Genomic DNA, 117616 nt, shown 5'->3' on the forward strand with positions numbered 1-117616 from the left:
GGTGCGCGGCTCCCGGAGCATCCTTGCCAAAGCTGCAGGGCCCGCGGACACCGGGACACCGTGCACACAACACGCAGCCCGCCGACCCGCTGCTGCGGCACTGCCGGTGCACCGGGTGCCGGAACGGTGCCCGTGCCGCCGGCAGCGTCCCCAGGGCCAGGCCGTGCCCCAGGGGAGCCCGCGGGAACCGCTGCCCTGCGCCGGCACGAAGGGCGAGGCAGGGAAGTGCCGGCGGTCGGGCGGGAGGCGCTGCCATGCCGTGGCAGCCCCACGGGCCCCTTCCACTCCCCCACGCCCATCTGGAAGCAGCAGCACGTCGGGCATCTGCAAGGATGGGTTTTACAGAGTGAATGAGGACAGACTTCCCTGTATCCCGGTTCTCCAGGCGGTGCGAGTGGTGTCACAGCCCCTGCCACCCACTCCTCACACATGGGCACCCAAGTGCATGGCACAAACTTAGCAATCCCACTCTGCTTCCCTGACGCAGACCCCAGCTGCCAGCACCCACAAGACGTGGCATTATCACCAGAGGGAAAGTTGCAGATTTTGCTTCCAGCATCCCCGATATATTAAAAAAAACAACAACCAACCTTATATTTTTCTGAGGAAAATTCAGTTTGAGGCCCTTGCGTTATGGTGACTCAATGCATCAGCCTCGTAATTTAGCTGTTGATGTGATTCAATCAACTAATATCTCATCCTAATCCTCTGGAGCTCATAACAGGGTTTAGGTCCTCATTAGTGTTTCGTGCGCCATGGTAGAGGGACATCCTTGGCCATGTCCTGCTGAAGGAGAGGGCACACTGGGGTAAATGCTAGGGAAGAAAGAACTGTGTCAGGAAAATACAGCAAATCTGGGAGATGGGGGGAGTTGAGGATGGGGCAGGGCATACATGGGACACACTGTGCGTCCATGCACATCCTAGCTCCAAAGGGGCCCTCCCACCACCTGCAGAAGCCAAGGCCTGGCCACCACTGGGGAAGCCACAGGGTGGGCAGAGCAGGCAGGGCTTGCCCTTGCCCTGTTGCTTGTGCTGACCATGTGTTCTAGGACCATGACGGGAAGTACCAGGCAGGCCCTAAAGTGGTGGCCAGTGCAGCTCAGCATGTGTCATAGAGAAGTTCCCCTGGTGCTTACACAATGCTCAGGGCTGACATCCAGTGAATGTGGATATCTAACCCTGGAGAAGCCAACATGTTAATTTATGAACTCCATAGGATCATAATCTGCTGTGATTAACTCCAACCACCACATAACACCTCTGGCTTGCATGGTCCAGCACCAGCACTGATAGGGCTATGGCTATACCATGCACTCGGGGTATTTATGTTCTCCCCTACACACCCTAAAGCATCCACTTGAGTCCTCCCAGTGCTATTAGGATAATGCCAGAGCAGCCTGCACACAGCTCACCCAAGAAACCTCATTTAACATAGGGCAGCTCATCACTCGTGTGCAACAGGAACATGCCGGCTGGATCATACATCACACCTCCTCAAATTGGGGATGTATCATAAGGAAACCAAATCAGGAGAGAGGCAATACTTTTTAAAAGTAATGAAGGCTTTCAAGTTTATTTGTTCTAATTACCCAGCTGACAGCTCAGGGGAGGAGAAGAAAATTATCAGGGTATTACTGCCACAAAATAGTTGTAATTGAATCATTCCAGACAATAAAGCAGAAGCGCAGGTCACAGGCAACGTATCATTCCCCCCGTGCCAGCCCCCAACACCCCTCAGTGTTGCACCACAATAAAAACACCAATACGAGGAGACACTGCTCTTAATTGTGCATTATTACAGCAAACAATCCTGAGTGTCTCACCTACATGGAGAGCAGGATCTGCTGAGCAGGCCGGGGGACAGCGAGTTTACATGCTGCAGTTTGAGTCCCTGTGATGTGTGAATGCCCCTCCTGTACAGCAGGTGCATCTCTCCGCTGCACCCCACAGCCAGCTGCCCCCCAGCTCTTCCAGCCCTTGGCTGTGGTGGCAGCAGGGTGGTGGGACAGAGGGTGTTACGCTGCTGTGCAGCTGGGATAAGGTGAGCAACCCCATGGACAGCAATGGCTCTGGGATCCCAATGGGAGCCACCAGCTCTGCATTCTGAGCTCCTGGCAAGCAGAGCCACAAGTCCTGCCACTGCTGAGTCTGGCTGCCACAGCAAAGCCCACGCTGTGTCACTGGAGGCAAGTGCCAGATGAACATCTCACCACAGCAGCACGTCATGGGCCAGCAACAAGCCCCAGCAGCACTCAGAAGCAAGCCAAGGTTGGCACAGGGACACATGCAACCATGTTCTGCACAGAGCAATAGGGCACAGGAGAGCCACCTTGGGGGACACACCAGTGAGGATTGGCAGCCCTTTGTGTCATGACTGACCCCAGGTGTGCAAATTGCACACTTCAAGGCCACACGCCTGAGGACTTAGGAGACACGGGCCAAAGAGGCAGGAGCTGGGACAGTCCTGGCCCTGATTCTGCAGGTAGCTGTGTTTGATGCCATCCCTATGTTTGGAGTGCACAACTTGCACCTGGCATTTACACCCCTGGCCTAGCAGGGCTGTGCCCATGGCCTGGTTGGCTCTATTGGCACAGAGCCAGGAGCAGAGACCAGCTTCCTTCTGCCAGCGTAGTGCTCTGCCCAGTGCCTGCTGTCCTCCCACTGCAGAACCCCTGCCACCCCAGGCCCCCAGAGCTGCAGCACGGGCTGGGGTTTGGGAGCACACAGCCGCAGCCACAGCGTGGTTCATTACACTCGATACAGACCATTAAACCCTTCTTTGCCTGGGCTCGCTGCCGTGGCAGCTCCGCTGGGAGCCAGCTGAGGCTGCACTACCTTGTGCGAGCGAACTGTGAGTCCAGCTCTGCCAAACCCTTGATGTGCAGCAGCGATGCTGGGCAAGCCCCAGGAATGATGGCTGTGCCCATAGCAAGGGCTGCTGCCCTCCACCCTTCCATGTCAGCCAGCAACATGGTAGAAAAAGACAAGGCAAGAAACTGAATGAGGGAAAACCCCCAGCATTACCCCCATTTGGAGATCAGCTTTGCCTCTGTGGGCAGCAGGCATCCAACCACTCCTGATGTTTTGGTGTCCCCACGACAGGATTGGGCAGGCAGGGCTACACTCACTGAAGTCCAGTTTAAGACATTTTTATTCTTTTGCAGGTTACACTTAGTGTTTAAGAAAATACAGGATCCCTTTTGACATTCATACATTTTTACAGGGAAAAAATAGGTTTCTCTACTAGGGTGGTTATTAAGCTTGGGCATTCCCAGGCTGACTTCCTTGCCCCCCTTGGCTGCCAGGCCAACACCTTCTGTTCTCAAAGCATCACTGCCCCAGTGGCCAGTCCAGGCCTGCAGAGCTTGTGTTATCCCCTCAAGCTTAACAAAAAAAAAAAAAAAAAAGTAAATACAGTGCCCAGTATTTCCAGTTTCACAGCTCCTACACTGGCTACTGCAAAAGAAGACCTGGAGACAGGGAGTGACCACACTGTGCACACAAATATCTAAGAGACCCACATTAGTGTGTGTGACTATCTGGACCAGGGAAGCAGGTTAAACCCATTTGCTAGAAACCTATAGGAAATAAAAATAAGGGTTTCCCACAATTAGCATAGTCACAAACAGCTACCGGACACCAGGCTCACGCTGCCTCTGAGCGCTGCCATGGGGACAGGGAGGGCAGCGAGGCAGAGCTACGATGAAGCTCAAGGCAAGAAACACACACGCCTCACAAACAGAGCGTGTCTGCCCAAGGGCAGCCCCTCTGCTCGAGGCAATGCTGCGACAGTGCTGGCAAGTGGCAGCTTCACTTGGCAGGACACGTCTTGGTGCTGTGTCCGGCCAAGGGCTTCCTAAGGGCAGTGTCATCCACATGGCTCTTACTTCTAGGCTGCCACAGTGTGCAAGAAATTCAGATTTAAACATCACTATAGAAAGCAGATTGAAAAGCAGCTGCTGGGGTAAGACCTCCATGACCCAAGGTGGGCTGCTGCCCAGAGGCAAAGCGGAAGGCTAAGGAGGGAGCGAAAGGCTCACTAGACGAGGCGTTAGACAGCGAGCAGCTACTTTCCCTTGGCAGGGCTGCAGCACATTGGCACTAGCAGCAGGAAACAAAACAGATGTTACAAAAGCTTCTTCCAAGCACCAGCAGACTCCACTTGGTCACTGCAGGGAGAGAGACGCACATGGAAAATAAGTGATACTCTAAGGCAAAGGCCTTTCTCTTCAGGACCTCAGGACACCAGTGCAGCTAAACATTCTCCCATACTGGCTGCTAAGCCCCCACAAACTCTCTGCCCTTCCCACTAACACCAGCTGCCCAAAGAGCTCCTGCTGAGTCTTGCAGGCAAACCACACGCCAGTGCCCACCCTGCTCCACCTGCCCCGGGCACCAGGTCCCAGGGGCACCCCACACCCTCTCTGCCACTGGCGCTTCCAAAGGGCCGGTGAACACGGTCCCAACCTTAGGCCTCACACAGAGGGATATAAGGTATGAGCTGTACTGGGAGGGAATGGGGAGAAAGTGTCAACAAAAGACATAGTCGATCCAAGTGGTTCAAACTCCAGTCCAAGCTGAGGAGCATTAGCTGGTACCAGAAGAGATTTCTGGGAACTCCTTATAAATCTCCAAGATGATCAGTTTCTCCATCTGGCACTGCTGGTCCTCCTCCTCCTCACCCAGGATGCGCTGCAGGATGCCCTGCAGGTCAGTGAGGCGGTGCTGGTGCTGCAGATAGGGCGTGGAGCGGATGATGGCATGCATCAGGGACAGATACTCCATCCTCAGCTGCCAAGTGGGAGGGGAGACAAAACACAGAACACAGTGAAAGATTTGAAGTGAGATAAACAAGCATGCCAGCCTCCATTACAGCATGAGCACAGGAACAGCTGCTTGCTGCTGCACCATCAACCAGAGCACAACTCCAGAGGCAGAGGCACCTGCTTTTGCTTAAGTATCATTAGTAACTATGGAAAACACTGCTTTTCCCACAGCAAGAGTGCTGCTCCTCCCTTGCCCTTGAACACATGCGCATCCCCCACCTCTTGCAATGCCAAACAAGAGATTACTCCTACTACTGCTCACAGAGGGCCTCTCTTCCCAAAGGTCCCTGGTCAGAAGTGTGCAGACCACCAGAAGCCTGGCAGATCTTTCTTCAAATATGCTGGTGTGCCAGGCAGGATAAATTCTCCCTCCCTCCTCAACTCCCAAGGTTGATTTAAGCACCCAGAAATGTTGTGCCCACCCCAGACCTCCACTCTTTTCTGCACCAGCAGGCCCCATGAGGAGCCAGGAAAAACACCACTGCTTTGGGACTGTGCTCCCTTCCCCAGTGCCTGTGGGTTATTGTGAGCACCTTGTCTCCAGGGGAGAGATCTGCAATCTGCCGCACCAGGATGTCTATCAGGACCATCATGTCTGTGTGATAGAAGATGCTGGCTGTATCCTTGCTGGCAAAGATGTCCTGCAGAAACTTCAGCACTGAGTGTGGTGGCTGAGGCTGATGCTTGAAGATGCAAACTGGATCATCTGGGGGAGGCAGAGAGACAGTGCTGAGCCACACGCTCCTCATTGCCCCTCTGCTCCTTCCTCAGTGCACTTCCCTTCATTAGACACTTTAGAGAGGAGGCTGCCCTGCCCTCAGCCAGCCACTCCCTGCCCATGGATAGCTTTAGTGCTCAAAGATGTATAATCAGGATGGCAGCTCTGCAGGCTACCGAGAGCAAACTCATTATGATGAGCATTAATCACTGTTTACATTTCACTGACCATCCCAGGTGAGAGCACATTAGCACATCACCTCTCAGTATCTCCTGTTTTTGCTCAACAGCCACCACTCATTTTCTCCCTGGTTTATTAAAAAAGGGTCCAATAATCCCTCTGAAAAGCCCGTCAGAGCCTGTACCAAAAACAGGCTTTCACCAGAGCCCAGGCTAGTACTGTCCCAGAAGCAAGAAAAGAAACACTTCCAAGTCAAAATGAGCCACCACATCCTGTTCTCTTGCAAAACACATCCCTGCAGACTCCAAAAGGGGCTCTGGGCCATGGCAGCTCCTCCAACAGTTGTCAGGAAGGCAGGCATGACAGAAGCATCTTCATTAGGTTGTGGCCCCCCTCTTTCTCCTCCCAGCTCCTCACTGTAAGGTGATCTCTGCAGGGAATCTGGCAGGGAAAGGGCTAAACAAAGGCTTTGGGAGGAGGCCAGACAGAAGAGCACCGAGGTGCCTGCTGCCCTCAAGCTGATATCGTGTGGAGACAGTGATTTGCAGCCCCAAAGAGAACCAAAGCCAGAGTAAGATGAACTGCATGCATCACAGGATGGGTTATTTCCAGCAACTCAACAAAATGAGTTCTCTCAGGCAGCAAAGCTCCTGGCTCCAGAAGGTATTAGAAAGCACAATAGTGGCCTGCAGCACAGGCTGAAAGACCTGGCACCGCTCTTCCTGCAGAGATCTCCAGCGTTCCAGCAATCTGCTCTGCAACAGCTCTACAAGTACACTGAATTTCACTCCATGCCTGAAGCAGACACAAGGCTAAGCCTCTGCTGGCAATTCAGAAATGGAAAGTTCCACTCTAAGCATAGTTTCTGAAGACAAAAGCTCCCTCTGCATCTGTCCCCCCAGGGCAGATGTTTGCCAGCACAGGCAGAGGTTTCTATGCCAGCACACATTGAGTCCTCTGCCTGTCCAAGGACAGAAGTGGCCCAGGACCAGCTTTCCTTCCAGACAAGAGCTTGCCCATGGTTCATGCTCAGAGATGGAGCTGATCTGACCCAGAAGTATGGAAATGGCAGCCACTCCTCTCTCCCTAGATGTCATTAGCCATTACCTTATTCCTTGTGCAGCTCCATCCTCCAGCAATGCAGACTGTCACCCTCACTAACTCACCAGGAAGCAGCACAGCACAGCCTGAGCTGACAGCTCCTCAGCTACCTGCACCCCTGACATCCACGAGCATGGCCGTGTCTCCCCAGGCATCTCTGTGCACCCCCTGCCAGGCATGTAACAGTGCCACACACGCTCACCTCCTCTGTTCAGCAGCAGCAGCAGCTTCTCTGTGAAAGTCTTGACGTTGGAGTGCTTGCTTATTGTAGTCATGATCACACTGTGTTCTGGAACTAAAGAAGAAACCTGTTCAGCATCTCCCTTTGTCTCCTGAAGACCATGGTGATAAAAACACATAATGGGTGGCTCCTATTTCACATCAGTACTCCGGGGTGCTTTGGGGAACCACAGACTATCAGGGCTACAAAAACTTTCAGGCCACAGAGTGGGTGGGTAGGGAGAGAGAAGGTGAAATAAAACACATGAAACACTTGTGACTTGGTGCTTTCTCCGTATATCTGACTTACGTGTGGGTTCCCACCTTGCCAAATACTGGGAAAATACCTTGCAAAGGCTTTATGTTGTCAAACATTACTTCTGCTCACAACCCTCTGCAGCCAAGGGCTCCATTCTTTGGTACCTTCTTCCTTCCCATCAGCAGTATCCTTCTGGAACTTAGTGTTTTACAAGTTCTCTTAAGAAGGGTCCCAGAAGCATCCCAGAAGAGAAAAGTTTTTCCTAGCACTCAGCACCATGCTGTGCAAGGGTACAGGCTGAAGACTTCTAGGAACTGTCCCCTTGCCTGGTCTGGGAGTGATTTGCTGTAAAATACGTTTACCCTAGCAGAGCCTGTGTGTGTGTGTGTTAGTGTGCACACTCAACCACATGAACAGCAATGTGGCTATTTCTGTGGCCTGTAATATTTCACAGGCTGCAAAATGCTTCAGGATCCTGAAGGGCATCAATATCATATGTATTTAGGAGAGTTTTTGAACTAAGGCTGCATCACTGAACTGCATGATAGATGAATCTTGCAGACATAGGGATAAAAAAATTCAATCCACCATTAAGTAACGTGAATGTCCTTTAACATGTTCTTGGCATCAGAGAACAAGTCACTGCTCTCAGCCATGCCCCAGGTGGGCAATAATCCCCAGAAACACACTGCCTGGCATGCTTTACTGCCTAATTACAGAAGCCAGAAAGGATATAGGTAAGTGTGGGAAGGGGTAATGAATGAAAGCAACAGAGATACACTTAATCAGTTTCTGTGCAAACTTTCACATGAAATTAGAAACTTTTGCATAAATTTTAATGATGCACAACCCAAAATAACAGGTAAATTGCTGGACATATTGTTGCTGCTTTATCCTCCCCTCTCTCCAAAAAATCAAGGATAATGTCATGAAGTAGATCAAGGGTAAATAATTAACTAAAAACAATTGGAGCAACAGGAGACTGGGCTATGGAATGGCCTCTCTTAGCAGGACCTGGAACTACACTCCAATCTTCCAATAGGCTTCAAAATGTGCAGGCAGAGAGAAGGAAGATGCTCTTCCCTAAGGATCTGATCTGCTGTCTGTCCTCGTGGAGCTCAGCAGTGCAGGGAGGAGAGAGAACAAGGACAAAGAGAGGACACCACATCTCAGGGCAATGCTGAAGGGTCTGGTCTCAACAACGTGGCACCTCAATGAGCAGTCTGGACAGGGAAGCAGAAGCTTTGCCAAGACCCACAGAAGGCAGAGGACTTTTGTTCTGAATTGGTATTGAGAAATGCCCACTGAAGCATCTTATCTCCCAGGTCACCTGTGCCTATAAATTAACCCCACTCATGCTCTGCAAGTACACCCCAACAACTCTTTTTTCTGGGCACCATGGAAGCCCAGTGACAAATCCACTGAGATGCCCAGAGCTGCTAGGCAGGGGCTCTCAGACCATTTTTTTCCTCTAGGGTTTTGCATAATATTTAAACACAGTGTGGTGCCAGAGACTAGGAGAGGTTGGTGGTTATAACACTGTCAAGACCCTGTAAGATTCTCCCTCCCCATTTTTCACGCTCTCACTCCAGACCACTGAAATCTTGCCAAGGCAGAGCAGCACCAGTTCAACCTGGAATGTGAAGATTGAAGGCCAGAAGGACGTTGACAAATAAGTCAGGCAGCTGGTCAGTGGTGTCCGAGGGCAGCCCGTCCTCAATCACATCCAGCAGGAACTGCACAAACTGAGAGTTGAGATGTTCTGCACAAGGAGAAAGGGCATTTACAGCACAGTGAAAATAAACCAAGCAGCAAGGGACCATCCAAACCACTTCTGTATTCTTTTATGCTTAAAAACCATTAGTGTCAGCCTCCAGGGAATGAAGGGCTCTTCAAATGGACTAGACAGACCACTGAAGCATCTTTGTGTGAGACACAGTGCAGGGGATTGCTGAAATTTGGTACCCCAACTAGCAATTTTTTTTGAGTAAACAAAACACCGAATCCTGCTCTAGCTTTTGCAGAACCAATGCCACGAGTGAAGGCTTCAAGGTAGGAAAAGATTGGCATTCTTGACCACTGGTTTAGTTAATCTCTTTTAAAAAACCACTAATAACCTAGATCATTGGTAATAACCCAGTTTTCAAATCAGTTATTAGGAAAGCTCAGGAGCTCATGCAAATAAGTCCACCTGCAGGAAATAACTGCCAGGGTTACACAAGGAGAGAAAAACAGGCAGTGTAGAGGCTCATTTCAGTCTCTATTGCACTTTTAATCTTGTGCAGGTTTACCCAGTGTTAAGCTAAAGCTGCTGACGAGATACTTATAAAAATCTCTACTGCATTTCTAGGAAAATTAAGCCCAGAATTTCCCAAATACAACACAGCCGTGGGAAGAAGTGGGCAGGGCTTTCTGGCTGAAATGAGAGGACAGAGGATAAAACAGAGAGAATATTTGCACTTCATAATTGACCACAGTATCCTTATTAATCATCAACATGTTCCCCAAGAGCCTGAACTACAGAGGGCTGTACTATCCTGCTAGAAGAGAGAATAGAAAGAGGCCACATTATGCAGCTGACAGCCTTAGTGGGTGTTTGTGTAGAGATCTGGGATCTCAGCCTCATCAGCAGACAGTCTCCAAAGCAAGTAAGAGGTGTGTGTTTCCACACAGGCCAGCAGTAAAACAAGATGCCACTTAGTCACAGGGATGGGCAAATCCACGTTGCCTGCAGCATGGCATTCAGTCCTCCACTGCTCTAACCCAGATTTGTGCTGCTCTTTGGAAATCTGGAATCTCAGCCCAGTGCTTCAGCTGCCAGGCTCTACTAATAAAGAACAGACCCTACTCTTGCTGGGCGTTCCATGAAGTTGTCCCTGTCCCTTCCCTGTGTGTGCCAGCATGCCCCAGACATCCCATCACAGCTCTGCTATGAGCACAACCCACTCTTACCATAGTGGTGATATGGCAGGGGCTCCCCCATGGAGAACATCATGGCCAGCACCAGTGCAGAGTAACACATCTTTTGATGATCTGCAAGGCAAAGGTTCTGTCATTAGTTCTTCCAAGGATGTGAAACCTTTCCTCAGCTGCAGCTGGGAAATCCACGTTTCACACAGGCATTAAACACTGATTAGCCCACTCCTCATTCCTGTACTGACTGAGCAGTTAAAGGTGTTTTTCCTCGTTTTAGCACACCACACGCCTTCTGTGCCGTGTGTTTCCAAAGCAATTTAAAAATAATCATAACAAGAATCCTCTGTTTTTTTCCCCTTTCACTTCAGAAGATCTGGGCAAACTTGATCTGAATAATTAAAAACCTCCCCTGCACAGTCCCAGGACACATCCCATAGTTATGTAATTGTTGAACCCAGAAAAAGCATCCATCTGGCCAGCTCAAAATACTGCCTGTTCCAACCAACACCACCCCCAGACAGCCGTGCTGCTTGTTACCATCTCTGCACTGCTCTACTTTTGCTACCTCAGCTTTGCCTGAAGGTATAAAAGGTCCCTGGGGAGACCAGATCACTGCTCAGGCTGTGCATCTGCCCACCTCCCAGGCCACACATCTCCAGCACTGATACATCCCACAGCCTGCTAGTCCAACACAATTTTTGCTGGCAGCAGCTATATGTGAATGCTCCAAAGAACCCCTGCCAGTGTCTTTCCTGAATTGTAATTAATGGATACCTCTCCATAAATATTTGCAGAACAAAAAACAAAGTCATCAAATAGGGTCTGTGCCCTTATCAAATGTAGCCTCTGTCCAGTTCAGCAAGTCTGAAGGCAATACGAAAATGAGTATTATTTAGGTTACCACATGTACTGGCTAAATAAAGTTCAGCTACATCTGTCAGAAAGAGCCCTGGGGCACAAGGAGACTGGAGGTGTAATTATAAAAAACTGACCAAAACTACTTTTCATCAGAGGAGAAAAAGGCCTCTTCAATCTATGATGCTTTTCCTGGCCATACTGCTGCCCTGCACAATACACACCAGTTCCAGTGCCCCCTCCAAACCCTTTAGGATATTTCACTTCTCCATGCACAAAGCAATCCATCTCTAAGTATCTGCACCCTGCAGTTTGGCTTTGACTGCACAGGCTGATGCCATCAATGTCACCACTTACTCCTGGACTTGGCCAAAGGACTTGCAACATTTGCAGCTCTCAGGTTTACTGTCAGCATGGGGGAAAAATGCTACTGAGTCATTCCAGCCCCGTGCCCCCTGGAAAGTCAGCAAAGCCTCTCCACTCAGAGCACACTCACACTGTCACAGCTCCACACGATGCCTCAGTTTTCCATCAGCAAGTACTTTGAGTAAAAATAGATAATTTGCAGCTTAACCAGATACTACAGGATGAACAAGATTAAGAGTTTGTAGACCATGTGGCAGCAAAGGAAGGCTGAAAACTGCTGTTTACTCTCTGTAAACAGAGAGGGGGATATTTAATGACTTAAATATAATTCATACTGCTTATATAAGAAGTTCTCAGCTATAAGGTGACAGTGATACCAAAGCACACTGTAGCAGAAAAGGGATCTGACAAACTGTTCACCACATGATTTCTTCATTCTTTCCTCCATGGCTCTCAGAGGAAGGACACTGCAGCAGATAGACACATGGAACTGCTGTTTTCATGTTCCTAGAAAGACTTTCTTTTGTCAACGAAACATTTTCTCTCATCACATCAGGAGCAATGAAATAAAGTGAGAGCCAGAAGCCAGTGATAAACGTGGCAGTAGCAAATATGGAGGAAAAGACTAGAGATGGGAAGGAAGAGACTAGTTTTACACCTCCTTGGTCCATCTGCCATTAACTGATGTCCATTCATCTTGGTTAACAGTAGTCTACATGACCAGGAGGCAAATCTTGTTGTATTTCCCTAGATACAACAAATCAAAAGATGCTGAAACCAGCCAGAAACCTGAACTTGGGGCAAATCCAGATGAACCCAGGACACACACTGCACAGGCTCTACAAGTTTTTGGGAGGGCCCCAGCTGCAGCAGGACAAGACTCCAAGACTCACCATGCTGAAGAACAGAGAGAACAGAGTAACTGTCAGTCAAAATACAGCTTTTTTTATTTTTTTTTAACTTACAGAGCAGCACCAGTGGCTGTCAGAAATTAAATAGTATCAATGCAGCTCTCCTGAAGCAGAGGGACTGCTGACAGACTGATAAGCATCACTGAAGTAGCCATGACAGGTGGGAGAGATACAGCTGTTTGTTTACCAGCCTGCATTGCTGAAAACTACTGAGATAGTGTTGAGAAACTGCAATCATGTATGAAAAGCATTTCTCAGAGGCCTTTGAAAACCTTACTTCCACCTTCTAAACACAGCAGTGTGAAATGTGGGCACTGGGAGCAGACAATTGCCTATGACTGAAGGCAGAAGAACCTGACAGCTGACTTGCATGTAAACTGTGCTGCAACAAGGGAGAAAGTCATGATTACAGACTGGATTATCCCTGTCTGTTTTCTTTGTCATTGTTCTAGCTAATTCTGTCTTGCTGTGGCTTATTAGAAGGTGTTCTAAAGTGGATAGATGTGCAGGCCAGCTGCAGCAGAGAGAAGGAGCTGTCCAGCAGCAGTAAGACCCAAACATCTGCAGAAGAACTGGCCAGCAGCCAACATGCCTACATCAGTCCCAGGGTAAAGTCCTTCTTACCAAAGGCATCCAGCATCCACAGACAGAGCTTCTGCCCCAGCTGCTCTTCTATAATAAGCCAGGAGGGATCCCACAGAGCTGCTGCAGCCAGTTCCAGCTCCCCAGTTGTGTAGTGTTGGCACTGGCTGCTCTGGCTGCAGTCACCCACAGAAGGGATTAGCTATTCCACAGCATGTCACGGATCAGCTGCTATTCCCCAGTTTTTAGTACCAAAATAAGCTCAAGTCATTCCAGGATTCAAGGTCATGCTTTCACACAAGCTTGCCATTTGCTGGCAGCACATGAAGCTGTAAAACACCAGAATGGCAGGAGGGAACTACTAATGCCCTGAAACACCTCTGAAGGACGGACACATTTGGACCAAGGATCGTTACCCCCCTGCTGCCCCACTGTGAAGGCTGAAAGGACTGGATGATGCACAGATGCCACTGCACAAGTGCCTACCATAAAGCTTAGCACAAGGAAAGCAGCACAGGATGAGGACACTGATTTGTGAGGCTCCTGTATCCACACAGTGGTCTGTCAGCAAAGGAGGAGCAGTTTTCACCCTCCAACTGGACCACCTTATAGCAAGGAAGGAAAAAACCCTCACCTTGAGATGATGCTAGTGGAAAGATGATGCAGGTCAGCAGCTCAGAGGATACAGTAAAATCACTTCTCACCACTTCCACTGCCATACTTTTAGGACCCCAAAGCAGAGCTAAGACTTGCTGAGAGACAGGCCTGCTCCAGCCCAAGGACTACCTGGAGATCAGCAGAGGTGTGCAGAAGTCACATAGGGCAGAGCTCAAAGCTCCATACCCATCAAGAGGCTGAATCAGCTGTGCTGTCTGGAATGACACAGCCCCGGGCAAAACACAGCATCACTGCAACCAGGCAAGGAGTAAGAAGGGTGACCAGCCCACTCTGCCAGCACTAAGACAGCTCAGGAACAGGGAAGGAAATAGAATCCTGTTGGGAAGGTGCACAGGATGCTCACCTGGAGACAGGCTTTGTGAATGAATGATGGAGACACAATAAAGTTTATTTTTGGCAGCACAAAATCAGGAGAAATGCTGTCACAGGAGCACAGTCACAGTCCCATAACCAAGTAGCATTTGCTTCTTGGGCAGTAAAAACTCAGCCTGGAGAAGATGCTTCTCAGGCATAACCAGATTAAACACCAAGAGTGTGGTTAAGTTCACTGTACAGAATTTACAAGCAGCAGTAACAAAAGAGGAAGCATAGCCAACACAGAAGTAATACTTGCAGTCCCACACCACCAGCACTTCCTCCTGCCCTGAAATGCCACCCTCTCACCTCTGGAATGCCTGTACTTCAAAGCAGAGACAAGTGCAAAGCCTTCTGCAAGAGGCTTGATTTTCATCTCCCATAGCCCTTTCTGGACACTGGATGAGCCCTGTTCATGCTGCCCAGCACAGTTCACAGTTCAGATTGGCAGTCTGTGGTGGGATGCTGGGGACTGGAATGTCTATTGTGCAGGTTCAAAGTGGCCATCTAGGACATTTACTGGGCTCACATAAAATGGATGGGACAGTCTCTGTTCTCTGCAGACCTGTCAACCCCTACACAGTCTCATCACCAAATTATACCCCTCCACAGCTTCATGACACCCACAACAAACTAATAGACTACAACCAGTTTGCAGTCTTTGCTCTTTTGCAAGGCTGCAAATACCAGGTTCTTCTGATTTGATCCATGTGGTTACTCAACAGCTACTCTAATTGTGGGTCACAATTAGCACAAAACAATGGATTTTCAATGTCCTTTTAAGAGAGCTACGCCACTGCCAGCACTGGTGGTCTACAGATTGGCTTCAAAATGGGGAGCAAAGCTGTGACTGTCCAGGACCAGGCATGTGTGGGGAGCTGGAAGGTAACTCCAGGGGAGTATTACTACCTGTTTCTGGCTGCCCAGAAATAAAGGACACTGGGCTAAGCAGGAGCTCCAAGGGTACAAAGGACATTCCTGTTAGTAGGAGGGACAGGTCATCCTAACAAATGGAGGAATGTGAAGCAGAAGAACATGAGGGTAAAGCCTAAGTATGGAAAGCAAAGAGCTGGGAAAACCTGGGCCATGGCACTATCCTGCAGAGGACCAGGACTGCAATGCTAACAACAGCACTACCATCTCTCTTGGCACATTAGTAAAGAGAAGGCCCTTTAACCAGCACACATCTCATTCACCGCAATGAAACACCAAAAACATTTGGTATAGAACACTAGGGAAAACTCTTTAAGAAACTGCAGAGATCTTCTTTGAGATCTGCAAGTGTCTCTTGTCAGCATTATTAAACAAAACTGGAACAACTCAAATTGTGTTTTAAGACATTTACAAGAAGTGACACAGATCATTAATGGCATGTTCAAGAGCTGGAGGGCCTCACACCGTTGGACTGAAACATCCCTTCCTGTGCATTCCCCAGTTACAGTGGTAATCACCTGAATAACTTTAAAACCAGACACCATATCCCCCCCAAGCACTGGGTATGTAGAGCAGCTGGGAAATGGGGGGCCACTCCTGCTGCTGCAAATCATGTAATGGGAAGACACATTCCCAGAGCTAAGGGAACAGCAGCTCTGGCTCACCCTGTGTGTGAGTCTGCATGTCCCGGGCCAGCTCCATCGGCAGCACAGAATTCACAAGCGTTGAGATGACGGCAGCATCCAAGTTGCACATGGCTCCAAAGCACTTCAACAGCAGCAGGCGCAATGGCACCCTGTGCTCCTGCAAAACCAATTTGTTAGATCAAACCATGTTCTAGAGGAGGGCTCACTCTGAGGCAGACACACAGCTTCTAGAAGTTCCTGTTGTTGGGAAGCCACAGACTTTCCCAGGATGACATAAACCCTGAAGCTCTAGAAGCTTTTAACAACAGTACAGGAATCACTTTACAATAACATTCACAATTGGGCTGGCTATGGGTTGTTGGCTTGTGTGGTCAGAGATCATGTGGCAGCCAGAGCTCAGATCTGAAGATGAATCCCACATCATCAACTGAATCTGGTAACAGACCAACAACTCACACCTGTCCCCAGCAAAGAGACTGAATGTGCTGGGTAGCCAGGATTCTCTGAGCATGCAAAAGTTTTGTGAACACTGCTCTGATTAAGGTTTCCTGACAAGATAACATTTGCAAGCTCTCTTCAGAAAGTTTTGGGACATGCAAGGATTCCAGCAAAGATGATGCTCAGCCTGCACCTCCCATGCAGAAGCTCTGATGCTGTACCAGAGAACACCTGCACAGTCCACCTTCAGCCAACAACTCCAGGGCTCAGAGAACACATGTGAGCCAAGCCCTGGCACTGGGCATAACAACAGCCAGGACTGGAGACCAAACTGCTCCCTACCTGGTCTGGCTTCCTTGGAACTGTGGTCAGAGAAGAGCAGGCAGTGAAAGTCAGCAGGCTCTGTTATGCCCAGCCTGCCTTCCTGCTGCTCTCAGCTATGCTACAGCCCCCTGACACTGAGATCTGGGTTCAGACACAGAAGTGCTAGATGAAAGCAAAATGCCACAAGACTCAATGTGCTGTAGCTGGGGACTTAGAAACAAGATGGGGACAAGTTTTTTACTCCCACAGAGTCCTACAACAGAACATTCCAGGAAGGAGAGGAGCAAAGCAACACTACATAGGTGTTTAAGGCAAAACTTCCATTTCTTCCGCTAAACTGTTTTCCTTCCTCACTCCAAAGCCTTCTACTCTTTATGTACTTTCCCAGCCAAAGTTATTTACTAATGCACAAGAGTGCATCAATTAAAAAGAAGAGCAATCACAGCCTATCAGATCTCCCAAGGCATCCTCTGAAATCTTTCCTCTAGATACCAGTGATGTCAGTGCTGTCCCTCAGTGGGCCAGTAAAAGCAGCAAGCTTTACCCTTGCCAACTGCTAGCTACTGTTCAAAGTCTACAGCATCCTCTGCTCTTTCACACAGCTTTCAGGCATAGCACTGACATTAGCCAGCACTTGAAAGGAATATGCTGCAGTTTCAATGAGACCGCAGAACTGTCCTATCCAAGGGAAACATCTTATATACATTCATTGTACCAACCCTGCTCTTTTGCATCTTCAGGGAAATCTTAAAAAAAGATTTGGTGCATTTTGCCACCTTACCATCTGGTAATACGCCACAAGGGACAGGACAGATTCAAACTCATTCTTCTTGCACATTTTCTTGCAAACTTCTGGGTCTGCATCTGTCTGGAAGAAGGAATTGACAGGTAACTCAGTGACACATCAAAGCAGAAGGTGCCTGCTGCAGGGACCTCAAGGGAGTCCACTTGCTCTCAGATCTCAGTAGCCCCAACATCTCACAAAGAAACTGAAGGCAGAGCACAGAAACCGATCAAGAACCATCACCCTTCATCATCACTCTTCACCATCAAAATGGATTCTTGAGAAATGTCTCTGCCATAGAGCACATCTCAGGCTGAAAATATTTAACATGACCCAAACAGCACCTGATTGAGAGCATCCCGCAGTTACACAGGGCAGCTGCAGCACTGCTCCCATCCTGAGATGAACATCTTCTCCCACCCCTAGGTTATGAGGAATGGTTGCACAAAACCCCATTTATCCTTGACCTGCAGGCCCACAACAAGGCAGCACAGGCTGTATGCAGAGTGACAAAGACCTTGGCATTTATTACAGAAAATGTACCTGTTTTCTCCAGAACTGGAGAGGACTATAAAATAGTGCCAGAGCAAACCCCACACCAGTACCCCTAACACAGACCATGTCACTGCACTGAGTGCAGATCCCAAACCATCCCTGGACACAGATAGCCTTGTACGTACTAGTGAGAGCACTGGGACAGCAATCCCACTGCTGCTCACCGTGGGCATGTTCCTCTCCTGTATGCAGAGATGTGTGAGATCATTTATACTTTCTCACAAAAACAGTTTTAAAGCTTGCTTTCAAGGCAACCAAAGAATGTTCTTTGCATTTAATGAGCTTAACCCCACAGGTACCTCCCAGCAATAGAGGAAATCTTAAGTGGAAAATGTTTTAAATGGGCTTAGGAGTGCAACAACCCTTACCAGAGACTTCCAGGTTTTCTGTGGCAGGGCAGGTTGGGTTTTTTGGAGGTGAGGGTTTATATCCTCTTGTGATGAGTAAATACCAAAACTGCCATGAACAGCTCAATAATGCTTTTCAGAACAGTTTTGTATGGTGGAATGGAGACTAAAGGCAGCTCAAGAGCTCTGCAGAGACCAGAGAGAAGGGTAGGACTTACTGACACTAAAAGGATGCACAAGAAACCTGTGCTCCCGAAACAGCAGATCCAGTGGCAACACAGGAGTGAAGGAGGTCAAAAAAAAGGAACTTCACCAGCGCTGTCTGTTCTGGTCTGCCTGTAAAGAGAGGAATTTACTCACCAGGATGCGAAGCAGCTCCTCCAGGTAGCAGCAGATGACATTCTCATCCTCATAGAGCGCCCAGCTGCGCTGCTGAGCATCATCCTTGTGCCTGGCCAGATCTGCAAAGATCACCTCCAGCCGCTGCTCGTCGTGGCAGATCTGGCCCGAGGGCAGCCCCGCACTCAGGTTCTGCACGACAGCAAAACCACTGGTTAGTGGGGCCCTGTTGTTTGGGTGCCTGTTTCCTGCAATCTTGTCTCACAACTGGCAGCTGACCTCATTCAGTCAAGAGCTGGCAGTACAAAACCAGCTAGTTTATGACACATGTTATTTCAGATTGCATACTTTTGAAGCCTCTACCCTTTGCAGATTCTGGAAATCATCCTGAGAATGGGAAAAGCCAAACCAGCCCAGTATGGGCCAGGATCACTGCCAGGCAGCAGCACAGCACCCCCAGTAAAACAGCCATGTCCTGACAGCAGACCACCATACTGCACAGCTGCCTCGAGGCAGGAAAAGTTCCCTCTGCTGCCCACCCCCTCCAGCCTGAAAGGGACAGATCTGCCCTGAATTCATGGCTCAAGAGCAGGGACTTGTATGGTGCTCTCCATGCCAGCTGCTCTAGGCCTGGATCCTCTGCAGCAAGAACAGGAACCAATTCATCATGGGCTGCTTTGGTTTTGCTTCATTCCAAATAGAAGAATTCCACTGCTCACTACATCTCTGAAGTGTGTAGTTACTCAGTAAACCTTACTGCACCCATTCCATTCTCAAACTGCTGTCAACTGTATCCCCACCACTTCTGCCTCACACACAATCCTTGCCATGAAGGTGTCACTGTTCAGTTGCCTTTCCTTGGCTCTTCCTCTCCTTCAAGAAAGAGGGAGTGGTGAGGGTGCATTTAACCCACCTGAACAGCTGCCGTGCTCTGGGATTTAGGATAAGCCTCTAGGACCTAAGTATGTCACATAAATCACTTGGCTTCCTGAAAGCAAGGCAAGAAGGGGGAGTTCAGCACATGGAACTGAGCTGATCACAGGTGATGTGCCCAGGCACCATTAAGAGAGGTAAGGACTAATTTGTGAAAGAGCTTAAATTATATACACAACGGTTTGGCATCAGTGACAACAAGTAGCAGGAGATCAGCAAGATGGAAGTGAACCAAGCTGAGAAATTCAAACAACAGGGAAAACCCACTCACTGAGACCAAATTCCTAAAAATTTTTGGATGAGGCTGTCTTACCACATCCAACATGTGATCACTCAGTGAGAAAAGGCCTTTATAACTTACCAGCCAGGAACCTGGAACCTCAGAGAAGACAGTCCTTCCAACAGGCTGGCTGTGCAGGCAGGAGCAGCAAGCCTTTAGGCAGACTTCACTTTGGGAGCAGAGCAGATAGATTTTGTATGGAGACATGAGCCCATGTCTTGTGCCAGTTGTGACATCTGCACATGGGTGGCCAAGTGCAGGAGCTGCACTCTTCCTGCCTATCCCCACCCTCCAGTCCTCTGGGGAAACCACTCCATATTTAATAGTAATGTCTTGCCTTCTTTATTAGAGACAGAATTGTTAGTCATTTGCTTTGGGGTATGAATTAATTTAGGACTTCAAGTCCATGCTTCAGTTATAAAACAAAGAAGTTTTCTTGTTGCTGCTTCTTACATAATTTTTGTCAGGCAGGTAATGAAGGAAGAAGCATGCAGGTTTAACACAAGCCTCTGTACACTCTTGAAATTTTGGTAAGCTGTGGGTGGCCTAGCAGAAAAGCAGGTAGCAAGCTGTAAGAGAGCACAACAAGCTTTCAAGAGCTGAGTATAAGCATAAGAATTTCCCTCTGAATGGTGGTTTATCAGAAGCAAATACATTAAGAGACTTGCTTCATCTTGCCACCCCCCTGCTTCTCCTTAGGAGGACCTACAGCACTGCAGTGTCACCTGCCTGTCCTCAAGTGTCCCAGCTGCTTGGCCATAATGTGCCTTACATCCTCCTCACTGGAGCATTGCAGGGCCAGTCCTACCTCAATCCACTGCTGGGACTCTTTCTGGATGACCATTTTAATGAGTATTCATTTTAATGATCCCTCTATTCAGCCTCTTACCACTAATCTACTTTCTCCAATCCTTCATCTGCAGCTCTTAATGACTCCACTGAGCATCAGGCTTGGATGGACTTGGATGAGATCAATCCATTAACAAGCTATTCCATCTGACCATGTAACTACACCTTATGCTGTCTCAGTGCACTTTCAGCACCATTCTCAGCCCTCCCATCACGAGGGTCAGGTCTCTGCTTATTAAACATCTTAGCAGCTACTACAAACTGCAGCATCATCATATGGTCATTTCCAGGAATCTGCTGGCGAGCCCATAAGCAGAAGGAGGTTTCAGTATTTCTAACAATGCCACTTTGCATTATCTTGCTGCTTCAAATAGTTCCCTGCCCCCAGCCCACCACAACAAGCTGCTACAGGGATTTCAGTCTTCCTGAGCAGCCCAAAACCATTTTGAGAACTTTATCATACACACATTTCTCAGAGGTGGCCACATCTGCCATGCAAACCCAGTTGCTGTCCTGGCCATTTCTTCTTTTCCCACTCCCATGCCTCCCTCCCCCCCACCCCACTAGCAAGTGGAGTGGATCACCAGTACCATGGGTACACACATCTTCCCTCCAGATGAGCCCCAAAATCATACAGCAGGTTTTCAGACACATTTCATGGGGACTGCTGTGGGAATTCATCCATCCTCTGGGAAGCACACCACTCCTACAGAAAGCAGACAGATAACACTGGTCCCAACACATGCAGAGCTCCATGCTCCTCAGCAATTGCTAAATGAGATGAAATGTGGTGCAAGAGAAATGCCTGACTTCAGCTGAGCCAAATGTCCCAGGACAGGCCTTTCACTCACACACACAGCAGCAGCAGGTCTGCTCTCAGCTGACCCAGCCCCATCCAGGGCAGGTGAGCTCTGCAGGAAGGCAATGTCGGCAATGCACACACCTGTGGGTGTCGCAGGGAGAGAGCAGCACTTGGCTTTCAACCCCCATGTTAGCTGTGCCTCAGAAGAACTCTGCAGCCTTCACTGTTCAGGGCTCCAGAGATGTCCTCAGCAGCTCTCTGGAGGAGTAGAACCATCTACAGCTGAGCTGGGATAGCTGCATGCAAAGACTCTGCCACAGACCTTCATAAAGGCTCTACCAGAAATTACCAAGAAAAAGGCCAGCCTAGGCACTGATGTGTTACTCCTGCCCTCCAGATTCCCTTTTGTTACACTATTTCACTGAGGAGTCCTCCTAACAGACCAGCCAAAGCACTCACACTGCTGACCTTCCCTTGTCCCTGGCCAGTGTGGGGACAGAGCTCCCCTGGGGAGCAGCCTTTGTGTCTTGTCCTTAAGCAAAGCTGAATCAACAAATGAATGGGAGGGCAGCTTCAGGGGAAGGAGAGGGTTTCAGCCACATTAACCATGAGGTTTGCCAGAGCTTGTTAAGTACAACAGGTGCTGGTGATGGGCAGCTGGGAGCAGGTCACAGCACAGCACTACAAGGGGAACCCCCTTTAGAAACACACCTCTCATGCCTACTTTATGACTTCTTCCTCCATCTCCGACACATACAAGAATAGTTTTACCTAACTCAGAAGCCTGGGCTCAACTAGAAGACCCATATACATTACACATCTCTGTCAGCAGTTTTCAAGCTTAAGTTTAAGGCAACCGGAAGATGGTTCTGAGTCACAAGTACAACACAGCAATGCGATTTAAATAAAAAGCAGGTAAGTGGTTTCTGAGTTCTCCCTCTCAAGGTGCAACTAGCTTGAGCATTGGCCACTTCTGGTTGTCTCACACCAAGTTTAATAAATCTGCAAAACTCCAATCTCCTTAGACATGACATTCCCTCCTCTCAGGTGGGAGATAACCCAGCAGAGCTGATGGCAATCACATATCACCAAAACCTACTAATCCAAGTGATTCTCTAGAAACACAAAGATCAGGGAGCATCTTTACATATGTCTGAATTTCCAACGAGTTCCCATGAAAGCCAGCTCCAGTTTCGACAATCACGGCAATGCTGTCTTTGAAAAGAGGTTTCAGTCCCTTTGTGTGTCTTACCCAGTCACTGTGACACTTATCAGGAGCTAGCTCATGGACAAGAGGGGCCATTTCCAAGGCCAGGCCAAATGCTGACACAGGGGAGCCAACTTGGCAGGTTTGCACCTGCAGATCCCAAATAGTATGATACCTCTGAAGTATCTTTCCTAAGGTGTGAGTTCCTCAGCACCCTCCTTGTTTTTGCTGTTCCCCCAGCTTAGTCTTACATTGCCTCTAAAAAGCAGCAGCAGATGTCCCAGCACCTTTTATTCTCTAAAAAAAAACCACGTGCTTGTACAGACTCCATGCTGGAGGAGCAGCAAGGTAAACAAGAGAGAAGTAATACTCAACCTTCAGAAGGCACTGGGGATAGAAGAGAGGTAATAGATTCTGGAATTGATTTAGTAAATCAGTGAGCTGACCTTAAATTAAGACTGGAAAAGGAATAGAAAGGATATAACTAATTAAAGAACATGATACAAAATGTTGAAGCAGGTGTGGTATCTACTATGAGCAGACCAAAGCTTTAAATCAAAGCTGAAATCTCACTCTGCTTTAGGGAGTAAAAGAAAAACCTTGAAAAATATGCAAGAGACAAGTTGCCATGTATTTGCATGGACTGGGGACTAGAGGGATTTTAGAAGCTACAAATTAAAGAAAAAAATTCCTTGACCTAGAACTGACAACTCAGCAACAATTCTACACAGAAACCCCTGAGACTGTGGAATGATTTGGTATAATGAACAACACAAAGTCAAAAATAATAATCTGTACCACTAAACCACACTAGTGAAGCTACAGTAATGCAGTCACCCCCCAAGTACATGTGACCACCCTTTCAATTGTCAGAGCTAGTCTGCAGCAGGTGAACAACCTCACCTGGGAGCAGGCCCCCACATACCAGCAGAGCTGTATCATCTGGCTGGGACACTGAGAAAAAAATGCACACCAGAGCCACAACCTTTACACCTGAGCACTGTGCAAGCCCATCCAGGCTCTCCTGAAAGCAGTATTGCTCAAGATAGATATGATGAGGTATTATAAGACGGGACAGAATCTTCTGCTGTGTCTCCATACGTTACTGGTAATTTTAAAATCCCGCAGATATCATATCAGTTACCAGAAGATCCATACTACTCCCTGCACCAGCATCACCTTCTTCCCAACCTTTTCAGACTGGTCTGCAGCAATGGCCATGAAACTGAGGCTTTCAAATCCCCTCTGCAGAAACTTGGCACTAAATAATTTTTGTGGAATTAAGCTTATTGTATCCCAAGTACAGGTATTAATGGTAAAAATAATATTCAAATTTTGGAAAATGTGCAAATATCAGAAAACTGAACTTCTCAGCATGCAATTCAGAGCAAGAACATTTGCTTGAAACAGCTAAATTTTTTTGCTGAATCTAGATCATACATTGACAGGGCTTTGTTATTGGAGAAGGAAGCAATTAACTACTGGGTTATGGCCACAGAGACTTGATTGCTTATAGGGCCCTCTATTCAGTACAAACAGCCAACCAGATTATGATTTTATGTAAAATTTGAACGTCATTAGTTCTCCATATTCAAATGCCTCTGAACAGTTCATTATAATCTTGCTATTAGCAATGGAATTCCAATCTTAGAAGTTTATATGATGTGCACTCCTCAGGGCTGCACTGAGCAAGTGGGAGCTGAAATTTATTATCCATCCAGCTAAAGCAGAGGGCTGCACTTCACCATTTCAATGACTGATGCAAAAGGAGAATGATAGGATTATTTTGACATAAGGTTTGTTTAGAACAAGCTCAAGATAATGTTCCAACTCAAGGCTATGTTGTACATCTGCAGCTCACCTGGGGAATAAACTCACCTGCTTTCCACTTCTCTGCTAACAGTACTAGGACCTGACTTAAACCCCTTGAATTCCTGGTTCCCCTGGATAGATATTTACCCCTGTCTAGCACCTTTCCATTTGGGATCTCAATGCATTTCTCATCCCAAACATCAGGAACTCATTGAGCTCGTAACACCTTATCTTTGATGCTCAGAGGGGGTGTGCAGCAGTCCCCACTCCAGCCTCACACACGTTACCTTACTCTCCACCACGGAGATGAGGATCTGCTCCATGATGCTGCTGGTTGCAGGGACAGAGGTCTGGATGTGGCCGATGACGATGCCAATGGCCACACGGGACAGCTCGTAGCTGAGGTGGGTGTTCCTGCGCACCAGCTCGATCAGTTCAGCACCAATTGTCTTGGGCACGGAGGCCACCAGGCCACTGGGTTCTGCTGGCAGTGACTCCACCCCAGCTGCCTTCTTATCCTCCAGGCAGAGGTTGCTGAAGGCGTCCAGGCTTGCAGGGGGAGGCGGGGCAGTTTTCTTTACCTGAGAAGTCTTCTCCCCATCCACATTGTGGGACCTCTGGGTCCCCCCTTCGGCTGGCGGTGCTGGGGCAGCCCTCTTGGACTGGGGAGATTTGCTGTGATCCTTTGGGGAAGTCCCATAGCGGGAATGGCTGACAGAGCCGCTGTCCAAATTGCGCGTGATGGTGGTGTGGACGCTCCGGCTCGGGACAGGGGGCGGGGTGTTGGCAGGACTGGAGGTGGCTGTTGGGAGAGCGGTCTCAGATACAGAAGAAGCAGTGTACAGGGTATCCAGGGATGTCGTGCTTATAGAGGAGGCACTAGAAGCTGACCCAGGAATAATTTCAACAGCATCTGAAAGGGAACAATTAAACATGCCTTAGCAACAGCATCAAAGGAAAAGAGAAAAAACCCAAATTGCTATGGCACAGTCCATTAAAAGGCTCATTGTGCATTCGACCAGAGCAGTTTAACTCCTCTTCCTGCCTCACTTATCTCAAAGCAAAATTGTACCAGTTTTCTCTGGAGCATTCCTACACAATCACCTCTTTAGAAAGGGGAAAGCTACTCTGATGAGATGAATACCCTTCAAAGGGCTTAGTGTTTTACACAGGGGAAGGGAGGGAGAGATGGACAGAACTAAGGGACAGAAAGGTCTTTTCCCCCTGGGTTAGGCTTTTTCTGCATTAAGGACGTAATCCCTCACTTTTGAAAGATGGTGCCTTAGAATTGCAAGACACAGAAGGCTTCACACACAAGCCTGTACCTCCCTCTTGCACTGACCTCATGCTTAGCACTGACAGTGGAGGAAACACTTGACTGACAACGTCTTTAGTCCCTCCCTTTCAGCACTCTCCAACGTTTGATTATGAGCTCTGCAGCCCTGCTAGCACCCATTGATTTCACTAGCCTCCACACTATCTGCTCTACTGTATTTCTCTTCCCACCTCTAGTTTTGAGTAGCTCTAGCAGTGGGAATTCCACCTTCCAAGGGAAAAAAAATCCACAACAAGCAAAGCAATATTAAGATTTTTCTTTCCTTTAACTTGATTTTATATATAGTTTTGGTAAATCTTATCCATTAGTTTCAAGTGGGCAGAAATGTATCTGAGTTCTTCCCTGACTATGAAAACAATTACTTGGACAAACAGAGCTTCCCAAGAGCAGCTGGTATTAGTGCTGGAAGAGAAGGAGCTGTACCCCAAGGCTCTCACCTCTCACAGAAGGTGTTACACCCAAAGGAAGGAGCAACGGGACTGATGTGAAATGCCTTTGCTGCCCTTCTGCAGGCAACTCCAACCCTTCTTGCTCCATCAGTGCTTGGAGCCCTCCACTAGTCCATCCACCACTCCTCTCAAAGTAAACACCACCTAGGCAGAAAAACTGGGCCCTTCACTCCCACACAGGTTCAGTATCCTCCTTTTTCCTCCTTCTCACAGAGGATCGTTTGTGACTCATATCTCCTCCTAGGCTTCATTAAATAATGAGTTGAAGGAAACTGACCTTTGCAAACTCTCACTACTCCAGTGAAAAATGGCTCAATACCATTAAGTACCATTAACGAAGTTGGTGCCAGTCCCAGGTCTCAATTACCTGCAAGTCAATAGCTCTGCCCTGCTCCACACAAGGGGACACAAGTGGGCTTGAAATGGGCTGTGTGTCACTAATGACATCACTATCACAGCACAGCAGAGCACTTGGGCAAGATGGCAGCAAGTCAGGATAAGCACTACTCTGTCAACCCAACCACGCTGAAGATGGAGAAGCTCCAGCCCTGACCCATGATCCTGCTCTCAGGTGTTTCTCACTAGCTGCCCCTCTGCCTGTGGGCAGCACATAGGCAAATGTGACCCTGGCATTACTACTGCTCCTTACAGGCACCAGACACTGAGTTAATGGAAATCCAACCACTGTACAAACAAAGTGCTCAACAGATTGGGAGTCAAAAATAAGACTTGAGACTGCATTAAAAGCCAGGGAGTTCCCCATATGAAGTATCACACACTGCACTGCAAGGGAATGCTCCCTCTGCCTTGTTGGGAGACAGCCATAGTGTCTGTGGGAGAAAAGGGATCTTAAACCACTGACTTAGTGCACTAGCCAGACTAGCCACATGAGCAGGCAGAGAGTTGCTCCTTGGAGAGCCACAGGCACTGAAGGAGCAGGGAGGTGCTGTATCTGGCACCCATCCACAAGCTGCTCTGACCCTCCCAAATCAGGACAGGCTTGAAGGAGCACTGGTCACTGCTCAGGACCACTAGCATTAACACCCATAGGAATCAGGCTGTATACGTTTTACAGATATATTTGTAAGGATATAAACCATATCAGAATTCAGGGAATGGGTAAGGATGCTCATCTAAGCACAAAGCAGAAGTATTCAGGCCTCATGGCTGTTACATCACCCAGTGTCTACTTCATGCCCAAGACCTGGAGACCAGTTTGTCCTTACTTTTAATGGGAGCAGCAATCTGTGTGTTCTTGCGCTTCTCTGGAGGTGGGGGGGTGACAGGAGCAGCACGACGAGCCTGGGGTGGGATCTGTAAGGAGAGATTTCAGAGCAATCAAAGGAGGTTGACAATAAAGATATTCTCTTTGTGAAGACTTTTTTCTCACATGCATGTGTAGATTTGTCCTTACATCTCTCTTGTCATTTGGGGCAGTTTTCTCAGGAGGACAGATGCTAATGGGCGGCCTCCTAGAAGAACAAAGCAGGACTCAAACTGACTTCATCCCCTCCCTGTGACAGGCAAAGCAGCCCTTGTTTAATTGCTGTGTTCAGAAGCACATGGCACATATGTCATGTAGACCTGTCGAGCATTTACTCCTCCTTTATTCCAAATGCAATCCCACACACTTACCACGTCTCCACATTACTCTCAATAGCTCCACAGAGGCTGCAAACAGAGTGTATTTACACACTCTTCTGGAGAGATCCATTACATCAGTTACAAATACCCTTGCAGAAAGGCAAAGCCAAGGACTGAAAACATGTAAATGCCATTTCCATGCTTTCAATGCTATTTCTGCTCATGCAGGAAGAAAATAGGGTCTGACCCTCTGTGCAATACTCTGCTACCTATAGAAAGACTCACTGGGAAAAGCTTTGCCAGGGAGTTACTCTAACTCTCTACATCTGGGGTTTCTCATGCAGGTCTCTTCTTCTAGGATTGCCAAGCCAGCAGTGCAGAACTGCCAGCCCCAGACCCCTACACTCATATTTTCCTATCAGATCTAAACACCATGATCACCAATATCACATTCACCCACAGTTACTCCAGTGAGATGCAGCCTTAGGGCACCACTGAACACAGCAGCCAAACTAGGTGGGAGCACATTGCATCAATACACAGCCCCCACAGCCCAGCAACTCAGGGCCAGGAGTCTGCTTGGGACCTCTCAGGACTACTGGGATTCAGAGCCTGCTGCCTCAAATGTGCCTCTGCTTTTATGGGATACTGCAATCACTGTCTGTGGCCAAACCTCCTAGGGGAGCACAGGAAGGGAAAGGAGGTGATGGTCTGAATGTCTTGGGTAACCCAGCTTCCAACCATTTGGAATCTACAATGACATTCAGTCCATCACAAGTGAAAATTTCCAGTTTTGTTTAGCCCTGGAAGAGAAGTTTTTCTGTGCCCTGTCATTGCTGACTAGACCTATATAAACACCACAGAGGGCACAGAGCTCTGCCACCCCAGAGTGAAAATCTGAGACAGGCCCCTGAAGTGTCTCTATTTTATATTAGCTCAATAGGAGAATGAAAAATGTATTTTTTTCCCCCAGATCCAGGAAGGGCAAAAACTTTATCTGGAGCAAAGATATTCCTATAAATAAAACACCTTCAAAAGCCACCTCAAATATTCAAGCCTCTATGATAAAAGCTGACAATGTGCTCACAGCACATGTCTAGATCCACTAGAAAAGTGAAGACAGCAGTTTGCACAAAGACTTTTAAAAAAAGATCTCTTAGTCCCTTTCCCACCCAATACCAAATTCATCCAACCTTATACCATGTAATACAAAAAGTCACTTTATGAGTGCCTTCAGCCAGTGAATTAGCACAAGACACTGCTGCAGACTCCCTGCCTGCACACTCGGCTCTTGTCAATCCACCCCACATTGTTCTCTGGATGGAATGCTATCCAATACTTGCATACAGCTTCAAAAATTATCTGTGTTGGTCCAAAAAGAGACTGCACAGCTGAGAGAGGTCAAGCAGATCAGGAGGGGTCTTTGCATTGCCATGGTCGGCAGACTGGCCCCAAATCCAGAAAGCTCAGCTGTGCTAAAAGCAGAGCCCTGTCTGCAGAGTGCTGGAGCTGACAGCACGAGTTGGAGCTGCTTGGCATGGCACAGCCATGATTACTGAGGCAGTGGGATTTAGCAGACAGGCAGGCTCAGAGCTTAGCACAGATGCATGACATTGTTTGGAGATAGCGAGGGTTGGGTCATTCTGGAGAATTTCCATGGCTTCCAAATTTACCACACAAGTTTAACAGTTATTACAGGCTAGTGCTTAAATTAATAGATGTACAGACAATGCTAGCCCAGCCCCTGCCAGTTTAGACAGCCACACACCACAGCACAAGTGGCTGTGAGAAAAACATGAAACATCACTAGAATTTGCCTGTGCTTGCCCAAGATGCATGGCCAGGAGCTGTAACTGATGGCCATTCCCTCCCTCCACCCCACATCCTAGCCACTACTTGGGGCCAACAGGAGGATGTAAACCACCAAAACCCCCACAGGGAAACCCTTCTCCTCTGTGCAGCTGCCATGCACAAGGTGACCACGCAGGAGTTCTTGAAGTTCAGATCCCACCTGTCCAGAGGGGAAAAGATGAGGGACCTTAACAAAGGTTTTAAGAGAAGCAATTGCACTTGTGTTGAAACTCTCCCTTTCCCAAGGTCTCTATTAGGGCACTGTGAACTTTCTCAAATGCACAGATTACACACATCCGCTGCCTGTCCTTCACTCTTTTGCAAGGACTGGTAACAGACTGTGCTATGACACAGAGCTGACTTTACCACAACACTCCCATTCCCTTCGCAGCCAAGCAGGCAGAGAACATCACCACTCTGACTCCTGGGAGCAATGTTATTATAGTAGTACCCTTTAAACAAAGTAAGAAAACAATAAACCAAATTAACAATCTCCCACCCACCATGTCCTCCAGGCAAACTGTGCCAAGCCAGACACACTGGTCTGTAGCAAAGGTTTCTGGAGATGAGCATCACAAACTCACCAAGCTGCACAAATGCAGCAGACTGACTAAAATACTCCAAGAGCCCAACCTCCACCCTTGGCAGCTGGTATGGCAGCAGCCCCAGCCTCCCACCTTATGCTGACTGCGGAGGAGCTGAAGCACAAATGCCCTCACCAACGACTGCAGCCAGTTCAGTCCTGGGAGCAAAACCACTGAGGGGAAACTTCAAATTTTGTTTAGGTTTTCAGATGCAAACAGTAAATACACTTGAAAATCCCAAGCAATGAAAAGCATATGCCAAGACCTCTGCTCCTCTGGAGCTAGTGAGAAAGTTTAGATTTCAGTACGTCTCCTCTTAGGCTACTGCATAACCAGTTGAAGAAAGCAATGCTGCTTCCTTCACTTTGTATTTTCAAAGCACTCAGGAAATCCACCAAGCTGTTAAAATCTCAAGGAACCCTTTCAGCACAGGGCTAAGCTGGAAGCTCTTCAACTGCATCCTCAGTGCCACCCAGACAGAAACAGTTCTTTGTCAGCCAAGGGAATTTGTCTTCCTCCTTTTTGGCAAGCCACCAAACCACAGACCAGATAAAGACAGGGAATCAGCATGGAGAATGGGCTGTAAGGTGCCCCATTTGCTTAGCCCATAATGTACAGGCTTGAGAATGGAGCTTGTTTGACTGCCAAAGAACAGAAATGAATACTGAGGAGAAAAATGGGGTTTGTAGGAATTGCTGTGTTCAGCCAGAGTGAGCAAGAGCTACCGTTCATCTCCCCAAACTCACAGTTCTTTAAGTGTAAAACAAGCCTCATCTGCTAGGGGTGGCAGCAGATCAGTGCCTTATAAACACAATATCTCCAAACATTCAGCCTAGAGAGATGAAGAAAAATTACAGTGCATGTGTTCATCTGTAGGAGGAATAAAATGCTCATCCTTGCTTGGCGCCTTTAGCCCTAACATCCACCTACACCTACACAGGGAAATCTGGCACATCATTCATCCCCAGCAGCCACAGCCCCATCCTGGGCTGCTACTTTGAAGCCTCACTGACGCCACACTGTAACCTTGGAACTGCGTGTCACTGAGATAAAAAAAGAGCTGCTTTAAATATTATTTCCTGCTATTTACCTTTAATTCATCATGATAAGCAACCTTCAGACAAAGCAGGATCTTTGGGGTATTTTTTGGCTTTTTGTTTTGAGTAGTATAAATAGGCAGCCACAGCAGATAAAATACTTAAGGACCAATGATCTTGTGCAGACATAAGGGGGAAATGAAGCAGTGCTGAGTGCTTGGAGGGAACTCTACTGCTCATGTCAAAACTGCTTTTCAAAGCATTCTCCAGGGAGCCTGCAACTCTTAGAAAGTTGCCAGGAGATAGTCACACAGTATGGAGTGGATTTCGCATGTTACCATAAAACCATGGACCCTCAAGAATTCCAAAAAGCATGACAAGTGAAAATGGCAGAGGAACTGTTCCAGATTTCTTAGACACCAACACTTTACACTGCAGTACTCCCAGGTCAGCAGCACAAACACCTGATTTGTAACTTCAGCTGCAAAGGCATTTTCTCCACCAGGAAAAGAAACATCACAGCACCAAAGGAGTAACCTAGCAAGTGTCCAGCCACTGTTACCTGATAGAGACCTTCATCCTCCCCCTCGAACTCGGTGTTGGGCAGGCTGTGGTGCCGCTCGTACCCTGTCCGGCACACCCCGTTGGGCTGCCGGGACACATCCAGGTGGTGATCACTGGAGGACTGAGTCATAACCGTCCCCTGTGGGGTGGGAGAGTGGCTTTTACGGGACACAGTCTCCTTCCGGTGATGGATCAGTTTTCTGAAATGGAATGATGGCATCAGGAAGGACAAAGCTCAAGGGAGTGACCATGCTGCAACATTTAAACTATTTTTTAATGATTTATTGCATTTGGGCTATATATACCAGAATGGGCTACGTTACTCTGAACACCAGCTCCAGTTTCATTAACAACTAAGGAAGCACTTCTGGGGGAGGAAGGAAGAGGCTTTGCAAAAGCCCATAATTTATTCATCAGTTCACTGGAGAAAAATGCCTCTTCCTCAGGGGAGAGTCACATATTGCATTGCAAGCTTCAGAAATTGCCTGCACTTTAGAATTGCTGTTCAACCGAGATTAAACCAGCATGCCTCAGCACAGAGTCTGAGGTGTCAGAGAAAACAAAAATTCTCCCTACAAGCAATTATTTGAGAACGTATTAAAGATCTTGTGTCACATGCCAAAAACCTCTACAATTCCTGGCTGGTAAAGCAGAGAAAATGCAGCCAGAAAGGTTTGGGATTTCTCCTCCAAGCCTACAGTGAGGCTGAGCATCTCCTCTCCTTGGCATGCACAGAGATAGAGGAGCAAGGCCAAAGCTCTGCTTTGCTGGACACAGTTGTCAGGAGGAGCAGCAGCAGCTCAAACACTGGGAAATTCTCTGAGTGCAGCAGCACTTTGCAGCACAGGGGCTCAAACCAACAACATCCAACATTTCCCAAGGACAGAATGACACTGTGACCACCCTCCATCATCTGCCAGCTCTCCCACATGCCCATCATACTTACTGGAGAACATCTCTCTGCTCCAGGTTGTATTTCCCCCCATTCTTCATGGCTGCATTGTGCACAGCTTCAATGGCACGGTCAATGGACTGGAGAACCACATCCTGCTCCAGCACCTGAAAAACAACATCCAACATGTTACTGTGCCCTTCAGCTGAGGTTCTTTTGCACCAGAGCTTATGGCAAGAGAGACCATAGTACACAGAAGTTTTTCTTATACTTCTTGGCCACCAGGACACACTGCTGGCTCATGGTCAGTCAGCTGCTGACCAGTACCCCCAGGTCCTTTTCCACCTGAGCACTGTCCAGCCATGCCATCCCCAGCCTATAACCCTACAGTTATTGTGGCCAAAATGCAGGACTCAGCACTTGGACTTATTAAATCTCCACCCAAGCTGTCACAGCAACATTTATTCTTCCTGCCAGCTTGTTACTGCAGTTAAAATAAACAGCAGCCTTGAAACAAGAAACACCAAAGATGCCTCTCCCTGGGCTCCCAGAGGAGGCTGCAAGGGGAACAGGAAGATAAAGCAGGTTTCTACACTCGTGGCAGTCTAAAAGGCTTTGTTTATCAACAGTTGATATGCCTTCAGGAGATAAGACCTTTACAGGACAAAAGCAGAAGGCAAAGGACACGCTACTGAGTCTCTGAGCCACAGGTCTCCCATAAGCTGCCACCGGTGCCAGCACCATCCGTTTCGGTCCTGCTGCTCCAGCCTCAGCCCATGCACAGGGGGAGGAGGGGAATGCTCAGACTCCAGTGCCCACTGCAGCTGTTTGAACACTAAATCCCTCTTTCACTTGCTTTGCCCCCCCCCTCTGTGCATCAGAGCAACTATTTATCCAGCCAAGCAGCGGCTGGATTCTCATCAAGGATGCACCTTAATTGGCCTTAGGGGGCTGCAGAGCACAGAAGGGAAGCCCTCCCCACCAGGGCCAGAAGTGCCTCCCTCCACAACACTGGCATGCAGTTTCCTGATAACATGCTATGTATTATTTATATTGTGGTTAATTGCTTAAGTAAATGTGAATTAACAACTACCACACACAGTGGGGAAAAAAATAAGGTGTGGATGAGAGACCTCTTCTGCAATACTCAGCTTTGAAATATTTAGGAGGGCCTTTTTTTTTCTGTTGGTTTGTTTTTCCAAGAAAGATAGTTAGGGAAGACAGCAATTGGGGAAAACTTTAAAAATAAAACAAAATTTGTTAAAGTGCCAGGTCAAGAACAAAACCAACACTCAGAATTCAACTTTGGGATGAAACCTCCAAGCAGCCCCAAGCAGCCTAGGGGTATGGCCTAGGGAGCATTTCATCACCTCTAACCATAGAACCAAGGAAACAGAGCAAGGTTTATTTGAATAAATTCCAAGTGGGGTTTCAAGGAACAGCAAGTTATTTTAGTGAATTCACCTCATTTTCTGAAAAGAGAAAATTACAGCCAGCTGCATGCTCTCTCTGGGAAAGGGGAGCAGTGCAGAAGTCTCCAGCACTGCTGTCTCCAAGGGAATGCCAGTGTTGCTCTGAGTGCCACAGACCCCCGCCCTCTGCACACCCCACCTGCCCTCCTGCACTCCTGTGAGTCCCCACCCAGTCCCATCCTCCCCAGTCTTCCACACTTTCACCCACATGGGTTTAAACCCTTTCTCATCTGATCATCCCAAGGAAGATAGCAGTACAGAGCACTGAATCCTACTGAACAGCTCAGCATCTCTGCCCTCTTTCAGAAAGCTCATCAGTACAGTCCACAGGAATCCATCCACAGGCTGGAATCATAGAATGGTTTGGGTTGGAAGGGATCTTTTAAATCTTCTAGTTCCAACCCCCTACCATGAGTAGGAATGTCCCTCACTAGACCAGATTTCTCAAGGTCCTGTCCAACTTGGCCTTGAACACTTCCAGGGATGGGGCATCCACAGTTTCTCTGGGCAACCTCTTACAGTGCCTCACCTCTCTCCAGTTAAGGAATTTCCCCCTAACAGCCAATGTAATCCTTGCCTCTTACAGTTTAAAACTATACCCCCTTGTCTTAGCACTACCTGCCAATGTAAAAATCATTGTCCATCTTTCTATAAGCTCCCTTTAAGTACTGGAGGCAATGAGGTTTCCCTAATGCCTTCTCCAGGCTGAACAGTACCACTCTCTCAGCCTGCCTCCACAGGAGAGGTGCTCCTATGGAGCTGCTCCTTGCTGTGCAATGCCATTTACTATGGAGAGGGTGCTTCCTTTCTGATAAAACACAGCATTTTCACACTAATGCAGCAGTGCTGTGACAACTGCTGACAACTGAAATTAGTCTGCTGTGCCCTTTCCTTTTGCTTCTGTTCCCAGATTTCTATTAACAAGGCCCTGTCAAAGGGCTGGAATAAGAAAGCAGCATTAACTTGCTACTTGCACTTCATGACATTGCTGATGCTGCTCATAAAACATCTCCCTTGCTCAGCTGAGTTGGGGGGTGCATGTTGAGTGAGGGGGGAAATGGCAGGGTCTTCAGCATAGGAGCTGCTTTGCATTCTGGGTTTGGAGGACACCCACCATCAGGGACCCCTTGCATCGTAATCATAAAGTTAAAAAATAAATATCAGTATCCTGCATAGATCATGTGATTCAAAGGAATCTGCACACTCCCCAGGCTAACCAAAATGGCACTGCTTTGTTTAAAGAGGGATGAATGAAAAAGCATATTGCAGTTGAAACGAGCACAGGCTGCACGGTGTCACCCTGATCTTTTGGGAGTTTTAAAGTTCTTCCAAAGGTTTTCAATGCCTTCTGATATTTACATATTTCTACTAAATTTTCTCACACTGTTCATATAAACAATTATTGTTTTGCATTCTTCTGTGTGGGTGGAGAGAATTGATAGACTTAGTTTGACCAGTGTGGTTGGAGAGAGGTGGCAGTTTCACCCTCCAATCCACTGACACTTTTTGCTATTGTATATATAGTGGAATCAGAAAATAAAGCTTGCTTTTTGAGTTCTTTTTCTTCCTTATTTATATAACATGAATTATTTCGTGTCGTAGTATAACAGCAAGGGGCAAAAGTCTGGTTTGCCAAGGTCTCACCTATGATCTCCTCCTCCCTAGGGCTCAAGGGACTGCACACTCACAGCAACTCTGGGCAGCAGTGCCTCGCTGTTCTCCCCATGCAATATAGGGAGATCAGTCACTCTGCAGGACAGGGGAATCCTGCCTGTATCCAGCACCCATTCCTGAGGATGCTGGCAACTGGGACACAGGCAGGCAGGGTTCCTCACACATTCACAGGCAGCCCTGGTCACACACAGCTCTACAGCCTGCAAAGGAGAGGCCACAAAGCAGCAGCAAAAGCAGAGCCCTTGAGTGAAGGCAGAGCTGGGTACTCCAAAGTCCTGCGCTGCAGTCCTGCCCCATCCTATGCTCTGGGCTACAGATATAAAACCCTGTTCATAAGCTAAGGCTCACATGGAAGCAAGGGAATGCATGAAAAGGGCATTGCTGTACAGAGGGCTGTCAGAGGAGACACACCAAACAAAGCCCAGGATTTACTGAGATTGCACAGTGGGGGTTGGCAGACTCCTGAGCAACCACTGCAGCATGCAAGCTGTTTACTGTGTCTTTCACCAGTTTACTGGCTTGCCAGGCACAGGCACAGCCATGCCAGCCACTCTGGGAAGGCAGAAGAGGTGGCAGGGACAGGGCAGGAACATGGCTGTGACAGGGCAGCGATGGCACTGGAAAGCGCTGCCCTCACCTCACGGGGTGAGTGCAGGAGTCTCCTTGGTCAGCGTGAAGTGATGGTGCCCAGGCCGTGGCCAAGAGGCACCAACCTTCTGCCCAACATGCCACAAAGATCAAGGGGTATTTGCTGAGGTACTGATAACACATTCCCACTGGTGCTTCACCCCAGAAAGGAGTGGCTGCCACTCCCTCTATCAGATATTTCTGGTTTAATCAAACAGCACTGCAGCAGAGAAATGCTGGGCTCTCTACACAGCCTGTCTCCAGCAGCCTGGCAACAGCCAGCGGCAGGGGAAGAGCAGAGAAGGGACCCTTGGTGACCACAGGCCATACTGGCTAGGGGCACTGTACCAGGGCTACCACCAGCACCCCACAGGCCAGCTGCTCTGCCAGGAACATAGTACTGCTCAATTAGAGCCATGACTATCAGCCAGGAAACTGAATTTCGTCCTTCATATTCTGGTATAGGAGAATCACAGAAGCATTAATAAATCATTATTTCCTCACTCCTTGCTAATAACAGAAGCAAACAAAGGATATCCCCAGAGCCTGCTGCCAATTTCCTCCCCACATGATGAGGACAGTCCTAGACCTCAGCACTGCCTTGGGGTGCTTTGCATACCCCAAGGTGGCTGGGGAAGATGCCTTTCCCAGGGCCAAAGGCAAGCATTTAAGAAGCACCCTTCCAGAATGTCTTGTGAGTGTGTAAGCACAGCCAACACAGGGCATGGCCCTTCAGAGACAGGAACGCATCTATCCCTGTGCCTCACACTGCTCTGATCCTCACTGCCCCAGGAGCAGTCTCCCCAGAAAGAGCATACCTGCACAGGATGTGTTGCACAGGCTGGTGAGAGACCTGAGCAGTTCAGAAGACACTACAGGTGTCCTTGTTGTACAGGCAGCACACCCTTCTCTCCTGCCCTCCCCAGGCTATCAAAAATGTTGCCCCCTCTCTCTTTGTTTGTAATCTTTCCACATGTACCACTGGTGTTGTTTAAATGCACTCACACAGAAGAACTTGCTCAACAGTCTAGAATAATCATACCTTTCAGAAAAGCATTTTCTAGACAAACAGGCTGACAGCTGCATCAGCTCAGACAGGCTGAGCCACTCTGCGTGCACAAGGCTCCCACATTTATGAAAGTGGCCCATTAACTTATGGCAGCCTTTTCTTTGCCTCCACAGGGGGCTGATCCAAGAAAACATAGCTTTTTTTTTTTTCCCTCCTCCTACCTCCCCATTCATTAGAGATCAAGGGCATTTACTCTTCTGCATGTGCAGGAATCAGTGCCCTCATGCCTGCAGCTGCCTCTGCAGCCAGAGCGGTGCCCAGGCAGGGCTGCTCATCGTCACCCTCATCTCAGTGCCCCAGCTTTCACAACATGACAACAAAGGACAGACAAAGTTTTGTCTCCAGTGACAGCTCAGTTTTCATGCAGCTGCACTGACACGGACGACTGGTGAAATTAGTATATTTATCCTGCTGGCATACACAGGCACAGGCTGGTTCTTTGTTACACAAATCAGAGAGGAACGCCACCTCTTTGGTCACATGCCCTTCACCCCCAGTCACCGACAGACTGTCTGCATGTTTATTCCTTCCAGACTGAGATGATCACGGCACCAATGTACAAAAATCAACTATCCTTTGTCTGTGGCAGAGTGATGTGCCAGATCAGGGTTCCACCTTTGGGACCACACAGCTCCAACAAATGGGATGAATTTTGGTTTTTTGCATTGCTGGGGAAAACTCAGCTCCTTTCTCTTCCCTTTTTGCAGCCCAAATCAGAAATTTTTAGTCCTCAGGCTGTTGGCTAAGAGAGATGCATTAACTTATTCTTGCCAGCATGAAGATATTGTGCCTCACCGCACTTAAAAGCACACAACAAAAACACAAGTGAAACAATGGGCAACTGCCCTGGTTACTGAGCAAATAGGATGAGTAAAGCTCCAAACAAACCTGCAGCATCTCTGACTCGCTAGTGAGAAAACAAAGACATGGCTGAGCTCTCCTGACAAAGAGGCAGCCCAGAAGCAGCCCAGGAATTCCTGCTGATATGCTACAGTGCGTTTCTCACAGATCGGTGTTTTTCCACTGTGCGCTGACAGCAGCCGCTTGAGCAGACAGCCGGCACAAATGGGAAATGAAAAGAAAGGATAGCCAGGGAAAAGGCTTAAGCTGTGCAAATCACGCTAAAGCAAAAGCCAAAGCTCCTGGCAAAGAGATACACTAAGCAGGGACAGTACAGGCACAAGAGGCATTCGGAACAAACAGAACCCTGAAGGCAGCAGGGCATGCACAGCAACCAAACCTCAACCAATTTCTCTCCCAAGAGCAGGAAGCCTCGGGTTCAGGGAGAAGGGGGCAGAGATGGCTGAGGGACAGGAGAATGCATGCAACCCAGCAACTGCATGCTTGTACTTCCTGAGGTGGAAATGCTTCATCCTAAGTCTCTCCAGCCATGCTCAGACCCTGTTTACTGGCCACGATGACCAGAATCAGCCACTGATTTCTTCACCTCCTAATTTTGCACTCTCCACGTGTCTTATGCCAAGAGTCTAAGAGGCTAAAAGCAGAGACAATTTTTTAAAATAAAACAACCAACACATGTATCTTGCTGCCTTAATTGTTACTGCTCTCAACACTTCAGGGACTACCCTGGTTCAGCCTGCTCCAGACAACAGAGCTGCCCCTCTCTTTAGGATCACCTGTTCAACATAATCTTTGCACACAATTGTCAAGTCAGTATCTGACATGATCAACGTGTGCAGGAAAACTTACATTTCTACTGACACATACATAAATATAAAATGTATATGCATACACATACTTGAGTTATCATCTGCACTGAGAAAGAAAATAGCAGATAGCCTCTGCTTTGATGAAAACTCAGGATTATGAACCAGGATGTATCAAGGTGAAAGCAAACATAAAACATACTGCAGGGCAGCACTAGAAGTATGCCAAGACTTTTGACATATTAGCATTTGAAGTTGAAAAAAAAGCCCAACAGAAGGAGTTTTGCCAGACTTTGTATAGTCTTCAGTTTGGTAGCCCAAAAACTACTACAGATGTTTGCTGAGATTTAGGACAGCTCCAAGATCACTTGCACACAATTAGCACAGGTCTATAAAACAACCCCTATACTAATTATGATCAAAAATGCAACTAATTTCTAAGTTCCCAGAGTGCTGGGAAGAGTGCAAGGTGCTAATCTCAGCCCATCTTTGTTTTGATTGAGTTGGCAAAAACATAGATGTGGGATGAAGATCCAGCCACAGAAACTCTCTTTGCAGTTAAACAGACTTGCCAAGAGCTGCCAGAACAAGGAGCAAGGTCAGAGCCCAAAGGAAAGAACAAGACTGGAAAACTGTCTAAGTCCTGCCTCTTCTTCTGGCATTCAAAGAGGAAGGTTCAGTTTCCCCCCACAATTTATTTCCATAGCAGAGATAGTAGCAAAATGCCAGAAATGTGACAGTTATATAAAACTCAGGATGAAAAAATACAATTTTCTACCACGATCAAGAGAACTCTTTCCCTTTCCATTCACCCCTGCCTTGGAGCACATTCCAGTACATGAGGGTCAAGTAAGTAAAGTGTCCAGGAATCAAGAAGGAAAAATATGCAATTACATTGTCAATTCAACTGATGCCCAAAGACAGATGCAGAAGAGCCCATATGTACATGTTAACCAAAAGGGACTTTCCTCCTGCATGCCACAGACTGGCACTGATGTAACAGCTTGCAGTTTGAGAAAGAGGTAAAAACTTGCGATTCATCTTGCACAGGAATTTCTAACTTACCAGCTTTTCTTCCCAAATCCTCTGTGTCCCATAACCAGCACTCTGGCAAGAGTCAGAAGGCAGCAAACTGGAGTTGTGATGTGCTTTGGGCACAATAACAATAACTGTGTTGCCCAAACCTAAAACCATGGGCAAATTAAAAAGTGTCTCTTATATAGACAGAAAATGGGGGAATGGGGAAATGCCAAATTATTATACAGAAAGAAAATGGGGAAATGCCAAATTAATCAGACCTGCTGTCACAGTTCCAGTGAACATAGGTAGACAGGCAGCAGACACAGGTGTACGACCCAGGGACATTGGCCAGGCAAGAAGGAGAAGGGGTAAGGAGGGTGAACAGGTCACCATCCAAGGAAGTGCAGAGCCTGTGGGCTTGGCATGAACAATTCCAGTCTGCCAATGGAGAACAAGTGCTGCTTTCTGGTATCCACTGGATGAACTTGTATGTATATAAGTACTTCATTAAAGTCATTAATGAGAGAAAAGAGATTCCATCCTTAAGAGGCAATCACAGAACAGTCATCAGCTAGTTTTAGTTCTGAACAGTTGTAAATTGCACAAAACAGTAAACCAGACAAGAATCCCCAGGATCTTTTGAGTAGCACCAGGATCAGAGGTGGCAGACCTGGCACAGCCTAGGCTCTTTCCTGCTAAGCTGGCACTGTGAGATGAAAACCTGTCTTGCATTACTGTGAGCAAACCTGAGAGAGGCCCTGGAAAGTTCTCCCCAAAGATCATTCAACTTAGGAGGATCAAAGGTAGCTTGCTGCTGTAGGATCAGTTAACAGTCTGGATAGAAATGAATTTTTCTGTGTTGTGGACTCTACATGCAGAATGCTTCCTCCACCACAAAGGGACACAGCTCCCCTGCACACTGTGGCAGGACATCTACCCCTCCCCTCCTCTACCACAGATAGTTGGTGCATAAAGAGATAACCTGGCTGAAAGGCCCAACAAAGGATCATCTCAGGCTCCAAAAAAGCTCAGGCCTCAACTAAGAATCAACATCTTAGTCTGGAGAGCAGATGTGGGAAGAGACAGAAGAAATATTCTTGACTTAGAGACACTGTTTTACAAACTATAAAAGACAGATGAGTTAGCACAGAGGCAGAAGCCTCTTGCACACACCCTGACAAACATTCAAGACTTCTGCCCAGAGTTTGGATGCAGATTTTGTGGTTACTTTCCTGAGAATTGAGAGGAAGGACCTCGATGTGTGCCCCACCAACAGCTGGATGGCAAGATAAATTAAATCCAAAGTTATATTATTTCTTCACTAGTGTAACATTAATAGGTAGCTTTAAGCTCAGGCTGTATGTATCTACAAGTAGTCTCTTTTTGTCCTTATTCCTGTGTAGTAATAGTTTAAGTCTTATGTCTGTTAGTTTTGTGTCTATTAAATAAATAATTCATTCTATAATAGACCAAATCACCCATTAAAAGAACACTTATTTGGGGTGCTGGCCACCTCAATAAAGCTACTGCCTGCTGCCAGAGGCCTGGGCAAAAGGCAAGGACTTATCTAAACCCCATCCATTCATAACACACACCCAAAAGAAAGAGAAAACCAGCAGGGCAGGATCAGAAGACACTAACTTATAGAAAAAACCCAGCATTTTCCTCTGTAATTAACATTTCCCTTCCTCAAATTACTGATACATCCTACCTGAAACTCAACTTACCATGTTGTGTGATCAGATCACATGTGCGACCTCCTCTGAAATAGTGACCCTCAGATCACCATGTGGAAAAACCTGAGCATTTTTTACCAGGAGTAAAACTGCTCCAAGTAAAAATAGAATGGCTGGGTTTATGCTGCCCTATGTTCAAAAACAGCAGCTCCACATTCTCATGGAGTAAAACTCATCTGAAGATGGAGGGATCACTTGCCAACAGTACTTTTACTATCATCCCTTCACACAACTCCTAAGCACAAAAGATAAACCGATGTCCTTGAGAACTTCTCCTGCTAATGGTATTTCAGACCAGGAATTTAAGACAGTAAACATATTTACAAGGCTTCTCCAAAGCAGATGCCCATATAATGTTCCCACAATGTGGATCTTGCTTCTCTCCACAGTCCCCTCTGGGTCAAAGGAACAAAGATTTGAAACATCAGTATTGGGAAACCCCAGGATACCAACCAGCTTCTCCCCAGCATTTTCAAGCTATACTGAACAGCTCCCACCAGTGTGGAAGAAACACATTTCCTCTTTGGTGGGGACATAGTTCCCAACATGAGAATCCCAAACAAGTCCTCCACCTATGCAGAAGAGCATGTCCAGACCCAGCAGGTTTCTTCCAGCCACTAGGATCATACATGATTTTAGACTGGTACAAATTACTCATTCTGGGATTTAAACAAGGTAACAACCAGACTCCCTGTCAAAGATAAACCTTCACATGCTCATTTGTTTTTAGGTGGGCCACAGTAAAGCTATGGAAAGAAAGAATATCCTCCAAAAGAGGATCCTGTGCCATGGGTTTTGGTAGCTATATATTTTAACATGTTCAGAGTAGCACTATGAAACAGGGGATGTTATTTGTGCTTTTGGCTTATCAATGCTATACACAAGAATTACATGAAGTTAGGTGTGCCAGCTAATTATAGCAAAGCCATTTAAAGACTGTTGAAGGTGCAGGTGGTAGGGCACCAAAGGGAGGAGGTATCAGATGGACTGAAATACTCCACACATGTTGCACTGTCAAGAGGGAGATCATGCTAATTGGTCACAGACAAAATACCCAAGTGTGCACACATCCTTGTTAGCTAAGAGCTGCTTCGGCACGCACATTTATTCTTGGTAAAGAGGGTTTCTGCTGATGTTTCTGTTTCTGACTCTCACCAAATCCAGCAAGTCAATGCAATCATGCTTCATGGGGATGGTGATAAAATTAAAGCTAATTCATACCCCAAAACCAATGAAGATACCACTGAGATCGGCAGCAGTGTCTTACACCATTACATGTGTGATCATTAAGACAACAGCACAAGCCAAAAGAAACCCCAGAAAATTCTCAACTAAAGATCCTGCAGTTGTTTTTGACTGACAGACAGCAGAACACTATTTTTCTGTGCTGCAAAACTTCAGCAGACTGACAGTTTTCCATTGACCTACAAAAGTAGCTTGAAAATTGCAAGTTTAGCTCTGTTTACCAAAGGAATGAGGCTAACTTGCTGTTATCTCCAGATTCAGTTCTAGAACAAATTCTGGGGTTTGTTCCGTGGGCTTTTTTACCTTAAAAAAAAATAAAGGGTTCAACTGGATTTGCTGACATTTCACCTATAGGGAAGTAAGAGGTGAGTCACAGAAGAAAAGCAATTCATTAGTGTCCCACACTATCTTCAGGAGAAAATCAGCCTCTGCTTTAGCTGCAATTTATAATCCAATCGCCTTTTGCAGCTTAGAGTAGCACAGGCTCCTCAGAAAACACAAAGAAATGGGGACAGGAGGGGAATGTCCTCATAGGACAATGTGCTTCAGGCAGCAAAACAGCCATAATCCTGTTTTCCTCACTTTCTGAGGCAGTGAACAAAAAAAACTGCCTTTGTTAGACCGTTCATTTCCCATGAGCAAAAGTTGCTCCCAGCTCCCACGGCTCATTACAGGATTGATTTCTTGCATCTGCTTCTCCTCGTGCCACATTCACCTGTATCATCATCCATCTCACTCAGAGGCATCAGCGAGAGCAAACCACTGTGTTTCAGGAAATCTTCCCACCCCATATTGTGTGGGACAAACCTACAGGAATGGAGATGGCCAGGACCCAGCTCATCTCCTGCATGCAGGTCTGGAGCTGCATAACAGCAAGCAAAGGGTGACAGTAACTCAAGCTGTGTGGTTTGCACAATTCACGTGCATGTTTTCTCTCTCCTGTCCAGGAAGCACGACAGCCGTGCTAAGCATAAACCGTGCTAAGCATAAACCGTGCTAAGCATAAACCGTGCTAAGCATAAACCGTGCCACGCCACAAAGCCGACCTGTGCCAGGACGTTTTGCTACCGGAGCACCCTGCAGTCATGCCAAGCCACCACGTGGGTCCCACAGAGGTGGCTTGTCACCTCCACATTTCTTGTCACCTCCACAGAGCTCCTACAAAAGGGGCGCCCAACAATAAAATTTGGCTGTCGTCTCAAACTTCAGTGTGTTCTGTCACGTGCCTGTCTCCAGCATCAGTGACAATCTGGAAGGCACAGGATTCACCGAGTTCACACAAAAAGGAATTGTCACCACGTCAGATTCAGAGGCCACAGAGGCTGGCATTTGTCTGCTCAGAGGAGAGCTTCAACTTGATGTCTCTAGGCGGCCATCTGGTTTCCACAGGAGCTGCCCTGGTTCTTATTGCAGCACACAGACATCGACTGAACTCTGCTAACAAAGAGCCCTCCATCCCAAAAACATGTCCAACCACTTCCATCCCTCAGGTGCAAGTGGGTGAAAGGCACCTGTGTGGTCCATCAAGTCTTTCTTCCCATCTCCAGAGAAAGAGGATGAAGCTCAGAGGCTGAGTTCAGCCCCCCAGCCAGTAAGCTCAAGGGCAGTGGAGGGGGAGCAGGCAGCAGGAACAGTGGGAGATGACATCCCAGCTACATCAGCAGCTGAGGATGTATGGCCTCAGGCACAAACCTTATGGATAAGCATTCAAACATCTTTTCATCAATACATCATCCCAGCAATTCCTGCCTCCTTGTGGGTGAGTGTCTATCTCTGCAGCTCTTGCCTCATCTCCCTCAGCCCTATGGTTTTTGATCAATATAATATAAGCTTTGGACTGAGGCCTGCCCTCAGGTTTTCATACTACAAGGCACTGTCCCTACTTGTACTACAAAAAAACCCAAGAAATAATTAATAGTTATTACTTAGAAAATACCTAATCTGAACTTGAAACCTGTGATTTAGCAAGAAATGACCCACAGCCTGGAATTATCTAGCACGCCAACAGCTTGATTAAAAAAAAAATTAATTATAACTCTTGAGCAGCTGAAGAACCTAAAATACCAGTCTCTGGTGGCATTTCCAGATCACAGAAAAAATCAACACCTTGCAGCAAATTTCACACCACCCCAGCCTGAGCAGCAAAGGGAGACAAAGCAGCACAGATGTTCCCTGCCCCCTACCCCCCAGTGGCATGACAGGACATCCCTATTCAAAAGCACATCCCACTAGCATGAAAAGCAGCCTGAGTCAGAGGAATGGGTTCACTGCACATGCAGCTGGATGACACTGCCTTTTTAGCTGGTCCACATGGACAGGAGGAAGGACACGGGCTTCACAAGAAGAAAGCAGCTTCCAAGGAGGACAGGAGTGACAACTTCTTCTAAACAACTTCAACAGGCAAGAAAATAACCAGGAAAAACAAACCCATGGACTTCCCACCTCATTTTAAAAAGCTGACAAAATCTTGCTTCCCCTTCTTGCCTAAGCCTTGTGCTAAAACAGGACAAGTTTTACTTCTTTGCTCCCTTGAAAGGGAAGCAAACAGCTCTGCCACACAAGCTCTGCACTGCAGGGCATGAACACAGATGATCTCACATGAAGCTGAGCCTCCTCTCCCAAGGTGGTGGGTCCTGTAACTCTATTTGCTCATTAGCACTGACAGAATAGTGCACAATATCCCTGTGATGAGAGTGTGATGGGGGCCAAAGGGGAGCAAAGACACACACATGCAGTCATGAATCGTGTCCTCTGTTCCGCTTCTCACATGACAAGCTTCAAAACCCTGGTTTTAAAATCAAATGTTTTGCCATGTGATAAAAAGTCAAGACAAATATGGTTTGACAAGACCCTCTTTTAAAGGTCAAAATTTGATTTGTGAGGCCCTGGCTGGGGAAGCAAAGTGATGCTCCTCCAGAAGCAGGACCAGGACCCACAATTCCCGCTGCAACTCAGACCTGAGGCAGTGAGGTCAGTCAGGGTCCACAGAAAGAATTTCCAGTGAACTACCATTTCAAAATAGGTTTTTTCTTTTAATACAACAAAGATTTTTCAGATCCAGGTGCCAACTCAAAGAAAAAGCACAAACTGGGGTCCTCCAGGAGTGCCAGCACCTACTTCCCTCTGGAGAGTGTCAGCCCTGGAAACAAGACCTCTTTCTCACTATAGAAGCTGGCACCCATCACACAGCAGTCTGCACACACAGATACAGCAACTCTGGGAGACAGAGATCACCAGCCCTGCAGGACCAGCTAATTCCTCAGTCCAACACCAAACACTCCCAGCCCTCACAGCCCTTGCAAGCCTGCAGAGAAATATACTTCTTTAGTGAAATAAATTGAATCAACTCTTACTGATATGGCCAAGATGAAAACCTCAATTTAAGTTTTGTCTCAGAAAGAAACAAAATGCACATGCATTTTAATTTTAAAAAAATCTTAGCACACAGAGAAGTTCTGTGTTAGAGCTTGTGGCTTAAAAAATTTTGGTTATGGCAGTGGCCATGTAGAATGTTAGTATCTGTGAAGTCTAATTTTCTTGCAGACCATCCAATGCTATAATTGCATACTAAGGCTGTTTGTACTTCCCTCCTTATAAAACCCTTCTGGAATTCGTACTTCTTCCAATACTCAGGCTGACAGCTCACACAGTGAATATATAATCCTGTCTAGGAACAACAAAGTTTAAATTTTTCATGAGGGAGTAAATCTGGGATGCTCTTATAAACTCTGTTTTTATGTACATCTGAAATACAAAAGGAACAGAATAGAAAGGAGGCTGCTTCTGCTCCAGAACCAGAGGTCTCCTCAACAGACAGGTTCAGCTGTTTTTCATGTTTCAACCACTGACAGATGTAAACACCCACTTTATACGGTGGGATTTGACCTCTTCCATGGGCATTAATATGCACAAGGCCTTGCAAGGAATCTTAGGTCAGCCAGTGACCATGATCTAGTCTGCTTTTGTCAAAGCCTTTCCTGGTTTACAGGCTGCCCCAAGCATGGAGGTTACCCTTCACATTGTTTTCCCATCATCACTAACAGAGCCCATTTTTCTCCAAGGACAAGCAACATTAATTCCTCCCTGCTCTTCAGTGTCTTGCTCCCTCTTGTACTTCACACAGAACAACAATCACAAGAAAATCAATTTCCATGAACTTTCTGGTTTATTGGTTTCATATTTCTTTCAATACAAATCTCTCCTCCTTTCGTGTTTTTTTTTTTTTTTTTTTTCAGTTTGTGTTTGTTTTTTCTAATAAGAGTTCACCTGATGGGATGCTAAAAATCCTCAAAGAATACACAAGAGTGGGATTGTAAGAAGTGATGCAGAAGCACAAACAGAGCAGGATGTTCCTAGTTCAAAGCTGGCAGTTCTTCCCTTTGCAATAAAAAGATCATCATCATCCAGATGTAAACAAGGAAAGAAGCCTAGCCATCTTCTCCTGATGAAAAGCATTCAAAAACCATACAGTAGGCAAAAAAGAAAAAAATTCACAGATCTGATCAATAAAATTGCAGGTGATCAAATGTGCAACACTGTGAAATGCCCACAGCCCAGCACTAGAAAGCAGAGGTGCAAATGACCTGGCAGACACTATGACCCCCGCAGAGAAGTTGGGAACCAATCTCAGTCTGCTCTGGGCAAGTGCCTCTTCAAAAGCTGGGAAGAAAACAGCAACTTTCCTCTTTCCAATCTGCCTCCTCACCTCGCCCTTCCTCCAAGGCAAAGAGAGCTGCAGCCACATTGCTCAAGAGTGGACATGGACTCTCAGACATGTCCCTACTGCCTGATCTCTTCTGACCCTGAAACAGGCTTAGTATTTCCAGCCCAACGGAGCCATCCATGCATCCACCAGTGTCACTCCACCCATGACACAGGAGCGATAAGACCACAACACTGATGCTGCTCATACCTGGGTGTCCAGGCCACAAAGACAAATTTTATCTGGCATCAAAAAGTCTAACTATTTTTAACTGGAGTAAAAGTGAGAAGAACATGTCTTCACAGCCAAGACTAAAGATCATTACCATAGCTCTACTTTAATCATTCTGGACCGTGAAAGACTGTAGATCTTCTTGCTAAATTTTCAAGTGTTTAGCTACAGTAATTAGAAATGGTTATAATTCCCTTGACTGTGTAATTTAGTCTCAAGAATAAAACTTCATTTCAAAGCACAAGCGGCTCTAACACAGCAGCATCTCTGCTATGGTGAGACCCCAGAGAAAAATGCTTCATCCTTTCACTTTCTTGCATGTGTCAAGAAACGCAGCCTCAGCTACAAAGCACTACCAGCTGCTCATTCTCCAAAATAAAACTTTATTTTTAGCCTAAGCACTTACTCAGGATCAGTGTGAGTATTGCAATTAAGCTCTCACGCCCATTGAAACTCTGTCAAACCTGCAGCAGATAACAAATAACACTGCAGGCTCCAGTGCAGGGGACAGTCCGTACAATCACCACCTGTTCAGGAACAACGAGAGCAACTCTGCCAAGGGGCAGAAGCACCAAGTTTAAAGTTGGATTTTAAGCAGACAGAGGGAGAAACTCTTATAGCAAACAACAATTGCCAAAACTCAGTTTCCAGCAAGCCCAGGGGGTTGTAGTATCTCCGTCTCTGGAGACATTCTAAACCCACCTGGACACATTCGTGTGTCACCTGCTCCAGTGTGGCCCTGCCTGTGCAGGATGTTGGACTGGATAATCTCCGGAGGTCCCTTCCAACCCAAACTATTTTGTGACTGACAATGTACAACCAACTGGGGAGCTGGAACTCGATGATATTTAAGGTCCCTCCCAATTCAAGCTATTCTACGATTCTCACTGCGTTCCACAACCATCACTGTCTCCATGGCAGTGGGGAAGGTTTGACGCTACCTGAGCTGCCACAGTGATCCTACACAGCACCAGCCTTAGCACATGCTGCTCCATCCTGAACCAATGCACGAGATCCTGGCAGAGAAGCAACACAATTACAAACAAGGAGCCTTCCAGCAAGCCAGTGAACTGAATTAACTGAGAGTGGGGCTCACAAGAGCAGAGGCAGCTTAGGGGAAGGCTGGAGAGCAGGACTGGGTGTAGGGTGTGGGATCAGGCTGGAGGAGCAGCCATGAGCTGTGAGACCCACCCTGGCATACCCTGGTCTGCAAGAAAAGGCAGCTCCTACACTACCTCACTCTGCACCACACAATTCCAGTCCTGAACCTAGGTCAATGCTACAACAAGAAATATGGCAGAATGGTTTGGGTAAACAGAGAGTGCTCAAATTTCTCCCTCACAGAAACCTGACTTCTTTGCAGCTGGGGAGGTGACACAACTCCTGTGCCTGCCTGATCAGAACTACCTGTACTCTGCTGCTACACACTTGCTCATGCTGCAGGAGAATTTTAGTTGTTGCTAGGCTGCACAAAGCAGTCTCTTATTTTTATCATGTCTGTTTATTCTTGTAGAAAAAGATACTGCAAACAGCAATCCAAGGCATCCTCAAAATGCCTGTTACACTCTTTGCTTGGCTTCATTTTCTCATCAGACAGTCCAAAGCCTCTTGGCCATGAGAATACACACCTTTGCACCTAAACAGACCTTTCCTTGCTCCTCCAGGGGTACAATGCAAAAGCATGAATAGAGACTCAAAATCTAGATTACAAACAATTTTTCACTTATTCCAAATAAATTTAAGGTAATTTTGGAAATTACATCAATATTAATTTCAAAGTTGTTTCCAAATGGCTTAATACAGCTGGACAGCAAATTTGGAACAGCCAACAGGCTAAACCATTTCCACTTCATCAGAAAATATCTCCCTGCAACTTAGCACTTATTTTTGCACCCCTGACATTTACCAATAGAGCATTGTAAAGCTGCCATTTCCCTCCTCGGCATTTAATGTTAACACTTTCATTGACAGGCAATGCAGCCTGGGTCTGTGCAGACACGAGACACAACAAGATCAGTTGTGGTGCCTGGTGAAGCTGAGAGCTGCAGCAGCCCTGCTGCTCCTGGATGTGGGTCCCACAGCAGGAGCAAACCACCATGGCCAGCCCCTGTCCTGCCAGGAGCAGAGCAGATCAGCTTTCCTGGCAGGGGAAGTGTCACCCATACTCAGCATCCTCCAGGACAACCACTCCCTCTGTGCTCCTGGTGCTGCTGTGCCACTGCCGCAGCCTGAAATCTTCATCCAGAGCTGGAATAACTCAACATTCCCATACAAAATTCCAGGTTCCATCATAATAATAGCAACATAGAGCTATTTATCCCACAGAAAGAAACCTTATTATTTGCTAGGCTTAGCATTTGTCCCTTCCTGACACTGAGTGAACTTCCTGTGCCTAAGCAAGCTTTCCAAATTGAATCTTTTACAGCTGCACATAAAGCTTTGAAAAGCCTATCTTCTGGAGTGACTGTCTGACTGCAGAGGACACCCTAAGCTCCATTTTAATCTCCACATTTTTCTGCCACTCATACATCACTTAAGCATCAGCACACAGCTGGAGACAAAAGACCAACCTCATGCTGACGGGCACTTTGCTGTTCAGTGGGAAGGCCTGGCACTTGAGTGGACAGTTTTGCTGCAGCAGTATTCACCTGGCATTAGATATTAGCACATTTCTTGCTCCACCAGTAGCTGGAGGCCACTACCCTCATGCTGTCACTGGCACAGTGCTGGGTACATCTTTTCACTTGTCTGTCAGCAGCACCCACAGACTCTGAGTACATGACCTTGCTGGGCATTATCATGCCTGCTGGCGTCAAGGCTTCCCAAGATCTCCACCAAGGACATGCAGAGCCAGGGCAAAGCCACAAGTGAGGCCACACAAGCAGCTCTCTCTCTGTGCAGTCCACAAGCTGCCCCATTCAGCAGCACAGCCCGATGTTCCCCTCTTGCTGCTTTACGCCCTCAGCATCTATCCCCAGAACAGCACTCGACTTGAAATGACTCTTAATAACCCAAACAGGAGCTAAAAGGGAACTACAGAAGAGTAAAATCAGCAGGAATATCAGCTGAAGTTGGGCGTTTCTAATCGACTCAAATTAACTTCACATCATCTGTACCTTCTGGTGCTCTGGCTGGGCCCAAGCTTGTTACTTAGGGGCATTCTAAGGAGGATTTGTTGGTGGAACTTTCCTTTCCCCTCCAACTAACTCTCCTTTAACAACAATACTGAGCCAGAAGGATTTCAATTAAAAAACCTGCAAAAATAAGCATTAAAAAATAACTGGGAATTATTTTTTCTTGTAGAGAAGCCAAAACATCAATCCCATATCCATGAAAGCTGAGGAGAAAAAAAAAACCCTGAAATGCAAGAGGAGCTCTGAAGAAAACTAATATTCCTAATAGTGCAGAGCAGCAAGAGCAGCCTCCCTCGTGAGCATCCTCTCAGCAGGTTGCTGTGAGGGGCTCTGACTGTTCCCCACCCTACTGCTCACCTGGAACCTAACTGCACTGCTGAGGAAGGCCAAGCTTACCTTTACAATGGTGACTCCTGTTGGCCACGCTCTCTCCCTGCTAACACCAATCATTAACGGTGTTTTTCCCTCCTGTGATTGGGGCAGCATTAATTACCTCCCAAACCGCTGTCACTAATTGGTCTCTGTGTCCTTATTTAAGCAAAACTGGGTGACAAAATGTTTGCACTCCTCCTGGACATTGAGCAAACAGTCTCAAGCACACTCTCAGTGAGCAGATGCTTTCTGCCATGAATAAACACATGTTTTAACTTCACATCAGCTCTTCAGAGCTGGCAAGATGCAACAACAGAAAGTCAGTCACAGACACGCAGGATGACTGCATCTGCAGAGCAGCAAATTAGATCCTGCTGCTTCACACATCATCAACAAATTCAGGTGCTGGAAATTTAATGGCCAAAACACAGATCAGCAGATGCAGGGAAGACTCTGTTTCCCGCAACAAGGTCTAAAGGCATCTGGGAAAGTTAGAGTTGAAGTAGAGGAAATGCCCACAAAGTCCCCAACAATGCTGCTTTAATACCAGTGCATTACTAACATGTCAGGAGTTAGCCTGGCAGACTGCAAGCTGTGTTGAGGCTGTAGCAAAATATGATGTTAGAAATTAATGTAAAGTCATAGAATAAATACTTTTCCTGTAAGATTTTGAGATGTATACTAGCAAGGTACCTGCAAGAAAAACTGGTATGAGTGAGCAGCCTAGGAGAAGGCTCCTGCACCCACAGCAGCGAGAAGACGTCATGCCACACAAGCAAATGAAGCAAGAGACTGCAGAGAGGAAACTCATGAGCAGCAACCTGGAGCTATGCCACTGTGGGGCTTTAACATCTAGCAGTTAATAAGGTCTTTGCTCTGTAACTAAATAGCTCCTGTACAGAGCTTATTAAAGGCTTATTGATTCACAAGATGTCCCCTTCCATCAGGCCATCCTGCCAGGCTGCAGAAGAGCCCTGGCTTCACAGGACGAATGGACCAAGTGGCCATCAAATGACCTGGTGTTGCCCTGACACACATACACACTCTCCTGTTAAAGCTTTCTCACTGGAGTGTTCTGCAAAGCCCACACCCACACTTACTTACAGCCTGAGTTTCTGCTAATCAGAAATTCAATGGCATCTGAAGGAGCAGCAGCAGCACACTAAAATAAAGAGGGTTGTCACCATTTTCAGACAGATGCCAAAAGGCTCCTTTGTAACATTCACATGCATTTCTGTGCAGTTACCCATTCACTGATGCAAAGTCTTCAGCATCCAGGTCCCACAGCTATCCCGTGGCCCAAAAGTACAAAAGCCCCCATGAATTAGTTCTATATGAAATACCCGTTTTAATTATAGAAGCCACACTTTCCTCCACTAAGCAGCCCTTGCACGGTACAAGTTACATGCAATCTCTTTCCCATGACACTTGCATGGCACAGTGCTTACACCCCAGCAGCAAACGGTGTACTCCATCCTCTGACCCCAGTTAGGGCCACAGCAGGTGCTTGGACCTTGGGTAATTCCCGGTATCATCAACTTGGCTGTAAGTGCTGCCATGGCAGGCAGCTGCCATGGCTTCTCCTGGCCCCCAGGACAGCAGGGGTGTGCTGTGGGTGTCGTGGTGTGTTAGTGGAAGGAGGACAATCACCCCTCACTATCCTCGCAGTGTCAGGGTGCCAGACACACGGAGCCCCCAGGCTGAGCAGCCAGCACGGAGATGGGGAGTGCACTAACTTACACCAACCACGGCTGCTGGCCGGGAGATTCCAGTTTACCTGTAATCATGTTTACTCCTGGGAGGAGAATCCCCCTCAGCATCTCCCAGGGATTCTCCTAGCTTCCTCTCCCAGTTCTGCAGGCGTGAACAGCCCGCCAGACTTTCAGGCCCCGGAGATCCGTACCCAGCCCCCTTCCTCCGGATGAGCCTGCTGAGATCTCACTTTGTCCCTGCCCCGCAGGGCTGGCGCTCCCCAAGCCTGACACCACAGGAGATGAATCCTGCCTCCTGCCACCACGGGATTCCCATCCCACAGTGTCCCAGACTGCTCCCGCCTGCCGCAGACCCTGCGGGGGCAGCCACAGAAGTCGCACACCCGTTTCCCCAGCCGGGCCGGCGGCTCCCGGGGCAGACCCGCGAGGGACGCGAGCGGCTGGGGCTGGGCTGCTCCGAGCCTGGGACAGCCGGGAAAGCCCCGCTGCCGCCAGGGGCCAGGGCAGCGCCGCCCGCCCCGGGAGCTCCGGCAGAGCCGCCCCCGCCCGGCCCGGCCCGGCCCGGCCCGGCCCGGCCCGGCCCACCTGCAGCCGCTGGAGGTAGGAGGCCGGCGCGTAGCCCGTCTCGCCAGAGCCGGCGCGGGTGACGAGCCACCAGTGCTGGTTGCTGCGCTCCAGCAGCAGGAAGGTCTCTCCGGCAGCGAAGGGCAGCGAGTTGGGCTCGGCCGAGCGGAAGCTGTACAGGGCCCGGTACATGGCGGCGGCACCGGCACCGGCAGCACCGGCACCTCGCCCGCCGGACCGGACCGGACCGGGCCCGCCCCCGCCCGCCCCGCCCACACGCCGCCGCCGCGCCGCCCCCCGCGCGGCACCGCCCCCTGGCGGCCCGGCGGCGCCACTGCCCCCGCCCCGCGCGCCCGCCCCGAGCCGCCCGCTGCGCCGCCAGGGGGCGCCAACGGCTCGCGCAGCGCCCCTAGGGCGGCAGCGACACCGGCACCGACACCGGCACCGATCCCGGTACCGGCACCGGCACTGACCCCGGCACCGACACCGGCACCGACCCCGATCCCCGTACCGGCACCGACACCGGCACCGACACCGGCACCGACACCGGCACCGATCCCGGTACCGGCACCGGCACTGACCCCGGTACCGGCACCGGCACCGGCACCGATCCCGGTACCGGCACCGACACCGGCACTGACCCCGGTACCGGCACCGGCACCGGCACCGATCCCGGTACCGGCACCGACCCTGACACCGACCCGGCACCGACACCGGCACCGGCGCCGGCACCGATCCCGGTACCGGCACCGACCCTGACACCGACCCGACACCGACACCGGCACTGATCCCGGCACCGACCCGGCCACCGACCCCAGCATCGACCAGGCACCGACCCAGGCACCGACCCGGACTGACACGGCACTGACCCGGGTACCGACCCGGGCACCTGCACCGGAGACTGACCCCCAGAACTGACTCACGGGCCGATGCCACGGGACAGACCCACGGAACCCGGGCACTGCCCCCGGGCCTGACCCCCGGGCCTGACCCCGGCACGGACCCCGAGGGGCCGTTCACAGCATCCATTAGGCCGGGCGCTTCCCCGGCACCGGCCCGTTTGTGTCCCTCCTCGGTCACACCGTGCCTGGGTTACTGCCGGCCCCTGGGGTCGCTGCTCCCGCCTACCGCCCATCGCCCACCGCCGCCCGGCCCCTCTGTCCCCCACCGTAGCCCAGCTGGCCACGGGCACATCGCTTCCCCACTGAATCTGCCCGTCGTGGCGAGTGTCCCTGAGCACCTCTCCTCTCGGAATGCCGTACTGCAGCACCCGGTGCCACTGAGTCCCTGAAGCCCTTGTGTGCCCACCAGCCCCACCCTGGGTGCCACGAGGGCTTCCCCCAGCGAGCTCCCCTGGCCCGGTCCCGTTCCCCAGCACTCCCCTAGCATGGATCGGGGCACGACCAGGGCTGGCTCTGACCTGCAGTGGACACAGTGACCTGGCACATGGCCATGGCACAGCCCATCAGGCCTGGAGCTCTCCATGAAGACACAGCAGCCCCCAGTCCCATTCATCTCTTTGCCCCATTCCAGGAGAACAACCCTTTTGGACACTACTCCAAGTAGCCCAAGACCCCTGCAAGCCACCCCACCTCCCCAAGATATCAGCAGCTTCCCTTGATCCCTGCTGCCTGGGGATCTGAGCCCTTCTCACTGTCCCAGGGAAGTGGGTGGCAGCCCTGCAGGGCATGGTTCCCTCTCCCTCTTCCCCAGGCAGGGTTTTCTCCATGCTGTCCTAGGAACAAGACAAATTTTCCACCTGACAAAGCCAGCACAGACAGCCTAGGAGCTGGGTGGGTGGGGACCTGGTTACAGCACCCAAGCCCACCACAAAGATATCCCTCATCCATCCTGCCCACCTCTGCCATCCTGCTGGGATGCAGGGATGCAGAGATGGAACAGTCCACAGATCCTCGCTCACAGTTACAGGGGGGTTTAACTCATTGAGAAACCATTCACAACCCAATCCAACCAGTGGTAATACAATAAAAACCAGGCTTGCAGCAGCCACAACCCCCTGCCTGCTCCCAGCACAGCCCACCCAGGCCCTCACTTTTCCCAGCACTGGCAGTGAGGTAATTCATTCTGTTCCTGGTTACGCAGGGATGGAGGATGGAGTGGGAGTGAGCGGTTGCCTAGACTCCCCCACTGCGGCGGGTACCGGGAATCACTGCGGTAGCTGAAGTTGGGCACACTCAGGCTGAAAAAACAGTGGGGTGCTTTAGCTGAGAACTGTGAGATGTAACTGGGGCTGAATCCTTCAGGAGCCCTTCAGGTCTGGACTTCCTGCCTGGTCATAGTCCCTTCCAGGTGCCCAGCAGGGAAAGCGTGACAGTGGGCAAGGGCTGGGCAGCTGGGATCACCACTGCAGGAAAGAAAACATTCCCACTTGTGGAGCCATCCATATCCCATGCGAACAGGATTCTCTGCTTGCCCGTCCCCTGCCCAGTTTGGCTGCAGTGTTCCCCCTGCCACTGTGTCCCCACTCCAGGTGAGCCCTGGCCATCCCTTGGCACAAGCCCAGCTGTTTGTGCTGGAATAACGGCGCTTTGTTTCCACGAAGTCAGCAGCACAGGCTGTGCTGGCAGGCAGAGGCAGCTGAGGGGGATGCAGGCACCCACCAACCACCTCCCACGTGCACAGCAGCAGCACCCCAGTCTCCTCCTGTGCTCAGCACAGCATCCCAGCTCTCCCAGACAGCAACTGGGAAGGATTTCCTCTGTAAAAGGCCCCTTCTTCTGCATCTGAGTAGAATGCAGAGCCCAGGACAAATTCCTGCTGCTGAGGAATCAGCTCTGAATTGCAAGTGCCAGGTGATTATATTGGGCAGGGAGGGGCAACGAACAAGGATCCTGCTGCGTCACTTGCAGATGATTTTTAAAGCTGAACTTGAGACCTCAGGAAAATAATACTCGCATCCCTTGCCCTCAGAGCCTTGGGGGACTTGGGTCACTGTAAGCTGTGAAGGGCTCAGTGCATGCGTGGCAGCCCCCACACTCCTGTTTTCCTCCAGAGCTGTGGAGGGGAAGTGTTGCACAACAGCATTCATATGATTGGAACACAAACTTGCCAGCTCCACATACACTTATATAATTCTGCACCGTCTGCTCGTCAACACGTTGCAAAACAGCAGTGGGATCAATCACTCCACTTTTAGGTATACAAATATTGTTGCATTCCCACCAGCTTTCTCTGGGTGAAAAGTCATAGGGATGTGAGGTGTTGTGAGGACCCCAGGCCCAAAGCTCCAGGGACAATGTCTTCAGTGTGCCCTGCAGGGGCTGGGGATGTCCAAGGCCAGGATGGCCAGGCATGTCCTTATTTCCCGGAGTCCTGATGGCCCTACCTCCTGGAAAACCTGGCTAAAAGGCTGTAGATAGGACCCTCCAATTGCATACATCAGTATCACTTCCAGAAGATCTCACCTCTCCGACTACATCAGCTCCCTTATGGGAGAATCCCCCAAACCTGTGCTGCCTGCCAGCAAGCTGGGACGGGTCCTCTGCTGGGCAAGAGCAAGCCCTGCTCCTGCCTCTTGCAAGGAACACAGTGATCCGTGCTGAACCCGAAAACACCCGCGAGGAGCTGCTCTTTTGATGGCCGCTTCCCCATGGAGCACAACATGTGGAGAAGCTGAAGCTGCCGGGGTAGTGGGTGGCTCTGGGACCGCTCTGTTCCTCCTGCCTGCCGGGCCGAGGTGCCCGCAGGGCTCCTTGCGCAACGAGTCCTGCACAAAGCTGGGGCTGGCTGGGGCCCAGACCCCTCCTGTGGCCGGAGGAAGGAGCAGCCAGTGCCTGCCAACAGCTGCACTTCCTAGAAACAGAAGAAGACAGAAGGTCGAGAGAGTTGAGGGATGGTGGAGGGGGGGCCGGGGGATGCTGTGGGAAGGATTGAGGCGCTGCAGGTTACAAGGCGAGCAGCATACAGCCTTGCGTGCTCTGTAGCTTCTCTTCAGGAAAACAAGCTCTTTGGCTTCACACAACAGCTCCCTGTTCTTTGTTAAACTCTGCTCATGTCCAGACCTGAGGAGCCCCTTGCCAACCCACGTACTCCGTGGGCCGGCACTGCTCTTTCCCATCTCTCCCTGCCGGGGCAGCTCTGCAGGCTCCAATGCCGTGCTGTGGAAACAAGTGGCTCAGGACAATGCCACTTTATCTGCCACCAACCCAATAGCCAGACAGAATTAATTTTGAGTGTGAGGGAAGTGGAGCACAGGGGTGCTTGGCAGCAAGAACACCACTCCGTGGGCTCCCCAGACTGTCCTTCCAGCTGCAGGGCTGCTGGGTGAAGGACACTCCTGGCTTCACATCCATCTCCAAGCAGGCCAATGCTGCCTTGCCCAACACTACCCTGCTCACATTCTTTTCTCATTGCATGTGGGAAGAGCTGCAAAACACAGGGTTGCCTGGAGTGCAGCAGTGGCTCCTGCCTCTGTGGGCTGTAGGAGCTCCTCTGCTTCTCTTTCAAAGAGAAATTGGAAAGACTCCATGGGGCCAATGCAACCTATCACAGCTCAGCTGATGGGGACACTGCTATGGTGCAAACCAAAGAAAGAGAAGACAGAGCCCATCACCTCATCTGGAGCTGGCAGCCCAGCATGGGAGGTAGCAGCCTCCACCATGTGAGGCTGTTTCCAAGGGTTACCCTTTGCTGCCCATATGGATTGTGGGGCAGGGAGGGAAAGGGACCATAGCCCCTTTACATCCTTTCTGTGAAGAGGAGCCCTGGGCTGGTGAGTGGGTGCAGTGGGCCCTGGTGAGCAGGTGAGGAGTTCTGGGATGGGGATCCCCACTAATGGAACATGGTGCTCAGCCTGGTGGGGGCCATCTCCAAGGTCTGTTGTGCTTTCATTCAGGCATCTGAGTTACAAGTTTTGAACAAAGGCCAGGCAACAGAGGGCTGGGGGAGGCCCCTTAGCCAAACCTCATTTCCATACCACTGAAGGAAAGTGGCTTTGCTCCCAGAAAGGGACACAAGCCATTCATTCCCTGCCCCCTCTGCCCTGCCCTACATGACTCCAAGCTTGGGCACCATTGGAGATGCCCACAGAGCAATGCAGGACCCTCACCCTGTGCCAAGGATGGATCCATGCACAGGATGGACAGACAGTGGCTCCCAGCCCCATTACAGCATCACCAGTTTTGTTAGCCTCCAGTTAAACAAACTTAAGCCCACCACCATTAGAAACAGGGAAGGCACAGCTGCTGGGCCACACACAGCACCCGCTGTCTCCAGCAGTGGGTGCTCCAGAGGTACCAGAGTGCAGGGTCGCTCTGCCCCTGTGTGCTGAGAATCACTCTATCTGCAGTGGCTTGGTTTGAGCCCTTGCAGACCCAGAATCACAGAGTCAATCATTCTTCTCTGCGCAGGGAGCACAGCAACTTCGGGCTGCTGCCCTGTGAGATGTCACTGCTTGGCAACAAGGAAATACTTTGGTCTCACTCCATAAAAGGCATTTGTGTGTCCCTCCCCACTGGCACAGACCCAGCCCAGGGGAAGAAGTCCAGCAGCTACTCAAGAGCCAGCAACACAGGATGGGGACAGTGCAGGGATAAAGGTGCCCTCTCCTCCAGCAAGGCCAGGGGCTTTCCTCTGCCTCTTCTTGCTTCTTTCCTGCCCAGCCCCAGTGCCAGGGAGGCTACCTACCAAAAGATCCTGGCAGGTCCACAGAACACCCCTCACCCCTCACCTCAGTCCCCAGTGTCCTGCCAGCAAAGCAGAGCTCAATTCACTGGAGAAACCAGTGCCAGCTGCAGGAATGCGTTTCATCTTTAGCCAGCTGATGCATGGCAATTCCCATCAGCCACCCCAGTTTTGGGCTACAAGTGACCTATTTATGTAAGGCAAGCTCTCCATAAGCCTGGGGCAGGTGCAGCATTCTCCAGGGACTGCCATAGGAAAGCAGGAGCAGGTACCTAGGGGCCTGGACCTCATGCTCTCTCCCACCCAGCCTCTGCAAAGTCACCAGTGCAGGGTCAGGCCCAGCACGCTGCAGCCACCCTGGTCAATGGTCCTGCTAGGGCAGGGCTGTCAGGAAAAGGTGGGTCTTCTCCAAGCATCAGGAAGCAGACAGGGAGGAGACCAGACACAGGGGAGCCTTGAGGAACAGGGACGTGCGCTCAGCATTGTCCTCCATGGAGCAGAGGCTGTAGAAACTACAGAATGGGGGCTCCCTGCCAGGGCACAGGCTGTTCCAGCTTCTGTCCCCCATCCCAGCAGCAGGGCTGCTCTGTGGAGGTGCCTCTCCCACATTGCAGAGCTCCCCAGGACACATGAGGGAGCCAGCGTAGCTGTCCCTTCCCAGTGCTCTTGCTGGCACAATCAGCACAGAGGGAAGCTCACAGTCCAGGGAGGACCAGAGCTGTGAGGAGCCATGCTCAGAGCATGCACATGAACAAAAAAAAGCTCTGGAGTCTATTCCTGAGCACAACTGCTGCTCTCCCATTATTCCACCACTGTCCTTTGCCATGGCCCAACAGGCAGGTGACCAAAAACAGCCTCCCCAACCCCTACTCATCCCATTTCTGTCCTCCAAGGCACAGGGCTGGAGAGCCATTTACAGGGATTTACATACAGCTATTCACCCCCCCAGCATGTTGGCAGTTACACAATTGCCTTTCCACAAATAAGGAAGTGCTCGGAGGGATGTGTACAGAACAGCATGGAAGGAAAAAGAAACCTGCTCTTGAAGTTTGCAAGACAGTATCCTATTTAGAGGTACTTGCACAGGGATTGCCCCTTTTTTAACCTTCAAGGATGTGGTGCAAGGAAGGGATTTTTCCTCCTGATGTTTTGCTGTTACATAATTCAAAGTAAATAACAAAAAAAGTCTTTGTTCCTGCTCCCTCCTTCCCAGCTGCTGCAGCCTAGGAAGCTCCCAACCACCTTGCTGTTTTGGAGCCCTGGCACAGCATCTCTTAATCCTCAGACAATATTGGCAAAAGGATTTTAGCAGTGCTGGCCTGAACCCACAGGGGCAGGTCCCTCCACCTTCCTGCAGCAGCACCAATTGCACCTGAGGGTTTGCTATTATTCTGCATGGATCCCCCAGTGCTCCAGCTCTGCTGAAACCAGGTCTAGCTGAGCTTACTCCGCGCTGGCAGTGTTTCTGCAGCTCCCTGCCTGTACCCAGGGCTGTGTCTGCAGGCTTGTTCTGCAGCTTGCATCAGAGCAAATGCGATTGTTCTCATCAGATTTTATGAATTCCCTCCAGAGTTCCTACGTAACACAAGTGCATTAGGGGACTTTATCCCTGCTAATTTCAGATGACAAAGTCGAACCAAGATGAATCTGCACAGGGAGGCTTATTCATAAGTAGCAGCAATGATAGGGGACTACAGTGCCTGCCAAGAGACTCGTCATTAGCTCATTAGCAGAGGACATCACATCCTAAACTGGAGAACTAAAAAGGAAACATCACCTTGCAGCCATGGCCCCTCTCTTTGTGCTGGGTGCATCTTGGAACACCAGGCAGGAGTGCTGCTCATCAATGCTGAAGGCATTTTGCAGTTGAGATGCCAAGAATAAGTAGCCCCATCCTCCCCTTGCCCCAGGGTTTTTGCAGTCACTGTCAGGAGTGGTTCACAGGGCCCTGTCAGCTGCACTCACCACTGGAGTCTCACCCAGAAGCAACATATGGCTGGTTCATGCTGGACAAGCCCATCTCCAGAGACCACAGCCCATGTACTGCAAAAAATACTGAGGTCACTGCAAGGTCTAAAAATACCTGTTTAAAACTGACATCACTCAGTGCCTGACCACTGTGGAACAACACAAGCCCAACAAAAAACAAACAATAAATGCCCATCCACAAAGCCATGTACAAGAAAAGGTTAAAAAAGTCCTTAAAAAGTACAAAGGAGCACAGGAGAGCCGTCAGACAGACTTTGATCAAGAACTTGATAGCAACTGCTGGGGAATATGAAACTGAAGCTACAGGGCTACAGCCAACTGAAGGGGGTGACCTTCCACAAGCGGATCCGCAGCCTCAGATCACATCCCACCTCTGCTCTCCTAAGCAAGCCTGCAGGCAAACTATGGGCCAGGGAGATGATTCACCTGACTCTTCTGCACAAACTAACTACTTCATTCTGATTATCTGTAACAAGAACTTGCCCATTCTTACCTCAGCATTTCCACACCCATTTTTCTCTGGCAATATCGTGATGACGTACAAACCTCCCAAGAGGAGTTGTGTATCTAAAAATGGTTAGATAAATGCTCCTTGTAACAGAACCGTTGGCTTAGTTACTCTGTTATTTCAATTGCTCACTACCCTCTCACTTTCTGATGCTTCCTTCCTGTCAGTTTGTTCCACGTAAGATTTTAAGCTGCTTAAGGTTCTTTTCAGGCCTGGCAGCTCTGCCCTGGTTGCTGCTGTTGCAGCTATTCCTGTGTAAGTTTTACAGGTTATGCCTCAGCTTAGGTTCAATAACATCTACAGCTCTCTGGAAAGAGGTTACACAGCCTCTTTCTGGATACATAAGACCTAGTTACAAGACCAGGGAACAAGAAATTGGCTGTTGATTTCAAGAGCAAGTTCTCACTGATCAGTCCTCATTCTGGCTGGAAGGGACCTCTGGAGGCCTCTTGGAAGCTGTCTTTACCCCACCTATGCAGGCTCTTTTGTCCCAGCCTCTCGCAGGTGCTGGGCCCTGCCAGCTCAGTGGCTCTGCTGGGCTTGCTCATCACTCTTGACAGGAAGTCCAGGACAGATGTGCTATCCCACAGGTGGTCTCATGAGGCAGGTAAGCCTTGCTGTTCATATGATACTTCTGCATTACACTAGAGACCAGAGATCTGAGCTTCATCTCCTCCTCAGTCGCCAGCAACAATGGAAGCATTACTTACAACGAACAAAAAGAATTTTATTGGAACATATACACACAGGGATAACAGAGGTATCTGAGTAATCAAATATGGAATGTTTAAGAAAGATAAAATAAATAAGGATACCAAGTTTTGCCAGTGCTAGGTCCAGCACCAATGTAAGTAAATGCCCTCTGAACAAGTCTGGCTCTGACAGGATTATCCTTCCAGAGCCTGTAAAGATTCCTACCACCAGAAAGTGGCCAATAATTCTGGAATACAAAGAGTCACAATAGTGCTTTCTACTGATGTGCATTCACACTGTTTATTCACTACTTTCGTCTCTTATTTCTTTAATAATATCTATTAAATTCTGGAGTCCAAAAACGTAACCCGTGTCTTGGCCCTCATGCACCACACTATCTTCTCCATAGTACTTGCAGGTTGTGTGGGCAAAGTCTATCATGCGGACATCGACAGTACTGGCAGTTGGTTTGTAGGCATAGGCTCCTGCTGACTCATCTGAAGATTCCTCTGAAAGGTCCTCTAGGTCCTCTGGATCCGAATCAACAGCAACTTCCTGCCTTTCCTTTCCATCATAGATGATCAGCAAGGAGCTTGAATAGAAGCGATAGGACTCCTGTTTCTCCAGCACAGACTTGAGTTCAGTAAGTTTTTTAATAACGGACTCAAAGAGTTCCCTGCGCAGGTATTTGCCATTATGAAAGAACTGGTAAAGTGCTTCTTTGAATCCTTGGACTGAGAGTTTCCTTCCGTGGTATTTATTCATGAACATCAGCTGGCCAGTGCCAGCCTGGTAGACCTGCATATACAAACACAAGACAAGAGAAAAGGAATAGTTAAAATTGCTGATACATTGACATCAAAGCCTTGAGGGGACACAAAAACATTTTAAAAACTAAAAAAGCATGCTCCTTAACACTTTTACAAGATTACCTACTAATCGCTAAAACTGCTCTTGCACAATTATAGAAATTTCTATCAACTGATCCAGCAGTGCCTGTGCAACTCAGAGGAAATGGAAAATTCCTTCAGTTTAGACTTGAGCTTTTCCACCCAGAATGTAAGAACAAGGACTTTAAGTGAGATTAGGAAAGCTGCAGCCAAGATCTCCAAAGTCAAGCTACAACTTGTACCACAGCCATTCCTTCAGCTCATTACCTGCCTCTAACTCTAGGATGTACCAGTTGATTCTCAGCATGCTGAGATCTGAGTGACAGCAAACATTCCTATAGAAAAATAAGGTGTACCCCATAATCATCTGTATTTGAAGAAGCAAGAGGTGCTCCTGCAGGAAAATGCCTTCCTGCAGAAAGGCAAAGGAGAGTGGTCTGTATAACTGGTAGTTCAATAATGCCTAAACATCTGGGTCAAGAAAGGATTGCAGGTGCTTCCAAAGTTCCTCTGTTTTTCAGCACAGGTCAACACTGTAAAGTGAACAGTGGCAATGCCCTGTTCAAACCCCAGCACACTGTGGTTAGAAATGCAGCTCCCACACTTTCATTTCTGCCTCATGTTTTTCTCTGAATTTGAACAGTGAGCTGAACACCACATATGCCAACAGTCTTGCTGTGGAACAAGTCCTAGCAAACACTGCTAGCGTTCCTGGAATCTATTGGATAGGAGCAGAGAAGCTTCAGGAAAAAACTCCAACACAAACATGTTGTTTCCCATTTGTCACTCTAGGAATACAGAAACAAGTAAACAAAAAATTCAGGTGAAAGTCCACACAATGTCTCCTCATCTGGCAACAAGTCTTATCACATTTACCACGCACTTCTTGCCTGCACTTTGCAACAAGTCTACTTCAAGCAGTGAAAGAGCTGTGGCTGTTCAACGTTACCGAACAGAACTGATTGCTTCTTAATATTTTAACAAATTTCCATGTGCTTAATTCAAAATGCATGTAACTGGCCCCTCCTGTAAGTGTTCCCTAGGCTATCCTGAAGTGTTAATTGAATCAGGAGTTTTAACAGTTTTGAACTGCTGATAAGGTGCAGGAGGCTGTTTGTGTGTTCAGAGCCTGCACTCATTGGTGCAGAGCATGGGCTGCAGGCTGCTCCTGCAGATGCTGCCACCTCCAACTCATCAACTATACTCAAAGTCCTCACTCGCCTCAGAAGGAAACAAAGCACAGCAGCTCAAGGGTAACAACCTGTGCAATGACTACAAAAACCCTAAACTCCACTAACAGAACCAGGTGCAAGCCTGCTGGGCGCACACCAGGAGCTCTCCTCTCACCTGCATGCCACAGACTCGCACTCCGATCACGGCCGAGGTGCTCTGCTGGCACTTGCGGATCTGATTCGCCTTCTTCTCCTCGGACGCATCGTCGCCGTGCTGCCGGGTCCCCATCTTCAGGTCCAGCACACACGGGACCTCGTAGCGAGACGTCAGGTTCTCCAGCAAAATGAATTCTGACCAGTTAAGGAACAAGCCTCACAATGAGGAATACAGGTTTTAAAAACATTACTACAGATTTTATAGTGCCTCACTCTTGATGTTAAGGATATCCAAAACATGCCTAGCATAAAGTAATCTAGAAAAATTACAGTTACATAAACTTAAGATGCCCTCTCTGTTTTAAGTCAGTTCCAGTTTTAGTGGTCCAGAGACTAATGAGTTTTCACATTAAGTGAAAACCAAATGCAATCAGTTATACAGAAATATAACATGGCAGCCGACTTTGAACTATGACATAATTCCTGTCTATCAAGAAACTTGTTTTTCTGTGGGAAGTGAAGATTTTGTGTGTTTGTATTACCATTCAAAACCAGTGAAGCATCTTCATACCATCATTAAAACTTTAAAATATCCATATTATTACCATTCCAAAGATATCACACACTTTTTAGGCATCTGAATAATAATCTACAGTGAAATGGTGAGAGTACCAGTCAAAAAATCCTATCAAATTGATCATTTATTAGTCATAGATGTTTCAGTAATCTATGACCGAAACTCCTCACACTGAGAAACTTGTTTTCCTCAGTATTTAGATACTACTACTTTTGCAGGATAGATCAGTTGCATCCAAGCCTACAGCAAGATCATTTTTTGATAGAATGTTCAGGGTGGAGATGCTTGCCTATGGTTCCACAGCAGAAAACCAACGTGCTTCAGCTTTCATGGATTCAGTCAGTTTTTTGTTTCTCATGCTCCAATCCTACATGACTGTTTATATTCAGCTTTTCTTAAAGCTCATCGAAAAGAAACTAATAGAAGCAGAAACTCCAGGCACTGGAACATCCTCTCTGTTTAAGAAACTGATGAAAAGAGGAAGAGGACACTAGTTTTTAAGATCACCTATATCAAAATGGTAATAAAAAGTGTCAGAACTCATCTACTTTGAAAACTCTGACCTAGAAACTGTTTTTGTGGAAGACATCAAACACTATCCTTTAAAACATGTCCACTAAGCCACAATGTGAAGATTTTAATTGAGTTCTCTGAATTTCCTAGCTGAGGTAGTTTGTTACGTGCTGGAAAAGCCCATTTCTAGAGAGTGCTGGCAAACCCTTCAAAGATGCCAAATAAATCACTTCAGAGCTTCAGAGTCTCTCGGGACTGCAGTTAAGCCTGCTCTCTACTGACATCTGGAATGTTCAAGAAATAAGAGGCAGAGCCCTACTCATTCCATTGTTATGAAGTACTTTCAGGAAAGGATACTATATTGATTTCGGTGCTTTGCGTTTTCCTTCATGCGCTGTAACTGTTGCTGGTGACATTTCATGCTCCAAGGATTATGGTGTTTAAACTGAGAACTGACATTTCCTTTTTTCTCTACAGTATAATACAAGACTTCAGATTTCTTCAGCCACTCAAATTCTTCCTCCAGTTTGTGACTAGAAAAACAGAACAAAATAGCAAATTAGAGATCAAGAGGAAAAATAAGCTCTTGAAGAAGGGTTGTCAATGGATTTAACTTGACAACCTATTTTGCTCAACTTCATTAACAGCAAGCAAAATCTTTATTTTCCTCTCTGTACATGTGAACAAGATGCCCATGAGTAGTGTTTCAACCATTACAAAGCCACTTCCATACTAATATAAATGAGCACATAGCTAAATGTTATAAAACGCATAGTAATCCTACTTATATATCCTTTACCTGTGTGCATGGCTTCTATGAACTAATGCAAGAGGTAGTGATGCCCTTTAAGGTTTTATCCTTTGCTAAGGTTACTGTTTTTAGCACAACACATCACAGCTCATGGTTTATGGAGGGCACAACTAATAGGAATGAACAAGGGGGAAAATATCACTAGCAGGATTCCTAACGAAGTATGCCATACATAGTAGCACTTAAATATGTTTGGGGTTGGTTTATTTTTAACTATTGTTTTTTCGCATGGGCATGAATGCTTTTTGTTTGTTTGCAGAGATGCTTTTTTGTGGCTGGGTTTCTTTGGTTTGTGTTTTTTTTCTCTTTCTGAAGCTTCAAAAATAAACTTTGGGAAACCTGTTTCAACTGACCACAGCAGAAAAAAAATTAAAATACTCAACTTAGCCTTTACTAAGGACACACTAGTTTCACTAGTGAACCTGTCTGCACTGAAAAGGTCAGGAAAAATGAAAGAAACAAGAGACAAAAAGAAAATGAAAGTGAAAAGAGTTCTAGAGAATTCTCTGGAATTCTGGAGACCAGAATTTGACAGGTAAAAGCCCAACTTACCTTTTCATTTTTTCCTCTTTCCTGTGCTGCCGGACCCATTCCTTCGTTATCTTCTCATTTTCTAACAGCACTGTCTTTTTGTTAGTCCAGCGCAATAGCTTACTTTTGGGTTCACAGTCAGAGTTATCTAGGTTTTCTAAGTTATCGTGGTCCCCGTTCAATGGATATGCTATTAGACATAAGTTTCCATCTTCATCCTCTTCAAAGCTCACTGATACCACACCTGAAGAGAAAAAGGACCCAGACAGTTATGAACTGCTCAAGCGACAAGCAAGCCTCTTAGAATGTGTTCTTTTACGCTAAGAATACAGCAACTTTATTTTTTCTCTTACCCCAGTCCTTAGTTTCTATCTTGCCACAGGCCAAACCTCATCTGCCAACCTAACAAATATCAAAAGAACTAGACAAAGATGACACCTCACAAAAAACAATTTATCATATTGGCAAAACAATGATACAAAAGGTAATTTTCTCTCTCTGAGGCAGTCAAGTAACAATCAAAGAATAACAGGACACAATTTCAATTAATAAAAGTTTTTATTAATTAAAAAAAATCTGACTGGTCTGATTCTATGTGAGTTGTAAAACATTTGTTAACATCTTTCAGTGAAAAGTAACCTGCACAAAATAAAAATTCACACTAAAAACTTTTTAAATTTTGCATGACAGCAAAGCAAGAAGCACTTCTCCAAACAATATTGGTTAATAGATCCCAAGGGAAAGGAAAGATGTGCAAGGAGAGCAAAACAAGGGAAATGTCACATTACAACAGAAACTAGTCCAAAAGCTTCCACTTAAAATCACCATGTTTAATTATACATTCTCTTCTATTTTTTAAAATATATTTTATTGATACTGGTTATGCAGCAATATTGTGGAATAAGTAACAAAAATGCAATACAAAGTGAATCTGTTTGTGGTACAGAAACATGGTGAACCTCAAAAGCATTTTTTCTCCTCATCCTCCCCTCAGGAGTCTCTAGAGCACTGCACTGTATTTTAGGAGTCTTAGTGGAGCACTGACAGATGTGCCCAGTACCACATGAATAAGTCTCAGGGGTTAATGGAGAAGCCATAACAATTATCTGAATTGTTTTTTATTTGTTTTCCAGTTCTCTATTTCAGCTCAGTCAGTCTGCACAGTTCTTGCAGCTCATCACTAGCTGGGGGAGAGGTCTCGGTGAGGGACTGGAATTCCCAAGCTGGGCAGGCAGCTCCCAGACCCGCAGTGGCTGGGGCAGGAGGACAGAAACTCAGTCCCGCTGTCACAAAGGAAAGGACAATGGGGAAAGGGTGGGGGAGCAGCTAGCAAATGGCTTCTTTGCCTTTTCTCTGGAAAAAAAAAAAAAACAGAGGTGGACCAAGAGAGGCCCCTTCCTTCTAAATCCCTCCCCATGCTTCCCAGAAAGCTACATACACTAGTACAATTGTTCTATTACAGTTTGAAAAGTATCATTCAAAGATCAGATTTTCCTCCAGTCCAACAGAACTTGTAACTAGACATGGCAGAAAGTCTCTGTAAATGAGCAGAGATTATTAACTCTGAAACATCACTGAAGTCTTCCATCACTTTCACAAACAGAATACAAAACTTCATCAACATCATGGTTGTTAAAATCAATTTGCTTTAAAAAGCAATTTCATTTTAAAGTAAGTCCTTCAGACATATTATTTATTAATCATCAGGCAGCAGTTGGTGGAATAGGAGAAAGAATAGGTAGTATTCCTGTTAACTGGTTCAATTCTTAGGAGAACTGGAATTTCCACTCCTACATAACTTCTGACTCAGCCTCATCACAGCTACTTGATCCTTGCCTACCTAAATGCCATGAATTTTCATTTCCTTAATGGCAGAAATAACACTGTAAGTATTCAACAAGACACCTTACTGCCATGTACTTATTGCAGTCGAAATGAAAGTCAGAGGAGAAATCAAAGCACAAAAGAGACCACAACTAAGCTTACACAAAACAATATTATCCATCCTTACCAAATCCTTTGTAAACAAACATTAAACAAGTAGCAAAAAGAAAAAAAAATCCACTAAAAAAAAAAAAAAGCAGATAATTACTGAAAATGTTCTCAAGCTGTTAGCTACTTACCTGTGCCTAAGGGAGATATATGGGCTATCACCAGCAGAGTTGCTCTACTCTAATGCTGTTAGTAGCCCAAACAGCAGCTTGGAAAGCATTTCCACCCTGCATCTCCACAGCCTGCCTCAGACAACATCAAAATACATGAAAAAAACCCCTAAAATCTCTTCCACACAGAAGAGATTTCAGAGAGAACAGAGAGCACAGCACACTCGCATTAACAGAAACCAAAAGCCCAACCCCATTCAAAGGTTTGGTAACTTACCCTCATATTGTGGAGTGAATTTACGCATTTCTGTTGGGAGAGTCTCATAGAACTGGTGTTCTCGCTGAATAAGAGGTTTACAGATGGTCTTGTCATTAAACCGGAGGACACAGGAGTGTCCTCCTACTTGGTGGACAAAAGGCTCGAGTAAGACTCCCTTGGAATAGTGCTCCACTTCCATTGCTCCAAATGCTGGGCTCATCCTTGTAGCACATTAGACAGAAGACGGCGGCAGTAGTGAAGGCAGTTCAGAGCCTGAAGGCTCCGGGAGCCGCAGATGTTTGTTCAAAGTCTGTTAAGGCAAACACAAGAGAGCGGCGGCCGTCAGCGTCGGCGCTGTGGGCTGGGCAGCGCGGCGGGGCCGAGCACAGCGGAGCGTGTTCCCGCTCCGGACGGGCCGGGCCGACTGCGGCCGAGCGCGGGGCGCCGCCGCGCAGGCCGGGGCGGGCCCGCCCCCGCCGCGCCGCAGCCAATGGGAGCCCGCGGGGCGGGCCCGCCCCGCCGCGCCGCAGCCAATGGGAGCCCGCGGGGCGGGGCGGGCCCGCCCCCGCCGCGCCGCAGCCAATGGGAGCCCGCGGGGCGGGCGGGGCGGGCAGCCGAAGGAGCGCCGCGGGCAGCGCCGCCCCGCGCTCCGCAAAGGGAACCCGGGAAAGGCAACCAAGGAAAGGCCCCGCGGCCACCCCGGCCACCCCCGCGGCCAGCCCGGCCAGCCCCGCGGCCAGCCCGGCCAGCCCCGCGGCCACCCCGGCTACCCCCGCGGCCAGCCCGGCCAGCCCCGCGGCACTCCAGCGCCCGACCGCCGACACAGTCCCCTTGCACACGCCAGCCCGAGAAACCGGGAATCAACACCGAGCGCACAAATTCCTCCCTTCCAGGCAACGGACAGCAACCAACCGACGTCCAGGGCCGGACGTTTATTTCACCGGTTCATTCACAATTACATGTCAAATACCGAAAATATTATACAGATGCAAGCTCTTCACGGGCAAGCCATAATGCTAATGTGCCTTTTTCTGAGAACGCTTTCCCCCCCCTACATTCAGCAGAAGGCAGGGGTCTGTGCTAGCTGCCTCCAAAAGATCTGCTTCTGTACCCTGTGACCGCACAGTGCTCGGTTCTGGCCAGACACCAGTTTAATGTAACCCGCACTTCAGAAAGCAATTAAAGGAGCGACGCTGAAAACTAAGTTATGACTGTCTTGTTCTCTGCCTTCCAGTAAATTTTTAAGTCAAGTTACTCTAATTTTAGACCAAAGCTTTAATGATTAACTTTTTGCGGCTAAAAACAACCTCACAGTCATTTTGCCTGAAGATAGTTACATGAACAATAATGCACTTAATTCAAAGAGACTACAAAGTGTTCTAGGTCATAGGTCTATTTTTATTTGTCCTCCTTAGATATTTAACAGCTTTACATTAACTGGAAAAGCAGAGACCTGCAGGCTTAAAGCAGCGGCGTTACCAGAACTACAGACGCCTACAGCATGTCCTGGACATAAGAGCATTAATTGAATTAAACAACTAAACTGCTTAAAGAAACAACAGATTGATCAATTGAATGAACTCCAGGTCCTGGAATGTTTACTTGTGCCTAAGCATAACAGGTCAATAAGAGCTGAACATGTTTATTTTTGGTGGGGTTTTTTGGTGGTTTTTTAGGTTTTTTTCCTCCTTTCTTCCAGGCATCTTATTTGACAAAACATTACCAGGTTGTTGGGTTTTTTCCCCCCCTCTATCTAGAATAGTATTCCCCAGAAACAATACTATCTTCTGATAACCTATATTATTAAGATTAGAGCAATATCAATAAACTTTAATTTCTTTTTGTACTCCTTTTAATTTCCTAGTCTTCTTTTTCTAATGCAGCTACTACATAACCAAAGGAATTTTCTAACCAACCTCAGCATCAATACTTTGACAACTCAAAGACACACATACATATAAAAACCTCTCAGTTACACCCCAAACACAAGCCACTTCAAAAAAGCACTATTACTGCTCCAGAGTCACAGATTTATTTCTCCATGGCTCCCCAAAGTAGCACCCACTCCATGCAGAGCCACACTGCTCTTCATTAAGGCTCACCTGCAAGTTGGCTTACCAGCACGTGTAACACACTTGGAGCTGCTTCCACACACTTGACAAGCCACATTACCTCCTGAGTAAACTCTGAGGATTGTTTCCATTTTCTCTTACAGAAATGATAAGCATCAGTCTGTATACTGCACCAGTAATTTTACATCTCCTGAGTTTTCATTAGGATTTTTCAGAGCCAATAATGCCTCCAGTCATCTGGAATTTCCGAGGGAAAGCCAGAAGTGTGCCAGTTTTCACTGGAGGTGCATTTCACATGTACATGTGAAGTGCCAGAGCTTTACACTGGCACAGCCACATTTAACAGCCTTGCAGAACAGCAGCAGTACAAGAGCCACTTTTTCCAAGTCTGCATCACTGCCTTCCTAATTATTCCTGATACAGAGACACGGATTGCCAACTGCAGTGATTCAGAATGAGAAAGTACTTTGCAACATCCTTTAACCTCAAACACTTAAATCAGTCCCAGTCCTCCTGCATTACAGTTGCATCAGGAGTTAAGCCTTGAAGATATTTATGCCAGAGAAATGACTCTAGCAAACAATCTCCAACACATACTGTACACCTTGTTTACCCAACACATCCTCAGGGAGCTCATTAGTAGCAGCTCAACTTGTTTGCTTCCACGGATGCCCAAGTGGTCTGGACAATACTTGTATGCAGATTGCACTCAGCAATGGAACTGCCAAGCACACAATTGGACAGGACTACTCATTCTACTTTACCCTTTCCTGAACAAGTAAAATCTGGCAGCACATCACACAGTGAAACTTCCCATCGAGGAAAAACAAAGTAAGTTTTTTTAGTGCTCTGGTATTAGACAAGTTGTCAGATAAGTGGTTAGAAGTTACACAGTATTTAAAGGGGTTGGTTTCTTTTTTTTTGAGAGAAATGTTAGAAACATTTGTAGGTAGTCAAACACAGTGTACCCAATCAGCATTACCACAAAAAGACAAATGTCAAACTACCAGAAATAAAGGGAAAGGCTGACAGAAATGAAGATAAGTTTACTATGCCTGTATTAGTAAGCTCTCCTTCTGTTTTTATCTTCCAAAAACTACAACACAACTCTCCCATGTTCCGTTTCTATGGCTGAATCTTTGTAGTACATATCCCTGCTGAAAAAGCTCTATTAATACAGCTCTGCAGCAGAAACTGTGCAAGGACTGCTGAACAGAGCATCAGCAAGAACTTCCCTGCTAAAAAGCCTTTAGCCAAGCTCCTTAATTGTGCAAGGCAACTTAATGCCTTTCCATGAACCTAAACCACATCAATGTGAACACAGTAACAGTACTCAAGAAGACAGCAGCAAGACCACACAATCTTGTCAACAATTTAGGTTTCAAATGAGGCCTTAGTTTTCACTTTGATCAATTAATATATTTTAGCCATTCAAGAAGCACTGTTTACCTAATAAATTCAGTCTCTTTTCACCCAATGAGATTCTTCTCACTTGAAAAAAGGTTTTGAAAAAGTAAGATCTTACATTTTTTCTGCTGCATGCCTTCCATTACCATTACAAACAATTGGGATTTGTTTATGATTTTGGCTTTCCTTAGTATCTGGAATTTTGCCATTCAGATTAACAGGGCCTGGAGCGCAACTGTAATGCCCATCAGAAATGCTTTGCACTGTTTCATTTATAAATACTTTAATTCCATAAACAGCCTCACAATATGCCAAACTGGTTCCAGTTCCTTACAAATAAAAGCTTTGACCTAAGACCAACAGTTTCAAGTGGCATTGATGTTGACCAGCACAAGCACAATGCAGTTCTTCACTGCCTTTCCTCTGATTCTACACCCAGATTGTTCTCAATGCTCCTTGGGAAAGAAAGAGCCCAGAACAGCTGTTTTTAGGCAATCTTCCCAGACAGCAAATGCAGGCTCCCTGTACCCTGCCCTTTTCCTCCTACATGCTTTTAAGTGCCTTTGACTAGTTTTTGTTCAAACACATCAGCCTAAAAAGCAGATTTACTAACTCTTCATATGTGAAGCATTTTAAGAAAAAAATCTGACATAACCTGAAGGAGCAAATAAACATGTGCATAGACACAGCAACATTTGCTTGAGCAGTGTCATGCCTACAGTAAGCAGCAAAAGATGTTTAAAACCCAAACCTGCAAACCAGAGGTGACATTTATAGACATCTTATCCCCATCACATGTGACAATGACCATCAAAAGAATACCACAATGAATTCATGTTTTCAGGCTCTTAACATTAATCTCAGGTGACAGCATTCTTTGTAAGGTACTTCATGTCATTACAGATTCTCGACTTAGTCCCACACGTAATTGCATTAATGAACACATCCTCTGGAGAGCACAGGTCTCAATTAAGCAGCAGCTTCTTCCTTCATAACAATCCCAAAAATAACACACCTCCTGCCAAAACTTTGTAATGGTGGAACTACTGATGCAGAGCTGCCCTTCTGTTAAATCTGTTAAAACTGGGTTCTCCCTAGTGCAAGCTTTTTGCCTTGGATGGTTAGCATCTTCAACTCCACACAGACATAAATCAGCTTTACAGGGACAGAAATAGCAAGGCAGCAAAGCTTTCTGCCTGTCCTTTTTTCTCAGCTCACTGGGGAGTGCAGAGGAAGCTGACAGGGTAGATATCTGCAGAGCAGAGCTGCTGCAGGGTGCTGAGCAGACAAAGCAAAGCCTCTTCCCCCAAGGTTCCAAGGTGTCATGGTTTCATACTGGCACAACACCAGGCACCCACAAGAGTTGCTCACTCACCTGCCCTGCCACAGCTGGCAGAGAGAAAACAAAAATTAACAAAGGGTTCACGAGTTGCAATAAGGACCGGGAGAAACACTTCAAGGGCAAAACAGGCTCAACGCAAGGTTGCAAAGTGAATTTATTACTAACAGAATCAGAGGGGGATAATGAGAAGTCAAATAAGCCCTTAAACACCTTCTCCCCCCAGCTCTCCCCTCCTTCCCACCAACAGCACAGGGAGACAGGGCACGGGAGCTTGTGTCTGTTCATCACAGATATTTTCTGCTGCTGCTCTGGGAGAGGAGTCCTTCCCCTGTGAGGCTGTGGGGTCCCTAGCATGGAGACAGCTCTCCATGAACTTCTCCAGTGTGGGTCCACAGCACCTGCTGCAACGTGAACTCCCCCCACGGGCACACAGGCCTCCCAAAACTGCTGTGACGTGGGGCTCTCTTCCCACAGGGTGCAGTCCTCCAAGGACAGGCTGCTCCAGCCTGGAAGCAGGGCCCTCTCTGTCCACTGGATCACAGCCTTCTCCAGGCATCCATCTGCTCCATCATGGGAAACTCCCCCATGGGCTGAGGGTGGATCTCTGGATCCCCTGTGGATCTCCATGGGCTGCAGGAGGTCAACCTGCTTCACCACAGTCTGCAGAGAAATCTCAGCTTCAGCACCTGGAGCACGTCCTCCCCTTCCTTCTCTACTGACTTCGGTGTTCCCATGTTTTTTCCCCCCATACATTCTCACCTCCTCCTCGTCTTTGACTAGAAGCAAAACTCCGTAACTTTGTTTTGATTTTCTTCTTAAATACATCATCACAGAGGTGTTATCAGCCTCTCTCATTGGGCCAGTTTTGGCCAGCAGCATGTCCATCTTCAAAGCCATCAGAGACTGGCTCTGCTGGACTTGGGGGAAGCTTCCAGCATCTCGTCACAGGAGCAATCTTTGTGGTCCCCCTGCTACCAAAAACCAGGCCATGCAAAACCAATGTGCAAGAAAACAGAGCAATGGCACAGTCAGCCAACAGGAGAGAAGAGTATCATGACCCATTAGATCAGCCAAAGAGAAAGCTGCTTCAGCCCAAAGAACATTCAGGAAGAAACAACAAAACTGAGAATGGACACAGAAAGATGCAAATAACAAGGCAGAAAACACATGGTATATTTTTGAGAGCCCACCCCTCCACTTCTTTCATGCACAAAATTGAAAAGTTACTTGAAGTCTGAGTTAGTAAGTCATACATTGCTCAAAGAGAATGACTTTTCACAGCTGAAGCAGGATAAACACATTATAATAGCCTACAATAATACACCTATAAACCAAGAATGGTTACAGGAATTTTAGAATTCCTCATATGATTGGACTACTTGTTCCATTACTAATAATGTAGGACTTCACACATAGCAAGGTACATTCCTTGAATCAAAGAAAGCAGAAGATGTAGAGTATTAAAAGCATTAGATATGTTAAGCATGCTCAGGTTCAAAAGTCTTGCACAGCTTGTGATTAATTTTTATGAAAATCAATGCCATTCCTCCACACAAAACACTTGTTTTATTAGTAAATATGCCCAGAGCAACATCAGTAATGATTTGCTTCCAACATTCACTCTAGCTACTGCTTGGCTCAGAAAATGAAGTTACTCTGATGTGTTCTATTTTCAGAAGTTCTTAAGATTAGAATGTAGACACTCATATTCTCTAGTGCCCAGTCAGCTGGACAGAAATTTGTCACAATTAAAACAATTGTGATAAATGAGCTCTGCATTAATTTATCACAATTGTTTTAATCAATTCCTGATTCTGAGGATGCATTATACATCTACATATAATGCAAACGCTACATTAGGATACTTTTGGAAGCCTTCTGTAGCTGCAATAGAATTAATATAACTAAGTAGCAAAAGCTATAGTTTGTAATTTTTAACTCACTGAGACAGAAATGAAGAGCCCACATAATGTGCTTGTATTAATCCTACAGTTTAGCGAAAGCTCTTAAGAGCAGCCCTAAATTCTGCACAATTACAAAAAGCAAACATTTATTCTGGTAACTAATTTGGAGGGGAAAGTTTATCTTTGGTAGAAAGGTGCACTGAAATTGTAAGTTCTCAGATTTTTTTATTTATAAACAAAAATAGAATTATTATAAGCAGGAAATAATTCAGATTTAATAAAGCAGTCAATAGTCTTCAGCACCATGAGGAGTAGAGGGACAATGTCATAGCATTAAGGGGGAGGAAATACTAGAGTCTTTAAGAGAAAGACTGGGGGAGGAAAACCCCCTTCTTTCTCATTAAGTATTACTTGAAACAGGTGGTTGTGATGACGAAATGATGCTGAGCTGTAACTTTCTATGCAAGTCAAGGTTATTTAAGCTCTTTTGCAGCAAATCAATCAATATAATGGTCATTAAGTTACACGACTTGTACTCAGGGATGAGTAAGCATGATGTTTTGTAAAAAGACTCAGCAGAACACTTGCAAACTCAAGAGTAACCAACTCCTTCAGACCTACATATTCAGTCTGTGTGTGCATTCCCTTTGGAAGCAGAAACACTTTTACTATAGCTTTTAGTGGTAAATCATGAGGGTGCTGGGAGTCAGACACTGTAGTAGCACAACTATCATCACCACCTACAGTCACAAAAAGCCAAGAAAGACCAAATTTTTCTCACTGCATGCGCTTTTCTTATTGCCGTGTGCTTGGGCTAGACCAATAAAAGAAGCCACCTGCTTCTTAAAATATTGATATAATGTCTTTTTTTTTTTAAACTTATCTTTATTAAATGGCTGGTAACTGCAGCACTACATTGCTGCAGTTCAGAAAAATTAAGTAACATCTCCAGATAAGTAAAGAATGCCTTGGATTAATTTCCCAAATTAAGGCCTATGTACTGAAAAGGCATACTGGTTGTCCACAAAAAATACTGAGCTGGGAGGAATCCACAAGGATCATAATTTACTTAATCATGCATAATAGACAGAATCTAGAAATCCAGAATTATACATGAACTTGTGCACAAAATTCCTACAAAAAAACATTTGCAAAACCCTTTGCAAACACGATGACTCCGCAGCAGTCTTGGTCCATCAAGGTAGAAAGCTAAACCTGTTTTTAACATTAGTTGTAAAAACAGTAGCAAACATTTAACATTAGAAAACACAAGATTTCCACCAAGGAAGAACACATTTTTCTGCTTTCAAACTGCCAAAAAATACCTTGAAATGCCCTAGGTTCTTCTAAGGATGTCACATCTCAAGGTACTACTCCTAGATATTTCTTCCACTCCGAAAAGAGAGGGACAGTCCAACAGCAGCTGCAATGGCAAAGGACTCGCAGCTGCTACAACAAAGTCCTGTTCTGTTGTTTTGCAGGAGTGTAAGACCACACCCTAAGATATCCTTTCTTGTAACCAGAGCATCAAGCCTTTTCTATTCAGAATTTTGTCGACCTCGCACTGAGATGTTGAAAAATGTATAAAGACACACTCTTTCAATGCAACACATTTTTTTTAACTAGCAACATGTTTATCCTATCTCCTTTTAGTCCCTAAACATGGAGCTCTAGTTTTGTCTTCCTTTAAATATAACCCAAACACAGACATAAACACTACCACAGACGTTAAGACATGTATTTATACCTGTATATTTAACACCATAGCTACAGAACCACCTCCTATACCAAAAACCCTGTTAAAAACAGCTTTAACAGATAAGAATTATGAAACATTAGGCACAACATATTGAGGGAGCAAACTACACACAAACCAATCTGAAGTTGCATAATGTTTTTTGGCTATTATTCCTCACACAAAATTATTATTCCTATATTCCTTAAACCAGGTCTACATTATTAGGAGAAACTCAGTTCCCCAGTCCTTTTGTTTAGGAAAGCAAGACAAGTCACAAAAGCCATCTCCAAGAATTTCTAGCTTTTTCACATAAGCATGCACTGCAGCCCCTCAGCTGCAATTTCTTAAAATTCAGCAAGGAGGTTATGTGCCCTGTGCAATTGGTATTTCAACATCTAAAAAAAGCAGCAGCTTTCCGTACACCATTTGTAATCCATAATCTTAACTCCTACATATACAAAGTTCTGGGAAAATGCCAGTTTTACCTCTCAAGTAAAGCTATTTTATCTCCCTGGAACTAAAATAAAGCTAAGTTACAAGTTACTAAGCGTATTCAGACAGAAAAGAGCATGCAATTCTGACCCATGTAGTTTTTTCAGGGATTGTGTAATTTAAGAACCAGTCTCTTTTCCAAGTAAAAATACCATGGAAACTAAGAAACCTGAACCACCAAAACTAAGCTACTTAAACTTCCTATTTAAAAACGGATCCATCTTAAAACAGTATTCTGGCATCAGCAGCCAAAATCACCAGTTGCTACAAAAAGACAGTACCGCCCTTTGTTGGGGAGAAACCAAAATAGCATTCAGCCTTTAATCTTCTGAAAATATGACAGCAAGAGCTAAATTGTGTGGATTACACACATGAAAGTATTATTCAAGACACCAACACCCTGAAGAAATTCCAGCATTAAGATTAAATAAATCCAAGGCTATGCCTTTCTCATTACTGTGAATTTAGCAGTCTGGGAACTGTATTTCGAGTCACTTAATGGAAGAACATGGGATCTTTGTCACCAGCCCTTCAGTTATGACACATTTGCCAAATATTATAAGAAAAATAATGTTCATACAGGACAAGTGTCAAGTCCCTTTCAAAGTCCACCCTCATTTAACCACAAAGATTTTCTCTCTCTGTAATTCCTTTATAAATCCCAACCTCTAATGCTTTTTATACCATAAACACTAGGGGCCCAAAGGACAAGACTGTTAAATTAAAGCTTTGATGCCTAAATCCTACAATCCAAACTAACTCCTTGAGCAAAAATTTCCAGAGGAATGCACAGCAGAGATCATTAAAAAATACATTATTATATGAAGAATGGTACTCTAAATGCAGTTACCTATTTCATGCTTCTCATTTATGTGTATATTCATCTATACCCCTCCAAAAGAAGTTTAGTCCCTTTATGTGGAAAAAGGATTGAAAAGCAACCCAGAAGGAGATAGTCACGTTTTGAAATGCCCATCCCCATTATTAACTGTAGTTCTAGAAATGTAGTTTTGAAGAATACTTCTGATGACTAAGATAAATGGAGTTTTTGCTCCAGAACAGCTCACATTAATGAGATGTATTTAAGACATATTTTAGAATTGTATTTACATTTCAAAACACCTCAAACTACTGCAAACACATCTCAATTCAGATAACACAACCCAGATCTGCATCTTAAAGGGAAGAGTTTGTATGATTCAGTGACCTCTCCAGGCTCTTTCCCTAAAGAGCGGGAAGTAACGGGGACCTAAGCCCCTGAACACATTGCTCCCCGCAGGGCTGCCAGTGCAATTACAGAAGTTCAAATGCAAAAGATACAGCAGAATAATTTCCATCTGCTTCTTGTTTAACTGCAGCATGACAGGATGAGAGCAAGTAAGGACAGCAGACAAGTCTTACAAGACAGACTCTCATGTGGTACAACACAACCAAGGGGAAAAAAAATCTAGACTGCTTCCCCTGCTAAATGCAACTCACTTCAAGAAGTTTCTTCCCATGAAAAGGACCTTTTCTGCAAGTACACCTGCACAATACTTAAAAAATGCTTAAAAAATTATTTCTGTATTTCATGTTTCATTGTTCAGCGATCTCCGCTTACACCATCTGGGGCCAATTACAGGCTTAGCATAATCATCACTGACAAAGAATTAATACATTTTAATCTCATACAGTTTACATATTCAAACAGCAATACAAAACCACTTGAAAAAAATCTTATCAATTTCAGTAATCTAGAAAAGGAAGCTTCATCAGGAGCTTGGCTGTATTGCTCTTACCCTCACAGCAGGCTGAAATACATTTATTGACACACAAGAGCCAGCTAGTTTAAATAGCCCAGGCAATGGGATACAGCTGGAATATGTCTTTTATTCCCTTAAAAATATCTGTTGCTTTAGAGGCAATTTTTATAGTAGCCACCAAGTGTGCACTCTACAACTGTCTTCAAAGAGAAACCATCACTCACCAAAAAGGGAAGAAGCAGACTGGATGATTGCCAAAAACCTATTTTCTTTTCAAAATTCCACAACATAGCACCACTATCCACAGTGTGCTGATGTTCCAATTCTGCATTTCCAAAAAACAGCACACTATGAGGGGGAAAAAATATTTCAAGAAGTTAAGCTCATAAAAAAGGCACTTTATTTTTTGAAAGCAAACATTGCACATAGTAATGTTAAAACATTATTTACACGTTAAGACATAATCATGATTCAGCACTTAGGTTTTAATATGTCAAAAGCTTTGTTTAAATGGAACAACTTGAAGTCAGTCATCCATCCTCTCACCAGGCAATTCATTGCAGGTCCATCAGCATTGACTTCATCTGCCTTCACACTAAAGACATTACTTCTCTAGCTCCACAAATTCCAAATGACACCCCCAACCTTTTTGTTCCCTCCTTGTTGGAAACGACACAACTTTTAAATTTTTCTTATGTAACTTTGGTCAGGGTTATCCAGAACTATACTCTCAACTGTAATACTCACAGATGTCTCTTCAGAAAACTGACTGGTTCTATTAAGCCAGAACAAATTTTCCTAAGGTATCTTGAACAGATTCCCAGTTGCAATGACAGTTATATTAGTAGGAACACATCTACCCATCAATTTAAGCTTGTATCTTCTATTAAATTGAATCAACCTTCTGAAAGTGGTAACGCCTTAGAAAGATAAAGACGATGCCTATCATGTCAGACAGTTTCACTTCTCCTTTCTGTAACCTCATTAAACTAAATTATGTCATTAAAAAAAAAAAAGCCATCACACTGTTTCCATATATCCAAAGCACAAGACAAATAAATTACCATTATTCTGGAAAAATATATGAAAAAAGAAAAGAGGTCATTTTTAATAAGCATGAAATTAAGCAGCACCCAAAATTTTTGATAAGGTTTCAGGCAGTGTAGAAAATTTCTGCATCACAGCACTGCACAGCTTTTTAGTTATGCTTAGAGCCCTCTATTCTTCAGGAAAGTAAAACCATTTTTGCTGTGCTCATTCTAATACAGACTTTGGCATAAACTCCCCAAACCCATGCTTTTTCTAATGAAAAATAACCTCAATAATTGTATCTTCTGCCCCTTAGTCTGTTCATTTTAAGTCTCAACAACCTGGGGTGCTATTAACCAGCTTAAGCAAGTCATCCAAATGAATTTTTTTTCCCCCTTCCTTTCAGCCTTCTGGATGGCAGGACAGAAGACAGGGACCAAGAGAGACAGCACAGCTGAATGGCTACTGTGTGAATTCAGTAGTTCCCTGGTCTGTTTGGGCTCTTAACTGGCTGATGAGTACGTGCTCAGCTCCAAACCAGGCACTGCCTGTGCCACCTCTTGCCCTGCCATCCATCATGGCACACACACACTGTGGCTCAGTGGTCAAAGCCATTTTATGAGCAAGCCTTTCTTAATCCAGTAAAAATGCAGAAGTGGACAGGAACTGGTTCCAGCTGTCTCCAATACAAAACCCTCTGCAGGCAGGAGCAATCCAGGCAGAGGGTCAAAGGCTGCATGTTGATAGCTGATAACGACAGCGTGGTATGTTCTGTACCTATTATGAAGATTATCATTCCCTTATTCTGACAGCTGTCTTTCAGAGACACAGTCAGGGCTGCAATGGCTTTGTGCCACAAAAGCCAAGAATTTGCAGAAGATTTCAGATTTCAAGCTCTGAACACCTGATTAAACACAACCAGTGACAGACCTTCATTTGAACAAACAATTTTGTTTCCATTATGCCTTCCAGTATTTCAGATTTGCAGGAGAAATTTCTAGCTGTTTGCAGCAAGTGAGACAATATGATACAGCTTTTTACAGAAGCAATAAAGAACTATTTTGTAATAAAATAAGTTACTATGAAAGGTCCAAAATTAACATTCTAATGAAATATCTCTAACAAAAGTTACAGAAACACATATCTGCAGCTATACCTTAAAACTCTTAAAACATGACCTCTTGATATTTGTGAACTATCTCTGTATTGTTTCAAAGATGCAATGACCTTGGATAAGAGAGGAAGCCACATAAAAGAATTCGCAAGAGGAAAAATCCTCTCCCTGCAATGGAAAATTTTCATCTCTTCAAGCAAGGCAGAGATGCTCAGCCGGACCTGCGTTGCCTGGAGACCGACAGCAGCTTCTTGCCAACAGGGAGGAGCTCAGCATCAGCAAATTCAACAGCTGATAAGTGGATGAACTGAATGAGAGGCGGCAAGGTTTTTCCACACGTCAGTGTAAAAACCTGACAGCTTTCAGCTAATGGTTCTAGCTCATGCTCACTAGATAAATAAGAATTAATATGAATGTAAAATGTCAGTTTAAGAAAACTTCAAACTGCTCTATATTTGGCTCTCACCCTCACACTTTGGGTACAACTAGAGCAGTAAATACCACGCACAAGATAAAAATTTTAGCTGCACCTCAGTCTCTGCCCTTTTAATCTTTGGCTGTGGTATGTGAATTTTTGGAACATGTTCCTACCCATTAAACAAGTTCTGTGTTTAAACAAGGGTGCAGAAACATTAAGGAAACCAGAGAATTTCATCAAAAATGAAAAACCTATACCTCTGCTTAGCATCAAAAACCACATCAAATCTTGGTTCACTTCTTTGCCCCCAGCCTTTCCCACTTGAAGCACAGCTCCCCAGGAAGGCCAGCATCATGGATGTTAGAGAGGAGACACTTCTTTTGTCTGTTCTGGTCCTGGACCTGCTCTCAAGCTCAGGCAGGTGTTAACCCGGCTGCAGGAGCAGCACTCCTGACCTCAGAAACACCCCAGCTATCTCTCATTTTCTAAAGACCATCAAATTAAGAACCACTGAAAAGAACTGACATTTAATACCAGTTACTCCAGAATTTCCCTAGATCTTATCTAATTCAATCCACTCAAAATACTCAGATGGTAAAGAACTAGAGATTTCTAAAAAGATATTCCACGTCACCAGTGAAGCAGGTCTTTCACCGCCAACCTGACAGCACACACAGCACCCTGCCTCCAGCTAACCCAAAAGGGCAGACATTTGTGTGTCACCACTGCTGACAGACTGAGACACCCCCAGTGACTCGAGGTTTGCACCCTTCCTCTACCCTGCAACATTAAAAACGTCCCCAAAATACCTTCCCACTCCCTAGCTGACTGGAGAACAACTAAAGCAATACCAATACCACTGATCTGGACAGAAGCCCAACCACTGACAAGCAGCAATGAGGTTCTTTAACATCTTTTCTCATCCTGATTTTTCAAAACCTCGCGACTGACAAATGTAAAATCTTCCTTCAAAGCAAATGGTAAGGAAAGAATTTTTGTGAGTACAAAGCCCAGGATTCATATGACTGACCACTGTCCAGTTTTCCAGCTGCTTCCAAACTACCACCACATGGTTGTGACAGCTCTGACCTAGGAAACAGCAACATAAAGCTTGTGTTGCTTGTATAACTGAAGTACCACAGACAAGATAACAGACTGTTACTTTAGAAAGGTATAAAGATCAAAGACAGAAAAGGCAGAAAAACAGTTCTTCAATTAAATGAATGTAAATTTATGAAAAGCTACACAGCCAAGTTTAATGTCCGGGATTTCTTACAAACAAGCACATGTGAATGGCTGTAATCCTTCCCATGATCCTTAACCAGTAGACACTTCCGAACATTTAATATTATTTTTTAAAAATACATTTCCCTGACTTCTGGCAGTTAAATCATTGGGTTCTTCCTTATTTACTGAAGAAAAAACATAACAGCAATCTAGAAGATGTTAAATCAGCAACAGTAAACAAATTAATCACTTTTAAAGCACATATATTTATGTGTGGATACATGTGTACATAAACCCAGTTTCCATTCCAATAAGTCCTGAAAATATACAGATTAATTCAACTTAAAGAAAACTTTAGAAGTCGGTTTTGTCTCATATATGAGAAAAATTATGAGCCAAGAGGCCAATTCTTGGCCAAAACAACCCTGACCTTGTTATCCCCAAGTGTCAGATCTGAGCTGTTCTACCATTTCAGTGCTGCATGTTGAGTAATGACCAATAATATATCACCTAACTAAGAAGTTAAACCAAACATTAATATTCCAGTACCAAGTATTAAAGCAAAATTCTAATTACAGAATTTGAAACAAAACTGTCCCCCTCGATGTTCACAAAAAGCACAGGGGCACTGGATGCATTTCTAAAACACCTGAATATATGAGATAAATAAGGCATTTATGTCAAAAAAAAAAGGAAAAAAAAAAAAAAAAGACAGCCTAGAAGTAGAGGGCAATTAAATGCTAGCATGTATCAGGAAAGATATCAGTGTTAAACATGCGTACTTTTCACAGCGGAATTCAGGCCAATGGCATATCAGGGTGTAACTACTAAAAAGTTGTTATTCTATCAACAACGATAACTTTTATTTTTTAAGCAGGATGCCTTTTTCCAAAGCCTCAACCGTAAGTGTTTTTATTTAAACCGTCTGCAGCTCCCAAGCCACGTTAAAAAGGTATTACAAAACTGTGATCCTCAAAACAGTTCTTAACAATGCATCATCCAGAACTTCCAGTTTACGGAGAGAAAGGGCATTCTTGAGCATCACATCTACTTATGCAACACATCCCGCAGCACCCGTTTTTCATTAGGAACTATCACCGAGCGTAGCGAGCAGCCGTCAGAGCAGCAGCACACCCATCACCCGGGCGAAACGGACAGACAACGTCTGCCGAGTCACAGAACTGCTGAGCAACAGCGGGAGCCGACCCCGGCGCGGGGCAGCAGCCAGGGAAGCCGCAGCTGCGGCCCCCCCGCCCCGCAGCCCCGCGGGCAGCGCAGGAAGCGCCGAGCGGCCGGGGATGCTCCGCTGTCCCCGCTGTCCCCACCCCGGCCGTACCCGCACCCCCGGCGGGACTCCGGGCCAGCGCCCCCCTCCCTGCGCGCTGAGCCCGGCAACGCCCCGGGGCCGCCGCCGAGCATCCCCTCCGGGCAGCCGCCCCTCCCCACCTCGCCGGGCCGGACACCGAGGCGCGGGCGGGCGGAACTGGAGCTGTTCCCTCAGCGGCGACCGCCCCCGGGGCAGGAGCGGCGGCGGGGGGAGCGGGGCGCGCCCATTACCTGGTGCTGGGCCGGCGCCGGCGGCGGCCTCAGCGCTTTTGTTCCTCAGACGTCAAGATGGCGGCGCGGCGCGTGGCCGGCCCTCCTCGCTCCGGCGCGCCCCGCCCTCCCGCCCGCCTCCCCATTGGCTGGGCGCGCGGCGCCGCGCGCTGATTGGGCGCGGCCGCCGCCGCTGTTGCCAGGGGAGCGGGGCAGGGCAGCGGGGCAGGGCCGGCTCCGCATCCCGGCCCGGCCCGGCCGGGGAACGCGGGCCGCAGGGATAAGCGACCCCTCCGCGTCTGCCGGGCACACACAGGGCACGCTCTCCGCCCGAGCGGACAGTGCCGGGCAGCTGCTGTGGCCCCGAGCTTGGAGGCACCACCCAGGCACGCACAGGCTGGCGCCTGTCCCGTTCACCTCCCTGACCTGTCTCCCACCTCCGCGGGCCGCAGCACCCTTGGACGGGCTCTCCTAACTTGCCCTCGGTGCCTGCTGAAAACCATTTGTGTGCGACACGGTGGTCAGCTGGGACGGGCCCGGGGCATGGCTGCAGGGCTGCAGCGCAGCTCGCCCGCTGAGGAGGAGGAACATCTGCACAGCCCTTGAGGCAGGGGAGAACTGTGTGCTTGAGCTCGCTGCACATCCCGTGCTTCTGGTTCTGTACGCCACAAATCTCAGGCAAACGCAGCTGAAGGTCCTGGAGCCTCCCCCCACTCGGCCTTACCCTGGATGACTTTTTCAGGCCAGTGGCTGATGCTCAAAATGCAATCACAGTCGTCAAGGTTTGAATGCAAAGCGTGAACTGCGGCTAACAACAGCCACCCTCGTTGTAAGGAAAAAAGAATAATGAGATAATTGCAGTTTAAATTACTAAGCAACAGTCTCTCTGACAATGAACTTAGTAACGCTCTGCCATCTATTTAATCACACTAATGAGACAGAACAACTCCACTTAGATACAAATTACTCTGCATTTCATTTAAATAAAGGTCAGAGGGCTAAAAGCCACACAAGCCACCACACTTCTGCTGTACAACACACCCAGCAACAGGCATCCTTTTTTTTCTAGAGGGGACCCAGCCTTTCTGGCTCTGAGCTGCCAAGGCAGAGCTGCATAGGGCATCTTGCTCAAACCTCCCAGTTCTGCTTCCCAGCTGCCTGCCTGTGTGTGGGCCTTGGGCTTCTCCAGCTCAGGAATGGCTCCTTGGTTTGGGGAGGTGAGCACTGGTTCACCAAAGAGGTTTAGAGGGCAAGAGATCTCTGGCTTCTAATTGCTCTAAAGTAAAAGCATGGCTAGAGTCTTGTGTAAGAGACAATTATACCCCATAGTTCTCACTGCATAAAATATGCCTCTTGTTCATCAGACTGACAGTCAAAGCCAAGCAGGCCTGCTTGGTGACAGTGTTCTCATTTATCTGGCTGGTACCATCATGATTACCTTAATATAAAAATCTGGTTTTGTGTGTCTCTCTCACCATTTAAACCTGACAACTTCCCTTGAATATTAAAATTTTGTTTCAAATCTATGCCTCTTTGGGCTGAAGCTGAACTTGAGAAGGCAGGTCTGTAATTTGCTGAAGAAATCTGACTGGCAGTTATGACTGGACATTGACACAGTTTTAATCTGTTTTTACAAGTCCAGAGCTAGCCCAGGCTCACATCTGATTTATGTTCCTTTGCTGCAGGGAGAGGAGATCTGAGGTGACCATGGGACCCTTCCCCAGTGGGTGGCTGCATGGGCCCACCAGAGGCTGGGAATACTCCCCCATGCTCACAGCAGCAATAGGTTTCCTCAAACCTCACTCCTTGCTGCACTTCTTTGCGTTCCTCTTAATTAGCGGGGGAGTAATTCCAGCCTATTCAAGTTACTTGGCATCTCCTACCTCCTCCACGATCAGCTTCCCTGATACAGTTCATGCCTGTAATAAGATGTCAGCATTGAGTTCAGCTTGGCAAGCCTTTCCTTCCCACACTGCTCTTGCCTGCACATGTCCTAGAGTCACTTCCTAATCTTCCAGCCCCCCATCCCATCAGGTCCAGGATGAACCTCCAGCTAGCTGTGCTCCTAGACACACAAGGCAGGCTGATCCTTTGGCTGCGTGGCCAGTGACCCTGCAGTCCAGGTGACCCCACAGCACTTTGTGAAGCATTTTCCCCTGAAAAATTGTGTGAGGCCAGGTAAGGAGCTGTAGCTGCAGGAGTCACTGCAATAGCAATGCAACTCAACCCTCCTCCTCATGGCCAGGACAAAGAAGATGCACTTAAGCCTGTGAAGATCTGCTCATGCAGGCAGTTTCCCCCACTGCCTACAGCATTCACAAAACAAATAGGCAACAAATGTTCCCATTCCACAAACACCTTCCTCTCCCTTGTGTACACTGTGTATATATACACATATGTACAATTAAGTGCCAGACAGACAGTTTAAAAGAACAAGCACTTCCTGTTATTTACTGAACTGGTACAATACAGGAAGCAGCAGAGTAAGCTTCTCCCTCCTGGTCTGTCAAATTCACAATCCAGAGGACACACCTTCAAGTATAAAGTTAATGCATTTTTATTTTTTTCATATCCCTTCCTAAGGAGCTAAGAATTTAACCTTTTACAGAGGGCATGGACTGGTGTAAAATTCCCAGTCAAAATAATTCAGTATTATTCTTACCATTTGAGGGTTGCAAAATTTCATTTATATGAAAACCAAGACCCTGAATCAAATAATTATAAACCTCCCAAAATTCAACCACTTCTTTCCAATCCAGTTTCAACCCAATACAATGTTCTAACTGCATATTCCCCATCAACAATCTTAATTCCATGCTTTGTCTACATGGTGTGGTCTGTGCCATTTTTACGTGCCTGTGGTAGCTCAAATTAATTCACGTGGTTCTAGCTATTATTTGCTTGCAAAACATTTCATCAGAGGATGTGTCTGATTCAGGACTGAAAAAGCCAGGCCACTAAAGGAGGACAGTGCTTCACGAAGTAGCAGGGAAACATCATCAAGGTGTCTTGCATGGAAATAGATTCCATGCTCTGTCTTCAGTCCTCCCAAGGTCAAAAATAGTAATTATGGGCATGGAGCTAGGAGAAGAAGGATAGCAATGCATTGGGCTATTTTGGCATAGGGCAGCAGCAAAGCCAGCACTTTCTGTTTCTCCTGAGCAGTTACATATTGATGGATGGGTCACATAAGAAAAACACAACTGGACTTTGTTTACTGGATAGAGGCATGGCTCTGCAATTTCTCAAGAACTACAGGGATGTAGAGGTGACAGCAGCTGCTCCACCAGGTAAGGTGTGAGGGACTGCAGGTGAAGCATCAGTGCTTTCCTGAAAAAGGCTATGATTAATGCAAAGGGTTTTCTCCACCCCAAGTTCCTTTCAGCTAATCTGACCAGACCCAGGGACCACAGGCAAAAACCATTGGTAATTTATGGTTTAAGGTTTAATTTGTTGGCTGTGCATCAGGCAAGCAGACAGCACCTGTGAGCCACCTATGTTGGTAATGGGGCCAGCAGCAGCGCACTGCTGGGAAGGGACTGAGTGTGGCAGCCCAGGTGCCTGTGCTTGTTGGGCTCCTGCAGGAGTCTGAGCTGGCTGTTTGTGCCCATGTCCTGCTGCAGCCTGCTCTGCTGCCTGGGGAAGAGGAAGGAGTGCAATCAGAAAAGAGGGCAGCAACAAAGAGCTGCCTCTGAGCCAGGGACACACGCAAACCACTACCTAGCCTGACACAGGAGATCTTCAGCCTCAAGGTGAACAGGGACTCTTCACAGACCCACTCCCAAATCCACTCCTGTGGGTTTCAGATGAGATCCCCAGCCTCAGAAAGTTTGTCTTACCCATCTGCCATACAACACGCTGGAAACAGTGTCCATGGGCTGCTAACAGAGATCTGTCTTGGTCTCCTGACAACAAAATGCCAGTTACAGCCGTGTCCTCTCACTGCCTTCCCTTCACCAGTCCTGTCTGCCCAGGCTGTAACTCTCCAGTGGGACTCCTACCTACTGATCTGCTGCCACGGCAGAATTCATGTGCTATTGTAGGATGAAACAACTTGCCAAAAAACACATTAAAAGAACAATACAGAGATAGCAAGTTCCCAAAGGTTAGGAGAGGGCAGAGAGAGGGTTTTATCCATACAACCTTTCCTAAGTTTTCCTGCTGGACATGGCAAAGCCTTTAAATGCACAGATAGGACCCCAGCTCCTGGTGGGCACTGGTAACACTGGAGGTATACAGCCATGGCCACTCTGGCACAGTGACATCACCCACACATGGTCTTCCAGCACTATTGGGAGGCTGTACTGGGAATCTGTCAGGCTGGTGGGCTGTGGCTGGGGCAGCAGACTGCAGCTAGAGTGAAAACCCAAACACACAAAGGTTTGGGTCAGCTCCTTACTCCTGCCTCCCATGCCAGTGCTGCGGTGCTCCGTGGGCGACCATCTCAGCTGCAGCTGAAGCCAGGAAGAGCTGGCAGTTTCAGTTTCCTCTTGTGCTCTAGGCTGTGGCAGCCCCATCCCCCAGTGCCTGATCTCCTGCATCTTCACTTGCTGATTCTCCTTCTTCTGAGCCTCCCTTAGGCACTCCTTGGTAAGTCCCTCTGCTCCTTTCTCCATCCCACAGGGCCAGGCAGTGGTACAAAGGCTGTTCCAGCAGGCCAGATTAATTATCTCCATTTGTATTATTATTTGTGGAGTACTAATTTTTATCATGCTTAAGGCCAGATCCCTGTGTCTGGGATTGCACTTTCTTCTTCAGGCTTTGGCCAGAGACCTCAATCTTGGTTGGGGCACCCAGACCTTGCCCAGCAGCTCTGCTCTCTGCCCTCTATATGGTCACAGTTTCATGATTTTGCCTTCAGCAAACAGGCCCACCTCCCCAGCATGCACAGTAGCATGACTAAGAGCTGAAACTCCTCCAGTGAACATTCTGGGAGCTTCCCAAGCTGAGTGATACTGGGCTTTGGCTGGTGTCCCACAGACACACGCCCCACCACACCTACCCACCTGGTACTGCCAAAATGTCACCAGCACTGCTCAGTGCAGACTATTTAGGGCAGGAGTAAGTTAGTTCAGCTATAAACATCAATCAATATAAGCTTGTCCTTCAGCTGCTTTAAACCTGCCACCCCTGCCTCTGAATACCATTTTCACTTCTTCAGCCACTTTGCACAGCCCAGAGGTAAAACACAAATCCTGCTCCCTCTTCTGTGGGATCAGGGCTGGTCTCAGCAGACCTTTTGGGAGGTGTCTGCGGGCAAGAGAAGGTCAAAAGCTTTGTCTCAGCAGCTGCAGACATCCCTCATTGAGTACCTCAAGTAAAGAATTGGTTAAAACTTCTCATCCCCATTCAACAGATTTAATGCTTGCAAGATTTTACATCAGTAAGTCAAATGAGAGAAATAAAAGCTGGCAGAAATAGCAATTGAAAGGGGACTGTCTGTATTTCACACATCACAGGGTGCCTTTTGTGCAGGAAGGAAAGTGCTTCTGATGCCTCACTCACCACGATCTATCTTGCTGCAGGTGGGCCAGGTGTTGTCTGCAGTGCCTCCTTCCTCACAAAAACCAAGTGTGGCTCCAGCTTGTGACAGCAGACTCACCAGCAGCTCTGTCCCCTGCCCATCAAGTCTGCAGAAACCAAATAAACACAGGCTCAGGCTGCAGACACGCTGGCACTAATGCCCCACTGAAGAAAGCAAAGCCTCCCTCCTTTTCCCTTCCACCCCTCAGTGTGCCCCCAGAGGCACTCCCCACATTGCTCTTGCATTTTATCTCCTGTGGAGGAGCTTGGATGTGGGTTTCCTCCTGTTCCTTCCCCTTGCCTGCTCCTCCTGTTGGTTTCCCCCTGAGCAATCATGCATGTTACTGCAGTCATCAAGGAGGAGATGATGCTGTTGAAGTCAAAGCATAACTCCATGTGCCTTTTAGCAGTTAAGCATTTTCATCCCACCTTGAAGGGGAAAACTCTGAGGTCTAGCTCATATAAAAAAAAATACAACTAAATCTCTTTAGTCATGGAAGTGCAAAATCCTTCCCTTCAGTGGGTTTGTTCCCCCTGAAGAGCTGATGGTGCTGAAGGCAGAGCCCACAGTACTGCAGGGCAGGCTGGCAGGGGCTGTGAGCTCCCATGACCGAGTCCCCTTGGGACCATGGCCTGGGGGGGAGCTCAGCTTCATCTGATGGGCACCACAGAAGAATGGGCTGAGCTACTGCAGGTTCCACAGTTAGTTCATGGGGCTTCCCAAGCAGCTTGCTTCACTTGCTAGCAGATCAGTCCCAAAAAAATGCTGTAACCTGCGTGTCCATGGCTGTGATTCGCAACTTGCTGTCTCTTGATGAAGAATCTCAGTCCTTCTCTACCATCCAGCTATGGTTTTCTCCACCAGCTTTCCTAACCAGCTCTCCATGGATAAGAATGCAAGCCAGAAGACCCACATGAGAGTTGGGAAGGATGGGGATGAGCAGAGCTGTTTCCCAACTGGGATGAACAAGCTCCATCAGGTCTGCAGGACCCAGGGAGCTGGCAGCAGCAAGCGCTCCTGGCCCATTGCCCCTGCAGCAGCAGCACTCCAGGCAATGCCAAGTGAATAGACTGAATCAGCACTGATTGGGAATGTAATTTCTTGTGAATTCAGTCTTCCCATCTATCCCTTCTCTGCAGTTTCTCATGCTGCTTCAGGAACTCTTCCTCGTGCTATTTTTAGTACCTGGTTACATCACTGCCAGCATCTGCTGCTTTGAAATAGGCAGTGGCTGCAAACATCCAGGCATCAGCAACCGTGAGCTGTAAGGTTGTAAGGATGGGAGCTTTATCACACAGCCAGCAGACAAGCAGGCTGCACCAGCCAGCTGCTGGATAGAGCCTCTCAATCGTGCCCAGCAGGGAGGAGGAGCACCCTGCTGCAAGAGCCCCCGCTTCCCTCAGGACCGGGGGATGCTTTCTGACAGCACTGCCATTGCCTAGCTCTGCAACACCAAGCAAGTTAATTAATTCTCTGTGCTTCTCCTCTTTCCAAAGAGAGTGTTTATGTTGACCTACTTCTTATAGAGAAATTTGCAAAGGGTTTCAATGCCCATGATGAGCAAGTGGCACCAAAAGCCCTAATTATGCCAGCTGTTCACAGAACCCAGACCGCTGCTGAGCCAAAACAAGAACATCATGGCTCTGGAGCAAGTGAAAGAGAGAGCTGTACAGCAGGGAAGTTATGATTTCCAGACTGGCAACTGCCTCGTGCTTTTGGGCAAGAACAGTTCACGTGCTGGCCGGCCACGTGGAAGGGTGGCTCAGCTTGTAAGGTGGCACAAGCAGCCACGTGGCAAAGAGGAAGCTTCAGCTGACACCTTTTTGCAAAGAGGACATGGAGATCCCTGCAGCCTCTGGGTGAACAGCTGTGGGCAGCTTGCCCAGGGCAAATGATACAGGCCTGGGGCAGCAAGGAGGGGCAGGGGATCTCCATGAGCCCTCGGCATGCCAGAGAGGCTGCAAATGCTTGGCGTGCCTTCTCAGGCATGCTGACGCTGTACACCGTGTGTACCAGCACCTCTGGGGCCCTGCAGGGGCTGCCTAAGCCACAACAGCTTTTAACCTCTCTCCTTCCCACCTCTCCATCTCAGAACTTCCCTGGTAGCCAGCTACAGAAATCTGTGCCAGAGCCATTAGCAGAAATTATGAAATAAAGGGATCCAAGCTCTCAGCACCCTTACCCAGGGACATCCCGTCCTGTCTGCCCTCCTCCTGCATCCCAGCTGGCCAAAATCCCTTTCCCAGAAGCATCTGGCCAGAACAAAGGCTGAGCTCTTAAGGAGGAAATTCTGTGTTAAATTCCTTTGTCCCGAGTCATTCGCAGAAGGGAACAGCATGTTCTCCCAGAACAGAGATGACAACTTGCTGGCCTCCTGCTGCTCTCCAGCTGCCTGTCACCACAGGGCTAAGGCTCTCCCAGTGAGGCAGGGTTGGCCAATGGAGAAGGACTGGAGGGTGTGTCACGGTGCCTCTGTCCAGGGAAGGGCTGGCAGAGGGTGCATTGTCAGTGGCATGGGGCAAACACCTCACCAGAAAAGCTCAGTATCCCCCAAAGGGGAGAGGCTATAGAAGGTCATCAGAGAATTGCAAAGATCCTCTCCATCCCCCAAAGAAAAAGGCACAACAGGAGATTACAGATTATGTGGGAGCCCAACATAAAGCAATTATCGCAAATTCATAGAATAATAGAATATCCCTGAGGAGGATAATTGAGTCCAGCTCCTGATTCTGCATAGGACAACTCCAGAATGTCACACCATGCGCCTGAGAGCATTGGGAACTTTGTGATCTCTGGCAGCTTTGATGCCATTACCACTTCCCTGGGAAGCCTGTTCCAGTGCCCAACCACCCTCTCTGGGTGAAGAACCTTTTCCTAATATCAAACCTAAACCTCACCTGACACAATTCCATGCCATTCCCTTGGGTTCTGTCACTGGTCATCATAGAGAAGGGATCAGTGCCTGCCCCTCTGCTTCCCCTCAAGAGGAAGTTGTAGATCATGATGAAGTCCTCACAGTCTCCTCTTCAGTTATTAGTGAGGGATCAATAATCAAATTCAGAATTAAGCAGAACTGAAGCCTCATTCAGTGCAAAACCACAGCTATATGGAGGCTTGAACTCCATCCCAATTCATACCGAGTTCCTCTGCAGGAATACTGAAACAGTTAAAGCAGCTCAAGGAAGCTTTTAGTTCTGAATTTACATTGTGCTGCTTAAAAAGTAAACACGGTGTAAGGGCGTGCAGGCTAGCCAGCAGCTGTCACTGACCTCAAAATCAAAGATGCTGTGGGCTGATCCAAAGTAGGGCAGGCTTCATAAGCTGAGTGAGCGCAGCAGCCGTGCTGGAGATGGGAGGAATGTGAGCTGTGTCTGGCATGGAGCAAAGCAGCTGCCCCCCTTCCTAGGCCAATCTGTCAGATGGGTCATGGAGATAATGAAGTTTGCCGAAAAAAACTATATTCCTGATGGTTTTCTCTGTCTCTCATCTCAGAGATGAAGCAAATGCCCTGATCTGGGCAATCTGTGCAGGGGATTATTAAACCAAACTCTATCTGGGCCAAGGTTAATGAAAGAGCCTGCAAAATCCTCCTGGCTGCTGTGGTTTGGTTCCCTCATTGCAAGCAGCTTGGCTCTGTGCCAGCAGGGAGGCACAAGCCCGGTGGCGTGCACATGTGCTGGGAGCCACAGGGAGCTGAAGGGGCTGGCACGGGCTTTCCCATCCTTGGGAAGTTGACAAGAGGCTCACTTCGCTCTTGCTTGTGAAGTCTGTGGCACACCTCTGCTGACAACTAGAAGGGGTTGTTGTCACCTGTTATCACTGTCACCCCACAGGGACACAGTTTGTGTGGCTCACCCCAGGCTGCTGCTCCAGTCCTATTTGGCCTATTCCCCAGCTTTTGGAGCACAGCTTGTGCCACTTTGCATGGTTGATGCCGCAGAAGCAATCCACAGCCAATCAACATCACAGACAGAGCACCTGTGTCACGTGCAGGTACCCATCCAGGAGAGTTTTCCTTAACCCCCTGAAGAGTCCCAAATCCTGCATCTCTACTGGGGCAACTTCAAGGCAGCCTCAGTCTTGTGGGCCACCCTGGGGAGGATGGGAAAACACACTCAGGCTTTTTTGCCCCTTATTTTATGTGAACAGAAGAGTTCTTCAAAGTGTGAATTTGTGGTTCTTCATCTTCCTACCTTTCTTATCACTGAGGGCTTTGGAAAGGATAAAGTGGGGACATCACAGCATGAGCTTACACATCTCTGTCCTGACAGACTCCTTATCACTGGAACAGCTTCCAGCATCTCAGTTAAAACCAGTACATCTGTGAGCATCAATGCAAAGCAAAACTAGGAACAATGGCATAGCAGTCATAAGGGCAATAAGGATTTCTGCTTCTACCAGCTTGAGGCTGCTCTGATCCTGCTGCCTAAATCTGCTGGGAAACCCAGGCTCTCCAGTCCCAGCCTCTTCCCCAGGGCTCTCACCAGGGTGCTTCCCTTCCAGTGCCAGCACCTCAATAAATACTGGTTGTTCTGATCAAATTTCTCTCACACTGGCTGGTGACGCCAGCCCTGCTGGCAAGTGATCAATTCCCTATTCACTGAGTCATGCAAATTCATCAGAAGTCACCCCAGATCCATAGAGACAGGCTCCTCAAAGTGTCGTAGGAGGTTCAAGGCAGAGCTCCAGTGGTGGCCCATGGCCTGGAGATGCAGCACCATTCTTGGTATATCAACCATCTGCCCTCATGCATGGCAGGTCCATGAGGAGGTACTGCAGTTGAGATAACCAGAGCCCCTACCCCATCTTTTGTCTCTTCAACATCCTCCCTTTAATAGGGCACAATTATCTGTTTACTTAAGAGCAAGGGTAATTAACCACCCAAATGGTGACCAAAGAATGCAAGAGTCACAATAGTCCCTATTATGGAACACATCCGCTTAATGGAGATCATTGTTCTTCCTGGCCTTAAAAACCTGGCAACACACCCCAGGACTTTCACCCACTGAGACTGGCATCAGAAACCCAAGGGAACTGGTGTCCCTCAAGGACAGCACTGGGAAACAAGGCTAGCTGATCCATGCTCTCCGTAGCAAAACCAGAGCAGGGCAAAGCCACAGCTTACCAACATTTCTGTTCAGCATAGGAATTGGTGCTCAAGGTTTCCCAACCCGGAAGATCAGTGTGCTAATTTGAATCTGTAAATATTTGACTTTCATCTGCTATTTAACCCCACCTGCATGCAGCTGAAAGTAATTTCTCAGTAAAAAGCTGACTTCACTGTGCCCTCAGGCTGAGAGCTGCACCACCAGCCCCCAAACTCTGCAGGGACTGCTACCAAGCAGATATCCCTGGCACCACAGGGATATACCAGCCCACTCTCAAGGTCAGCTCAATCCCTGCCATCATTTTCAAGGTCCTTAACTTCCCAGGCGTGGATTTGTATGGAAGACAAGGAGACCAGTAGCCCCATAATCTCTGCTAACTCCGCCGTTCTATCGGAGCTGTGGGCTTTGCTCACCCTGCTCCCCACCTCGTAGCCATGCTGAGGATATTTATGTCACTGGGCCACACTTGTGAGATGCTGCTGGTGTCATTGAGCTGCGTTTGGCGGACACAGCAGCCACCTGTGTTTACCCACTCCTGTCTCGTGCTGGCACATAGAGGATTGCAGCTTTCACTTTGAGCCGCCCATCTATTTATATCAAACGCCTTTGAGCAATGTGCTGACGCTTCCTGGGAGTGTTGCTGTGCCAGGCCAGCCAGCCTGGCACCTCCTCATCAGAGATGGCTGCAGGGTGACTTGGTGCACCTACACAGCAAAAAAAGCTCCTGTGATGGTCTTCCTGCCATCCATGACACACTTACAAGGCTTTGAAGCCACCCTTGGGAAATATGATGGATTCTGCTAATATGCAATTGAAGCATGGGGCACCAAGTGACTGCATCATCTCTGTCCACCCGGACAGGAATCTGCCATGCTGCTCTCAGCTACTGTGGAGCAGCCTGAATGGGCCTGCTCTGCAGTTCCAGGACAGTGGGGGACAGGCAGTGGGGCCTGGCACACAGCAGTGGGCTTTTGGAGTCAGCACTTGGAGGTCAGAAGAGATGTGAGCAGCAGAAAGGGATGCTGTGATGAGATTTGGTCAGAGGCACCCTCAGAGCTATTGCCATCAAAAATAAAAGGAGGAGACAGCCCCAGACAAGCTCACCCACCCACTCCCATTCCCAGAACCATAACAAAATGTTACACAACCATGCTGGGAGGCTCTCTGCTGACGTCACACCTGGGCAAGAAACCGTAAGAGCTGGGCACATGTAATCAGGAGCAAACCCTATTTATAGTGCCATATAATATGCTACATCTGAGAGAGAAGATGAAAGGGAAGATGAGTCAACAGGGTAAACAGGAATGAACTTTCCTCCTAGCGGGGCAGTCAGATCATGTAATGAGAGACATTACTGGGAGAGCTCTCCCCAGCAGCATTACTTTCAGTGGATAAAGGCTGACAGCCACGTCCTGCTCGGGACACATCCAGCTTGCACCCCTGGGGAGAGAGGCAGGGGCTGGGAAGACCCAGCTATTCAGTTATGGCTCTTTAGCTTCATCCTGCTCATCAGCTCCTGACCTTCTCCTTTCTGGAGATAGGGAGAAGGTGGGGGTTTCAGCATTCCCTGATTAGCCCTGCCTTGTGCACCCATGCCATTTGCAATGTTCCTGTGGGGATTCTGTGTCCTCATCCAGCCATCAAGAGCTCACACAAAGAGAGGGGATATCTCAGGAGGACCACATCTCAGGAGAGGGAATGTCTGCCTCTAGTGCAGCATAATGAAGGTTAGCTCAAGAGAAAAGCAATCTTGAGCTTGGCCGGTGAACCAGCCATGTGCTCCAGTGAAGCAGGGATTAACCATTGGCATGGGTCTCCTTGGACACAGTCCTGGGGACCACCAAGTCTCCTCACCAGCTCAGCAAGCAGCCCCTGCCCAGCTAGTCACTCATGCAGCTAGAGGCTCACACAATGCTATTTTTAGCCTTCTCACTCAGCCTTCCATTCTAAAGCCACCCATGAGAAACATTTCCATTTTATCATGAAAACAACTCTGCTGCAAAAATAAATTATGATGACATCAAAGTGCTAAAATAAAATAAGAAAGGCCTCCTTACACCAGGGAGCAAGGAGAGCAGAGGGGTGGCTCTGCTTCTTCCCAGCAGGATGGGAAGAAACAATCCCCTGAAGTTCTTTTGGAACAAAATAACAGTGTAGCAAATGAGAAAAGCACATGAAAATGAGAGAGACCTGCAGGATGAGTGGATACACCGGCAACGATGCAACGAGCCTTCACAGGGCAGATGGATCTCCTCCATCCAGGGGTGGTTGTGCATGGATTTCACCAGGTTGCATCCCAGGGTGAAGTCTGGCTGCACATCACCCCCACTCTGAATCCCCAAGAACTAATGAGCACCAGCCCTTGGCTCCTTGCACCTTTCCAGGTCATGAGGAAGATGCTCTAGTTAGCACCAGAACTAATCCTAACCCATGGCATTGGGAATGCAATGTTTCTGGGCTAAAAAACAGCTGTGGGCATGCTGGGATCAGGGAGGGGTCGCAGCCAGTGCTGCCATCCTGCTGCTGTGCCAGCTAACAACATGTGTCACCTCCCTCAGCTGGCAAAAATGGGAACACCCCGAGCGTGGGCTGCTACTGGGGTCACCCCAACCTCTGTACAGTCCCCCACGCCTTGAACTGGAATGCTGGCGGATGTCCTGGAGACCCTCTGTGTTCTTTCACCATCCTTGAGACCCCAGGAGCAGCTGCTGCACCACAAACAACCACATTATTCATGCCAGTCCCACACGCCAACACCTGCCTGTGCCAAGCACAGGGCAGGCAGCAGAGATGCCCTTCTGCCCTCATAGCAGCTCCAGGCAGCACAGCCCTTAAATGAGGGCAGGGCATGAGCCAAGAGCCTGATCTCCATTTGATATCACAGTGGGTGAAACCAAAACCTCAACCCAAAGTGTCCATTACCTACTTAATGGGTTATAATATCCCTGGGGAAATACACCTTTCCCAGTCCAGTGGCAAGGGCTCTTGCAGGGGAGAGGAGGCAGCTGCCCAAAAGCCCCATATCAGTATTCTCATGTATACACAACTGGGCAGAAGCAAGTTCTGGGTTCAACTGTGCTGGTTTCAGCAATCCAAAGCCTTCAGCCCTCTGCAGAAAACACAGGGGAAGAAATCCCTAGAGGAGCAAGGCCCACTGCCTGGGCCCCCAGGACATATACCACCACCCTCACAGCACCCAGGGCACAGCAGGGAGGGGGAACAGACAAAATTGGCTGTCAGTTGCCAATGTTCTGGGCAGAAACCACAGAGAAGTCACCCCCTTGGGCTGGTGATGCACAGAGCAAAACCCAAACCCCGTGTCCCTGCACACTCACGGCTCCACCCAGTGTGGGGCCTGCAAGCCCTGAGCTCAGCAGGATAAGCAGGGACCATTTAATTGTGGTTTGTGAGCCGCCCCACTGTGCTGATGCAGAGGGAGGCAATGGTCGCCCACACAGGCTCATGATCCCAACAGATGTGATATCACATCCCTGCTGTGCAGCTCACTGGGGACCAGGCTGTGCTTGCTTCTCTCAGGGCAACTTGAGTCAAACATGTAATGATTTTCCAGGAAAAATCCCTGCAATGCTCCCCCTCCACAGCCATCTGATGCTGGAGCCAGCCAATGGCTTCTCACAGGAACTCACCTGCTCCAGGGTCCTCTGTTCTGGGCAGCCAGGTAGGGCTGAGTCACTTCTTCTTGGAAAACATTGCAAATTTACCTGGATGGGAAAGGAATGCCAAATTACCCAGGCTCCCTCCTTCCCCCTGCCCCTCCTCTATGCATCAGGACTGGCACCCCTCAACTCCCTGCTCCTGTTAGCAATTAACTGTACTTAGTGGAAGGTCATTCCTCAGTCCAAGAAATGCCCTTGGGGAAAAATGCCCATGTGTTGTATTACTAACAATGACGTCAGCCTATATTCACCCCAGAGGAGCAGGCTGGCAGTGGCACAGGCATGGACAGCCATCAGAGCAGTGGATGCAGCTCAGCCTTGAAAAATATCTGTCTATGATGAGACTGGTGAGGGGCACTGCTGCAGCTTGGGGGGGGGTAGGTCTGCACAGCTCCCCTGTCTCTCAGGACTGTGCCAAAGAGAAAGTGAGAAACTGCCCTTGTTTTACTCTCGCTGTGTTAAAGAGACATGCTATCTGGTTATTTTAAGGAGCTGGCATGGAGAGATGTACATGTGCTTTTGTTGAAGTACTGACCTGTGCCAGCTGCCTCCAGAGCCATCCAGCCCTGTCATTAGCAGAGTGCAGATCTTGGGGGTGTGGGTAGCTCTGTTTGCTTTGGGTGTTGTACATGCTCCTGTATCATAGTATCTGCTCCTGCAGCTCAGCCAGCTACCCCTGAGGTTCTGATCTCCCCAGTTCCACATTCCCCTTTGCTCCAGTTTTGGATAATTTCAGACTATACTGGATAAAAATACAGACAAGCAATTAATCCCTTTCTGAGAGGTGGGACATTCCCCACTCTGCAGAAAACAGGTGAGGATGTGAAGCCAAATCCTGCCAACATGAAAAATCCTGAGCAAGTAGGACTGACATGTCCTGACTGGCAAGGCAGCACATTTCTGCTGGTAAACACAGTGCTGAAATTCACCCCTTCCCAAGACAGGTCCTCTGTACCTCAAGACCCTTTCACTAGATGGACCCCTGTCCCTGCACAGCCAAGGCTCAGCTCTAGCATTGACTCAGAAAGAGCAATTTCTAGTGCTTGATGACATGGGGCATCTGTGGCCCTTGGTGCTGGTACCCTGGTGTCCCACCATGCAGTTACTTTGTCCTGCTGAAAGTGCTAACCCCAGAGGCAAAATTCCAGTTGCCTTTGACAACAGGAAAGCTGCAATGGGGTTGGAGCTGAGCAAGATCGAGCACCATACCTAATGGAGAATATCCCAGCAGCCACACAGAAGCAGCCCCAGAAATCCTGCTGGCTGGCTCCCCATCCCTGTCCTGCTCCAGCAAGCTCGACTGGGTTCCATCCTCTCCGACACACTGCAGGGGCTTTCTGTCAGGGTTTTGCAGCACTGGGGAATCCCTCCTGGTAGAGTTGACGCTGGGGGCATTTCCTGGGAGCCCCTCAGAGCACACAGAAACTTGCCAGGACGGGTTTGCAGCCCAGGACAGCCCGTGCTGCTCCCGCAGCAGGTACGGATGTGGCACGCTGCTCCGCGCTGCCCGAGCACATCGCGGCCCTCATTCAAGCCGCTGGTTTCGTATCCGGCTCCCCGTGGTCACACCTCCGTGGGCGGGTGCCAGCGGCACGGTGACACGCCGGAGGCCTTTCAGCAGCCTCGTGGTGACGCTCAGCATCGATCGGAGGTGGCACGTTGTGCCAGCTCACCGGGCAGCACCGGAGCCGGAGCCGCCCGCGCTGCCGGAGCGCGCAGCAGCATTGCCCCGCTCCGGCCGCCCCGCCTGCCCAGCGCCTGCACAGAAACACAGCCGAAGGGCATGTCCTGCCCCGGCAGCACCTACACCCCTTCCTACAGCATGTCTGCTGCCAGGCCAGGGCATCACCACCCCGCATCCTTCCGCAGCCTTGGCAAGGGGGTTCCCAGGCTGTGCTGACCCCCAGGTTGTGCTACCGAGGGTGGTGACACGCTGCCGGTGCCAACATCCATGCTGGGGGCAACAGCCGTTTAGGGTATCATGAGAAAGGTGGGAGGTGAGAGGTGATGCTTCTCTTCATGCAGTTCTGGCAACAGTTTTGGGGGGTCTGTGTGTCTCCCCACATGGCCCATTTGGGTGCCAGCATTCAGTCTTGAGCACAGTGGGCAGACACACAGACACATAAACCCCCTGTATAGCACACAGGCAGATCCCTCCCTGCAAGCACCCCAGCCGTGCCCACCCAGGATGCATGTTGGACCTGGCTGCTGGCACTGGGCTCAGCACGGAGTGAATTATTGCACAATGTTGGAGTACAGTGGGTTCCCTCCCTCCTGCTGCCCTGGATTTCACCCCTCCCTCCCAGGCCTCCCCAGCTCCTCCAGCTCCAGCTCACTGGTGTTCCTGGCTCCATTTTAGTGCACGAGACCAGTTGTTTCCCTGTCAGATGTTCATGTTTTTATTTTACTCCCTTTCAGCTTCCCAAATTAGCACGGACAGGGTCCTGCATTGTTTGCCTTGGAAGAAGATGCGTTGCCACAAATTATTTTTGATTCAAGTAAACAAAACCTTTTCTCTCTTTTTTTAACCCCCGTCCTCTTTGATGTTGGTGGCTAATTCGAGTGCTCAGTTGCTCAGTGAAAAACACAAGGGCACTGGCAGAGGCCCAGCATGAGGCACTGGGGACACCGTGGGCTCCCTGCCCTGCCACTTCTGCAAAGCCAGCAAAGGCCCAGACCTTCTGCAAAGAGCAGCTTGTAACCCCAAGCCCCAGAACAGCCCCAAGCTGTAGTATCACTCCAACAGCAGCACCTACACCTCTGGTTTCCAAACCTACTGGCAGTGGCACAGCAGCTGGTGCAGTGCCAGCCTGCTCTGTCCCTCCAGCACTGCTGCTGCACGTGCCTGCTGGTGCCAGGGCAAGGGCCAGGCTCCCCACTGGCACACTGCAGATCACTGCATCCTTTCCCGCACCCAGCGTGCCACCACAAGCACTCCACAATCTGGAGCAGCTGGGGAGAGAGAGGTGGGCAGGCATGTGGCTGCCACTGCCACCAGGCATCACTCAGGTGGGCCAGAGAAAACCACACCTTGCAGCTGGTGTAAAATGTGCCAGCCTGACATCACTGCCAGGTGACATGTATGAGGACAGATGGCCATGCTGTGAGGGGACAGCACCCATTCCCAGCAGGTGCATACAGCTGCAAAATAAGGGATTTGCCCCAGTTTGGCTGTTCCAATTGGCTAAGCCAGGAGATTAACCAGTGTAACAATTTCTTCCTAACCTGGAGGGAACAGCACAGGTTCCTATTCCAAATGCCCAATTAGTTGCTCACCTTCTTCACTGATCCACCCATGTTCCCCTCAGACAGTTTTTTTGCTGTGTCCATCCTAAAAATCCTCTGCATTTGCAGACAGGAGAACGCACAGCTTCCTGGGGATAGGGAAGGTTGACATAGGGGAGGAGGAAATCCTGGGGTGAAAGTATTAAATTATAAGGTGCTGGGAGCCCACCATTGGTGACCCTGGAGCACCGCAGGGGCTGCAGCAAGCCCTGGATGGCACAGCAAGGCACAGCACATCAGCATGGCTGAGAGCAGGGGCAGGAGGAGGCCGGGTAGGACCCACACAGCAACTCCTCCAGACCAGGCCCTGCAGCTGTAACAGGGCCAGAGGATTTTTGGGTAACACGCTGGGCAGGCCCCATGTCACAGGGAGTGCACAGTAGTGTTTATCCAGCTATTTCTGGGACCTGTTTTGCAATGCACAGAGCCTCTGCGCCCATTGGCGTGCAGCTATCTTGGGGGCACAGCCCTTCTCAGCACGGCCAGCACGGGGGGTGCCAAAGCAGCAGCTCTGCAGCCTGGTGCAGAACCCCCCACCTTGCAGTGGGGTCAGCCCTGACAGGGGACAGTGCCCCCACCGTGCTCCACACCCTGCAGCCCTCCTCAACATGTGCATGGCTATTTATAGCTGGGGCTGATGTTGATTTGGATCAAGTGGAAGATAACAAGGTTATTTTTAGTTTTATCTCTCAGCTTGTGAAGGGAAATAGGCTTTGCTGGCTCAGACAGGCGCTGCCCAACCTGTCGGGGCACAGTCAGGCTCTGGGTCAAGTGACCCCAGTATTGGGGTTGGAAAAGGGACACACTCCAGATACAATGAGGGCACAGAGGACACAGTAGAAGAGACCTTGATGCACTGGTCTCCATTGTGCCACCCTGCCTGCCACCTTCATCGAGGTAGCAGCAGCACAGGGACCCCACAGCTCCAGAATCTCAGGTCTCAAAAAAAACCAGAGCCCACCATGTCTGTGCCCCTCAAGTCCCTCCATCCCTCCTGACAGCATGGGCAGGTGCCCAAGGGGATCCTGTCCCTCCCAGCATGGCCATCCCCTCACTGAGACAGGACACTGGCACTGCACATACTTCTGGTTTCAAACCAAGAGCTCCAGCTTGGCAACATCCAACTGCCAAAACAGTTCCTTTAATTACAGAGTTCTGACACCAGGCTGAGAGGCATCTAAAAATATCAAAAAATACTAACTCACCCTGTAAGGCAGCACTTAGCAGAGAGACCCACCAAAAAAAACCCAAAGCAACAGCAAGGAAAGCTTTTTTCCATGGGGAAAACTCATGGAGTCACCATGTTCTCTAAAATGCTCCAGTGAAACCACAGCTTTGGAGCAGGGGCCAGACAGCTTCTCTATGGCTGCATATTCCCTTTGCTTCAGCTCCCTGCATGAGCCCTGGGGGCACAGGGTCCCAGCAGGACAGGGGCTGGGAGAAGTAAAAGGATGCCACAGGTCAGGCCAGACTCATCCCACAGGGTGCCAGTAATGCCATAATAGCTTATATTTCCTTTTAGATTTTATATTTCCTCTCTGATTATGCAGAGGTGATGATGTGACTGGGTTTGGCCGCATCTAAAATGATTTCAGCAACAACTGCCTCAGGCAGTGACCTGTCTCATATGCTGCCAGTCCTTCAGCTGAGATGGGGAAAAGCAAAGGACATGTGCAAATAAAGTTTCAAAAAAGCAATTTCTGGGCCATTGTAACACCACATGGTGCCAGTCAGCCCAGCCTGTAGCAAAAGGATTGCTTTGCAAGTGCTTGGAGAGGTTTAATGGTCAGAATTTGGTCATGCTGAAGGCACACTGGCAGGGCTGCAGGGGGATGGGTGCCTGGCACCAGGTGTTTTCAGCTATGGCATGGGACCTGGAATTACTTTGGGGCAGATTTCTGAAGGACAGTGGCCAGTAAGGACGAGAGAGCCTGGAAATGGGGAACCAGCTCTCACTGGTGACAAAGCTGGAAGAGTCACTCCAACTGCAGAAATGGTCCCGGCAGACTGATCCCTACCTCCAATGACTAAATCTTACACAGATTGCTTCTGTTTTCCCCAAAAGAACTCTGGGAACCTCATTGCTGCTGGTATCTGTGAGAAGAAACAGGGAGACCCCGCTCTCACTACCCACCAACCTTTGTCCCTCCACAAAGGGAAAGGGGCCGGGACACCAGCTGTCCTCAGCACAGAGAGAGGTGTGTGTATGGTGGGACCAAGCTTTGACCACAAACATGCTGCAGAGGAACATCAGTGGCACATCCCATCCCTGCAGCCTGGGACTCAAGGGCTCAACCCAGGAGAGACCCTGGTTGTGGTTCAGCTTTTGACTTATGGCAGCTCTTATCAAGAAATCTTGCTGTGCTCTTTAGAATGGGGAAGACACAGATAGGACTGTACAAAGGTTTCCACCACTTTTTCAGTCCCTCCCAGCACCACCACGGAGAGGCTGGCACTTTCCAGGGCTACTCTCACACTTATTTCCCTAAAGGTTTGTGCTCTCCAGAGCAGTGTGATGTTCCCATCTCAGGAGCTAGCTGAGGCCACTGCAGTAGTTTGCTCCCTTTCCTGGGGATCCCTCAGTTTCTTGAAGCAACATGAATAACTCCAGCTGAGCCCACTGGCACAGTCAATAACCCTCCTCAGTGCAGGAGCCACTCACAACCCCAGTGCTGACACACAGAGATTTAAATACATGGTGCCTGGGCACACTGCCTGTCAACCCTTGGTGGCCTTTTGTACCCCAGCCTCCCTCGGTCATCAGGGCAAGCTGTCAGGCTCACTGCTTCCCTGCCTGGCACAGGACTGCACAGGGAGATCTGGAACTGGCCCTGAGCTGACCGCTGGCAGGCACCTCGCTCACTCAATTCAAGGCAAACCCTGAGAGAGCAGTGTCCCAGGGCTGTGGTGAAGTCAGTGACAAGTGTTTGGTTTGTGGCATGCCCAGAGCATGAGGGCACAGTCACCTGGCTCTTGGAGACCCTAGGGATGACCTAAATAACAGCCTGAAAAAGGTTTTTGCAGGCAGCTACTCACTGCCTCATCTGATCCACCATTCCCAACCCAGCCATGGACACCTCCCAGGAGCTGCTTTGCGTGGTGGGCCACTGGCACGGTGGGCAGGGCTGGAGGCAGTGAGAGGGGAGCACTCCTTCCCCGTGGCACCCACCCAGGAGCAGGAGGCCGAGGAGAGCACCAGCCCCATCTCACAGCCCCCCAGTGCCAGCCACACACGGGTCACCCTCTGCAGCTGGTGGTGCCACCAGCTCTTGGTGCCCAGCACAGGGAGATGGGGATTGCCCTACACCCCACTGGTGACAGAGCACCCCAGCCCAGGGATGGCACATGTGCCAATGGCACCATGAGCATGTGGGCTTCATCCCTCAAGGGCCAGGCTCCTGCCAGCATTAGCAGCCCCACCAGGGGTTGTTTTCTCAAATGCTGCCCATGCCCTGATGCCCTCTGAACCATGGACAGCGTGTCAGCCACACATCTCTTGCTCTGGCCCCTGGGTTTTGCAACTTTTCCCTGCTTTCCCCTACTCAGCACAAACAGCTACACCTTGGAAGGTCAGTGGCCACACCCTACATCCCTGTGTCTGATCTGGGAATCACAAGCATGAACACAGTGAAATCAGGCATACACACAGAGAAAATGCCTGAAATCCAGTAAATATGGGTCTTGATAGAAAGATGCTGGTTAGAGCACAGTGCTGTGCCTTACTCCTATCTCTAGCTTCACCCCAGGACCATTGAGGAGAGGACCAAACTGGAAGTGGGGAGTAGGGAAGTGGCATTTGGCAGGTTTCAGAACAGAGTGGAGCTCACATCTCAGTCCTGTCTGACCAGGAGCCTGAAGCCACAAGGGCAGGGCTCACATGGGGCTCTACACAAGTGGGATGAGATCAGCTGTCCCTTGCCTCCAGCACAAGATCTGGAGCAGGGGTGTTGGTATCCAAAGCCCAGGGCCCTGTGTGTGTAGGGGATGGATGCAGTGAGCTCATACCCTGGGCTGAACTATTACATAAGAGCAGAAACACATGTGGGCTGCCAGGCAAAACTGTAAATGATGTTTGTGCCAGAATCCCAGCTCCAGAGCCAGTGGCAATGGGGAGTTGTGCTCAGGAGAAGCCAGGGCTGGGCAGGTGAGGGCAACTGGGGTGGGCACAAGGAGCTTCTGGAGCAGGACACAGCACTTCAGGGCAGGCTAGGCAAGGTTCATTCCCCCTCTCAGCCTGTACTATTTAAATTCCTTGTTTGTGAAAGCAAGTCCCAAAACAAGCAAATAAATATTAACTGAAAAAACAAAAGCCCTGACAAATCTCCCAAAAATTCTCTACGTGGGCTGTGCAGCAGTTGCACAACAGGAAGAAGCTGTTGATCCCATTTCTGTGCGCTGGCGCCGCACTGGCCTCCACCCAGAGCTGCCTGCTCGGGTTCAAACACAGCTAAACCAAAGTCAGGCACAGGCAGAGAACACTGCCAGGGAACCTGTGGACAGGTGTGTCTCCCACTACCTGAATCCAGGTCGGTAGCTCTTGAGCACTGCAGGGAAAAATGCAGGAGCCCTTCTGACCACAGTTCTCTGGTTGCTCAGAGAGGAGCTGCTGGCAGGGGAGTGGATTCTGAAGAGAGATGCAGAGAGGAGAGGAGAATGCTGCAGGGGCTCTCCTGAGCCGTGTGGGATGGGAGGCCTGACACAGTTTCTCCAGGGACAAAGGGAGTAGATACATCACCCCCACCTCCTTCAGCCCCCCTAGAATGAGATGCATGAACTGACACTACTCCCAGCAGTGGTGGCCTGGCTCAGCACCACCTAAGTTTCTTCTTTCACATCCTTCACATCACCCCTGCTCTGAGCCAGAGCCCAAGACCAACATTTGTGAGCTGGTGACAGCATCCCCAGGAGCACAGAGGGGTTTGATTGCAGGCCAAATTGAAGCTCTTGCAAAACAGGTTAATTATTTAACTCCTTGCAGGGGTAACTTGCCCTTAAACTCCAAAGTCTGGTCCTCTTATGGAAGGAGAGAATTTGGCCCCAAGAGCACCCGGTTCCAAGCAGGAGACAGGAATGCTGGGCTTTGCCCTATGGACGGGTCACACACGGTTTGGGGACGCATTGAGGACCCAGCTCCTGCAGAGAGAGACCAGACCCTGCCCGGACATCAGCCCAAAGCAAGGAGCTGGATCCCATCGGGGTGCAGCATTACGGCTCTCTCTGCTCCCCCCAGAGTGCTGCAGCAGCTCCCCATGCCGGTCCCTTGCTGCCACCTGGTGCCACCTCGCCACAACTGCTGGGGAGCTGGGACGCTGAAATTTGGGATGCCACGGGCATCGAGGATGGGAAGCCCCTGGGCACAAAAGCACCGGTGAGGTCGCCATTCTCAACATCCACGGTTCCAAGCAGCCTCGTGTCCTCCAGCCTTCACCCGGATCTGCAAACAAGCCAACGACCTCTCCTGCCTACAGGGTCAAAGGCAGGACTCCAAATATTTCCCAACCTCATGGACACCACCAAGGGCTATTTACGCTAAGGCAAATACATTGCAGGCACTGGATCTGGTCCCCATGGCATCCCCGAACAGCTTGGGAGCGGAAGTACAGAGCACCTAGAAATGGTCAGGGTGGTCAATAAGAATTAGTCATGCTACTCCAAATCAATTTTCTTTTGCAATAGGACAACAGGTCCCGGAAGCAGAGAGAGCAGCAAGGACTCCATTTCTTTAGTTGGTTTTTTGCTCAGTAAAACTCTGTTATTCCCACTGGGAAAATAAAGAAGCTCAAGATTAACTCAACCTGTAAGATGGCTGCAAAACATGCAACAAAATTATTTTCATTATCTGCCCGTTGTTCCCTGTGGAAGGAGGAGGAGACAGTGGGAGATTCTCCACAGCTCCATCAGTGGCTCAGCTGAAATGGCCCCAAGGGGATGTACTGGAGGGTTGTGGTAGAATGCAGATGATCTTGGCAAATAGACCAAAAAAGGGGTGGCCAAAGGAGGATGTAGTTTTCGAAAGACTTATGCAGTATTCTGCTTCCAGGTATGAATGACCCGTGTGCAAAAGCAGGTTGGGGATCAAGGTTGCATGAAAGGGTGATTCACGGGCTGAGTCACCTCATTTGAGGTGGTGGAGGGGTTGTTATTGTTACTATTTATTTATTTTAAATCCAACTGACTGGGATGTTTACCCTTGAAACACTGTCACAGGATGCCCGCTGTTTGAAGCCAGCAAAGTGTAAGCCCAGGTCTTGGGCCCAGCTGCCTGCACTATCCCTCCAGGTACAGCAGCAGCTGGCAAAGCCTGCAGGGTTTTATTCTGGACACAGGAGATCTGTGAACATGAAAGAGGGACCTGCAGGGAGCTGTGAACACTCTGCTAGCATCCAGTGGGAACAGGAGAAGTAATAAACTTAAATTTCAACACAGTTTCAGGCTATTCATTAGGAACCCATCAGCTCCTAGGGAACTGTGGTGGAGTGTCCAAAACCAGTGGGAATGTTCAGGGAACTCCATGGATGGCCTGGATGGTCTTGTGAATATTTTTCCCAGCTCTACATTCCTTCTATCCCATGAAATGGCTTTGGGGCAGCATGGGCTGCTCCTTCAGTGCACAGACAGACACTGACCTGGTACTCAGGCTCTCCTGGGCATTCCCAAAGTTTGGGTGGCAGAGGCCATGGTGCACCTGAGTGAAGCCTCCCCTGCAGCTGAATGTCCCTTGAGAGGACTCTGCATCACCCACCCAGCAGTGCAGGTCACCTGAACAGAGGCGAGCAGAGCCCGGGCCAAGGAACGCTCTGCAAGCCCAGGGGAAGCACAGATCCCAGCGCAGTTACCGAAACCTGCCCGCTCACCCTGCGCTCCCTGCAGCCTTCCCGGAACACACCAAACAAACAAAATCAGCCGGGCAGCACACCAGGGCTGGGCTCCTGCTCGCCAGAGCAAAACGGAGTTTTCTGGGAAAGAGTGGAATTCTGAGAGGCACTGGCTGCTGTGTGCCTGACCCCCCTTGTCACTTCATCAGAGCACCCTGCTCATGGCTATTTGCCCCCACCGCCTCTGTCCTCCACAGACCTGGATGCTCAGCAGCAAAACAGTTTGCTTAGAGGCAGTATTAGATTTTTTTTTTTCGAGCCAGCCCTGTTGTGTTTGGGAAGATCTTTCCAGGATATAGTCAAACAGACTTGGCAAGATCCGTACCAACCTAGGAGCCTGTCTTTGTAGGAAAGGAGGACGGAGGTTGGCTGTCTGGAGCTGCGGGCAGAGGCAGCGCGGTCGGGCCGGGAATGGCAGGAGGAGTCACCGGCTGCTGGCGGCTCAGCGAGCGCTGCCTGAGCGATCCCAAACCGCCCCCAAGAGGCTCCTGTCCGGAAAACGACCTCCCAGAAGGAAAGACAACCAAACCCCAGCCCCCTGCCAGATCCTGTGTGTTTTTTCTTGTACTGGCTGCAAGTCTCAGCTGGTGGGCCCTGGCAGGGGACCCTCGTCATGTCACAAGGCAGCCACAGCAGCACAGGGAACATGTCCCTCCACCACCACAGGGACAGGGGTTTGCCCCCTCCGCGGTGGGTGAGGGCAGCCGTGCTCCACCACAGCAGCCCAACCATAGTGCCAGACCCCTGAGCATCTCTCTGCCCTCCAGAGGGGCTCTGCGCAGACATGTGCTGGTGAAACCCTCCCACAAGGCAGCAAATGTTAATTAATCTCCTTCGCTAGGGGAAAAAAGAGAAAAGATGCTTTTCTACTTCAAAAAAGCATCTGTCTGCAGCTGTGTGGAACAGGACCCAGCCCAGGGTTCCCTGAAGGTTCATGTTTCAAGATCAACACATTTTCCCTTTCAGCATCAACAGGGCACACACCAAGTACCCAGGTACTTGGCTGCCACCAGCTCTGTCCCTCCTGCTCCCAGTGACTCTCCAAGAGCAGGTACCACCACCAGACTTAGAACATCAGCAGCAAAACAGCTTGCTCAGAGGCAGTATTAGATTTATTTCAATCCAGCCCTATTGTGTTTTGGAGCCTCTTTTCAGGATACAGTGCAACAGCCTTAGCAAGACCTACAACAACCAAGGGCCTACTCCTCACTTAGCTTTTGCATGAACCTGTACCTCCATGAGCCTCATGAGCCAGCCCAGCCCCAGGACAGACCTGGTTTAGCCACGTGGTTACAAGGAAAGCAATACTTTTACATGGGGCAACAAACCAAAAGGACACCTCCCTCCTGCCAGCCCAGGGTGCCCAGGCCATGTGCATGTTCCCAGTACCTGGCCTTGCCACAGCTGGCATCCAGGAGTTTCCTTATGGTTCCATCAGTTCTGCCCTCAAGACACAAAAACCCACCAGGAGCAGCTGAAGCCTCTGCCCCTTCCCAAGCCCCATAACCAGCCTAGAGCCACACCCATACCTGGAGGGTGACGAGGGCTCACTGGGAGCTCAGTGCCGAGGGGACAGCAGCCAAAACCATGACTCCAAGCCTTGTTGTGGTGTGGGGCTTTTCTGGCTCCCAGCAGGAAATGAGGGTTAATGGGAGCAGCAGCCAGGTGTGTTTGCAGGTGCAGGCAGTTTACATCCCTGCCTCTCCAGTAGGCTCAGCTGCTCTGGGACCAGTCTGGGCCCCCTCCAATATAGACCTGAGGGTTTTTACTGTTGAACTACAAGAGGCTGCAACACGTAATGCAGCTGCCCTGAACCACCCCTACCATGGGGGAGAAACCCCCTCCCACCTCTGTGCTGTGATCATTAATAGGGTCACCTTGATGCATGCATCACTGCAGCAGTGGAGCAGTGGCAGGGCACAGGCAGGGGGACCAGAAGCCAGGAAGAAGCTCCTCAGCCCTCCCCACAGCTCCTACAGCAAACAATGCAGCTGCTGAGCCTCAAGAGCCTCCTGGGGAAAGGAGAAATGCAAATATTTTTGCCTGCAAATTGATGTAATGCTAGTCCTAGCACAGTGTATGAATTCAGTAGGACTTGCAATAATAGATGAAATTGGTATTTAACATGCTTGCAAGGGTTTTAAGAGGAATCTTGGTGCTTAAAACCTAATTCTCTTGCCCCTTGAGGTTCTATTTTCTTCTTAAGTGTTTGGTGCCACCTTTTCCTAATAATATGAATAAAAGGAAAACTTGTGTTGTCACTGAAGAAATGACTTGAGCCTTCTGTGTCTTCAACATCTCTCTTTTCATTATGAAATATTCCTTGAGCCAAAACCTGCATCTCCCAGAAATGTGGGGAGGAAGGAAGCAGAAGAGCAAATCCCTGTGTCATCGCACACGACAGCCACCTTCTTCAAAGGAAAAAATAGTCATTGCACCATGGACTCCTTAAATCATTAGATTTTAATAGCCATATAAATCCTTTGTGTACAGCAATCTGTGGCATGAGAAACCATATAGATACTAAACAGGTTTTTCTGGCTTTTACCACACAAAACTACCAGCAATTTTGTTCTTTAAATCAACTCCTGTAGTAGAAACAATACCAAGCAATTAACAGCAAATTTCTATTTTTGTCTAAAAGAACAATGTTTCTTCTCTTAAAAAGAGCCAAGAAGCTGACAGGGAGTTTCAGATGTATGTACAGATCTGGGTACCTCAGGAAGCTGTCAGCACCACAAGCCTGTGTTCCCAGTTGGGAGGGACACTAACAGCACCCACTGTCACCCCCTGAGGAGGCTGGGGGTGACTGAGGGGTGACAGCCACCTGCTGCTTTGCTTGGAGTGCACCACAGGCTGCCTTGCCCTCCAGCACCCACTGGTCCTGCCTGAGACCTGGACCAGCGCTCTGTCCCTGGGACAGGCAGGGAGGGACCACGCCCAGAGGCACAGGATCCATCCCTGAGCATCACCTTGCAGCCTGTAAAGTGCAGCTTGCCTGTATTGCCTGATTCCACCTACAGCTTCACTCATCAGGAGCTGCGATCACAGAGAGGATGCAGAAGTACATTGTACCTTTCCCCACCACGGCCCAGCACCTCGTGGGCTGTCCCCTCCTCACCATTCCCTGTGCTGGTCACACACAGCCCCCTCCCACCCCTCATGCCTGTTCCTGGTGGCATTGGCTTTTGCAGAATTCACAGAATTCATTAAGAAAATGGTTATTTACACCCAGGTGTTCAGCAGCACGATGTGATAGAGGAGCTGAGACAGGAGTTCACCCTAGGTGGCTGAATCACACCCTGGCCATGGGCTTATTGCTGACTCGTGCTCAGGGGCCGGGTCACCCTGGGTGGTTCCCATTGCCCCAGGTCCACAGCGCTGGCAAAGCTGCTGCCTGCACCCCCTTGTCACTGGCTGTGTTCACCCTCAGGTAGAACCAACCCTGGGCAAGGTGGGCTGTGCACAGACACCACGCCCTGGGCAACGTTAAGGCATTACAAATACACAGGAGCTATTCAGAGATTTAGAAAAACCCACTCAGAGTGTAAACATTTTTGCACATACAGTCATTGGACTTCCACACATGAAGTTTTCAGGTTTCTTCTGGATAAATCATGAGATAAGGAGCTACACAAAGAGCACTCAAGCAGATGCCTGGAGCACTTGGGGGGTTCTCTTACAGCACAGCAGCATGCAACACGATGGACTCTAAGTAGTAAAAATATTGTTAAGTCTCAGTCCAGGATTCCAGATATCTTCCTACATTTCATATATAGTTTAGGTAAATGTCATGAACAACTACGTGCTGGTAACCCAGGTAAGCTGGGTGGCTGTGTGATGAGCACTGGGTGATTTCAGCTCATTTCTACCTTACCTCTAAGTAGAAAAGGGAGATACTCTGCTTCTGTTCCTGCATCTATGGAGGTTGCTCAATGACCTCAGGTTGCTGTGCCAGTGGTGTATAGGTTTAGGTACCAGTGATTCTGCCTTCCTCAGGGACTTTGGCACATTGACCCCAATTCATACAAGATCCCTGAGAACGTATCAAAGCTTCAGTACTTTACAATTTAACCTGGCATGGGCACTTGGCTCCCTGCCACGCTCAAGCCTGCTTCTTGTTGTTGTCTATGCTGTGCAGCAGTGCCAGGAACTCCAGGATGAGGTTGGCTGTCTTGCGGGGCCGCTCCACCACCACGGAGTGCCCACAGTTCTCCAGGATGTACACGTGGCAGTCTGGAATAGCGCTTGCTAAAACACTGGCACCAGAAACATCCAGGACCTGGGTGGCAGGGAAAATACAGTCACTGCCACAGTCAGACATGGGTTTTGCTGGGCACTGCAGAAACCCTGCTGGGATCCAACCGAGACGTGGAGCAGGGATGCAGACACAGTCCTGCCTGGGGACAGGGCATGGAGGCTGCAAGGTGCCAGCCTCAGCATGCAGCAGGGAACTCTCCTGTATGCTCTTCAGCTGCTGTCTCAATTTGAAGGTATCATTGCAAGCAAATACTTGCATCTTTGCATTTATAGAGCCCTCTGCGTGCCTGCAGCCTGCTTCCTCCCACATCTTCCCTCCCACTCCTGCCTCTGAAACAAACCCTAAGATTTTGCCTCAAAGCCTGCCCACAAACAGCACATCTCTTCCCAGTTGCCAGGACAACTCTCTTCACTGACAATATTCTTCTTCCCAGCCCTTGCCTGTCAGTGATGGCACCTACCCCCACCTGCCCCCAGCACCCCCCAGCCTGGCACTGCCCTCTCCTCCCTCTGGAAAGCTGGCTGTCAGCTTTCTGCCCATCACCCTGCCGAGTTCCTGTGTCTAAACCCACTGGGGACCAGACACACGTGCCAGCTCCCCGAGAGCAGTGCACAGCTCAGCAGCACAGCCCCCACTGTGCCCCCGTGGGTGAGCACAGGCAGAGATGGAGACAGGTCCATGGGGGATGTGCAGGGGGCTGCCTACCTGGTCCTGCTTTCCCCAGATGACCTGTGTCGGTGCTTTGATCTTGCTCATGTTCTCATGGAGAGAGTGCCTGGACTTTTCATCCACGATTTCTAAAAACACTAGTGGGGCAAGAGAAGAGTCAGTCCTACAGGGAGATGTTTTGCCTTCCAGTCTCAAAGGGGGCCATGTGGGCCAGTCCTGCTAGTATCCCCTCATGGGAAACCCATGCAGAGATGATGGGCTGTCCTTGCCCTGCCACGAAGCCCAGCTGCAGAGGGGCCCTGAGCCAAAACATCTTCCTCATAGGTACTTGTTAGCCCAGATGGAAGGGTTAGGGTGAAGCAACAACCCCATCACCAGTGGGGGTGACAGTGCATTGCTACCAGTGATGAAGGTGTGTCCCCAAACCTGTTCCCAGCCCCCTTCCACCCTCAGCAAAAAAGCACGGGGATGCTGGGACCCACCCATGTGCCAGGGACATGGGGGCTGGGAAGAGCTGGTCCCCAGGCCCCGGGGATCCTGCTGGAAATCCTAGTGAGGAGGCTGCCCCACGCACTTACGTTTTCGGTAAAATTCATTGTGTGGGATGCGAACGTCAACAAGGCCCTGGAGGATCTGCAGGGAGAGCAGGGGAGAGCTGCTGGAGGGGACCCATGCCCTGCACAGGGCTGAGCCTGCCCAAGAGCACTCAAGAGCAGCCCTTGTCTTCCCAGCAAGTCTGGCCCCAGCATGAGTTTCTTACTAAGCATGTGGGGCTGTTGAAACCATGCTTAAGCAACGTATATTTCAGCAACAAGTAATATTGTCTTTTATGATGCAGACCCAATTTCTGCCCCTGGCCAGCAGCCACCTCAGCCATGACTGCACTTTTCTTCTTTCACGTATTCTTTTGCCAAAAACACAAAAGGTCTTGGCACTACTTTACATTTTCTTCTTACTCTCCAATCTACTCACTCCAGATTTCCTAAGGAAAACTAGTTTAATAGCCAGCCCCTCACCAAGTTCCTCTTGCTTGACAATGATGCAATTAACATTTTCATTACTTTTACTTAAAAAGCAGCGAACAATCTCCCTCCACATCAGACAACAGCTGCCTTATTTATTTAATGCTTCCTGCAGCCATATTTACTACAAAACCCTTCCACATCCCAGCCTGCTGCCAAAAACTCCACGGGAGGAGGAATTCCAGCAGGGACTGCCACAGGGAGCTTGGAAAAGAGGGTTTGAAGGGAAAATGCTGGAAAAATGCAAGGAGTGGGGCTGGGTGTGTCTCACCTGGGTGATGACGGGGTTGGCAGCTCTAGCTCTACTCCCAGCATTGCCTCAATTGTCACCATGTAGGCTCAGGGAGAAGCAAACCTTGTCACCACCCCCAAGCTCCCCTTTCCCAGCTCCCTTCTCACCTGCTGTGGCACCTTGAAGCGAACGTAGGAGCACAGCTTCAGCATGTCTGCCATCTCCTCGGGCGTCGAGGGGATTAAAGGGATCCTGTCAATGCGTTTGGACTCCTGCAGCTCCCGGAGCTGCTTAATGAACTTGCTGTCAGTACTTGGCAGGCCTGGTGAAATGAGAAGGGGTGAAATCCAGATGAGATCCCCTCAAATAGCCCAAAAAAACCCATCCTTGTACTGATATCCCTCATCCCTGCCTCTGGCTTCCTGCCTGCTCACTCTTGGAAAAAAAAATTATAAAAAGAGAGGAAGAAAACATCTGAACATACAGCCACTTCAATATGCATCCAGAGGTACCCAGCCTGCTACAGGGCTTGGCACGCCCACAGGCTGGCATGGCACAAGGTGTAGACATGCATGCCTACATCAGCAAAAGCTACAGTGCTTATTTTTATGTGGTCATCAGATGCAAACACTAGTGCCCAGACTGCCACTGCACTGGGTTGGACAGAAAATTTCAGCAGCCCCATGTGCATAAACCACTGAAGAAAAATTCCCCAGCAATTTAATCCTAAATCTTTCTGCAGCCCCCACACAGAGGTTTCACATCCAGAAACAGCCAGAGAGGCAGTCAACATTTCTCCCAGAGGGGAGTGGGAACTTGACGCCCCCAGAGCCTGGTAGCTAGGTAACATTTGCTTTGTTTCATGCCTTAGTGCTTATTTGGAAGTGGCTTTCCTTGTGTGGGAGGGGAAGGGAGCTGCTATGACAACTGGGATGCAGCAAAGCCTCCCTGGCAGAGAAGCTCTCTGCCTGCTCTGCCTCCTGCAGCATATCATGCCCAGGCTTCCCTGAGCCCCCATCCAGGGGATGCTGGGGACGAAGAGGACAGAGGGGACATCCTGCTGACCTGTGCCCAGCCCTGAAGTGCTCTTCCCACTGCAGGCACCCAAAGGTGGGAGGTCAGAGCCCTCCAGTTCCCAAAGCCCCAGGCCTTCAGCACACTAGGGCTTTCAGGAGGCCAGAATGGGGAGGCCATTCCTGTTGCAGTCTTGAATCCCACTCCTGAACTGAGAGGCTGCAGACATGCTGTGCAAAATGCCTGCCATCCCAAGGGAAAAAGCATTTTCCTCCAGAGCAGAACTTGTCCCATTTTCCCTAGTCCTGACTGTAACCAAAGCACAGTGGGGCAAACATCAAACCC

General features: G+C 48.4%; 3 protein-coding genes across 9 annotated transcripts in view; all 3 read right to left on the bottom strand.

The window, feature by feature from the left end:
* Window positions 1-3135: 3135 nt before the first annotated feature.
* On the bottom strand, window positions 3136-54014 carry NCKIPSD (NCK interacting protein with SH3 domain). Of its 3 annotated transcripts, none has more exons than XM_021532341.3 (13): window positions 53761-54014; window positions 32569-32681; window positions 31621-31822; window positions 27229-27316; window positions 24505-25130; window positions 18356-18526; window positions 17091-17177; window positions 15566-15704; window positions 10258-10338; window positions 8939-9067; window positions 7030-7122; window positions 5362-5534; window positions 3136-4793 (listed from the first exon to the last, which is right to left on the bottom strand). In XM_021532341.3, the coding sequence occupies exons 1-13, from the start codon at window positions 53929-53931 to the stop codon at window positions 4590-4592; spliced, it is 2277 nt and encodes a 758-aa protein (XP_021388016.1). In that variant the 5' UTR covers window positions 53932-54014; the 3' UTR covers window positions 3136-4589. The 3 variants fall into 3 exon arrangements, with proteins under 3 accessions (XP_021388016.1, XP_085446652.1, XP_085446651.1); XM_085590526.1 differs by lacking the exon at window positions 53761-54014 and adding an exon at window positions 53241-53382; XM_085590525.1 differs by lacking the exon at window positions 53761-54014 and adding an exon at window positions 32767-32832.
* An 8571-nt stretch (window positions 54015-62585) lies between these two features.
* IP6K2 (inositol hexakisphosphate kinase 2) lies at window positions 62586-85679 on the bottom strand. Of its 3 annotated transcripts, none has more exons than XM_021532352.2 (6): window positions 85626-85679; window positions 69602-69893; window positions 67244-67466; window positions 66238-66413; window positions 64810-64985; window positions 62586-63370 (listed from the first exon to the last, which is right to left on the bottom strand). In XM_021532352.2, exons 2-6 carry the CDS (start codon window positions 69801-69803, stop codon window positions 62873-62875), a joined length of 1275 nt encoding a protein of 424 aa, XP_021388027.1. In that variant the 5' UTR covers window positions 69804-69893; window positions 85626-85679; the 3' UTR covers window positions 62586-62872. The 3 variants fall into 3 exon arrangements, with proteins under 3 accessions (XP_021388027.1, XP_021388038.1, XP_085446721.1); XM_021532363.4 differs by having other exon boundaries at window positions 85515-85679; XM_085590595.1 differs by lacking the exon at window positions 85626-85679 and adding an exon at window positions 80505-85301.
* A 26839-nt stretch (window positions 85680-112518) lies between these two features.
* ABHD6 (abhydrolase domain containing 6, acylglycerol lipase) overlaps window positions 112519-117616 on the bottom strand; it is a 15013-nt gene continuing 9915 nt past the window's right edge. For all 3 annotated transcript variants that reach the window (XM_021532376.3, XM_021532386.4, XM_021532394.4), the window contains 4 exons: window positions 116425-116579; window positions 115582-115636; window positions 115040-115140; window positions 112519-114355 (listed from right to left, as the gene is read on the bottom strand). In XM_021532376.3, coding sequence (XP_021388051.1) covers window positions 114179-114355; window positions 115040-115140; window positions 115582-115636; window positions 116425-116579 — 488 coding nt within the window. In that variant the 3' untranslated portion in view covers window positions 112519-114178. The remainder of the gene's footprint in view (window positions 114356-115039; window positions 115141-115581; window positions 115637-116424; window positions 116580-117616) is intronic.

This window comes from Lonchura striata, chromosome 12 (assembly GCF_050655825.1).
Source record: "Lonchura striata isolate lonStrDom1 chromosome 12, ASM5065582v1, whole genome shotgun sequence".
Classification (NCBI taxonomy): domain Eukaryota; kingdom Metazoa; phylum Chordata; class Aves; order Passeriformes; family Estrildidae; genus Lonchura; species Lonchura striata.

What these genes read in the sequence shown, in the direction of transcription:
- NCKIPSD (XM_021532341.3), bottom strand. Translation starts at nt 53,931, where the DNA reads ATGTACCGGGCCCTGTACAGCTTCCGCTCGGCCGAGCCCAACTCGCTG. An exon ending in CCTGCCATATCACCACTATG is followed by an intron (nt 9,068 to 10,257) that starts GTAAGAGTGGGT and finishes CTCCTTGTGCAG; the next exon opens with AACATCTCAACTCTCAGTTT. An exon ending in CTTCAATCTTCACATTCCAG is followed by an intron (nt 7,123 to 8,938) that starts GTTGAACTGGTG and finishes TTTCTTCTTTAG; the next exon opens with TTCCAGAACACAGTGTGATC.
- IP6K2 (XM_021532352.2), bottom strand. Translation starts at nt 69,803, where the DNA reads ATGAGCCCAGCATTTGGAGCAATGGAAGTGGAGCACTATTCCAAGGGA. An exon ending in ATTCACTCCACAATATGAGG is followed by an intron (nt 67,467 to 69,601) that starts GTAAGTTACCAA and finishes TTTTCTCTTCAG; the next exon opens with GTGTGGTATCAGTGAGCTTT. An exon ending in AAAGCACCGAAATCAATATA is followed by an intron (nt 64,986 to 66,237) that starts GTATCCTTTCCT and finishes TTAACTGGTCAG; the next exon opens with AATTCATTTTGCTGGAGAAC.